Genomic DNA, 144179 nt, shown 5'->3' with positions numbered 1-144179 from the left:
AATCCTCTTAGCCTTCAACGGTGTCGACTCCGGCAAACCCACCGCAAAGGCAGTGACCGCCACCGCTATGGCCGCCAGGCCACAGTTGAACCGGGCTGGCCCAACGACCCATAAAGTGAGAATAGAAGGGACCATTACTTGAACCGTAGCATAAAATGCATGGCAAGTACCTCTAAGAGTGTCACCAAGGGTTGCATCAGACACGATTAAGATCGTTGTCGCGTAAGCAAATGCTGGGTATGTTAGCAAGTTGGTTAGAAATTCGGGGCCGTAAAGTGTAGCGCACCCGACAATGGTGCAGGCTACTATGGTCCGTAAGGCTGCACCGAGGTGCATAACCCATACACCATGGCTTAGTAAAACTTTTGCTGCTGTCAACATAGCTAGTGAAGGTATGGGGATATAGTTGATGAGTGAGGCTTTGAAAATGGGGTTGTGTAATTTGGAGTAGCGGTTATTGGGTTTTTATAGTAGCAACTCTCGTTTAAATGGTTTAATTTATAATCTTAAACTATTTTTTATTTTAGACGATAATATTTTATTAAGTTAAGGGTAATTTCTTTTGACGTGGCAAATAGAGTGGGAATATTATTAGTATATCGTCTCTCTCTTTTACCTAGTCATTAAAATAATGTACCAAATTGAGATATGAAGAAAATATTTGGCATCATATTGTATATAATAAAAAGATGAATAAACATATTGATAATATTCTAGCTTTAATCAATATGTTGAAAACAATTGACTTGAATTTTACAAATTATTGTCTCTTGAAATAAAAGGGTATTTACAACCCCAAACGACTCTCCTCTAAGCATTTCAAGTGAAGACAAACGTTTTGCTAGAATAAGCAAAGCCGCGCCTGCGACAGTGATGGCACGCTCGCGACATAGTCGTCTTTTATATTTTTTCAATGAATTTTTGTCATGTGTCAGCCAACCATTGAAAGATCTGGATATAACCGTTGGACTCCAAATGTAACCAGAGTCGCGCCCCTGATGTACCATCCTTGAACATGGGTATTTTAAATCTTAAGATCGCGCCTGTTGATTATGATTCGTCACGCCTAATAATTATATGTCGCACCAGTGACATATGAATGTTGCGCCCGTGACATATGAATGTTGCTGCTACTGGAAGTTTGACATTTTGGAATTTTTGATTCTCGCTAGAAATCTCTGAATCGACCCACGATGGTTTTAATAGGTTCCTACACACTAATAAACAATATTAGAACCTTTAAACGGATTGTGAAAGTCAAAATTAGAGAAATCAAAAGGACTTGGTATAACAAATTATATTAAATTCGTATTAATTAATGGGTACAGTGGAAAAGGTGGCTAAACGGCTAGTTTAGTGCCTGAAAGTGTCAAAAAGGTCTTCCAAGGCCACAAAAATTTGAGTATGTTTAATTTAATTCGTCAAACTTACAAAATTGTCACGGCCCAATTTCAGAGATCGTGAGCGGTGCTAGGATATGTGTATGGCTGTACCGAAACTTGTAGCTAGTCCTACGGATAAACACAAACATATAAACCTGCAAAAAAAACCACTACTCGAGGGAAATCGAGACTCCAACCTGAGTCTAGCAGTTTATATAAATAATTATAAAGTCAAATGCTCGGTTCAAACTGATAGGTGTAGAATTACACCTATTTTACTTGTCTATTTTGAGTTATTAATGCCATAAAATATCAATTGAAGGTGTTTTATTGCTCATTTTCATGTCGAAGTGTTTCAGGTACATATTGGCAAGAATCAAGCAAATCGGAGCGTATTTGGAGAAATCGAAGTCGAAAGGAGCAGAAACTTACAAGCCAGGCTCTGTTTCGGACGAAACAAGGATGTTTCGTCAGAAACTGCCTGTGTTTCGGACGAAACACACTTGTTTCGGACGAAACAAGGATGTTTCGTCAGAAACTGCCTGTGTTTCGGACGAAACACACTTGTTTCGGACGAAACAAGCTCTGAATGTGTCCAGAAGCTCTTCATTTAAGGGTCATTTCGGACGGAACAAGCCAACTTCTGACAGAAACGCATTTTTAATGAAGAAACGTGAGGAAAAGCTGAAATGACATATATGGGCATCTCTTTGGTCTATTTTCATTGGTGGCTTATATTAGACTTGTACTAGGATGTAATTTTGTACCCTTTTTGTCCTTGAACTATAAAAGGAACCCTTTATTTCCTTTTTAGGATTATGCACTCATATTTAGATTTGTAGCCCCCATTTTACTTTACTATTCTCAGCTTTTTTGAATTACTCTTGTTCTTAGTGATATTTTGAGCTTTTCTTATGGATTGAAGATTATCATTATTAATAGAAGATTATTGGTTCCTTTATTATTGTTCTTCATTGTCTCTTTTATGCTTTGGGTCTTCAATTATTACAAGATAATTAATCTCTACACTATGTTTATTCTTAATTCTTACTTATTAGTTATTGTTAGTATGTTTGTGATTAGTAGCTAAACCCCTTGTTTAGGGGTTGTTAATGAAGGTTGATTATTATTAGTTGATTAGGGCTTGATTGGGTATAAGGGTTTGTAGTGATTTGTGTGCTTAATGCCTAGGATAGATTGATCTCCTAATCCTAGGTTAAAAGGTTAATTAATTAGGCGAGAGTCATTTAATAACCCGGAATTAGCAAATCACTTAATTAGGGCTTAATCACGCGAGAGCGGTTTACGACTTAATTGGTTATAGGTTAGCTTCGTGATTGGATTCAATTGGTATAATCGAAATCTAATTACGCGAGAGCGATTTAGATTTCGGTGTATTAATTTAATTACAATTAGCTCTAATTGCGGACTCGAGAGAGCGGATTAGGCATTATAGAAAAACTTGACCCGAACCAAATACTAAATCAACCCCGGTTAGCTAGAACGTTTCAAACCTAATTAGCAACCTCTAAGCGTTTCTCTTATTGATTAAATCTTGCGTTAATTAGCGATTGTTTAGTTAATTGTTTAATTTGAGTAACGTGTTAATTGTTTGTTTTAGCGTTTAATTATTTGTTAAATTAGTGATTAAATTCCATAGTTATTAATTTAAATCAATTTACTTGTCGCTTTCCGAATTGAACTTCAAATCCGTGTTCGTTCACTTTGAACCTCTTATCCTTGTGGGTTCGACATCCGACTTCCGGATTACTACAAGTTAGCGAGTGAAAATTCTCTATCACAAACCCGAGACTCCAACAACAGGCCTTATATATATATATATAACCAGTAGAATCTAAAATATAACATGCCAACAACATGAATAAAAAGTCGGACCAATCCGACAAACCAAAGTATGAAATATCATAAAAGATAAACTAGTTCTATTGCGGTCTAAAAATATAAAACAGTTTGACTAGTTTTATTAAAAACAAAAGAATCTCCGAAGAATCAAAGAACTCGGAGATCAACCAAAGCTCTCAAAATTATAAACCTGGAAAATGGGGAAAACAACGGGTTCAAATATACTGAAATGAGTTCATAATACTATTTACATTTATTAAGTCGGACATTTTGTCAGCCAAACCCAAAGTACTTATCGGTGCATGCATTTTTGATAATGCTATTGAGTAGCTCGTTCCAATCTAGATTTATAATCATTTAAAACAGTTCGAGAACATTTATAATACTAAAATATAATTGGATTACTTAATAAAGTGGTAAATAGCACTACAAATTTACTGCTTGCGAAACCACGTGATAATCCAGGCAAGCAACCAACCCTGCGCAGACTCTGAAGTATGAGCAGACGACAGGTCTATAAACAAGGCACAAGTTAAAAAATATACAATCCCTGACTGTAAGTATACTAGACATCACATAGGACTAGTATCACAATCACACACCAAGGCACAAGACAAAGTAAATGCCACAACATAACATTCATACTTATTGAGACCAACAAATAAGCTAAGTTTAATTGAGTTCCCTCTGAAATTATAATTTGGAAAACTTATGTAACTTAGTTCAACTCTTTAAAACTAAATGAAAATTTCAAAGTAGTGGGTTAGCCGTATTAACACAAAACAAGATGTACGTATGTGCTTAAAGGTTCTTTGGGCTCGGGTAGGCTCGAGTACGGGCTGCCGCTGGAAATCTGAAAGACCGGCGCTGTTCTTCTGAAAGCCAGCCATGGCTGCCGGCCGAAGAAAAAAACGATGTGCAGGCTGAGGAAGAAGGCCAGCCTTCTTCTGCAATTGTTTTTCTAATTTAAGAGGCCCAAACGATTCGTTTTGGCCTCTGTTTAATAAAAAAATAGTTTTGGTCCCTTAAATTTTCATCAGATGAAAAATCAGTCCCAAACTCCCACCCAAAAAGAATAAGCCCCACCACCCTATTTAATATTTACAATGTTTCAATTTAATCCCTCAATTTCTTCCTTCAATCATCTCTTGTTTTATTAGTTCTTCATTAAATATTATTATTCTCTAAATTCTCCATTCAAATTTTTTAGCCTAATTTCAAAATCTAAAACCTAATTTCTAAATGTCATAATTTAATTTTTCAATTGGCTTAATTACTTAAAAACCACTCACCTTGAACTTTTTTTTCGTTTATACCCTGACCTAGGAAAAAATTCATTTATACCCTGACGTATGTATTTATGTTTCACCTCTCCCCGAGGCACTGAATTAACCTCTTTTCATTAAGAAAAAAGTTTAAAATAGTTCTTCATTTTTAACCTAAACTAATTAGAGATTAATTAGAAATGAAATTTTCTCTAAATGAAGGACTATTTTACACTTTTTTTTAAATGAAAAGAGGTTAATTTAGTGTCTCGGGGTAGAGGTGAAACATAAACACATACGTCAGGGTATAAATGAACTTTTTCCTAGGTCACGGTATAAACGAAAGAAAAATTCAAGGTGGGTGGTTTTTCAGTAATTAAGCCTTTTCAATTTCAAATTCTCCTTCAAAATCAATCAACCTCTAACTTTGGCTAAGTCTTTTTCTTTTTAAATTTTATTTATGTAAATTAATTTTATTTATTTATTTATTTTATTATGAAATAACGATATTCAATTCTAATTTTTTAAATTTTCAACTTGATTTATTCATAAAAAATCAAAAAAGAATGTGGACTACAACAAATAAGTATTTTAAATTATTGTCATTTTATTTATTGATAAATGCTTGATGAATTTTATTATTTGGATATGTTTATGAATATTAAATTAAATTGCATAATAAAAACTAATTGAAATAATTTTATTTAAGTTATGGATAAATTTGTTATTATAACACCAAAAATTGTTAATTCTTGTAATAAAGAAGATGATTCAGGTGCAATACCGAAAAAAAAAACACGTTGAGTTTGATTCTACTGACATGATTGCGGATCCTGGAGAACGAATTTTGTTGATAACTATGAAATTAATATTAGAGATGAAGTAAGATGTACGTATGTTCTTAAAGGTCCTTCTCAAACAAAGGTTCATAAAATTCCTCAGAAAAAATTTGGAAATCAAATTTGGAAAGCAATTTTTGAAGATTGATAATGAGCCCATTTTAATGCAATTTCAAGCTATGCAGATGTAAGTAATATTTATTATTTGTTTTTTATTATATGAATTTATGCAAATGAATTTATTATTACGTGTTATTTAGCCCGGGCTGAAAAAAATTCCTGGATCCGCCACTAACCTCACATGTCGGGCGACCAAAGTGTAATCCGATCCAAAAAACATAAGTAACACCACAGTTTATAATCTGGTACCATAGTATAATCCAAAACCCAAGTTTGAAAAATAAGCAACTCAATATTACTTAACTAACCAAACAATTAGTCATCACACAAATAGTGTTTAGATAAATTCCACAATAATCCAACAAGTTTGCAAAAGACAACTCGAGCCATAACATGTTTAAGTAAACAAAATAACAAGAGCGTAACCTCATGTCCAAGAAATGCCAACCATCAAATGAAACATTAATATGATCCATAAGAACTAGAGCACAACATCTCTAGACTTAGACTAGGCATAAACCAACATAATGTATATCATCACCCTAGCATGTCTTCTAAGCACTCAACATGCTAAAACAACATTAACTTCACTAATAACTTAATTGGTCTAGACATACACACTAAATCGTGTTATGAATACTATAACAACACTTAGCCTAAATGGCACCACAATTCTATCTTGTAATCAACATTTCAGAACACTTCAAGAAATTAACAATTAGTATTTTACATAACCTATCTTAATTTTCAGATTCAAAACATCTAACCAAAACCTACCAATTGATCACAATCACCAAACCAATTAATCAAACAATTTGATACACTCAATAAATTGATTTTAATTCACCAAACACATGCTAATTCAACCATTAACAGCCATATATGTAGAACACCCAAAACAGTTTACAACATACCATTTTCCCTACAACATTATAACAATCAATCAATTTGATATATGACTAACATACAACCAAAACATGATTATAACAGCCACAACAACAAAGATTCATACCAAAACTTAAAGGGCAGCCAATGAATCAATCCAAAACAGTAGTTATAACTACGATACACTCCGCAACAATTCAAACCAAAAACAACACAACACATGATACAAATCAAAGGCAAAGGAATGGATTAAATACCTTGATAGATCAAACGGTAAAGAAACTCAGAGATGGATTGGATTCAATGCTACAAAATCGAATTGAATAGAAACCATAAGCCACAATTGTTTAAGCTAAGAATTGAGATTGAAAAACAAGATTTAAATCACTTACCAAGAGTTTTAGACACCAAAAATTGAAGGAAAATTGCTAAGGAAGTGTTTAGAATGTCAATTAGGGTTAGGAAAAAAGTGGGGGCTGATCAGATCGCACTAACAGGGGTTTTATAACAAAACCCATAGTGAACTGGTTAAATGGCAGGTCGTACTAGGCAGAACCGGCCAATGAACCGGCCAAGACTGCACTGAACCGGTCCTCGGGCCAGTTGTTAGAGAATTTTCACTCGCTAACTTGTAGTACTCGACAAGTCGAGATCGAACCCACAAGGACAAGGGTTTAAAGTGAACGAACACGGATTTTGAATTCCAATTCGGAAAGCAACAAAGCAATTGATTTGGATTAATAACTATGGACTTTAAACACTAATAAACGAACAATTAAATCACTAAACAACAATTAATAAACTAAGCAAGCGATTGACAAACTAAACGATCAAATATTAACGGGTATAACAAATGAGTAAAAGGCGTTTAGAGGTTGCTAACTAGGTTTGAAAACGTTCCTAGGTAACCGGGGTTGATTTGGTAAATGGTTCGGGTCAAGTCTTTCTAAAATGCCTAATCCGCTCTCTCGAGTCCGCAATTAGAACTAATTGTAATTAAATTAATACACCAAAATCTAAATCGCTCTCGCGTAATTAGATTTCGATTATACCAATTGAATCCAATCACGAAGCCAACCTATAACCGATTAAGTCCTAAACCGCTCTCGCGTGATTAAGCCTTAATTTAGTGAATTGCTAATTCCGGGTAATTAAGTGACTCTCGCCTAATTAATTAACCTTTAACCTAGGATTAGGAGATCAATCTATCCTAGGCATTAAGCATACAAATCACTACAAACCTTGAACCCAACTCAAACCCTAGTCAACTAATCACAATCAAATTTCATTAACAACCCCTAAACAAGGGGGTTTAGCTACTAATCACAAACATGCTAACAATAACTAATAAGCAAGAATTAAGAATAAACATAGTATAGAGATTAATTACCTTGTAATAATTGAAGACCCAAAGCATAAAATTGATAATGAAGAACAAGCAAGATGAAAAGAACAATAATCTTCTATTAATTAATAACTTCAATCCACAATAAAGCTTGATAAAACTAAGAACAAAGGGAATGTAAAAAGCTGAGAAAAATGAACTAAGATGGGGGCTACAAAATTCTAATAATAGTGCATAACCCTAAAATGGGAAAGAGGGGATCCTTTTATAGTTCAAGGACAAAAAGGGAATAAAAATACACTATATGACAAGTCTAAATGAGGTAGCTAATCAAAATAGATCACAAAATTGTCCACATGTGCCTTTTCAGCTCCAAATCACGTGTCTTCATTAATGAGCTGTTTCTATTGAAATGAAATGGTTTCTATAGAAACAGACTTAGCTGAAAAGTCCCCTGGAAGCATTTATGACATGGTTTCTATCGAAAACAAAGTTGTCTCGATCGAGACAGTCGTTTCTAAGGAGGTTTCTGAGGAGGTTTTGATAGAAACAGGCTTGGACGAATCACTTCTGCTTCTTCTAGCCTTGATAGCTCCAATTACGCTCCAAATTGCCCGATTCTCGCCAATATGTACCTGAAACACTTCGACATGAAAATGAGCAATAAAACCACTTTAATGGACACTAATCATGGAATAATTACATCAAAATAGACCCACATAATACGTGTAATTCTTCACCTATCACCAGTTCTACTGGGCAGAACCGGTTGCATATGCAGTTTGCTCTCTGCGCATCAAATCTGAGAAAACCGGACCTCTGAACCGGTTCTACTCGGTAGGTTTGGTCCTAGGTCCGGTCAAGGCCTAAAAACAGACTCGAAACGCGTGCGAATACTTTCCGAAAGCCATGATACGATCCGCCAAAGTACACACAAGTTGTGAATCAAACTAATACCAAACACATGCACAAGCCGAAATAAAAGCGTAACTAATATCCAACGTAAACCAAACTTTAAATGGACAATCTAGCCACCAAAACAAGCCATAAAAATACGGGGTACTATAAAAATGATCCATAAACTTCTAATGCATTGCAATTACCCAATTTCTTAGACTTTTATTGTTACTCATTTGGTTTTTATTTGCTATTTGCGGCTTATTAGCTTTAATCCTTCAAGTTCGTTACTGCAAACTGATCTAGCTCGCTTGAATTCAAACATGCAGATATCTAGCTCGTCACGCGGAGGCGTTTCTCTAAAAATCATCATTAGACGTTTCAGTCCCTTATCAGTTTTGACCTGTCGGAAATGTAGGTCTCTACAACAATTAAATAAATTAATATTATAAATATTATATAATAAAGTATCACACTTCAGAGAGCATGTCAGATTAAAATTAAAAATTTGTTTTCTTTATATATAAATGTAATACCCCGTGTTTTTCTGATGAACTGTCTGTTATGATATGTGTGATCTTTTGTGGTTTGGTTGCCTTAAATATTTTTTTGGTATTCTTAGACTTTGTATAGATGTTTGATCGTGTTTTAGTTGCGTTTCAGATCGTTTGGAGCGATTTTAGACTTAGGCCAAAAAATCAAATTTTTGTGTCCATACCCTCTGTCACGGGCGTGACAAGCACTCCAGAGCTCGTCGTTTTCGACCTAATTCAGTTTTGTTCACTTATAAAAACCCTAAAATGGCTGAAGCACTAATCTAACTCATTTCTTGTCATAATCCCTTCTTTTTTTTATCATTGGTAAGCATTTGTAATCTAGTTTTTATTGTGTATTCCATTGGTTCTTGATTCAATCGAATTCTTTTTCATTTTCTCATTGTCATATCATATTGTAGGCTTATTTGAATTGTTATTTTCTGGGTTTTGATCTTTTTGTCCATTCAAGAGGTATGTAACTCCATTTTTAATGATTTCATGTACGGATAGATATGTTATTTTGCTAGATTGAGACTTTGAGTGTTGTGGCTTTAATTTTCTGTTTGGCTATTGATTTTAAATCTGGAAATGTGTGATAGGGGTTGGTTTTAACTTGATTATTGATATCTATATATTGGGTGGTTGGAATGCTTGTTTGAATTGAAGGGTATATCAACTTGTTGTCATTATTGAATTGTAATTCCGTTTTTGGGTAATTCAAAGGGCTGAAAATTTTATACTTAGGGCTGAATTACTATGTTAGAGTTAATACATTGGGTATGTAAGAGTGTAGTGGCTTAATAGTTGATTTCGGGTTTGTGTTGCCTAACTATATGTTGTTTACTTTGGTTGTGTTATTTAATATTTGAGTGGCTGTCTAGGATTGAATAAAGGGCTGTTTTGATAATTTAATCATGTTAGCTTCCTTTTAGTTTGGTTGGTAATTGTTTGGCGGAATGTTTTAGAAGTTATATTAGACTTTGCCATTGTTTGGTTATTGTTTTAATGAATATTTCAGACCTGAGTTTGGGCATTTAAAAGTGTTTAAAATCATTTTCATTTCATTTAAGATGATGAATTTAAATCATAAATACTTTGGGTGAAATTGTCAAATGTTGGCAAATTATTAGCATGTTGTTGCTAGTGGTTAATTTTGGTTTTGTTAAACTTTAAATTGAGTTCTTTCTTTTCAAATAATTTTGGTTTTAAATTAAAGGACTTTGGACATTATTTTGAAATACACTTTGGCTTGTGTTTGGGTCGGGTTAGACTAGAGTCGCCCGACATATGGTATTAAGCGTAAAATATGGTTTATGGCTAACACACTACTTTAAAAATGCTAATTTAAATGGTTATTTAAGTTATGTAAGAACTCCAGATTTGGTTTCAAAAGAAAGAACTCATCTAAACTTAACTTGTTTATTTGGTTGATATGGGTTGTATTTATTCTTTGGCTTATATATTGGTTGTGGTTTGAAATACTAGTCCTATTATTCTTAAAGTTAGGGGTTGTATGGATTTTTACTTGTGTCTTGTTTTTAGACTCGTCGTCTGCTCGTGCTTCAGAGTCTGCACAGGGTTAATTGCTTGCCAGGATTTATCACATGGTTTCCCAAGCACTGAGTTTGTAGTGCTATTTGCCGCTTTATTAAATAACATATGTTTTAATATCATAAATGATTTCAAACTGATTTAAATGATTATGGGTCTGGATTGTAACGAGCTACTCGATAGACATTATCGAGACTATGTCCACCGGTAAGTACTTCAAGTTTGTCCAACAAAATGTCCAGCCTACTTTGTGAATTTTTTTTATAATTTGGAGAGGGGGGAGCGCTTGTGGGAGGAATCGAACCCATGACCTAGCAGTTTGTTGTTTAGCGCTTATACCATTTGTCCCCATCTATTTTGTGTTATACTTTGGGTTTCATTGCAATACTGCTATTTCATAATTTTATATATATTAGTATGAAAGGATTTCAGGTTTTAAAGGTTTTTAACTCAATAAATGTAAATAGTATTATGAACTCGTTTCAGTATATCTGGCCCTGTTGTTTTTCCCATTTTTTCAAGTTTATGATTTTGAGAGCGTTGGTCGATCTCCGATATCTTGATTTCCTCAAAAGGTTCTTTTGTTTTAAATAAAACTAGTCGAATATTTTACACTATTAGATCGCAATAGAGCTAGTTAGTCATTTATGATTATTTATACTTTGATTTTTTGGATTGGTCTGTTTGTTGTATTAATGGCATATTTTATCTTAAATATTATTATTTATATATAAGGCATGTTGTTGGAGTCTCGGTTTTGAGCCAAATATTTGGTTTATTAATGTTTATATAAACTCCTAGATTTGGTTGTAGTCTCGGTTGTCCCCGAGCAGTGGTTTTCTTGCAGGTTTATATGTTTGTGTGGTTATCCGCGAGGCTTACTTCGGGTTTCGGTACAACCACTCCTATACCCTAACTCCCGTGAAATCGGGTCGTGACAATAAAATAGGGAAATTACTTTCTATACTCATTTTTGAAACTTTTGCGATAATGCCCCTTTTACTTCAAATCTAGCAACGAGTTACCAATAATCTACCAATAAATTACCATTTTTGCAGAAATTTCAAAAAGTGACGTATTCGTGAAAAAAAAAACCCACTATAAAATATATATTTTATTTTTTAAATATGCTCTTTATAACGAAAAGTACCATTGAAGATTCTCTTCTACGTGCAGTAAGTAATTTAATTTTGTTAGATATTATCAAAAACATTTATTAGTTAAAATTAAATTATCTACTATGACTCTCTATTAAATTGATGACATTAGAGATTCTTTATATGTATAACATTATTATTGTATTAAAATTATTAAAGATTATTATTATTATACTTTAATTTAATTGACTATAATTAATATAATAAAAAAAATTCCTTAATTGATTGTTTCTAAAGTTTAGAACTTAATATAAATTAACCAATCAATCCGGAACAAAAGAGTTTTTGTTTTGATAAATTTTCTTTTTTTTTTGTAAGCTCATCCGGTTTCCAAGACTTCGCCCTGACTAATCCGGATCCGACACGCGTCGTGAATCTTACATGGTGGGTGAGTTTATCAGTGAGGATTTTTTACATTCACAAGACTCGAATCCGAAACATTGCTTAAACGATACCAAACCGCTTACCACTTGTACCAAAATCCATAAGTTTGTTTTGATAAATTTTGTTGACCCCTTAATATGTACAAGAGTACAAAATATGTGACCACATAATTAGGTATTACTATAATTTTATTTTTGGCACGTGGATTTCAACTCAAAATACTTTTGTTTTGCAATGGTGAGCCCTGATCCGCTGATCGTTCTTCAAATTTATTTTTGGCTGTTAAGCAAATTCTATTTCAGGCGGAGCAAAGCATGAACTTTTGTTGATACAAAACAGGAAAGCAAATTACAAGGCAAAGCATGAACTTTTGTTGTGAACAGTAGCATAAATAATTATTAAAAATAAAGGAATGAAGCTTTACTATTTTTATGTCAAATGACTAATCAGATAGCATTAAACATGAAAAGATGACGGTGTCTTCCATGTAATTTTTGTTATTATTATATCTTCCATGTAATTAGTTCATGAAAATGTAATTATTTATACTCACGTTATTCTTTTAAAGTAAAATTTAAGCTTAACCCATCTAAAGGTCCCTGTTCTTTACACTTTTTTTTCCGTAGGTCCTTATACTTCATTTTTGTATTATCTGGTCCTTCTATTTACCTATTTTTGATTTTCAGGTCTTTTTTGAGTTTTTTCAAGTCCCTGTATTTATAAATTTTTTTTCTCCAGTCCCTTTACTTACAATCTTTTTTTCCTCCAGTCACATAAAAGGACTGGAAAAAACTCAAAAAGGATCTGAAAATAAAAAATAGGTAAGTAAAGGGACTAGATAATACAAAAATGAAGTATAAGGACCTACGGAAAAAAAAGTATAAAGTACAAGTGCCTCTAGATGGGTTTGGCCTAAAATTTATGATAGTTTACTATTTCTTCCGTTTTTTTAGTTGTCCATTTAATTAAAATTGTACATATTAATAAAGTGGGATTTTTATCTTTAATTATAAAAGTAAATACTAATATAACCATACTATATAATAAATACTTTGTAAATTGAATCAAAAAGTCATTTATTAGGATAGGGATAAATTTGGAATATAATAGTTAATATATTTTAAAATTCTAAATGAAAAACTAAAAGAAAATAAATAAGTTGGCTAAATGTACAGCTAAAAAAAACAAAGAGAGTATATTATTAACAAAATAGTACCAACATTAAATTTTATTGATACAATTTTTTACATATTTAAAAATAGGTTTGAATACAAATTAAATCATATGATAATAGACAGTCATGATAAAGTTCACAAGTCTTTTTCGGATGTAATTGAAGACAAAGAAGGAAGCATTTTCCATTGGTTGGTTATAAGATGCATCCCGAAAACATCCGGACTAAAATATGGCTTTCAATTAAGTTTTATCATAAATTGTATAGTAAAATATAAATTTTAAAATTTAGAAAAATCAATCAACAGTTTTAAGTTTTTAAAATTTGTAATAGAGATTTTTTTGAAGGGTTTTGACGGATTTGTGCCTATAAGGCTAAAGAAATCTTTTTTATGCTTGTTTGAAATTTTTTTCTAAATTAGTGTCTGCCCCCACCTGTTCCGCAATGGGATGCCTCAACCAGTGAATCTTACTGGATTCAATATGGACCAGTTTCTGATTGGAATTGCGACTATGGCGACATCTAAAAGTTTATAGTGGTTTTAGCCTTATGGATTTCAGAGCTTCCACTCCTATTCCCTAACGCCGGTCTCGGCTCGAGATTTCGGATCGTGACACTTATGCAAGCAAGTAACCTGGATTTTGTCAATTGCGCATTAGATTCGAAGTGCACTTTATCAACAACACAATTTGCAGGTATAACAGTTTCAACCTGAATTACTCAACTGAATTATGAAAATTTGTTTTTTTTTTTTATTTTTAACTGCCTTGACGGAGTTCTTTTGATGTGTGCATCTTAACAATCCTCACATTCCACTTTATGGTTTTTATAAACTATGTATCAACTTTTTCGACTTTAAATGAATGTGACTGAAAAATTAAAGACTAAATTTTCACCATAAATAATTCAGATATATACCGTATTAGAAAATCCACATTACATCGGCGTGAGCTTTAAAGAAGGCTAAGAAAAATATAAAAAAAAGTTCAGGAAGTGGCGGTTAGGAGAGGATAGGGTTTGGATTTACAATTTTTGTAATTTTTATTAAAAAGTTTGAATAGATTTTCAAAAATTAAAAAATTTGACTTTCTCGCACAATTAGATCTTATAAAAATAACATATACACTAAAATATATAGCCATGTCAGTAATTTTAACGAAAAATAAATTATTGTTTCATTTTAAGAAAATAAAAGTTAGTAACTGATTTTATCAAGTGTTAAACTATAATTACGAAACACGCTAATTTTTTGAATTAATTTTTAAATAATCCTTAAAAATAGGAATAAAATTTTCATAGAGACAGGTTGATCAATAAAATACATCCGAAAATCTATTCTAGTTCCCGTTACTTTTTGAGCAGAGACCTAAATTTTAGTAATTTTTTAGAATAAGATATGAGTGAATTCAGATGTCATACGGATAAGGAAAATTAATAAATGGAAAGTTAAGTGGGGAAGCATGGCGAGTGGAGATGCAGTAGTTCTCACACAATCTATTGGTGACCTAATTTTTTTGCCAATTGGCATGCAACTGTTCACAAATACTACTCAGATAATGGATAAATTATCCATTTCTTCCGTCGGAATCTTTATATGGATTTAGCGTATTGCCACTTCAAAATTATAATATGGCAATGTTTATGTCAGTTCAATAACAGTTCTGCAAATTAAGATAATAGATAATTGTCATCTATCTTATGAATTAATGGGTTATATGAAAAGTATTTTATAGTCTAAATGACTTATACAATGTCGTTTTGATATTCAAACGGACAAAACGATATCATTTTTACAAAACAAAAGACATTAAACAACACTGGTTATGAATGAAAAATTTGGAAGAGTTGGTATGCGAATGAAGACGTTTGGTAGATTGTACTTAAATAAAACAACCGCGAAAGATGAAAATATTGTAGGGCAATTACCCAATAATAACATTTTTAATTTTACAGACTTTATAAGTTACTGTTGTGATACCATGATTCTTCTGTCTATCAATAACTGCATGCATTGCGCGGCGAATGTGAAGAAATAAACCATTATCTCGACAATAAAGAGCCAAGGAATGATCAATTATTAAATAGTAAATTGAGTCATTTGATTTAGTTAACTAACATTCAAAATTAATGGAATAACTAAAACATTAATGAAAATAAAAAGAAATGACTATTTTTTTTGAGGAAATTAGACAATACACTTAAAAATTGAAAATATTCACACTGAGCACTTAGGTAGTTTTTTTATTGCGACCAACACTTTTTAATTTGAAAAAATTAAAGTAAAAGTAATTGCAATAGACACGCATTCTTTTTTTTCCTCTGTTTCTTTCTTATGTAATCTATTTCTTCACCCAATTTCACCATTCTAATCAATCCACTACAAAAACCAATGGATATCAAAAAAAAGATCATGATCATGGGTTTCTATTATTTCTTATTTCTTTTGTTCATGTTTTTTTTCTATTAACTATGAGTACAGTAATAGTTCGAGAAAATTATTATTAGAAACCAGTAAATACAATTTATTCAAAGGTAAATGAGTTTTTGACTCTTCTTATCTTCTCATTAGTCCTTCAGTTTGTCCTTTCAAAGACAAACATTTTTATTATTAAGCAAGCGATCGTCCCGATTGTTACTATCTTTCATGACGAATGCAAAGCACCATAGACGAGGTTGATGCTGATGGGAACGGTGTGTTGATTTGATCAATTCAATATTGATTTAATTCTCATTTTTTGTTTTTTAATTATTGACGTTGTTTAGATCTTAGTTCCAAATTCAATTTTAAACTCACTTCACTACTTATTGAATTTTCTAATTTTCTTTATTCAGAATTTTATCTAATTAAATCTTCATACTTCTATAATTTCTTCTTCTATCAATTATTTTTAGCTAATATGAGTGTTTTGTTTGATTCTTTTAAAAATTACAGAGTTATCAATTTGTGACATAAGATTTTCAGTTATGCTTATTAATTGTTTGTTAAAACTCCTCAATGAAATTGTATTCACTTGAGTGAGATACAATGATAAGGCGAATGTTATGTTCTTACTCATTTTGCTAATCACTTCAACCGGCCTGTTTCTACTTAAGTTTTCTGTCATCAATCCTGAAATGTCTATATGTTCAATCTCATGTCCATTGTGAATTATGAAATGGACAAACCATGTTTTCAAAAGTATACCAAAAGTATACTAAAAGTATACAAATATTAATACTACGTATATACAAGATCATATTAGAACTGTAGTAATGTATATTAAAATATAGATAATAATGATTGGTAGTCCAAAGAAGAGGACGGGGTGGTATTTGAGAAATAATGTTTATGGTGGCAGTGATGTTCAAGAATCAAAGATCTGATGTTATTCCGATGAAAAGGAAAATAGCAAAAAAAAAGTAGAAACAAAATGGGGAAAAAATTGATTCTTTTATGCTTTATTTTTTATTATGTGTTTGTTGTGTTTCTCTTTTATTTACAGTAGAGAGAGCAGTTAGAAAGAGAAAATAAGAGTAATATGGTTGAATTTTATGACTCAAGAATTTTGTTAAAAATAAATAATAATATTTTGTGTATATTTTTCAATTTTAAAATAATAAGTATATTTTGTATATATTTTTATATTTTAAAATACTAATTATATTTGTGTATATTTTTTTAAAAAATAATAAGTATAATTTGTGTATATTTCGTACATATTTTTTTATTTTAAAATAATAACTACACCTTGTGTACTATTCGTGTATATTTTATGTATATTTTGTACATGCTTTTTTTTATTTTAAAATAATAAATACACCTTGTGTATTCTTCGTGTACACTTTATGTATATTTTGTACATACTTTTTTATTTTAAAATAATAAATACACCTTGTGTATTTTTTGTGTATATTTTGTGTATATGTTTTAATTTTAAAATAATAAATATACTATGTTAAATATCGTGTATATTTTGTAATTTTAAAATAATAAATACACCTAGTATATTATTCGTGTATATTTATATATATTTTATACATACTTTTTTTTATTTTAAAATAATAAATACACCTTGTGTATTCTTCATATATACTTTATGTATATTTTGTACATACTTTTTTTTATTTTAAAATAATAAATACACCTTGTGTATTCTTTGTGTATATATTGTGTGTATTTTGCAATTTTAAGATAATAAATGCATCTTGTGTATTATTCGTGTATATTTTCTATATATTTTGTACATACTTTTTTTTTTATTTTAAAATAATAAATACACCTTGTGTATTCTTCGTGTATACCTTATGTATAATTTATACATACTTTTTTATTTTAAATAATATATACACCTTGTGTATTCTTCGTGTATTTATTATTTTAAAATATATAAAAGTAATGTCAAATACTGATAATAACAGGTGTTGGCATTTCTGAAGTATTCAAAAAAGACAGTATAATGTACATAAATTATACATAATTTGATTAGTGTAAATATTATAATTATTTAAAAAAAGTCAGTACGTATAACGAATCAGTACATATAACAAATGTACAGTATACATAAAACATTCAAAAGAGATAGCAAACCATTGTAATCGTTAAAATAAATAAGCATTACATATATCAAACTAAGAAACATGCGAATAATATTTTTAATATAATATTAAAATCATTTAATTTGTATACACTTTATTATTTTAATTTTAAAATTGTGTTAACATATAAAAAGAAATAATATACTAAACTTATATGAGGGTATAGGAAACGTACACAACAAATATACATAAAGTATACTAAAAAATACAACAGTAGTTGTATAAAACAACAGCAGTAATAAGAACAAACAGAAAACAGTAGCAACAACAACATAAAAAAACAGCAGCAACAACAGCGTGAAAAACAACAACAACAGTAATATCACAATAATTAGATCTAATACACTTTTGTGCTTTTGGTATGCTCCTCCGAGTTGGTGTTGCCTGAACCTTCTTCTCCGATTTGCTCCTCCAGTTGTTGTCGCCTGAACTATCTTCTCCGATCTGCTCCTCCGGCCTGAACGATCAAATTGATTTCAGCTTTAGAACGATCAATTAGATTACAGCAAATCTCAAATCCGATTTAAGTTTCGTTTCACCAATTTATAGATCTGATAAATTAAAGAATCGAAGAAGAACAATAATGGTTTATCTTAGCTTTTGTTTGATAGCTTGTGATTTTGGATCTGTCAAAAATATTAGATAGCTTGTGATTTTGTGTTTATGAAGAATAAGTGCTGGGTGAGAATATAATTACTAATCAAGTGCTAAAGAAGTTTAGTAATGAAATCAAGTATTGACCCAAAAAAATAAGGGACACGTGTGATTTTGGTATTATTTTTCTATAATCAAGTAATTTTCATTTTTTCTCTATATTTTTTGGTCAATCACCAAAAGGAGCAACTTATATTGCTTAAAAGAGGCCAGATTACAACAAGCCCGGCAGGGCAAAAACAAAACCTCAAAAAAGGCCCAACAAACCTAAGCCAAAACAGCTACACAGAATACTTCTACCACATTACAGTCTGTTTTTAACATCTAAAGCTATTCTAGAGAAAACCTGGTCTGCATTTTGAATTTCCTGAGCAAAGATTGTCTTGTTCCTGGCTAGCCATATATGGTACACTGCAGCATTAAACCACAGTTTCCTGGTTTTAGCTCTAATAAACTTGCCTTTAGCTCTTCTAGTTAGGTAGCTAATTTCTCTTCTCCAGGTAAACTTGTTCCTGGAGCCATCTGAACAATTCAAAACTTTCTCCCATACTCTGAAAGAGAAACTACACTCAAAATAGAGGTGCTCAATGTCCTCTACCTGTTGATTACACAGAGAACAAGTATTGCTAGAAACAACTCCCCACTTCATAAGTTTATCTTTTGTGTTCAGTCTTCCCATTAAAGCAATCCCAGTAATGAAGGATTGTCTAGGGACCTGACCTGCAAACCAAACAATAGAGTGCCAAGGCTCCTTCCTTTGCTCAGTTAACATACTTTTTCAGGCACTGTTAATAGAAAAAACGCCACTCTTGTGACCCTTCCAGACCACAGTATCATTTACTCTTTGGTTAACCCTGCTGTTAAGCTTCAGATAGTCCCAAGCCATAGTTGCTCTGTCATCCAGAGGATCAGGCAGGGACCAACCATTATTCCTCCAAACATTAGCCACTTTAGACCCTTTAGGCATATCATAATCGTTGATATTGATTTCTGGGAATCTATCAATGAGGGACATCCCATCAACCCAAGGATCATGCCAAAAGGAAAACAACTCACCATTCCCTAATTTGTACTCAAATAAACTTTTGATACTAGATCTGATCTTCAGAAACTGTCTCCAAATCCATGAAATATCATAGGGCTTTTCAGTGCCCCAAAAGCTCAGCCTCTTCAACTTATTAGCAGTGACCCAGGTTGCCCATAAGGAAGATTTTTGAGAGATTAAACTCCAAATATGCTTAATTAAAACAACCTTATTACAGACAACAATAGACTTAACCCCTAGACCACCAAAGCATTTGCCAGTACTCACATTCTTCCAACTAACCAAGCCACATTTCTTATTAGAATTTTGATTATTCCAAAGGAACTTCTTGCAGATAGCTTCAACTCCCTTAATAACAGATTTAGGAAGCAAAAATACTGAAGACCAATAAATATGCATACTCATTAAGACAGAATTTATCAGTTGGAGTCTCCCTGCATAAGACATACTTTTAGAACTCCAACTATTGACTCTAGAAGTGATTCTTTGGATGAGACTATTGCAGTGCACCTTGGAGAGTCTAGAAGAAATCAGGGGCAGACCTAAATACTTCACAGGTAAGACTCCTTGAAACCCAATAAGATTCAAAATCTCAGACTTGTTAATGACAGCAACACCATTAAAGAAAATAGTACTCTTGCTATGGTTAGGGTATAAACCAAAACACTTAGAAAAAGTGTGAAGAGTATCTTTAACAATCTTGATGGACTTCTTATCTGCATTGCAAAAGATGCACATATCATCTGCAAAACAAAGGTGACTTAGATTGATTTCCTTACTGTAATACCCCGTATTTTATAAGCCACGTATAAAGCCTTTATTAGCTGGGAATACGTAAATTAAATTTAAGCGTAAATATAATTTATAAGTATCCCTAAAAGTATATCGTAATAATAGAAGTTTAAAATTTAAATCGGGGATTTAAATTTTAATAAAGGGATATGAACGGGATTAATAGAACAGAAAATACGACTGGAGTCGTAAGATAAAAATATATTGATAATTAATATATCAATATACCACTCTAATTGGAGAGTTTAATATTTCGGATAAAACCCCGAAATTTAAAATGTCGAAACTCGGAAGTCTCGACGAGTTATTAACGAATATAAGTTAATATATATAATAATAATAATAAAAGTAAATAAAAAAAAAGAAAAAAAGAAAAAAAGAAATGAGAGGCGGTTAGGGGTGGAGGGCAAGTAAGGAGAATTGCTTCCTTTAATCCCTAAACTTTTACTTTAATTAGTTTTAATTATAAACTAATTAAGGATTATTCGTTAGTCCAAATTAAAATAAAATAATTTATAAGTCCCGAGTGAATAATTTTGGTGTCATTATTCGCGAAATAATTTGACGAAGCTATCGTCAAAGTTTCATGAAATTTGGACATGGAAAGTTTAATCAAGTGGGACTAATTTAGACCTAATAAATCTTCCGAGATTTATTTAAAATAAAATATAAGTCGGATGAGAATAAAAATTATATTTTTATTCTTATTATATTTTATTAGATTTTTGGGTAAAGTTTCACGAAATTTGAAAGTCGTTTCCGTTTAGGCTACGGACGACTAGTTTAGAAGTTGGTTTAAAGTGCATGATTGAGCTAGTACTAAACGGCACTTTAGCCAAATCTATATATATAACTCAAACATGAGTTAAATGGTTACAGAAAACCATTTTTCTTTCTTTTGAAAGAAAGAAAAGAGCAGAAGCTCTCTGAGGCGATGACGAAGCTAGGGTTTCGGCCCGTTCGTCCGTTTCTCGATTCTAACTCCGTTTCTTCGACGATTACTCGAGTAATCGAGGTATTAATTCCGTATTAAACGTTTATTTTAATATGTTTCGATATATATCGAATATATATACGTTTATAAACGATTACCGTATCGAATCGAACGTATACCTATTATTTTTACGTTCCGAATGTGAATATGGATAGATTGGATTGTGTATATGTGTTAGGAGCGGAAAAACGAGATTTAAAAGCACGTCGGAATGGCCCGGGGATCGATTTCCCCGGGACTGGCCTGCTGTGCGCCCGCACAGCAAGCTGTGCGCCCGCACAGCAGTGGCTGTGCGCCCGCACAGCACTAGCTGTGCGAACACACAGCTAGTCAGCTGTGCGAACGCACAGCCAGTCACGTGCGGACACACAGTGACTTAGCAGGACATGTGCGTGGGGACTTTTCCGGACTTTTTCGGCGGACTTTCGAGGGGCGATTCCGAGATGTTTTCGCCTAGTAACTCGACGTGTATTCCGACCGAATCTAAAATATTTTAAATAAATATTTTTAAACCTAAGTCAAAGACTTTTAAAATGAGATTTTAAAAAGTAAAGTTAAACGTTTAAAAAGGACTTTAAAAGAGTTAAAGTCGACGTTTAACCGGTTTAAAAGATTTAGCAAATGATGTTGCTAAATAATTGGTATATGACTGTGAACTGCTTTGGCAATAAAGTCTATACTATAAAATGATTTTAATTAGGTATAACTATACCTAAAAGGACTTCTAGAGCGAAGTCTAAACGTTTTCTCGAGGTGAAAACGATTTATATGATTTTAAAAATTAAAAGACCATAAGTGTTATATGTTATATGTTTGTGTGATTTGTCTGGGCCTAGGTTTCAGGACCTAGTTGTTTATACCAGAAATAAGTATTGATGTTTGTATTGTGTGTTTTGTATGTTTGATCCGACTAGCTGTCCAGCAGTCAGACCAGGACTCAGGGGAGTCTGTCACACATACGACGGTGCTAAGTAGCAACTTAGCAGTACTGTGAGTTTACGTGTTTACTTTTGAATATCAGTATTCAACTGTTTTAAATCCATAATCGCAATAGTATAAACTAGCCAAGAGAGGTCCATTGGAACGAGCTACCTATTGGGCGGCAATAGGGTTGCGTGATCACCAACACCGATTTCTAGATATACTTCTGTCGAGGTATAGAGGTATGTCTGTCGTGTAAGTCATTGGGAAAGTAGATGCCCTGACTTCACGGGTAAACCCTGAGACGACAGTAATACAGTTACGGTCGCGGGTAAAACCGCGATGGCAGTTTCATGATTACGGTCCAGGTACCAGAGATACAGAATTGGACGGCAGTGACTCGGGTCACGGTCTTTATTCTGTTGTCTATAAACTCGTGATAAGAGTGTGTCTATAAGGAAAATTGTGGACTAGGGTTTCATATGGATCAACGTATTGGTAATATTTTTTATATATAATTGTTTTATATATATTATGCGATTTTGGTATTTACCTGTAAACTGTTTACTCACTTAGAAATATTTATATTTCTGACCCCGTTGTTGTTATCCCATTTTCAGGAAATGAGCTTTGAGGTCAGTCGAGCTTCCACATCCCTTCTTCAGGAAAGCTCTTCTTTGGTAATGTACATAGGATTTTGTACTCTTAGTATGCTGCAATAGTATAAGTGTAATGTGCCAGCAGCCGTGCCACTAGTCCTCTGTTTAGATACTCTGATAGGATCTAGTGCACGTGTGTGTATCTTCTGGGTGGCTGCTTAGTGGCATATTGTATCTAGTTACCGAGTCGGCCTCGTGTGTTTTTGTGAGGGTCAAAAACAGTATGATTTATATACGCCGGCTATGTGTAACAGGTCCGCTGTGTATTTTAATGTGTTTAATACCACCGTTGCGAGACGCAGAGGTGTCCGCATTATTTTATTAAACATATTAACGGTGGCGTGTGGATTGGAACAGGGCTGCCTAAATGTTAAGGCAAGCAAAAGATAAGTCCCTGGTTTCCAGTAATCACCACGCCAGGTTTTCAGAAGGAAGCGAGGGTTGAGATAACAAGGTTATCCAACCAGTACTTCTGAAACCATATTTCGCTTATATGTGTATTTTCAGAAATCGGGTTACGTTAAAAGAGAAAAGTTTTAACGGTATTTTCTGAAAACGGATCGTACGCGAGGTGCGATCTTTTAATAATATTTGCGAAAAATTTCTAGAGGTTCTAGGCTTGCTACGGGTTTCGGAACAACCATTCCCATTCCCTAGCGCCGGTCGTGACTTGGATTAGGGTGGAATTCGGGTCGTGACAAAAGGTGGTATCAGAGCAACGTTTTAAGTACTCGACTATCCAAAGTACTGTTGCTGATACTGATAAGTAAGTTGTGTTAGGATTGGTAAGGATTCTTAGTAGACTATTGCAGCAACATAGGATTCGAGTCATGTCTTGATCAGTTTTCAGTTGTTGAAAACATTCAGCTATAAGTAGCAATCTGTATACTTGTGTTGTGTATATGTGATGTTTGATCAGGAACATATGAAATATTCTTGTGTTTGAGACACGATGCTAATGAGGAAACATGTGAGATGTTTCTGTGTTCGAGACGCGGTATTAGAGTAATACGCAATGGTCAGACCAATTGACCAGTATTCAAAGAAGATGATTCTGTTCGAATACAGAACGAGGCGAAGATTCCAGAAGAATCGTTTGTTCGAGAAATTAGTTAGATTTTCTCTGAACTATATGTGTGATTGCTATGTGTTTTATTTTATATGTGTTTATAAGGTGTTATCTGTTATATGAAAACGTGTTTTTCTATAACTGTTATATCGGCTACTTGCGTTATGGCCACATGTGTTTCAGCATGTCTGGGCCTAGTCGAGCTCAGCCGCATGTCGTGCCTGATTGACATGGTTTTCCTAGTCAACCAATTATGCCTGATAATCCATTAGAGGCTGAAGATTTTACTTCAGTTGATAAGATGGATACAGACGATGATGCTATTGAATTAGAGGATTTGGAGAGATCAATGGGAGACATAGATGTTATTGACGACAGTATTGATTCACTGTCTGAATCTACTGTTGTATCAGCCTATATAGAGTTTAGGCTGGGGGAAGGATTTAGAAAAGATAAACAATCTAAGGATAGTTTAACAAAGGATGAGTCATTCCCCAGGTCAAAGGTGGGAGAATGTGTATGCTAATGAGGAGCAAGAGGAACAAAGTTTGAATAGATTGAGACGCTATGTGAGAATGTTCATGAGGAAGGTAAAGGAAAACTTATACGCCGATGCGGACGAGGAAAAGGTCTGATGATTCGAGAGGCACTACCGCCTCGACAATCATCCTCAGGTAACATTTAGATATGTGTCTTACGTTTAAGTAAGTACATTTATGTGTTTTAGTATGTGATACTAAAACTAGAAAACATAAAGCACAGATAGAGAATATCCTTAAACAAGAACACACAAAACTAATGAATAATAACATAAAATGTTGAAAAAGAATGATAAATCCTAATGTGAGGATTAGGAAACCTTGAAATGACACAGAGAAGTAGTTTGAAAAGAAACTTGTTAAAGTTTTGTTTTACAGTTTGAATGTATAATTGTGCTCAGATGCATTAAAGATGCATGTTGCGAAAATCACTATAGAATAAGCATATACCTGAATTTTATATATAGTACATATATACATAAAATGATTTGATTAGGGCATGCATCATATATATTGATATATCAGAATATCAATGAAAAGTGAATTGAAATAGCAACTCCTTGGGGATGAGAGATGTCATCACCCTGAAGCACAATTGTATTAAAAATGTTTTGTACCGTGAATTTGAGAATTCACAATTTGTTTGAAAAGTGAGATTTAAAAGGCTTGCGCAAGCAGGACGAATAATAATTGTCTCAGACGAGATCAATTGTATTTGTCTGACAAATTAATTTGTATTTGTTAAGCGTCAGTGTACACGAGATAAAACTGTATTTTTTCAAACGAAAACTCTGTGATAGTGACAAGGTAGATGGGAAAAAGGAATAAAGAATAACGGTTGTATTATAAGAATAAATAATAAAGACCTAAATTCTAGTGTTTCATACCGAGACATTAGAGATTAATGAAAGTACGGGAAGAGTAGAGAGAGTGAGAATCTATATTCTTACTCAGGAATAGACTGATACAAGTCTAGTGATGGACTTTTATGGTAAGTAAAAGTTCGAGAGTAGACAATAGAAATTGTCGCGATTAAGATAAGAGAGAGTAGGATCTAATTGAACACGACTCGGTTTGTTTGACTTCAAGTAACTATATGTGAACAAAGTCATACGTACGTGTTTAATTAAACGGATTGGGGATCAGTCCTACAGACAGAGCAGATGTCAGTAATGGACATATCTCTTGAATCCATACGAGTGGTTAGATAAAACTAAAAAATTCATAAGTCTGAGAGGAGTAAACCTCAGCACTTAAATGATAAACCACAACGAAACATCTAAAAGAAAGATGATGGAAGGAAGTGTGAGTATTTTCAGAACCAAGTAGGTACACTACTAGTTCTGATATGAGTAAAGAGGATCAATGAATATGTTAACGACTGATGTAGTTGTCAAGTCGTGTTAACAGATATTCATTAATGAAAATGATTAATAAATCATAAAACGAACAAACAATATACTTAAAAGTATATCAAACCTGGAATCAACATAAGGTAAAGATGTTATCAAGGTGAAACGGGGATGAAGATAGTAAATTGATGAATAAATTTCAGATGTTGTCTGAAAGCTAACAAGGTGTAGTAAAACCCTAATAACTTATGATCAAACCGTTAGATCGGTTTGATATTGGGATATGACAATCCCAAGACGGTTATCTAAGTTTTAACCGTTGCGATCGTCGAACGGAGAGATAGGAGATGCTCGATGATGGAGATGTTGTCATGGAACTTGCGTGAAATTTTGGCGGTAAGCCAAAAGTGCAAGTGACAACGATAAGAAGTATAAACTTTAATTAATTTGGAATTATCAACATAAGCTCCAGATATGTATATAAATGAATTTGAAAGCTGTAATGAGACAGTAATTTCAAAGGATGAAAATTCCGAGAACCGAGCCTTATGACTGTGAGGTCTTGGCTGGCTGGTAACGGAATATACATGTAATGTACATGTATTTTCAATGTCGGGCCAGAAATATGTATAGTATGGCCGACTTAAAATAGAAAAATGTTTAATGAACATTTTGTTTTCAAAATGAAATGTTTTGAAACGGAGCTAAAGTTGATAATCAGTTAATTAAATACGATAGTAACAGCTAAAGTACAATTATGATAACTGTTAGCTGTGAACAAGGAAGTAGATGCGTGTGGAAAAGAGGTTAAGAAGTCTAAATAACCTTGAAAATACCGAAAACTAGTAACAAGAGTATAGTTTTGCGGTGACGATGAAGTAAGTTGGACGGTGTTGTATGATGAGATAATTAAGTTATAACCTACACCTACACCTAGATGACCACATCATTAGTGTGAGAGGAACCAAGTAATTCAATCTGTAACAGAAAATTACTATAGATTGATAAAGAATTAGAAGACATTCTATACAAGATATAGAATTCATAAGGAAGTGTAAAGGATGTTAAGAATGAGTAGTCTGTTAGTGAACGAGAAGTTCAAACAGATGAAGAGGGTAAGGTTAAAGATTAAAATACTTAACCAACATTACCCTAAAGTGATTAAAAGATACGAACAATTTATAATAAGATTAAAAATCTTAGTTATAAAAGGTACAATAAAATGTACAATCAATAATAAAAATGAACTAGAGAGTTCAAGGAATAAAAAGGAAAGTGAATTCAAAGGAGATATCATAAGACTTAATAATAAGTTGATATCCCAGAAGTGAGTTCAAAGTTTGTACTGTCTGTAAAGAAGTACAACGAAAAGGAAAAGTAATAAGATGTATAAAAAAATACAAGTTTGCTTAGTAGCCAACTTCAAGGACGATTTCGGAAACCGAAAAGAGGTCGGATTAAGTTCGACTCTTCACGGAAGTTGTAGATTGGATGTCAAAATATGGGGATTTAAAATAATATTTGGAAAAAGACTGGTTTAAATGCTTGGTTCATTGGCTTCAATAACAGTCATGCCATCAGTTTTGCAGTCTTTCAAAATTAGCTCAAAAAAGTAACTTTGAGATCGATTTCCGAGACCTTTGAGAAAGAATCTCAAGTCAAAGTCTAAACGTAAGTTGTAGAACGTATGTCCGACTATAAGAATACCAAATTTATTTGGTAAACGGACGCTTCATGATAAGCGATCCGGGTGGCCAAAGTAGGCCCAAAAAAAAAGTAACATAAGGGAATAATTCGAGGTTAATGAATACCAAGACTTCTGATAACAGAAGTCAAGGTTATAGGTTTAGAACCTATAAGTGAAAGTGCAGTGAGATGAAATGTAAAGTGATTGAGAGTTATAAGATGCAGTTAGAGGAGAACTGCAAAATGCTAATATAAGCATTCATATACTAGTAATGGAAAGTATACGGTCTAAAAGGACCAGTAAAGCAGAAGTAGAAAAAAAATTGATACACAAAAGGTAGTAAGTTGACAATAGTGCACAGCTGTGCAATTGAGCCATAGACGACATCAACTGTGCCATAGATGGCAGCAGTTATGCCACGGACAACAACAGTAATGTTTATGCTGTGAAAAGCATTGAACATGAAATGGAAGAGTATTCTTTGGTTGTATAAGTAAAAGAAAAAGTATAAGTAAATTCGAGGACGAATTTATATAAGGGGGAGAGAATGTAATACCCCGTATTTTATAAGCCACGTATAAAGCCTTTATTAGCTGGGAATACGTAAATTAAATTTAAGCGTAAATATAATTTATAAGTATCCCTAAAAGTATATCGTAATAATAGAAGTTTAAAATTTAAATCGGGGATTTAAATTTTAATAAAGGGATATGAACGGGATTAATAGAACAGAAAATACGACTGGAGTCGTAAGATAAAAATATATTGATAATTAATATATCAATATACCACTCTAATTGGAGAGTTTAATATTTCGGATAAAACCCCGAAATTTAAAATGTCGAAACTCGGAAGTCTCGACGAGTTATTAACGAATATAAGTTAATATATATAATAATAATAATAAAAGTAAATAAAAAAAAAAGAAAAAAAGAAAAAAAGAAATGAGAGGCGGTTAGGGGTGGAGGGCAAGTAAGGAGAATTGCTTCCTTTAATCCCTAAACTTTTACTTTAATTAGTTTTAATTATAAACTAATTAAGGATTATTCGTTAGTCCAAATTAAAATAAAATAATTTATAAGTCCCGAGTGAATAATTTTGGTGTCATTATTCGCGAAATAATTTGACGAAGCTATCGTCAAAGTTTCATGAAATTTGGACATGGAAAGTTTAATCAAGTGGGACTAATTTAGACCTAATAAATCTTCCGAGATTTATTTAAAATAAAATATAAGTCGGATGAGAATAAAAATTATATTTTTATTCTTATTATATTTTATTAGATTTTTGGGTAAAGTTTCACGAAATTTGAAAGTCGTTTCCGTTTAGGCTACGGACGACTAGTTTAGAAGTTGGTTTAAAGTGCATGATTGAGCTAGTACTAAACGGCACTTTAGCCAAATCTATATATATAACTCAAACATGAGTTAAATGGTTACAGAAAACCATTTTTCTTTCTTTTGAAAGAAAGAAAAGAGCAGAAGCTCTCTGAGGCGATGACGAAGCTAGGGTTTCGGCCCGTTCGTCCGTTTCTCGATTCTAACTCCGTTTCTTCGACGATTACTCGAGTAATCAAGGTATTAATTCCGTATTAAACGTTTATTTTAATATGTTTCGATATATATCGAATATATATACGTTTATAAACGATTACCGTATCGAATCGAACGTATACCTATTATTTTTACGTTCCGAATGTGAATATGGATAGATTGGATTGTGTATATGTGTTAGGAGCGGAAAAACGAGATTTAAAAGCACGTCGGAATGGCCCGGGGATCGATTTCCCCGGGACTGGCCTGCTGTGCGCCCGCACAGCAGTGGCTGTGCGCCCGCACAGCACTAGCTGTGCGAACGCACAGCTAGTCAGCTGTGCGAACGCACAGCCAGTCACGTGCGGACACACAGTGACTTAGCAGGACATGTGCGTGGGGACTTTTCCGGACTTTTTCGGCGGACTTTCGAGGGGCGATTCCGAGATGTTTTCGCCTAGTAACTCGACGTGTATTCCGACCGAATCTAAAATATTTTAAATAAATATTTTTAAACCTAAGTCAAAGACTTTTAAAATGAGATTTTAAAAAGTAAAGTTAAACGTTTAAAAAGGACTTTAAAAGAGTTAAAGTCGACGTTTAACCGGTTTAAAAGATTTAGCAAATGATGTTGCTAAATAATTGGTATATGACTGTGAACTGCTTTGGCAATAAAGTCTATACTATAAAATGATTTTAATTAGGTATAACTATACCTAAAAGGACTTCTAGAGCGAAGTCTAAACGTTTTCTCGAGGTGAAAACGATTTATATGATTTTAAAAATTAAAAGACCATAAGTGTTATATGTTATATGTTTGTGTGATTTGTCTGGGCCTAGGTTTCAGGACCTAGTTGTTTATACCAGAAATAAGTATTGATGTTTGTATTGTGTGTTTTGTATGTTTGATCCGACTAGCTGTCCAGCAGTCAGACCAGGACTCAGGGGAGTCTGTCACACATACGACGGTGCTAAGTAGCAACTTAGCAGTACTGTGAGTTTACGTGTTTACTTTTGAATATCAGTATTCAACTGTTTTAAATCCATAATCGCAATAGTATAAACTAGCCAAGAGAGGTCCATTGGAACGAGCTACCTATTGGGCGGCAATAGGGTTGCGTGATCACCAACACCGATTTCTAGATATACTTCTGTCGAGGTATAGAGGTATGTCTGTCGTGTAAGTCATTGGGAAAGTAGATGCCCTGACTTCACGGGTAAACCCTGAGACGACAGTAATACAGTTACGGTCGCGGGTAAAACCGCGATGGCAGTTTCATGATTACGGTCCAGGTACCAGAGATACAGAATTGGACGGCAGTGACTCGGGTCACGGTCTTTATTCTGTTGTCTATAAACTCGTGATAAGAGTGTGTCTATAAGGAAAATTGTGGACTAGGGTTTCATATGGATCAACGTATTGGTAATATTTTTTATATATAATTGTTTTATATATATTATGCGATTTTGGTATTTACCTGTAAACTGTTTACTCACTTAGAAATATTTATATTTCTGACCCCGTTGTTGTTATCCCATTTTCAGGAAATGAGCTTTGAGGTCAGTCGAGCTTCCACATCCCTTCTTCAGGAAAGCTCTTCTTTGGTAATGTACATAGGATTTTGTACTCTTAGTATGCTGCAATAGTATAAGTGTAATGTGCCAGCAGCCGTGCCACTAGTCCTCTGTTTAGATACTCTGATAGGATCTAGTGCACGTGTGTGTATCTTCTGGGTGGCTGCTTAGTGGCATATTGTATCTAGTTACCGAGTCGGCCTCGTGTGTTTTTGTGAGGGTCAAAAACAGTATGATTTATATACGCCGGCTATGTGTAACCGGTCCGCTGTGTATTTTAATGTGTTTAATACCACCGTTGCGAGACGCAGAGGTGTCCGCATTATTTTATTAAACATATTAACGGTGGCGTGTGGATTGGAACAGGGCTGCCTAAATGTTAAGGCAAGCAAAAGATAAGTTCCTGGTTTCCAGTAATCACCACGCCAGGTTTTCAGAAGGAAGCGAGGGTTGAGATAACAAGGTTATCCAACCAGTACTTCTGAAACCATATTTCGCTTATATGTGTATTTTCAGAAATCGGGTTACGTTAAAAGAGAAAAGTTTTAACGGTATTTTCTGAAAACGGATCGTACGCGAGGTGCGATCTTTTAATAATATTTGCGAAAAATTTCTAGAGGTTCTAGGCTTGCTACGGGTTTCGGAACAACCATTCTCATTCCCTAGCGCCGGTCGTGACTTGGATTAGGGTGGAATTCGGGTCGTGACACTTACAACCCTTGTGAAAAAACAAAACCATCCCTTTTTCTAGTGTTCTTAACAATCATTCTAGAGTAAAACTCCATGCATAAGACAAACAACAAGGGGGAAATGGGGTCCCCTTGCCTAAGTCCTTTACCACCAGGGAAATAGCCTACTACTTCACCATCAACCATAATAGAAAACATAGATGTTCTAGTGCAGACCATAATCAACTTGATGATCTTAACAGGAAATCTGAGCGCATACAACACTTCTTTAATAAAATCCCAAGCCAGAGAGTCATAAGCTTTCTGGATGTCCACTTTGATGGCACAGTTGTTCCCCTTACTCCTGTGATATATAGTTCCTTATAATCTCATGAGCCAAGAGAATGCTATCAGTAATACATCTATTTGGAACAAATGCAGACTGACATGGGTTAAAAAATTTATTCAAAACTTTGCTAATCCTCTTAGTAAGAATCTTAGAGATGCTCTTGTACAGCACATTGCAGCAAGCAATTGGTTTGTAATCACTAATGGTCTTAGGGCACTCTATTTTTGGGATACGGGTGATAACAGTAGCATTTGTCTGTCTAAGCATGCTACCAGAATTAAAAAAATCCTTAATAGCTAGAGTGACTTTCTCTCCCACAATATGCCAGCTCCTTTTAATCATGGCACTGCTATACCCATCTGGGCCCGGGGCCTTATCTTCATTGATAGAAAATATTACATCCTTAATATCTTCATCAGACACCTCTTTGTTTAACTCAAATCTGTCATTCTCATCCAACACTGGTCCTTCTTTAAAAACTTAAGGGTCTGCAAACTCTCTATTACTGACTTTAACCCCAATGAAATTCTCAAAGTGGCTGACAATTTCTGTTTTAATCTTCTATCATTACAGATACTCCCATCACTAAACTTTTAGGATAAGATCTTTTTCCTGGCTTGTCTTTGAATCAGACTTCTATGGAAAAAATTTAAGTTCTGGTCTCCCTGCTTAATCCAGATTATTCTGGATTTTTATCTCAGGATACACTTCTCCCAGTACATAACCTTGTGAAGATAGCTACTTATAGCTCTTTCTTCATCCTGCAAAAACTCATTAAAAGGGTCCTTCACCATATCAGCTTGTAACTTATTAAGCAAGACCTTAGTAGAATTAATCATTGATGTAGCCGTGTGCCTATAAGCTAATAAAATGAAATAGCTAAATATAAAAATCTGACCTTTGGACTATAGAAATTCTGATAGTATATTAAAGGCTTAATTACTTAAAAAACCCTCACCTTTAATCTTTATTTCGTTTATACCCTGACCTAGGAAAACTGTCACATATACCCTTGACGTTGTTATTATGTTTCGCCTCTACCCTTGAGGTATTAAATTGACCTCTTTTCATTTGCAAAAGAGTTTAAAATAATCCTTCATTTTTTACATATATTCTAATTACACGTCAATGTTATTAATTATACAAAAACACCTTCTTCTTTAAAAAAATTCAACTAATAATAATAATTTAATTTATATTAATTATTAATAATTTTTTAAAATAAAAAACCGTAAAAAAATTTACATAAAACAAATAAAAAATTCAAAGTAATTAATTTCAACCTAATACCGTACTTTAATTTTAAAATCTATTTAATTTTTTTTTTAAAAAAAAATATTAAAAAAAAATTGCTCCTCCTCCATGGGAGGAGGAGCTTTTCTTCCTTCCATGGAAGGAAGGAGCAGCTGCTCCTTCCTTCCATGGACGGAGGAGCAGCGAGCTCCTTCCTTCCATGGAAGGAGCTCGCTGCTCCTTCCTCATGGAGGAAGGAACACGTTGCTCCTTCCTCATGGAGGAAGGAACACGTTGCTCCTTCCTCCATGTGAGGAAGGAGCAGATCTGCTCCTTCCTCATGAAGGAAGGAACACGCTGCTCCTTCCTCCATGTGAGGAAGGAGCAGATCTGCTCCTTCCTCACATGGAGGAAGGAGCAGCTCCTTCCTCCATGGATGGAGGAGTCCATGGAGGAAGGAGCTTAGTTCCGTAAAAATAAAAAAAAATAAAAAAAATAATATTAGCGGTTTTTAAATAAGAGTATGGTTATAAGTAGGATTTAATAAAAATATTTTATTTTATTTAATTATTTTATTTAAATTAAAAAAATTAAATTATTTTAGGACTTATTTAAACGTTTTTAAAGATGAAGTATCTGTTTGTACATTTTTTAATAGGAAAAAAGTATAAAATAACCCTTAAATTTAGTTGTTTTTAATAAATCATCTTTTTTTTGAAATTTGGGGTAGAGGTGAAACATAATGACAACGTCAAGGGTATATGTGACAGTTTTCCTAGGTCAGGGTATAAACGAAATAAAGATTAAAGGTGAGGGTTTTTTAAGTAATTAAGCCTATATTAAATAATTGGTCAATCCAAAAAGAAACCTTTAAATGAAACTCTAATTATAATTTTACTATTTCTAACACAATACTGCAACAATTTTAACTAATAAAATTAAGTTGTGTTTAATTGATTAGAATTAGAGTTGTTTATAAAAATTACCAAATCTCAACCTTGACATTTAAATGCCATAATTTACTTGAACTCGTGATATTTTTTACAGTTAATATTATAAAAATTTACCAACTTTACACATTTTCTCATTTTAATCACACAATTTAAATTTTCTCATTTTTATGCACGAATCACTTTTTCTCAAATTCATACACGGTGCTGAAGTGTCACAGCTCCATTGTTGTAATTCGCTGTGACGGAGGTCATTTTACACCAATAAATGAGTGTCACCTCAGCACCGTGCATAAATTTGAGAAAAAAATAGTAATTCGTACATAAAAATGAGAAATTTTAAACTGTATGATTAAAATAAAAAAAAACATGTAAAGTTCACGACAAAGACATATTGTAATCAATCAAATTCAAGGCAATGTTAGATAGAAATCACTTTAACGATCTATTCATTGCGGAATGATAAACCTGATCTTGCCCAATTGAGGCAACTTATAAAGCTGGTGATGAATGGCCATTAGCTAAATTTATCGGGTTAATGACCATTAAATTTGGTTTTTGTTAATTATTTCCGAAATTATCACCCAAAATTTCATAATTTCCATTTTATACCTTCCAGACCGCGGAACTGTTCCGCGGTTTGTGCAAACCGCGGAACAGTTCCGCGGTCTGTCCTACGTGGCTCCTCGCTGGAGGAGCCACATAGGAAAAGTAAACCGCGTAACAGTTACGCGGTTTGCTTTTCCAACGTGGCAAACCGCGTAACTGTTACGCGGTTTACTTTGTGCAGTCAGGGAATTTAATTCCCTGACTGCACTGATTGGGAGAAAAATTCTCCCAATCATTTTAATGTAATTATTTAAAAAAAACTTAAATAAATAAAATATTTATTTAAAAATGAAAAAAAAATTATTAAAAAAAATTACGTTTTAATTGTTGAATTTTTTAAATTTAAAACGTTTGAATTAGTTAATTTTTATAACATTCTACAAAAATAAATTTATAAAATGCTACAAAATAATTATATTAACAAATATTCAAATATAATTTATACTTCATAACAATAACATATTTAATAAACTAAAAATTACAAATTAAAAAAGATTACTACATCAGATAATAATGTACAAAGTACAAAAAAGAAATCACCTAGGAGTCCTATCGTCATATCTGCTAGTGACCGGGAGGTTCGAGCGCAAGTTGTTTCTGTTACGGTTCGCCCGACGGCCTGTACTGATGGTGAGGTAACGTCGACCTGGGCGACCATCACCATCTCCCTCTCCTGCATCGCCCTCCTCGTCGTCGGCTCCGTCGTCACCCTGCTGGTCCTGGGGAATGGCCGTACTCGTCGTAGCTGGTGGCGGGGTAACAAATTCTCCTTGTTGGCGGAATATCATCGCCTCCATGCTGTCTAGACCTAACCAACTGCTACCATATGACAGAAAGTCTGTAGTCCCATGTGTCTGTGGAAGTCCCTGTGAAGCTGCAAAGTCCTGTGTACCCTGTGTAGGCTGATCCCACTGCACCTGAAAAGGAGGCACCGTAGGTGGTACATAAGCAGGCGGCGGTGGAACAAAAGGCGAAGAAGGTCCTGGTGGCACTGGATATGAACACGACCCGTGAAAATAGTGATGTGCCGAAATCCCGTAAAACTGGCCAGAAGAAGAAGGAGGACCCGATGAAAAGGGTGGCGGTGCAGAGCTGGACCCCGCGTAATAGTAATGCCCTCTGAAAGGATGAAAAACCACTGGGGAGGCATAGGATCGGTAGGACGCTGAGGTGGTGCAGGGGGGTGACGCCGCTCTCGCCGTCGATGTCGCAGTGAAGTCGGATCTATCGGCGCGTCAGGTATGACTGGTAGTCGATGCGGCGGTATAGAAGGCTCGATAGGGGGCGATGTAACATCACGGCGGTCCTCTCTAGTGCCTCTCTGTGTGCTGGTTGCGAACCGCCGAAGCTCAGTGTCAACAGGAGCATCCCTACGTACACGCTCCACAAAATCGGCCTGCACATAAAGATATAATACGTTAAAAAAAGTAGAAAATTAACCCACAATTTATTGATTAATTAATTGAAAAATATATAATTTAAAAAAATACCTGTGCTCCGAGCTCAGCGCCATGTCGTGTGATCCAGCGACGCGTGACATACCGAAACCAATCCATATACTCGGAATGATAATGAGGTGGGTCCTGGAGGGGCTGTCCTGAAATTACAAACCGGAGTCGGTCGTCCCACACACGAATGTAGTGAGAGTGTGTCTGGATCCAAGATGAGCTGCTCTTCAGGGTAAGGGAGTGTAGTGAGTGGTCCTGAAGTGGGGCGTCTGGAATACCCTGTTGCAGTCCGAACTGCTGCAGAACTCTGTCTGCCTGGTGCCACTCCACAATATGAAAATAAATAAGTGGAACCGTGGCCCGCCAAAAAGCGCGCCCATCTAAACAATACGCTGGGATAGTGTCCAGCATATCATCAGTGTACGGCTGCCAGATAAACTGCATGTATAAAATATAAGACATTTAGTATTAAAACATTCCCACAATGAGCTATTTAACATACGAGATAATAAAACCGAAACATAATTTCTTACATCTTCGTAGCGAGATGTGTCAAGCCGAACACGGATGTCAGGCAGCGAGTGTCGAGCCGCACGGCTGGCGTTTCTCCGGCCTCCCCATCTGTTATTCAAGAACAACAACACATTAATCCGTCAATATTTAAGAAATAGAATAAAATTAAAAAATATTAAATAACAGTAAAACACACCTGTCGCCCAGTGGTAGATGTGGTGAAATAGTGGGATCGGCAAGAGCGGGAGCAATAACTCTAAGTCGGTCCAATGCCCACAGCTGCAGTATCCACAACGGCCCGCCCATGTTGCGGCGATTCGCAGACCGCAACGAACATGAGCAAAGCTCGTGATATAAGTAAGCCAGTGTCGCCGATCCCCAGCTGTAGGTCCGAACTGCCGCCAAGTCCTCTAAAAGTGGAAGAATCCGTAACGAAGTCTTTCCACTACCGAGGTCAGTGAAGCACAATCCTGTGACAGCGAGCAAGAGATACGCCCGTGTGTACCGATGGACAAGCTCGTCAGTCGCCTGGTCTGGTAATGCACCGAAGTCGGGGAAACTCTCTAGGATCCAAGAAGTCCGGACTGTGGAATTTGCAGGCTTTTTAGGATATCTGCCCGCAGGAATCCCCAAAACCCTCTCTGCCACTGCAGCCCAATCATGTACAATACCTCCTGTAACAGCATGACCGTCTACTGGTAGTCCGGTCTGAACGGCCACGTCCTGTAGTGTAACCGTGCACTCTCCGCCGGGTAAGTGAAAAGTGTGGGTCTCCGGCCTCCACCTCTCCACAAGGGCTGTGATCAGCTGCATGTCGACGCTGTAGTGACGCATAGCAAAACAGCCTGCAAATCCAGTAGGCTCGATCATCGACCGAATACGGTGGTCCAACCTAGCGAACGGCAAAACAGCGCTCCTTCTAGTCGTACAGCTAGTGCGAGACAGAAATCCCTCGTCAGATCCCTGAAAAAAATAAACATTAAGTTAGTTCAAAAATTTAATTAAGTTGCAAACGTAACTGTTGACAAAAAATAAGATGCAAACGTAAGTTACCGTGCCATCCCAGACATCCTGAGAGATATGGTCATGCTGTAAAAAAAGTAGCGCCGGTCTTTCAGGACCCGGCTGCATGTGATCGTGAGCAGCTGCCGTGGCTGCAATTTGTTCAATACAAATTATTAAACAATTAAATCATAATAATATCAAACACTTGTTCACAAATAATATGAAACAATTAAATAAAAATAACTTCATCAATTAAACGGTCAAGTAAAAGTGTTACAAGAGTTTGTTATTTAAACTAAATAACTAAACAAACACAAAATAGAATGAGCTGCCAAATTTTCAATTTTAATAGAACACAAATGGAATTACAACATCCGTAGTACATGATAAATGGAAACATAAATTCTCACATCACTGAACTCTAAAAGGACATGAACTAAGGTTATGACCATATGTAAGACATCTTCTACAGTAGTTGCTATTCCGCCTGTCCCTAAATGTCTGGTCCATTTCATTCCTACGCCTACTCTCAACCGGCCTACCCTTCTTCCTCATCCACTGTCTGTTAGGAACAAATGGAATTTCAGTGGAATTGATCCAACGATTTCGATTCCATAAGGGTTCAAATGAAACAGAGCTCCACGCTAAGATTCCGTACTCGCATTTGTAATACCATGAAATGTAGTCACGGTAGTTCTCTCCGTATTGGTTGCAGGCAGCTATCGCATGGGAGCACGGAATTTTCCACTGTTGAAATTTTCCACAGGTGCATGTCCCGTCCAGTAGACGAACTTGCTGTGTATTGCCACCCTTTTGTCTTACATTGTCGCACTGGGTCAAGACATTGAATACCTTCTGTGCCACGTTGAACTGTGAAGCCGTATGAGTCTTTGACTTATTTTCCCAAGTCTCAATTCTGTGTGCACAGACTGGAGTCCACACGAAACCGGATGCCAACCACATTTTGTAGTCGTTCACATGCTTAATGAATACGGAGTTGACCTTGTTAAATATTGCTTCCAACATGGCTGTGATAGGGAGCCCCCGAATATTCTTTAACATCGCGTTGACCGACTCAGCGTAGTTTGTTGTTATCACACCATGCCGCATTCCAGACGTGTCGCCACTCATGCTCCATTTTCTAACATCAAGGCGGTCAAGATACGCATAACCCTCAGGTGAATCCGCCTCTATCAATGACATGTACCGATCTCTTTTATGCTCTTGGTATGCGCGTCCTACACGTCGATTAAACCGTCAATATTTTCCCATCAACCAAAAATTTATGTATTATATTAAATGACAAGAAAATTACCAGCTTTTTCAGCAAGCTTTTTGAGATATTTTTTCTTGAAGGCGTTGTGGAAGTTGCTCACTAGGTGTCTAATACACCACTTGTGGGTATCACCCGCCCACTCAGGCCCCTCCATGGCACTCATAATACCGGAGCCGCGATCAGATATGATACACACCTTTCGCTCACCCAAAACATACCTCTTCAACATCCTCATGAAATACCTCCAGGATGCGGCAGTTTCCGACTTCACAATGGCAAAAGCTATCGGCATGATGTGATTGTTCCCTTCAATTGCAGAAGCAATCAGCAAAGTCATTTCATATTTTCCATATGTGTGGGTGCCGTCGATGTACACCACAGGCTTGCAATACTGAAAACCCTTCACCACTGGCTCGTAAGTCCAAAACATATGCTTGAAAGTTCTGAATTGTGGATTGTTTTCAATTGGTGTACCTGTGCATACACCGTTATTAGTAATTATTAAATCGAACATATTTTTAATATACTCGAATTTTTTAAAAAAATTACCGGTAGCATGCCAGACTGTCCTGGGATTAGCAACGGTGACATTCGTCATAAAATTGCAAATCTCCTTGAAAGAGTCGTCCCATTGTCCGAACCTGTTTGCAATGGCCTTTTCCTTGGCATACCAAGTTTTTTTGTATCCGGGCCTAACTCGCAGTTTTTGAAAAATCCCCTCTTGAAGCGTTTTAATCCTAATGTCACGTTGCAGATGCAATTGCGTGTCGATGTGTTCAGCTATCTGTCGCGCTCTTAAATTGCGATGGTCTTGGTTCATTGATTGGCCGCTGCATTGGTGGGGGCCGTTATATCTTGTTATTATCCAGTCTGACTCGCCTTTTAAAAGCGACGCACGCAACCTCCAATTGCAAGTGTCATTGTTCACACACACAAGAACTATTGTTTTACCAGTTGTTACACTACTCTTGTATTCTTTATTAGCTGCAATGTGATAACTCGCCGCGCATGTCTGGACAGCATACCTCGAACTAAAAACCATCCCCAATTCAAACTCTTTGCCTGCTTCCCATATTGCATTTTCTTTAGGCCACAGATTCATATTGACACACATGTCGTCAACATTCTGATGCGTGTACTCATGAGGAAGGCGCGACTCAAAATGATCTGTATTTTGTTCCGACCGACCACCGACATTCTCACCATGGGTGCCATCTCCATTATCACCACCGATGTCATCATCATCATCATCCTCGTTGTCATCAACAACGGCCCCCGTAGAAGTGTTCTTCTTCCTCATCCTCATCACTAAAATCATCACCATCGTCTACATCCGCACAGTCGTCTACATCCGCACAATCGTCTACATCCACAGAGTCGTCTACATCCGCACAGTCGTCTCCATCCGCACGTACTTGAGATAACGGATTGTGCACAATATAAAACTCAAGTACCCTCATTTGTGGCGTCCGCGAAACATTACGCCACATTGCTTGCATATGAACATCTGTCTCCATAGGAAAACCATCATATTTTTGAAATCTTCCATGTTCATCGAACCGAGGCACTCGTAGATAAATCTTCACTATCTCGTCACCATCCTTCAGCCCAATTACCCTTCTAATTACGACTTGTAGTTGTGCAAAATTCACTACACTCGTCAGTTGAACCAGTTCTGATTTACCAGAAACATAATCAACTCCACCCGGAGTCGATAATATTGTACCATCCCAATAAATTTTTAGGGCTGGCAGCTCATTTGTCGTCATTACTACATTAAAAAAATATAATTTTAACTACATTTTTAGGGCTGACAGCTCATTAAAAAGAGGGTTACTCTCATTTAAAATATAATTCAAATATTCTACATGTCAAGTTCAAATTTTTAATAATTAGCCGATTTAAATGTAAATACGAATATTTTATGTTAACTTTTTTCACAAACCTACAGTTATAAAAAAATTATATTTTCTCTAAATACTGTTAAAAACAAATACCTATTATATTTAATTTTTTAGTATCGAATCTATTTATATAATATAAAACATAAATTTTAATATTTTCACTAATTCCAACCTAATATAAAAATATTCTAAAAATTTCATATATTCGATTTTCTAATTTTAATTTACTCTATTTTACATTTATATAAATTTTATACACATTATTCTAATTTTATTTACACATTAATCTAATTTATTTTATAATATATATTTTTAAAACAATTAACTAAATCTAACTATATTTATTTAACTAACTACATTTCAAACACTATTTTAATCTAATTACATTTCAAACATCATTTAAATCTAACTACATTCAATAATTAAAAATAACATAAATTTAAAAAAATCACCCGATAATTCCGCCAAAAATTAATATTCTCCGCCAAAAAATAATATTCCGCCACGAAAAATAATATTCCACCACGAAAACCGACTCCGCAAAATCTTCTCCACAATAATTCCCCGATTTAATAAATTTTTCTCTCTCTATCTCTCTAACAATTTTTTCTCTCTCTCTCACTATATCTCTATCTCTCTTTTTTTCAAAATGGTTTGTGAAAATAAGGGGGAACGGATTCCCCCTTATATAGTAGTTGTAGACCGCGGAAATGTTCCGCGGTCTACAACTACTCAGTCAGGGAATAAATTCCCTGGCTGCCAACTACTCAGCCAGGGAATTTATTCCCTGACAGAGGGAATAAATTCCCTCTGTAAACCGCGGAAGTGTTCCGCGGTTTACAGTGACGTGTCACTGTAAACCGCGGAACTCTTTCGCGGTTTACACTGACGTGGCTCCATCTGCGTCCAGATGGAGCCACGTCTGCAGACCGCGGAACACTTCCGCGGTTTACTCCAAACCGCTTAAGTGTTCCGCGGTCTAGAAAGCACAATTTGAGAAAAAAAATTAAACACGGGCTAATATAAGAAATTTTATTAATTTTTGAGATAAACATGTCATTAACCCAAATTTATCCTTTCAACATGCTAATTATGGTGTGGCTAATTGTCCAACTTTAGATATTGACACAGCTCAATTCTAGTCAGCACCCTAGTCTGGTTACCCAGCTCTTTTCTGTAGGCTGCTTTTACTAAGAACCGAGTAATTATTTCATACAACCGTTGTATCACGGTATTTTTATAACATAGCAATAAATAGTTGTGATATTGAAATAATCGATTATTTTTTATTTTTTTGACAAATGTCTAAAAAAATTCCAACTTTTTAACCCGTTTTCAATCATACCCTAACGTTAATATCTTATTTCGCATTTTATCGTTCAATTGTACTTCAATTTTTTGACTTTTATACTTTTATCAATTTTTTTTTACTTAAATGACGAAACCATTCGATTAATTAAATTTAAAAATAAAATTAAATTCATTTACATTCAAAAAAAGGAACAAATAAGTTCTTTATTAAAAACTAACTAAAAACCGTAATCAAATTAAAAGTAATTTAAATTATAATTAATTTAACTAAATCTAAATACATTTTAAACATATACAATTAATATATGCTAGACATGGAGAACGTTTTTCATTTTTTTCCAAATGAGAAAGACGTCAATTTAATATTTCAGGATGCAATTAAAACACAAAAATGCGAAATAAGGTAAAATTGATTAGATTTCAACGTCACGGTACGTAGGATCCAATGGGGTTAAAAGGATGGGATTTTTTTAAGACATTAAATTTTATTTTTTTAGCATTAAATATTTTAATTGTTGGCTAAAAATTACCTCTAATTTTAATAATTCATAATTTTAATTGAGTAAATAATAATGTTTGCTCTTAAGTGGTATTTTAGCAAAACATGAGCTTATTTGAAAGAAAAACAAGTTAAACAGAAGATGAAGAATCTAGAATTGAAGACCCAAAACAAGTTTTATTTGAGTTAGGACTATTTGTCAAATATTGTTTAAGACTTTTTGTAAAGATAATTGAATTTAATGATTTTCGTAGGCTGAAATTTTAAAATGTTTTAGATATATTTAGAACATTTTTTTCTATAAATCTGTTGGAGGATTGTTTTGGAAAAATCTGCCCACGTATGGTGATTGTCTTTTTACTTTGTCCATGTGCAAATCGGAATTTTGCTAAGTACAAGGATCCAAACGTAAACAATTTTGAAATGGGGGCCTCTCAAACAAAAATGATAATATAGAGGGATCTCCGTATGAGTTTTGTTAAAATAAAACTACATGTAAAAGTCGTAATTTTTTTTATATAAATAGCCTATTTTATATCATAGTTGCACAAATCAATTATAACTACCATTACAGAAAGTAATTTTTTCATACTACTTTGGATATCCATAAAGATAAATGAATTTAACTAACCACAACTATATCATATTTTACTTTACATAAATATTATACTTAAGCCTCGTATGAGCATGGTTCTTCGGATATTCGTCTGCCCAAGCCTCGTATGAGCTGGTAAACTGAGAGATGTCAGTGGACTAAATTGCAAAAAGCAACATCATATCTTTAAGAGATTGTAAATTCGATCTGATGAGCTATTACTTGATGTCAATAATAACATGGTTTGATTTTGTATAGGTATTTTAACATGGTTCGTTTTTGCTTATTAAATAAGTATTTGTCCAATTTAAATGCTAAATTTGAACATAACTCATTACATGTGAAGTGGATTTTAATCATCATATAAATTACGTATGTTGTTATAAATCCATTTTTCGGTAATAATTTCTGGGCTAAATTTTAAAAATTATGTCTTGGAGATTAACCTCAAAAATATTATTTCGGAATTTTTAAAATAATTTATTTTAATAATTTTTTAAAAATATTCCTTAGTTCCGTTTAAACTCATTTTATCGAATAATATTTTCCTAATTTCAATATCATGACTCCGATAAAATTACTTTTATAATTCCGGTTATGAAAATTATGACACGTGGCAAATATCAACAAATTAAAATTACAGGATATTACAACTAATTTGTATGATATATAAATTAGAGAAATTTAATTGAACTTTAGCCAAATTACTGAAAGATGGCTTAAATGATTAATTATAATTAAGCACTAATTCAAAGTTAGTGGACTTCTTCTACTTGGATATGCATAGCATGATGGAATATGAACTTAGACAAATATTTGTCTAAATACACATGTTAATTCTCTTATTGACACATAAGGAGATTATATGTCATGAGGCATGAGAAGTGTTCGACACATAGTCTTTGAGAAATGTGTGCAATAACACATAAAAAACCTAACATTAATATTTGAAGCTAGTTGTTGTCTTTGGCAAAATTTTATGCTAAGAAACATTCTCTTTCGAAAGAATACATAGATTTGTTCAAATGTGGGCTTTAGAGAAAGTTAAATGTTACTTAAAAGGAATTCATGTACAAGGCTTGGACATACTTGCATCTTCATCAATCATACAACAAAGAACTACAAACACGTAAAAACTTATAAAGGCATCTTTACGTTTTGTACATTTACTTAAAAATTATTCAAATTCTAAACACAGAAGTACATATTCAAAAACAAATGTTACCAATTGAGTAACAAAGCAACTCTAATAACTTTAACTCCATGTAACCTAAGTCTTGAGAAAATTAGAGAATCTGAAAAGAAAAATTAGACTGCAGTATCAAATTGAAATAAAATAGGTAAGATAATATAAAAAAAATTCCAAAAAGCTGTAAATCGGGATGGGTTTAGTTTAGAAATGAAAAATGAATCTAACTTAATGTCTTACTTTAATTAAAAATTAAAGGGTTAATCTCATAAAAATTCACGAACTTTACACGTTTTCTCATTTTAATCACGCAGTTTCAATTTTCTCATTTCATTCACGAACTACCACTTTTTCTCAAATTCATACACGGTGCTGAGGTGTCACGGTTCCATTGGTGTAATTTGCTGAGGTGGATATCACTTTACACCAATGAATGAGTGCCACCTCAGCACCGTGTATGAATTTGAAAAAAAGTGGTAGTTCGTGTATAAAAATGGGAAAATTTAAACTACGTGATTAAAATGAGAAAAACGTGTAAAGTTCGTGATTTTTTTTTTATATTAACCCACAAATAAAACACTAGTTAAGAAAATAAAAAATGAAAGAAGGATACAAAAATCTTGAATATTGCTTGACCTGTTGGTTTGTAATTTATGCACGAGTGTTTATCCCACGCAACTGTTGCGCCATGTCATTTTTACAACAAGCCAATGAAGATTTGCGATAGAGAATCTTTTAATTATCACTAATTTTTCCACATGATTAGCGCATGATTGGTTTGTTTCACGAATGACATGGCGCAACGGTTGTACCCAATAATTATTCTTTATGCACAGGTAGTTACATGCCTCTTGGGCTAGGGGAATGAAATGAAGATTCGAGGGATGGTCACGAAATAATCCTTACTATCAGGAAAACAAATTAGATATAATATTTTTTTAGGCTCTTTTCTTCATAGATTAGGCAAGAGTTGCTTTCTCTATAATTTTACGTAAAAAATGTATTGAACCATGCTTGGTAATAGGAATGGTGTTTTTGTAAATCTTCACTGTTATTGATATCATTACCAGCCTTTGGAAAAAATAAATTGAACTACCATTAGGGAGATTTTATGGAAAAATCCATGGTTAAGACATTTCGATAAATTATTTTCAAAAAATATTGAGAAACTGTTTGCATTTTGCTAATTTAAAATGCTTTGAGAGCATTATGATGAGCATTGCTTGCTTTAAGTTTAAAATTCCATCTAGGTGGACTATTATTAGAGATTGTTATCAACTATGCTTAGATACTAGGTTGAAACTTAGGCATTTCATTGGCCCGAATAGCTACGCTCCTCCAATTCCATATTTGGCTCATGGAATAGCTCCAGCTATTCCGTATAGAACATTTATTCATTGTTCTAGTTCATGGAATAATTACTTACTATTCTATTATTTTACAAAATAAACCTATCCCAAAAGTAAAAAATAGTTATTTCATTGTATATTATTCCATTACACAAACAACATAATCTTAAAATAATTAGAAGGAATTACAATCAAAAAAAATTAACATCAAATAGTTGGACTAGCATTCAAAGAATTAATTATATATGTGGTACATGTTTCTAACTTGATGATGGTCGGAAGCTGCACAAAAAATTCATTCATACATGTCATTAATCATATAGATAAGTGCATTGCTAAGCCACTAAAGAACTGCTGAATAGACTTGAAAACAAATTTAATATTACAATGGATAATGCTTATAACAATAATGTCGCAGTTAGGAAGCAGTGGGGTAGAGAGAGTTTTAGAGAAGACATTGCAAAGGAGGCAGAAGTTGGTCTATTTTGCATAAATACTTCCAAGTAAATAATTAAAAGGCTTATTTCCATTCAAAAGTTATCCTGCACATAGATTTTCTACATAAGATATTTGTTTTTAAATCACGAACGTATATGAGAATGCAAAGTCGAAACAGATCCCAGAAACAATAGCTTTAAAATGCGAGGGAAAACAATTAGAATTGCTATATGCAGATATATGTACCTTTTAAGTCTGAGCCGCATCTCGTGCTCTTATATCTTGCTCTAATTGTTACCTTTCCCCCTGATCCTGCAATCCTTCCTTCCTCTGACTGAAAATCAGAAAAATTTATAAGCCACATTTGAAGCAAAAGTTTCTTTAATAGTAATTCAATAGTATTACCACTATTTTGCAATAGGAGCCTGCAGGTTGTTGCGAGTTGGATGAAACAGCAGATTTATCCAGCTACATAAAGTTGAAAACTGTTGCGGGATGATTCCTTTGATGCGGCTGGTGAACTCCATTACTAGATCGTCGAATTCTAATCTATGTAGAGATCATTGCTAGATCTAGGTGAACTCTCACCTACTAAACTAGCAAATATTAAATTTGCTAGGGTTCAAATTTTGACCATCCACCATGTTCATTAGCTTCTCCTATTATCAACTAAAGCCAATATATAGATCATGCTAGTATTTTGCAAAAGATACTCAAGAACTAATAATTTTATATAACTGACTAAAACCAAATTTAAATTCAAGAACTAACAATATTAGCAGTCAAATGATAACCATTTGCTTAGAAGCATCAAACATGGCAATTAGAGAGCAAACTTATAGAAGATAAAGCTTATGTAGCATATTTTGATCCACAGATTACACAGTTAGTCAAACTATGCAGCACCAACTTTATATTTTCTTACAAATGTATATCTCAGGTTAGCATGAGATCGTTCCCTCCGAGGTGAGGACGAAGGCAAACATGAACCTCGTGTTCTTCTGGTCCCTCGCGAAGTTTAGGCACCAGAATCTCGAGTATGGACCCTGGTCCATCGTAATATGCTTCAATGTTAGCATCTTCAGAAATTCGAGTTGAAAGTGGGATTTCCCTGACAAACTCCCCTGGTGGACAATGCTCAGAGGTTGGATCTGTAAGCTTGAACGTCCTATCATATCTCTTGATGAATGGCACGCAAGAAGTGCTCACACCAGATACCTTGATGATACCATGTGTGAGAGTATTTCTCCAAGCAACCTTCACCCTCTGCAGATCCACAAAGGGCAAGCTGATCATAATTAAATAACCATCTTCATCCTCATATATTGATTTTGCAGCTATCACAGGCCCGTGAACATTCTTCATGACCCCGCCGAAATTATGCAGCCATTGTGGTTCATTTGGAGGAAGTTCCATATCTGGAACTTGATCAGAGGGGGGATTAACAGCCAGATAACAATCGTCCTCACTGCCATGTCGGAAAAAATCTTTCCTCCTTTTGCTGCTGACTGGGGATAGGTCCATTCCATCACCATTGCTATGATTGGATGGCTGGGTTGACAAATTGAGCCCGGAACCATTTAGAAGCTTCTTTGGGTGAGAATTAGGGGCAATGTTTATCTGGGGAAGTGGTCTCTCAAGCTCAAAATCTGTGTTAGGAAGGTTTCTCCATGAACTGAAATCACTGGCTTCAGGTGGAATTGTGAAGTTCAAGTCCCTGCCAGTCAGTTCCGTCCATCTTTTCCTCTCGTCCTCATCAAGACCTGTGAGATTGGGTGAGTGGACAACTTCAATTCCATGAACACACTGAGGATTTGATAGTCCTCGATAATGCTTTCGCTGCATCCGGTGCGACCGACCAAAACCCCTATTAACACTAAATGGAAATGGGCGATCCCCTTGACGGGAATGTCCATTCATGTAACTCCTAAGCTGCATTTTACCCAACGCATTCTCAGGCCTCTCCTTGAAAACCCACATGTACAAATTCTCCATGTCATGTTGAACCATAAAAACATCAAGCTTGAGATCAGATTTGTCAAAACCGGAGATTCCATTGCTATCGTGGATAATCTTAGCATTTGATTTCTCATTCAAAGCAGGTTTGAAGTAGAAACAAAAGAAAAACCAAGCACCCCATATACTATCAACCCGCTTGGCGCATTTCCTCCCAACTTTGGTTACATTTAGAAAAATCTCAGTCTCATAAACCTGTTGACCAAGTCCAACATCTAAAATATCATATGTTTCTGAATTCCATAACGGCGGAGGAGGGCTACGCTCTACTGACAGGGGTAAATTGATATCCGGCGGACGGGAAAGAACGATTTGACGATTCATTTCCAAATCCAATTCTTCGTGAGAGGAAGCACTAGAATCCATGGACAAGAGTGTCGACGGATGATGATGATTCTCCATCGATAACGCAGTAGATTCTCCAACAATTCTTGGTGAATTTTGTTGAATTTTATCTCCACAAAGGGTAATCCAAAAGCATCATCATATCCTTGGTGAATTTTGTTGCTGGTAGGCGATTGAATATATCCGTAATGAAATTTTTTGAAAACCAATTCAAGAACAAAACTTGATAAACACCTTGATCAAAAGATCAATCCCCAGAATATCTGCCCTCCATCAAAACCCTAGATTGATCCATCAGATAACTTAATCCCATCCAACAAATTCAAATTCAAACAAAAGTAACCCACATATAGAACTATCCCCAACTCCAATAAACAAATTAATTAAAGGAAAAATTAAAACTTTTCTTTAGCCACTGTATTTTTGCATAAAAATTAAAAAATGACACTCTAAACCAAAGAAAAACGCTAGAGAAACACAATATCTAACCCTAACTCCAAATTGTCCCGAAATCCGCCAAATACAGGCGGAAACCACTGAATCAACACCGTCAAATCCATCCAACTCCAAGAAACTAGAAAAAAGGGGACGTTGAAGAGTTACCTTATAGGCAAAAAATGAAGGAATTGAGCAGCAAGAAATTTGAAGTGGGTCAGTTCTACAACTACAACATCGTCATCGATAAACACCATTGTGTTTTTTTTTGTTTTTTTTTTTGTTTTTTGACTTTCTTGGTTGTTGCTGTGAGTAATTTGTTGATGAGGTTGTTGAATTGAAAAGGAGAAAAGTCTACCGGTATATGTAAAGCCTGCCTCAGATATTACCTGTTTTTTCCTTTGTTGTTGTAAACAGTTGAGAACCGTTTGGTTAATGGAAGTCTGTGACGGTGAACTTTTTCTCTTTTTTATTAAATGCAGAGGCAATCAGGCATGACTGTTAAATTTAAGGCTAAATGTTTCAAATATACGATATTTTTTATGTTTTTTTTTAATTATATTCCAACCTTTCAAAATTAAAATTTTATCCGAATATCGGGTTTTAAATTGATCTCTTTTCTATTTTAAACAAATTTAAATATGTCCTTCATATTTGAAATATTCTCTCCAATAGACACTTAATGTTATAATGAGTTTAAGCCCTGCTTCTTTTCCGACTCTAAGCTGCCCTCTTCCTTCTTTTAGTCACTCCTTCTGAAATTAGATTTTGTTGTTCCTCTCAACACTCTCTTTTACACTCGTTTTCCATTTTTCTTTTGCAAAAAGCCGAGATCTTCAAATGAATGATGTTGTTTAAAGATGGGATTATATAAAAATAGAAAATGAGATAAGAAAGGACATGGATCGCATGTTTGCTTTTAAGGATGTACTAACAACGGCAGATTATTCGGGCCGCTCTCGGGCTCAGAGAAACCCGATTCAGTCATTTTTCACAACAACAGATGATTCTACCAGATGATCACTTTATTTTTTGAGAATCTTGAAAATTTAATGAGATGAATGATTTGAAATTTGTTTAATTTAATAATATGTTCGGTTGGATTTTTATGAATATTATTGAGTTTTGAACATCGACGTACAACAGAGTTGTTGACGGTGACGGCGTGTCATCTAAGGCATCAGTAGTAGTGTTGGCGACTATGCAGGTTAATCTAATTGTTTTCATTTTAAAAAAATATTGTTATTAATAAAAAAAATACTATTAGAAAAAGTTAGGGATTGAATTGATTCAAATTTGCTGAAAATGACAGTTTTTACTTTTAGTGTTAAGTTGAGGGGTGAATTGATCCTTTGTTCAAATATAGCAACAGCAAGTTTTAAGAGCATCCCCAATGGACTCTCTAAAATTGTCAAACTCTTTAAATTAAAGAGTTTGACAATAAATTAGGAGTCCAATGGACTCTCTATTATTTATATTTAGAGTAGAGAGTGAAAATGGCTCTCCACATGTAGAGAGTCATTTTCACTCTCTACTTCATTGTTCAAATAGTAGAATTTTAAATTTTGAAAAATAAGGTGGTTATTTTTACTTTTAAATATTATATTTTTACTTTAAGTAAAAAAACTGAATAAATAATGAATAAAAAATAAAAATAAAAATAAATTATTTTATTAATATTTAATATTTTATTAATATTTTTTATGAAAATAAAATAAAATAAAATTTAATATTAGAGAGTCAATTAATTTATTATTATTATTATTATTTAATACTTTTATTTTATTATTAATTATTAAAATTATATACAATAAAAAACTGATATTAAAGAGTCCATTGGAGTAAAATTTTAAATATCACTCTTTATCTTTAAGATGCTCTTTATTTTACAAAAGATGCTCTTTATTTTAAAGAATATCATTGGGGATGCTCTAAGGTCAAATACATGATGGTGCTTGCGGTGTAGGTTTCAAGTTTCAACCATGAATCCCACTATTTTTTTCTTTTGAACACGTATTAAACGCGTATTCCAAGCATCTCATTGTTGATTTGCTTTTGTCTTTGTCCTTTTAATTTTTGTAAAGGAATCCATAGTAAATTGAGGTAAGCATACTCATTTACTATCTTTAAAAATTATTTATAAAATTAATAAAATTTTCATATTCTAAAATATACTATTAATTTTATTTTGATTTTTATTTATAAAATTATTGTTTAAAAAACACTAAAAAAAACCGCGGAGTCTCACCGGAAAATTTATGGTCGTGGGAATTTAGTAGAAATATGGCCGGAAAGATATCCGCCTAGCGGCGATCAACGCCAGTCAGCTTCGGGCAATTTTGCGAAAAAAAAAATTGCTTGAAAAAAGGGCAGAATTAAGACAAATACAACAGTGGTCAACAGCGTAGTTAACATAGAAGTTGTCTGTTGTATGTCTGTCTATACAGTCAGATTCAGAATCTGGGTATAACACGAAAGTTGTTCCTCTAATCATTACGAGTGCTGGATCAAACTGGGGTTGATTCCGAGTTCAAACAAAACAGAAACTGGTATAGAAGTTGTTGGTCCGGCGGCATTGGGCTTCAAAGCCCATGGTGATGTTGTAGTCAACTAGATCTGACGTGGTAGGCTAACTCTGACTAAGATGGGTCCGGGAAGTTACATAAATAAAATTCTACAACTATTACAATTCTGAGCTCAAACGAGTCCGAAAACACAAAAACGAAATTGGATTTGATGTGTTTATTGGTTTTTTTTGTGTTTTGTATATATCGCAGTGTTTTTTAAGTGTATTTTTTCGTTATATTTGTAAACAAAAAATTTGGTACCTTAAAAATTTCAGAAACTTGCCCGGTACTTTTATAAATGATGGATTATGAGCTCCACGACTGTCTGTACCTGCAAAACAGAGTAGATGACTGATCAAACGATGGTTGTCCGATTAAATCTCTGGTGCTTAAGTCAATATTGAATTTAAGAGAGAATAATTGTATGCAATTTAATTCTCTATGTAGGCATACCTCAGTCCCTTATATAGGGATGAGAAAAAACCTGGTAGAGTCTTAATAGGAAAATAGTTCCTCTAGGGAGTTGTAATCTAGATAGGAAAAATATTCTTATTTAGCGTATTTTCCGTTTAGGGATGAGTCCTAAATAGGATCAAGTCCTAAATAGGGGTGATCTTCTTGTATTTTAGGCTCTGAATAGAAAACTATCTTTAGCTTTATGTAGAAGATCTTGATCTTTTAAAATCTTCCTTATTTATCGCTTTGGACTCAATCTTTAAATGAGATTCGTGTCCAAATTTCGGTCTTTTTTATTTGCCAAATCATTTCCATATGAACTTCTTTATTAGGCAAGCGAATCCCGTAGGATTCAGTTTTGCCGATACAGTTCGTTAGTATTGATCTTATCTTTGGCTTGTTTTTCTTTGGCGAACCCTGAGACGAACTTCAGTGGGCTACAAATTTTCAAAATGACTAATAATATATTATAATGAATTTACAAAACAACAAATCTTCAAGGCCGGAATTGATGTGATTGAGGATTAATTTAGGCCAGTTAATTAGTCCTGAAAATTAATTTGGTCCAGCTGATTGTTAAATGGGACGATGACAAAATTACCTAAAATTTTAAAAATATTTACAAAAGTACCTATAAACTTTTTTTATTTACAAAAATACGACTGATTTAAAATTAATTACAAAAGTATCAAAAAATGAAAATTAATTACAAAAGTACGATTTGTATAATGTCGGTATAATTATGGTATAATTTTGGAATATTAAAACTATAAATCAGATAATTTAAAAATAATATTTGGTTTATTATTGGTATATTTTAGTATATTTTTGGTATATTGATTATAAATTTTTATATATATTTTCTAGTTGATAACATGTATTTTTTTTTATGTGTATTTTTCACTATAATTGGTAATGAACTAGAAAATTTGTATACTCTTGGTATACTGATGGTATAATTTTGGTATATTATTAATTTAATTTTCAGTATACGATTTGATGTAATTTTGGTAAATTTTTATTTAATATTAATAAAATCTCAGTATGTATAATGTTGGTATAATTTTGGTACAATGTTGAAATAATGTTAGTTTATTAGTATACTAACATTATACCCACAATATACACCGTATGTTTGATATTATTTTTTATTTTTTTATATTTTTATAAATATTATTAATATTTTTGTAAATGAAAAAAGTCAAGATATACTTTTGTAATTATTTTCATTTTTTTTGGTAAATGGTGTAATTTCCTCTTGTTTAAATCTACAATTTTGCTTTTCAATTTAAACATCTCACTATGAGCTATGATCTGAAGCATATGCCATTAATAATAACAACATGATCAATAATGTCATATTTCAGATCCATTTTATAATTTTGGGGATTAATCTTCAACGATCTCAGCATAATATCTCTTTTCAACTGAACCTCAAAACTATAAAAATTCTTGTTAACTTTCTCATGCCAGAAATTCATTTTTTCCTATTTCCGCTCCTGTATTTTTTGAGTCTCGCAAATCTCTTCAAACTACACATAATTCTCATGAGAGATTTAAGGGAAAATAGGTTCTATTAAGATAAATTTAAATCTCAAAAATAAAATAAAATCTATACACATCATAGTTTAAGAATAATCATCTAAAATAAAATTATTTAATTGGGCTATGTATTAAGTTTAGAAAATTACAATTAGGTTAATATAAAAAAACATAATTTTCAAAAAACATAAAATTAGGTTAAGGATATATTTCAAAGCTAGATGTTGAGCAAAAAGCACAACTTGTAATAATCCGGAAGTCGGAATCGATCCCACGAGGAGTGAATCTAGAGCGATTGATGAGAATGAATTTTAGTTGCGATTCAATTCGTTTAGCGAAACTCGAATGGCTGAAGTTCAAATAAGATTAACACTAAAAAGGCACTAAACAACTAAACAATTAAACTAACAATTCAAGCAATTAAAATAAGAACAAGTTTAATCAATAAGTAAAAGATGTCTAGGGGTTGAAATCATTCCTAGGTCATGCATACATGGTAATGGATAAATTGGTATATAGCAAGGGCCGAGTTGTGCCTAGCGCACCGTTCCCGCTCTCTTGAGCCTCTAAGAACGACAAAATCAATCATCAAGTAATCAATTAATGCCTAACTCACTCTCGTGATACTAAACAAAACCAATTACCCAACATCAATTAATCAACAAACTCAAGGTCACCTAAATCCTAATCCACTCTCGTGGTATTACAATCTAGGCTTATAATTCCAAAGTCTATTCACCTAACCATTTCTCAATGAGTCAAGCAAACACTAAATCATGCATTAGATAGCTAGGCTAACACAAGCATTAGGAACTAGAATTAGAACAAGCATTTAACCAATCACCATACCATTTAACATAACAAGAAGGAAATCATCTCAACCCCCAAACATGGGGGATTAGTTACACATTTCAAGAGCTAAATCAACAAAATGATAAATGGAAGACATGGGTAAAGAGTACTTACAATAAGATGAAAAACCCACAAATAATAATTGTAATAGAAAATAAAACTTGTTTATTCAATGAAGCTTCAAAGATCTCAACAATGGAGGAAATAAAAATCTGGAAATTCTATTGAAGAAGAAGACTAAAATTAGGAGAAGATTCAAAAGTACAATAATAGAATAAAGTCTAGGAAAATCTTCTATACCTAAAATAGAGATAAGGCCCCTTATATAGTACCAACAAAAGAAGGAAAAAGACAAACATTCATTTACACATGTGTTGGGCCCAAAATAGCAAATAAATAAAGCCTTGTTGCATCTTGAACTAAGATTTCCCCATTCCAGCAAGCCCAAGCTCGAATAGAACTCCTTGGGCTAAATGAGAAGCCCGATTCGAGCTGCCATTTTCTGCTCCAAATTTCGATCTTCAAACCTTCGTAACTCGGTGTAGAAATGTCCGATTAAGTCGATTCTTGAACCGTTGGAAAGCTTAGGACGTCTACTTTAACTTTCATGAAGATCACGAGTTCATTTGAGGCTTCTAGCTAGTCCGAATTGGTCAATTAGTGCCCAGGGGTCAGCTTTTCAGATTTGCAAACGAGTTTCCGCATCGCTTTTGTCGTCTTTTCCAACTTTTGCACCAAAATGCTTCCGCAATGCTCCAAAGTACCTGAAATACTAAAACACGCAATAAGGCATACAAAATACCATAAAACCGTGATAAAACGTTAATAAAGCATGCGGAAACGACGCTAAAGATAGGAGTAAAAATACTCCTATCAAACCTCCTCACACTAAATCTTTGCTTGTCCCCAAGCAAGAAATGAACTTAGGCAAATCAAACGGAAACTAACCATGGCGATCTTGAACAAGCATCAACAAATGAACTCCTATTCAACAATGGCTCAAATGATCTCGCCTAAAGTCAACAACCGCTAATGATGCACACAAGAGATGAATGCACTTTTAATGACAAAATGAGATGACAATTAGACTACACTTGCATTGGCTTAAGGTTTTTGTTGAACAATTCAAGTCATTAAGGTCATCTAAGGGACATGCATTACTTGGTCAAGTGATAAGAAGACAATCAAGGCATAGCAAACATAGGCATCAATTTAAAAGCATATTAATTCTCACAAGATTCACTCTAACACACAAGTGTTTGGGGTGCACACAATTAAGCTCAAGAAAAATGCTAATTCACCATAGGCTTGCTTTTAGTCTGATTCTCCCCTACTTAGTTCGGTAATCAATTGCTATCATATGGTCTTTTGAATGGGTTGTAACTTGGCTAGGGGTTAGGGGGTAGGTAAAGAAGGATAATTTTGGCTACAAAAAATTTGACTTGACAACTAGATATTTATTCACGATTATTTGTCTAACTTGGAATTTTCTTGCACATTTGAACTTCAATTTGATTTTCATGCCTTTTATTCAACTTTTCTTCTTACTCTCTTTTTTTTTTTTTTTTTTTTATTATTATTATTTTTATATTATTTTTTTCTTTTTATTTTTCTTGATCTTTCTTTATTCTTTCTTTCTTTTGCTTTTCTTTCTTTTCTTTAGGCACATAATTACTTCTTTGCTCATGCCTTTCCTATTCTTCAAGTTAGACAAACTTCTTAATAGTTAAAAGTCAATCAAGTCAATTTTTGGGGTATTTTTAAAGGGTAATTTGTTGAAGGGATGGTGTGTTAACATGTGTTGCAATTTGAAAGAAATGGCTTAAGGCTCAAAGGGGTGACCTAGTGGTAAGGGTAGGCTTTTTAAGTGGTTTTAAACAAAATGGTGATCCTAATGCCATAATCATTTAGCAATTGACACTCAACTATATAGTCTTAAATGGACACTAAGCAAGTTCTAGGAATATAGCTACACAACACACAAGAATTATAATCAAGGCTCAACATTTTAGAAAAGAATGTGGTGTTATGCACTAATTTAATTCCTATGTTCTCATGCCAATCATGCCCAATTTTATTCACAAATGACCCAAAATTTTCAAAAATTTGCACATCATGCATCCATATCCCAAAACAACTATCATGCTCACAATTGTTTTCACCAAAGAACATTTTCACCCAATTTCCATCAAAATTTTGTCACATAAAAGCATTTTCATCAATCAATCATCCTTGGAAGTTGCTCAAATTAGACAAAAACGCATTCATGCCATTAAAGATCGGGAGATGTCATAAGTTGATAAATTTCCAAATTCCGCCACAATCACAAACATACAAAGCATTCAATATCATGCTTAGAACAAAGATTTAGTGGAGGTGACTCAATAACTAGACTACTAACACAAACTAAAACAACAACGCAAAATAAAACACACTAAAGCATAAAACAAGATAAATTTCAACTAACGACATACAATTGACTAACCCTCCTCACACTATTTCGAACTTAGTCCCTAAGTAAGAAATATAAAGCAAAATTGTATGAGTTGAGTTAGAGAAATGCAAATCTTGTTTTAGTCGAATTCCGGTGGTTCGGGCGATGGAGTTGGAGATGGATAGGCCGGCCCTCCTTGGGCATTGAAATAGTCACGTAATTTCTCTTCGTGACGCCTTTGTCGATCATGAAGCCTCTTTTGGCGATATTCCATACGTGCCCACATCTTGCGTTGATCTTCCATGAATCGGATTTGGGTGGCTTCAAAAGCATTCCTTGCCGCTTCTCCTTCGGCGCTTGTTCCGGCCGTATGTTTGTCTTTCCTTCGCATCGGGTCTACTTCTTGTCTTGGCGAGGCGCACAATCTAGGCGGAATTGGCTCTCCGGGATGTGTATCCACCCAATTATCATACCTATATTTGCCCGCAACCCGTCCTTTGCGCACATATGCTCCAATATTCAAGTGATCCTCATTGATCATGCGTGGAGGTAGGATCTCGTACATGTCTTCATTGAAGTCCGGGTCTTGTCTTGCTAAGAACAATACCAACCATCCATACCCCACCTTCTTTTGAGCCCTAGGATGGTCTTGTAATAACTTCATCAAAAGATACCCCAAATGTATTTGCATTGCCTCCTCCGTTGGGTGTGACAAAGCTCTTAAAAGAAACAAATCCGTCCTCGTCACCTTATTATATTCATGGCGTCCATAGAAGGTGTGGCCGTACCACTTAAGCACGATGATTGTGGAAATATCCCTTACTTCTTTCAACTTGGCATAGTGTGAGTTATAAGACGGCTTGCCCGATGCTTCATTCCATACTAAATGCTCATCCAATTCGTCATCCGGCAACTCTCGCACTCCTAGATCCCTCAATTGCAAGTCTTCAATCAAATTCGTCACCGAGTACTCCCGCTCTTTGCCATCCAACCGAAATGTAATCGCATATTCGTTGTTTGGCGATTTAGCGATAGTGGTGAAGAATTCATAAGTGAGCGCCTCGCAATGCTCGTGTGACACCCTTGTCAAAGTGTCAAGTGCCAATTGGTGAAGATTTTCTTCCAACATCTCAATGACACCCAACTCTTGCATAGCCTCCCAACAAATTGCATAAGGAACGGAAAGACCACGTTTCTTAAGCTTCTCATAGCACTCACCCTCACTAACCGAGCGGATTTCAAAGGGTGCCTTGTATTTCCGTGAGAGAGGCCCGAAGGTGGTTGTCTTCTTTGAAGAACGGATAGGTTGTGGTGGTAGCTCCTCTTGAAATTCTTGCTCACTAGGAGGTATGGATTTTTTCTTGGAGGCTCGGCTTGCTCTTGTATTTCGAGACATTGAAGAATAGGGAAAAGGGTATGTGAAAGTGTGTTTAGTTTTGAATTTGGCTCTAGTATGGTGGAGATAGAGCTTGGAGAATATTTGCTAAAGGAAAAAGTATGGAGGTCTTGGCTATGGAGTTCTTGATAAATGTGGAAAAGAATGTGGAGAAGAAGAAGTGTTGGAGTTCTATTAATGGCTAAATTTCAAATAGATGAGAGGAAGGGTGGAGATCTTGCCATGGCATTAATCTTGGTGAAGTGTGTTTCTCTTTGAAAGGCCAAGATGCCTCCACCTCATCAATCCAAGAGCTTGAAACCACAACCAAAAGACAATTTTTGAAAAAAAAAAAAAAATTCCCCCCCTTTTTTTACATGGGTTCGATTCGAGACACCCTAGCCAAATGGGTGTCTCGAATCGAACCAGCTAAATCTGGTTACCCAGATTTAGCTGTCTCGAACCGAGACAGCTGTGTCTCGGTTCGAGACAACAAATCTGGTTACCCAGATTTGTTGTCTCGAACCGAGACAGCTGTGTCTCGGTTCGAGACAGCAAATCTGGTTTCCCAGATTTGTTGTCTCGAACCGAGACAGCTGTGTCTCGGTTCGAGACACCTCATAAGGTGGGGGAGACAATTTTTTTTACTTTTTTTTTTGGTTCCGGGGATCGCAAATTCGAACATCCTTCCGTAAGACCTATACAATCAAAAATCAAACACACCGGCGTTATCTCGAACAACAAAAAAAACAACAAAACAAATGAAAAAAATAAACAACCATTAACACACTAAATAATCTACCAACTAAAAACAAACAATAACAATAAAAATATGAATTCGAACCTCTTGGGAATGCCTCCCAAGTGCGCTTGTTTAGAGTCGAAAGCTCGACCGTCTCACGATGGACTCATGTAGGAGTTGTGAAAGATATCTCATCTTCCACCCGATTCGTCAAGGGTCCAAGATATGGTTTGCACCGGTGGCCATTAACCTTGAAAGTTTCACCCTTGGAATTCTCCAATTCCACCGCACCGTGATTCGCCACATTCCGGATTTTGAATGGGCCACTCCAACGAGATTTCAATTTTCCCGGAAACAACCGCAAGCGTGAATTGTAAAGAAGTACAAACGAACCAACCTCTAAGACCTTTGGGGAGATGTGAGCATCATGCCATTGCTTCGTTTTCTCTTTATAGAGCTTGGCATTCTCATATGCCATGAATCGGAATTCATCTAACTCATTCAATTGAAGCAATCTCTTTTCCCCCGCCTTCTTGAAGTCAAAGTTCAACTTCTTAATAGCCCAATACGCTCTATGCTCAAGCTCTAGAGGAAGATGACACGCCTTCCCATAAACAATACGGAATGGTGACATACCGAGTGGAGTTTTGTAGGCCGTCCTATACGCCCACAATGCATCATCCAATTTCAAAGACCAATCTTTCCGGGATCCATTCACCGTCTTCTCGAGAATTCTTTTCAATTCACGGTTCGAAACCTCAACTTGGCCACTCGTTTGGGGGTGATAAGGTGTGGCGACCCGGTGATGCACATTATACTTCCTCATAAGAGCTTGAAATTGCCGATTGCAAAAATGCGAACCACCATCACTAATAACCACTCTAGGAGTCCCAAACCGATTCACTAGCCGCTTAAGAAAACTCAACACCACTTTAGCATCATTAGTGGGCAAAGCCTCCGCTTCTACCCATTTCGAAACATAATCCACACATACCAAAATATATTGGTTTTTGAATGAAACCGGGAAAGGCCCCATGAAATCTATACCCCATACATCAAATATTTCCACTTCTTGAACCGAAGTCAAAGGCATCTCATCTCTTTTCGAGATGTTGCCTACACGTTGGCACTGATCACAATGGTCAACAAACTCTTTGGCATCACAAAACAAAGTTGGCCAAAAGAACCCGCTCTCAAGCACTCTAGCGGCGGTTCTAGCCGAACCATAATGTCCGGTCTCATGACATGAACTCAAAATGGGCATCATTTCTCCCAAGGACACACATCGTCTCAACATTCCATCACCACATATTTTAAACAAGAAAGGTCCATCCCACAAGTACCTTTTAACATCGGATAAGAACTTCTTCCTTTTGTGGGATGTCAAGTCCGGAGGCATGACTCCCGATGAGAGGTAATTTGCAAAATCGGCATACCATGGTGTCTCCACTTCCCGAATCATCATAAGCGTTTCGTCCGGAAACCGCTCATTAATCTCCACACCAATAGGAATTGGTTCCGGATTCTCGAATCTCGAAAGGTGATCCGCCACCACATTCTCCGTACCCTTCTTGTCTCGAATTTCTACATCGAACTCTTGCATGAGAAGAATCCAGCGAATGAGCCTTGGCTTTGCATCTTGCTTAGTGAATAGATACCGTAAAGCGGCATGATCGGTATATATGATGCATTTCGACCCAAGCAAGTATTGTCTAAACTTATCGAGAGCAAAGACAACCGCCAACATCTCCTTTTCGGTAGTGGTATAGTTGAGTTGTGCTCCCGCCATAGTTCTACTAGCGTAATAGATCACATGCACCCGCTTGTCCTTTCTTTGCCCCAACACGCAACCCAATGCTTGGTCACTAGCATCACACATTAGCTCAAAAGGCAAACTCCAATCCGGAGATGAAATAATGGGAGCGGTCACAAGTGCCGACTTTAGCTTCTCAAAAGCATCTTGACAATCCCTTGTGAAGTCAAACGACGCATCTTTTACTAGCAAACTTGTCAAAGGTCGAGCAATCGACGAAAAATCTTTAATAAAGCGCCGGTAAAAACCCGCGTGGCCCAAAAATGCCCGAACTCCTTTGACCGTAGTCGGAGCGACTAATTTTTCAATAACCGACGTTTTTGCCCTATCCACTTCAATTCCCGCCTCCGATATCCTATGCCCGAGTACAATGCCTTCATCCACCATGAAGTGGCACTTTTCCCAATTTAGCACTAAATTTGTCTCCACACATCGTGCTAAAACCCGCCTTAGATTCGCTAAACAACCATCGAACGAATCGCCAAACACGGAGAAGTCATCCATGAACACCTCCATAATATCTTCAATCATATCGTTGAAGATTGAGGTCATACACCTTTGAAATGTGGCGGGTGCGTTGCATAGTCCGAAGGGCATTCGCCGGTATGCAAAGGTACCGTAGGGGCATGTGAAGGTCGTCTTCTCTTGATCTTCCGGGAGGATTAAGATTTGATTGTAACCCGAGTACCCATCAAGGAAACAATAAAACTTGTGTCCCGCTACCCTTTCTAACATTTGATCGATAAATGGTAGCGGAAAGTGATCTTTTCGGGTTACCTCATTGAGCTTCCGATAATCGATGCATACACGCCAACCGGTTACCGTCCTCGTGGAGATTTGCTCTCCTTTTTCACTCTCCACCATCGTCATACCGCCCTTTTTAGGAACACATTGAATGGGACTAACCCACTCACTATCCGAAATCGGGTAGATTATTCCGGCGTCGAGGAGCTTGACGATCTCTTTGTGCACTACCTCCTTCATATTCGGATTCAATCTTCGTTGCCTTTGAGCCGACTTCTTTGACTCGTCTTCGAGATTAATCTTATGCATCACAATTTGAGGACTTATTCCTCGAATGTCGGAGATTTGCCAACCCATTGCTAACATGTGCTCTTTCACCACTTGCACAACCTTCCTTTCTTGATCCTTAGAGAGCTTGTTCGAGATGATTATCGGCAAGGTTTCATTCTCCCCAACAAAAGTATACCGAAGGTGTGGCGGAAGCGGCTTCATTTCAACTTTCGGGGGCAACTCCGAAGATGGTGGAGTCACACCATTGCTCTTGTCTAAACTTTCCGGCTTCGGTTCATCCTATCTAGTATATTCATCATCCCCCGACTCGGAATGAAACGAAACTTGAGAGATTTGTTGAGGACAAGTTTCTACCCTCTTTGCTTCGTTCAATAATTGCTCATTCTCCCGGAGTTGCTCTTCCACAATCTCATCAATCACATCAATTCTCATGCAATCCTCCTCCTCGATGGCATTCCGCATCACTCTCTTCATATCAAATTCCACACTTTCCTCATCAATTCTCAAAGTGAGCTTACCGGCATGAACATCAATGAGAGCACGCCCGGTGTTCATAAAAGGGCGACCAAGAATCATAGGACATTCTTTATCTACCGCATAGTCTAGGATCACAAAATCCACCGGAAAGATGAATTTATCCACTTTAACGAGCACGTCTTCCACTATCCCATACGGCTTTTTGAGAGAGTGATCGGCAAGTTGCAATACCATCGAGGTGCGCTTTACCGGTTGATCACCAAACAAAGACCTAAAAAGAAACAATGGCATCAAGTTAATACTTGCCCCAAGATCACACAAGCAATTTATAGCATTCATATTTCCTATAGTGCAAGGTATAGAAAAACTCCCTGGATCCTTAAGCTTTATTGGTAAGTTGCTTTGGATTATGGAACTACAATGCTCCGTGAGCGGTATTGTCCCATCTTGCTCCCAACTACGCTTGTTCATAATTATGTCTTTCAAGAACTTTGCATATTGGGGCATCTCCCGAAGTGCATCCGCCAAGCTTAGATTGATTTGCAATTTCTTGAAAATCTCAAGGAACTTGTGAAATTTTTCGTTCCCTTGAGCTTTCCTTAACCGGCTTGGGAATGGAACCGGTGGCACAAACGGTGGCGGCGGCGGTGGCCTCGCATAGGGCTCTTCAACCTCGATAACCGCTTCCTCACATTCCTTTGGTAGTTCTTGGCTTGAGCTTGCTACATCAACAACCACTTGAGGCTCATCCTCCTCAACAACATGCTTCTTCCCATTGGCTTTCTCAAGGTTTCTCCCGCTTCGGAGCTCTACCGCCTTAACTTGCTCTCTAGGGTTGTTTTCCGTAGTGGATGGCAACCCTCCTTGAGGTCTTCCTTGAAGCGAAATTGCCATTTGAGAAATTTGAGTTTCCAAATGATGGATAGTAGAAGCTTGATTCTTCTCCCTTTGCTCCATTTTTTCTAACTTCTCTAGCACTTTGGAAAGCACATTTCCCTCATCCGTATTCTTTTGTGGTTGGAATCCCGGAGGGTGTTGAGGTCTACCACCATAGTTGTTTCCTTGCCCTTGATGGTTATGATAAGGGCCTTGATAAGGACCTTGTTGTTGGGGCCTATTTCCTCCTTGGAAACTAGGACCCGCTTGTTGATTTGCTTGCACATTGCCTTGGCCCTCTTGATTCCTCCATCCGAAGTTAGGATGGTTTCTCCACCCCGGATTATAGGTATTCGAGTAAGGATCATTCCCTTGACGTTGACCTCCCACATAATTCACTTGTTCGCTCCAAGTTTGACCCATGGCATAGCACTCATTACTTCCATGATTGAAATCTCCACAATGCTCACAACCCACTTGGACATATGCAACCGGAGCATTCCGTGGACCCACTTGCTTCTTCAAGGCATCAACTTGACTTTGTAAAGAGGCATTCATGGCTTTCATCGCTTCAAACTCCTTGGATTGGTCAAGTGTCATTAATGCCTTTTGAGCCGGTGGTCTTCTCCTTTCCGAGGACCAAGTGCTACTCACCATAGCTAATTTTTCAATCAACTCATTAGCCTCATCAAGCGTCTTTTGCATCAAAGAACCTCCCGCGGCCGAATCAATGGTAGATCTTGTGATCTCACCCAAACCATTATAGAATATTTGAAGCACATGTTCCCTTACAAGCCGATGATGAGGTACGTGCCTTTGGAGATCCTTGAACCTCTCCCAAGTTTCATAGAGAGATTCCCCCTCATATTGGTAATAATCAATGATGTCCTTTGTCAACTTTGTGGTTCTCCCCATTGGAAAGTACTTGTGAAGGAAAGCTTGAGCAAGATCCCGCCAATTGTGGATTGATGCATTAGGTAGTGATCGAAGCCACAAGCTAGCCTTGTCTCTTAGTGAGAACGGAAACATCCGAAGCTTGATTTGATCGGAGGTGACATTATGGAGCTTGAATGTGTCCAACACTCCCAAGAACTTGGCTATGTGTTCATTTGGATCCTCACTTGGTAACCCAAAGAATTGGCACCGATTTTCTAGGAGTTGAATCGTGCTAGGCTTGATCTCAAAAGTAGCCGCGGTGACCGGTCTTGCAAAGCACCCATAGGTAGCATTATCCACATCCGGGAGGAAGAAATCCCCCAAAGTTTGTCTTTGTGCTTGATGGCCTTGAACTTGAGGGTGATTGTCCCCTTGTTGCTCTTGCCGATTCCTCTCATCGAGTGGAGGAGGCGGATGTTGCCTCACTCCATCGTCTTGAGGGTGATAATGCTCCTCCTCATAGTTATCATCCCCACGTTCCATGATAACGGGTATACGATTCTCCCTTCTCACACTTCTTTCAAATCTCCCGAGGTTGTCTTGAAACGGTTCTAGTGGAAGATTGGCCCTTCGTGTATTGTGCATACACTATAGTTGATCTCCTACACAAACAACAACAAGCAAACCACGCGTAAATCCGGAAAGAAGCAAAAACAACAAAAGTGATTAAAACAGAAAATAAAGCTAACTCGACCGAACAATAACTAATTTCAATCAATCAATAAACACTCGTCACTCCCCGGCAACGGCGCCAAAAACTTGTTGAACAAAAAGCACAACTTGTAATAATCCGGAAGTCGGAATCGATCCCACGAGGAGTGAATCTAGAGCGATTGATGAGAATGAATTTTAGTTGCGATTCAATTCGTTTAGCGAAACTCGAATGGCTGAAGTTCAAATAAGATTAACACTAAAAAGGCACTAAACAACTAAACAATTAAACTAACAATTCAAGCAATTAAAATAAGAACAAGTTTAATCAATAAGTAAAAGATGTCTAGGGGTTGAAATCATTCCTAGGTCATGCATACATGGTAATGGATAAATTGGTATATAGCAAGGGCCGAGTTGTGCCTAGCGCACCGTTCCCGCTCTCTCGAGCCTCTAAGAACGACAAAATCAATCATCAAGTAATCAATTAATGCCTAACTCACTCTCGTGATACTAAACAAAACCAATTACCCAACATCAATTAATCAACAAACTCAAGGTCACCTAAATCCTAATCCACTCTCGTGGTATTACAATCTAGGCTTATAATTCCAAAGTCTATTCACCTAACCATTTCTCAATGAGTCAAGCAAACACTAAATCATGCATTAGATAGCTAGGCTAACACAAGCATTAGGAACTAGAATTAGAACAAGCATTTAACCAATCACCATACCATTTAACATAACAAGAAGGAAATCATCTCAACCCCCAAACATGGGGGATTAGTTACACATTTCAAGAGCTAAATCAACAAAATGATAAATGGAAGACATGGGTAAAGAGTACTTACAATAAGATGAAAAACCCACAAATAATAATTGTAATAGAAAATAAAACTTGTTTATTCAATGAAGCTTCAAAGATCTCAACAATGGAGGAAATAAAAATCTGGAAATTCTATTGAAGAAGAAGACTAAAATTAGGAGAAGATTCAAAAGTACAATAATAGAATAAAGTCTAGGAAAATCTTCTATACCTAAAATAGAGATAAGGCCCCTTATATAGTACCAACAAAAGAAGGAAAAAGACAAACATTCATTTACACATGTGTTGGGCCCAAAATAGCAAATAAATAAAGCCTTGTTGCATCTTGAACTAAGATTTCCCCATTCCAGCAAGCCCAAGCTCGAATAGAACTCCTTGGGCTAAATGAGAAGCCCGATTCGAGCTGCCATTTTCTGCTCCAAATTTCGATCTTCAAACCTTCGTAACTCGGTGTAGAAATGTCCGATTAAGTCGATTCTTGAACCGTTGGAAAGCTTAGGACGTCTACTTTAACTTTCATGAAGATCACGAGTTCATTTGAGGCTTCTAGCTAGTCCGAATTGGTCAATTAGTGCCCAGGGGTCAGCTTTTCAGATTTGCAAACGAGCTTCCGCATCGCTTTTGTCGTCTTTTCCAACTTTTGCACCAAAATGCTTCCGCAATGCTCCAAAGTACCTGAAATACTAAAACACGCAATAAGGCATACAAAATACCATAAAACCGTGATAAAACGTTAATAAAGCATGCGGAAACGACGCTAAAGATAGGAGTAAAAATACTCCTATCACTAGACTCCCTCCAGTTTATAATGTCGCATTTGAAAAATTTTATTGGTTTATAATATTTGTCACTTTAAAATATCAAAAAAGTATTAATTTATTGTTTTTTCATATTTGTCCCCCATTAATTTATTGAAAGAATATAATAAATAAATAAAAATAATAGTTATAAATGTAAACAAGTTTCAATGTAGGGTTAATTTGATAAAAGTGTTTATAAATGGACACATATTAATTATTTTTTTAATTTTTATATTAAAGCCAAATGCGAAAAATATTATGGATTGGAGGAAGTACTTCGTTACCTCTAATTTTGTTAAAGATAGTGCATTTATAAGAGTTAAACAATCCACTAGACAGTTTTAATTATGATACTTATGTGAATACTATGGTTTGTGCCTATTTAAAAAAAATGAAAAAAACTGTAGTGGAAATTTTGTACGTAATTATAATCGGGTAATAGACACCGGAGGTTCAAACTATCATAATATATTAGTTTGATAATTTTTTTTCATTCGGATTATTAATTTTTTTTCTTTAATTTGGTTACCAAATTCTATTTTTTTAATTTAGTAATCAAACTTTAACTGTCAGCTAAAATTTACTTATTTGTTTGCATTGCCGAGAAAACTCATTGTTTAATTGAAATTATGCATAATTAACAGGTTTTAATAAAAATACAAATAAAAAGCGACTTTCGAATGGTAAAATCCGGTTGTCAGTTCATCTTTTTGTCCTAAAAAATTTGTTGAAATAAATTTAAAATTTAGTAACCATAATAAAAAAAATCAAAATTTGATCACCGAAATAAAATATAGCGATAATTTGGACATCCTATATTCATTACCCAATTATAATCACTTGGGTTTTGACTTTTGGCATTCCGAAATTCCGATTCAATAAGAAATAGACCAACGACAATACACATGAGCTTTACACACTACCTGTATTGTTTCTAGTCATATTCCACAGTCTAAAACCTGCAAAACGCGACATATTTTATTTTTAATAAATTTGATTACATTTTTGTTATTATTTTAAATCTTTTATTTGGCGTTATTTTATCTTAGAAATAAATTAGGATTTTGGCATCTTTGAAAGTTTATCATAAATTAGATCGATACTTGCGTGTTGTGCGTGTAAAATTGAACAATTGTTTTAATTTGAGTTTTTGATATAAAATGTATATTTATATCAAAAATTATAAATTTTTCAAAAAAATTAATTCGCATTAAATTAAATTATTTAAGTTTTTGATATAAAATAATTTTTTAAATATAATTTAGTTAAATTTTGTGATTAAACTTAAAAAAAACTCATATTTAATAACTTACAAATATTATTTAAATAACAATCTTCAAATTTTATAGCCAAATAACTTTATAAAATTATATAAATTAAATTTTTTAATACATTTTATTCCATCAACTATAAATATTAATAATATATCAAAGTCTTAAAATTGTTTAACTTTTCTATGAATGCAAATTGTATTAAAAAGGCAAAGAAAGGCAAACCAACACTCGAAAGCCAAAAAGCGACTTAAGAGCGAGGTAAAAACAAAGAAGAATCGTCCAAGCAAAATATAAACTGAATTCCTAAAAAACTCCAAATTAGAATAAGAATATGTGCGGATTCAAATCTTCATAAAAATTCAAAACCATTGTAAAACTGTAAAAAACAACCTCCTCAATTGAAGTGCTATTCTTTTAAAAAATACGCAAGTTCCTGCTTTTCAACAGATTCCATATTATATATACCCATAAACCAAACCACAAATCGGAATAAGGGTTTTTATGAATCAAATAGTGCCAAAGCTGTATGAAATCGTCAAGGCCACATGACATCACCCAAAGTAAGCCTTCCCTCAAGATAATTGAGTTCCAAACTGATCTAGCAAACAAGCAATGCATAAGAATCTAATCATTAGTTTTCGTCTCTCTGCAAATATTGCAGCTCGTTTCAGCAGCTGCAATTATGCTCTGATGAGTCAAGAAAGAGTGGCTGGTAATACGCCCATGTAAAGCTATCTAGACAAAAAACTTAATACGAGGAGGAGAAGCTGAATTCCAAAGCAGCAAAAATACAGGACTTGCGGTATGAGCAGGTCGTAACAAAGTAGAAAAAGAGCAAGCTGTGTAAACCTGCTGTTTCCCGCCCCAACTGATAGCATCATCGTTTTTCGGATGAAAGAACAAGCTAGTAAAGAGTTGCTTGAAGAAGTTGGAAGTCGTTATTTTCAGCGATAGGAAGTTTGTGCCTCCAACTCCAACGAGCCGATTTAATTTCACAAACATAATCCATTTTTTTCCTAGAAAGATTATACAGCTGAGGGTAGATGATAAAAGGAGAACTACCGTTACGTCAACTATCAAGCCAAAGGGATATCAAATTACCATTCCTTACCCGAAATGAGACATGGTTACTCCAAGAAGGTTGATCAAGAAAACAAGCGCTCCATATACCATCAAATTTTAAAATTCTATAATGATAAAGTTTAATTAATTAAAATAAATTTTAAAAACTTTTGATAATTTCTATCATATAATAATGAAAGAATTTATTAACTCTCCATTTTTTTCAAAATTTATATAATGTTATTATAGATAAATCTGATGTTCAATTAAATTATTTATTGATTAAACATGTGATAAAATAAAAGTAATTGATTGACTGGTAATTTTTAAAATTCATTTATATAACATAAAAGACAAAAAATTATTAAACTTGTTTATATTTGTTGAATCTATAATTTATTAACATAAAATATTATATAATAATATAATAACTAATAAAAACTCTTCATATATAACAACATAATAAACATTATTAAATACTAAAACTTTTAAAATTTATAACCATGAATTTTTAAAATATTATTGATTAAATTTCTTAAAAACTATTTATCTTAAATTATTAATAAAAATTAATTATACATTAGATTTTTTTCAAATTTTATATTTCAACTTTCCAAATTTCATAACTTATATCCGTCCTATAAATATAAGCCATCTTTCTATTTTTTGCGTCTCAAATTATAAGCAACCTTCTTTATTTGGTGAACAATTTAAAGATTAAAAGTCTTATATAACCCTAATAAATATGTACAATTAACTTCGAATGAATTAATAACTTCATTTTTCAATATAAGATTCAACAATAAAAAAATTAGTCATTAATTATTCTTTTATATATTTAAGAATTACAAAAGGATAAAATTGGAAGATGGATAAAAAACTAAAGTTAACTAACTTAATTATATTTTTCTTAATTCTTATGTCTGTCCAAATGGCCTGCATTTTGGGACGGAGAAGTAAGTATTAATATAAATTAATAAAAAGTACATTTAGTAAAATAATAAATCAATTTAAAACTATTAAGTTACTACTTAGAAATTTAGAGTCAATCCACTTCGTAGTATCAATGATCACCAAATTTTTTAAATTCTATAAGGTTAATTGTCAATTTGTTAAATTAAATTTCAAATTTTTTTATAATCCAAACATAAAGTATAATAGTTTATTGATAAAAATTTATGGAACTCTTCATATAAAATAACCTATAAATACTATGAACATCTTTTTTTTTTTGAGAAAAATACTATGAACATCTTAAAAACCTTTTAAAAATTTATAGGGTTAATTGCAAATTAATACACAAATTTTACCCTAATTTGCAATTACAACACAAACTTTAAAACTTGGCAAATTGGTACACCGATTTTTATTTTTTGGCGAATTGATACACCGAACTGGAAAAACACTAACGTGGACATTGTCATATAAAGTCTCGTGTTGTTGTATGATTGGTCGGTGTACTAATTTGCCAAAAAAATGAAAGTTGGTGTATTAAATTGCCAAGTTTCAAAGTTCGTGTTGTAATTGCAAATTAGGGTAAAATTCGTGTATTAATTTGCAATTAATCCAAATTTATAATCACAACTTCTTTTTAAGATATTGTTGAATAATTTTTCTTTAAAAAAACTCTTTCTAATAAAATACTTATAAATATTTAATTAAGCATTAAAACTTTTCAATCATAACCCTTAAACTTTTACAATTCAATAAGCTTTCACTTTTTTAATTTCATAACTTTTAAATGTTAGTATTAATTAATAAGAAAACATTTAATAAATTATTAAGTCTATTTTAAATCAAAAATTGCCACTTAGAAATTTGTGGTCAATCCACTTGTTAATATATACTGAATATTTAATTTGGAGTTCGAAATTATAGTATAATATATATTATAAACTTTAATTTCAGTTGATACAGTTTTTGATTAATTTATAGACAAAATTCAATTGCATAAGTTGTCCCATTGAACAAAAGTTTTATTCCGCTCCAAACCTACAAAATAAACCGCTAATTTCGCTATCCATTCGAATTAACGAAACTTAAATGCCTATAATCCCTAGATTCAATAGGTTGTAAAAGAGACTGACCACTATTCATGCATGTCGATAGTTATCACTTTAATTGTAAATTCCGATCGTCTGATTTTTTGTGAGCAAAATACAGTCATATACCAAGTAAAGAATAATTAAACTTATTATTAAATTTAATGATAAAGAATATTAGTATATTACGGTATTCTATGATCAAATAATCTAACTTAATCCGGTCATCTACAAATAAAATAGTGAAACAAAGCCTTTATTTTGTAGTATTATACATCTTACACACATAAAACTACAAAAAGTCATAACAAAAACTTACTAACAAACTCAAACCTCTTCAAAATATGTTCAAATTTCTTCAAATAAGCCCAATTCTCACCGGCATTCTTGAACCTCTTGGTATTCTATGTGGAGCCATAATAGTTATAACCACATACTGCATTGCCATTGCCTGTCGGGCAAGCCGAAGCCAAAATCCTGGAAATAGCAGCCGCGAAAGAAATATTACTAGAACCGGAAGGAGTAACAACTCAAAAATGACGTCAAAAGTTTCGGTATGTACTAGTACATACAACAAGGAAAAATATTGCAATAAAGAAAAAATTTGCTCAGTCTGTTCGCGTAAATTCAATGAAGGTGAAGAAACTCGTATATTGCCTGAATGCTTGCACTTGTTTCATGTTGCTTGTATTGACATGTGGCTAAATTCACACCCGAATTGCCCGCTTTGTCCAGCAGACATTGCGCCTCTGGAGAATGTTGTTGTTATAGTGATGCCAGATTCCGGTGTGATTCCGCTCGAGAATTCCATCAAGGGACGGGATTTGAAGAATGATGATAAGATGAATGTAATTTCGCATTAGAGATAGCTATAGTTGTAAGTTTTCATAATTTTGTTTATGTGCTACTTTTGGTCTGTTAGGTAATTTGGTTGATTTTTGTAAAGTGGATGCTACTGATTGTGCATGTGAAACTTGAGATGCTTATTTCATTTTCATAATTGTCCTCTCTTCTGATTATTTTGACTCAAATGCAATAATGAGATTTCATTTTGAGGCTGTTTTGAGTTCTAACGTAGCCTGCTAATAATTTATAATATAGATAAAACAGAATTAATCTTGTAAAGCATCCTTTCTGTTTAGAATTGATCATTCTTAGCCATAAATTTATGTGGCATAATCAAATGTATCTCATTAAATTATGAGAAAATTACTCCGAAGCCCCCCATATTTTTTAATTTACAGTTTAGTCTCTCATGTTTGAAAATCAAGCTATATAGTTCCTCACTTTTGTTTCCATCAACAGTTTAGTCCCTCCCTCTACTTTTGTTGTTAGTCAACTGAGTTAAAGGCATTAGCAGTAAATTAATTTTCAAAACATGAGAGACGAAATTGTTGATAAAAACAAAAGTGAAGGACCACATCGTTTTTTGTAAGTTAATTTTTTTTAGTTTAGTCCTTTTACTTGGTTGACTAACACCAAAAGTAGCTGAAAAAATTAATTAAATTGTTGACAGAAACAAAAATGAGAGATCATATCGTTTGATTTTCAAATAAGAGGAATGAAAGTGCAAATTATAACATATGTAGTGGAGGTCTCATAGTAATTTGCTCTTTTTAGTATATTTTTTGGTAAATGATTATATTAACCACATCCGCAAACAGATGCAATAAAAAATATATAAAGGTAGCTACACTTTTTTTTTTGATGAATTGGAAGCTACGCTTCTTCTTTTTTTGATGAATTGCTACACTTCTTAAAATAGAAGATACAAATCATAGCTAGCCTTTAATATAAAAAAATTAAACTTATGAAAACATCAGGAAAACTCAAGTTGTGATATTTATAAGAGAAAAGGGTCATCCATGCCCCTAAGGTTTGAGGTTTGGATCAAGTAAGCCCTCAACGTCCGGAAAGGTTCACTCATGCCCCCAACGTTTGTAAAAATGAACAATCAGACCCCTCGGATTAACGCCGTTTCACTGCTCCTAAGACTCTGTTAGTGTGATCCTACGTGGCAGACATAAAAGGATCGTTTATGCCCCTAAGATTTGGGTCTGGGATCAAATGAACCCTCAACGTTTAAAAAAGGTTCACTTATGCCCATAACGTTTGAAAAGGTTCACTTATGCCCCTAACGTTTAAAAAATGAGCCGTTATGCCCCCCAGTTTAACATTGTCTTATTGCTTCCCATACTCCGTTAGCGTGATCCTACATGACTATTTTTACTGGTAAATTTTTATCCGGTGACGGTCTTTTTCTCAGCAACAATAGTCCATCGTTGCAAAGTCATTTTATAACATGGCCGAGCTAAGCCGATAGACTGTCCTTCTTCTACAATGGAATAAGGAATTCTCTTCATAATCGGTATCTTATTCGATGAAACTAGACGGAAACACCAAATAAAAAGGAATACAATCTCTATCTTTTTAGTAAATTTTTTTACATAATTTTTGGGTTTCTAATTTTTGAAGGAATGTAATTGTTGAATCGAAATACATGAAGAAGATGAATAAACTGATTTTTTTATAATGAATATTTCATTATTAATTACGTTTAATCGTCTTCAATTATAGCGGACAACTATTACCGATTAATTGTTCAACGTCGGTCGTCTATGGTTGAATTAATGGAGAACTAAAAATGAGCCATGTAGGATCACACTAATGGAGTTTGGAAAGCAATGATACAGTGTTAAACTGGGGGCCTAGTTGTTCATTTTTTCAAACGTTGCGGGTATAAGTGAACATTTTCAAACGTTAGGGGCATAAGTGAACCTTTTTCAAACGTTGAGGGCTCATTTGATTTCGGACCCAAACCTTAGGGGCATAAATGATCCTTTTATCTCTGCCACGTAGGATCACACTAACGGAATCTTAGGAGCAGTGAAACGGTGTTAAACCGAGGGGTCTGATTGTTCATTTTTACAAACGTTGGGGGCATGGGTGAACCTTTCCAAACGTTGAGGGCTTACTTGATCCAAACCCCAAACCTTATGGGCATGAATGACCCTTTTTCCTATTTATAATGAATGACCACTTTAGCACAAGAAAATCAAATTTTAGAAATTAGAATCTAATTTATGTATAAGAAGTCGTTTATTTTTTACTTTCTAAAACTCCCAAATATTATAAGACCAAATTATCCCCCCAAAAAGGTCTGTAATTTGATGTCGCAAAAGCCAACCACTAAAAGTAAAAACTGCAAATATTAGAAGAAGCAACTCAAACATGCCAATCGAAGAATAGAACCCTAAAATTTTCCATACCAAGTTGCAATGAAGCACGAGGTGAATCCCTAACTCTTATTCTAAACACAAAGAACAACCATCACTACTAAATCCGTCGCTAAAAAGCAGAAATCCGTCGGGAAATGGTTTCCCGACGGATTTGCCGACGGACAGGGTCCGTCGGCAAATGTGGCGTCGCTAAATGAATCAGCGACGGCACACATTTATCCGTCGCCATTTAATCCGTCGCTAAATGGCATCTGGCCGTCGCCAAATGCGTCGCGAGACGACGCGTTTGGCGATGTCCAGCGACGCATTTGGCGACGGATCCACATCCGTCGCCATTTGGCGACGGACATATCCGTCGCCAAATGCGTCCTTAATTCAAAAATATTGGGTTTAGCGACAGATTAAATCCGTCGCTCAACGTAATATTTCCGTCGGGAAACTGACCAATTCCGGACAGAAATTTGCATTTTTCCGGCTTTTTAATTAAATGCAAACCCTGTTTAAATACACAAATTGCAGAAAAGACAAATAACACAGAAAATACAAAAGCATCTAATATATATATATATATATATATATATATATATTTTATATATATATATATATAAAACGTACGATACATGAAAATTGTATACCAAAAACGTCCCTACACTACAGTACTACAAATCTGTGATGTCGTCATCTGGGACACCGTCATCAGTAGCCGGTGGAGGCGGTGGTGGAGGAGTGGGTAGCACATCTCCCTGGGTCCGCTACTGCATCTGCTGCATCGCCGCTGCAACCGCAATCTAGACCTGATCACGGATCGTATCCGCGAACTGAGCGATGAGATCAGTACGGAACCTCGCATCGGCGGCTGGCGACACAGTCTGAGAGGAGTTGCCGTCTCGTCTACTAGAAGTACCCCGCTGCGAGGCGACGTACTCAGAACCAACTGAGCCTAATCCGTAAATACGCCGCATCCTCACCCCCTCAACAACAAGATAAACTTCGTCCAGATCCACTGGGGTAGATGTTGTACTCCCCTCGGCTGTCTGTGTGGCGGCCAACATCTACTGCTCAAAACGCTCCTACAAAAACAACGTAAAACAGTTAGTTTCATATGAATTCTGATGCTTGTACAAATAAAACTTAAACGTTAATAAAAATCCGGCAGCATTTCGTTTATAAAATGACATCACCCATTTTTCAGGGAAATCCTGCAAACTACAAATTGTACAAAATAGCATATATCAACAACCAAACCACTTAATTCAAAAGAACAACAAAGATACCTAATTCAAATAAAATAGATTACGTGTTTCAAACAATTGAGCTATTATATTCAAACTATTTAACTACTTAAACTATTTGAATACTATTCAAACAATAAAATTTAAAGAAATACTTACAGCCGCAATCCTCGCGCGCTCGTCCACAAATCGGGTCGGGTCAGCCTTCAGAGTGTGCATCCGCTTATGCACCTCAGCATGTGTCGGCTCGCGCCCCAGCTCCCTAGCCTGCCAGACAAATTTATTAATTTATAAGTTCATTTAACAAAAAAATATAACATAAAATACTATAATAATTAAAATAAAAGATAAATACCAAAATAGCCTTATGCTTCAAAGTAGACATCGATCCTCCGGTATGTCAAACCGTTCCAGTGCCAGCTCCGGCCGGCTCGCTCATCCGATTAGCCCGCGCCTGGGCCGATTTCTTCTTTGCCTCATCAGAGTCCCAAACTCTCTCCCAGGCCTGCCACACGTCATCTGTTATAGACACGTCTCTTTCACGAGAAGTCTTGTAGGTGGACAACCTGTTAGAATACCGGTTCGCAACATGCTTCTCGAAAGTACTTCGGATGACTCGTTCCTCGAATTCGTCCTCCTAGAAGAATTGTTTCTGCAAAAGTGTTAATTTTAACAAATTAATTAAAATAATAAATATAGATAAAAAATATAAAATTTTAATTAAATTACCTTAAACTCCTCGAAGTAAAAAGAAACAGCGTCCTCAGGCAAAAACCTCCAAGCGGTGCCTACTGCCCACCACCGACTCTGGAAGATTTCCCGCAACTCTCTAGATACCGTGCTGGTATCGAGCAACTTGTCCTGTAAGTCAAAAATCAACATGACTTAGAAAAATATTATATATAACACATTTATTATTAAGAAATACAAATTTTTTATTTACCTCTGTGCGTTGGGGATGACTCGGACTCTGCCAGTGGCATCCATGACTTCCCCCTCAACAGGCTGGCGCCGAGCTCGAGGTCTACGAGGTGCTGAAGCTGGCTCTACACCCTCCTGCGCCTCAGCCACCTCTGGAGGAGCTGCCTGGTCGTCCTCCTCCTCAATAACATCTAGTGTGGGGGGCCGAGTCCGGCCTGTCCCACTAGCACTCCTCCCTCGCATATCTGCAAATAAACCAATATTAAACACGTAACAGATATACATATACATATAAATCATAAAACAAAATCAGTTTTTGAATGAACATCTGAGATATAACTACCTAATACAAAATTTACCTACTAATCGTCATCGTCATCGTCTTCAAGTATATCTTCTTCGTCTGATATTGACGGCACTTCTTCTTCGTCCTCCACCTCTGTAGGAGCGAAAAACACATTTGTTTCAACTTCCCCGATCGGATCAACCAAAATTCTTGAACCCTCATCTGTTATAACATTTGGAGGTTGTTCTATAATGTCCTCTTGAAACGCTGGAGTAATGGAATCGGGCATGTCTATCTCTGATCTGGCCCTCATCTTACATACTGTCCACCAGTTGACCTTGTCTTTCTTTTTACTTGGATATGTGCAGTAATGTACTTGACCGGACTGCCCGGCCAAAATAAATGGTTCGTATTTTCCATACTTCCGTTTATGATTGACATCCACAGTATTATATCGAGGATGCACTGACATACCTCTATCAGTCGGATCGAACCAATTACACTTGAACAAGACAGTCCTCTTAATTGGCAGAGCCGGGTACTCCAACTCAAGAACATCTGTTAATATTCCGTAAAAATCACTTTCCGTTGGAGCGTAGAGTGATCCTTTGACGCAAACTCCACTATTCATGGTTAATTGATTCTCCCCATAAGCCTTCGTTTGAAATTTAAACCCGTTTACAAAATATCCTTGAAAATGGTTCGCTTGCCTAAGCGGTCCCTTAGCCAGACTCAAAATATACGGATTACTTATATAGTTAGTTTGCGCATGTACCACATAAATGTATACTTGTCAGACCTTTTACATAAGAAGTACAAGATAATCTGAAAAATCATTTTGGATACTTACATATCGTTCAAACCACGAGGCAAATTCAGTCTCGAGCTTCACTTCTACTTGAACTTGGGTGATTTCGGGAATGATTTCGTACAACTCGTCAACATACAAACTTTAAAAAGAACCCAATACTTGTTATTACAGTAAAGTCATGTATTTGACAAATAAATTTAAAAGAAGAGTACGACTTACTCCTTGTAATGCTCGATTTTAGGACAGTTCAAGAGAATGTAGCTATGGGCGGCGGTGGATTCGTCCTCCTCCAAACTTCATTTTTTAGAAGTACCTATAGGTCGGCCATTCGGTTTGAAGATTGATAGTCGGTCTACATCATCATCCACGACATCATCACGTGTCTCGTTTCGTTGCAGCCGGTCAGGCAGCGTCGGATCACCGTCATTAAAGTAAAATGACGCAAATTTGGCTATTTCTTCGTACAAATATCCGGTGGAAATGCTACCTTCCACTTTAGCTTTGTTGGTCACTTTCCGTTTCAATTTTCTCAGATATCTGTGCAATCAAATTATTACGGTGTTAACAAATTTTTTTAATAGTTTTCAATGAATTTTAAAATTAAAGAATACTTAACCTTTCAAAGGGATACATCCACCGATATTGCACAGGGCCTGCCAGCTTCGCTTCGTAGGGTAGGTGTATAGGAAGATGTTCCATTGAATCAAAAAAGCTGGGCGGAAAGATACGTTCCAACTTGCACAATATTTTCGCAATGTCTTTCTCCATCTCAATTAGGTCGTCCTCTTTAAGCGTTGTGCAAGTCAGGTCTTTAAAGAAGATGCTCAACTCTGTAATAGGTTCCCACACGGACGGATGAAGAAATTATCGAAAAGCAATTGGCAAGAGACGCTGCATGAAAACATGACAGTCGTGGCTTTTCATATTGATCATTTTCAGCTTTTTCAAATCGACCCACCTACCCAAGTTCGACACATGCCCATCCGGGAACTTCAACTCTTTAACCCATTCCAGTAGAGCTTGTTTTGCGTTTTTGTCTAAAGCATATATTGCCTTTGGATATTGCCCGGTTGATGGATTAAATGCCAAGTCAGGACGATTACAAATACCATTCAACTCTTCTCTAGACTTAGCATGGTCTTTGGTCTTCCCGGGAACATTAAGCACTGTATTGAAAATGTTGGCCAATACATTTTTCTCAGTATGCATGACATCCAGATTATGACGAATCATATTCGTTTTCCAATACGGCAAATCCCAAAATATGCAAATATGCTTTTCTTATGCCACCCATGATGCTTTGATTTCTGAGCATTCATATCCTGAGCTCCAACCTCGTATGCCTTTTTAAAACCAAGGCTATCAATCTCTTGTTCAATTTCCTCTCCACTTCTGTATCCCCTGAATGATTTTTTTTTCTTTGTAGCCCCTTTTAAAATCTGGAGTGTTATTACGGTACGAATGTTCAGGTGGTAAGAACTTTCTGTGGCAATCAAACCACGATTGTTTACCACTCTTCGGAAGAGTAATTGCATCAGTTTCTTCCATACAGTGAGGACATGCCCGTTTACCCGATGTGCTCCATCCAGACAGCATTGAATAAGCCTGAAAATCATTGATTGTCCACATAAGTGCGGCTTTCAATTGAAAATTTTGCCGCCTATGAATGTCGTATGTCCGCGTCCCAAATTCCCACAAATGGTTCAGTTCTGCTATTAGCGGCTGCATGAAAATATCCAAACTGCCTTTTGGACTATTGGGTCCGGGAACAAGAACCGTTAGAAACATGAACTCGTCTTTCATGGCCATGCCAGGAGGCAAGTTATACGGAGTCACAATTACCGGCCATGACGAGTATTGTTGCCCAAATGCACTAAATGGTTGAAACCCATCCGTACACAACCCCAGTCTGATATTTCTAACTTCGGCTGCAAAATCTTGGTGTAACTCCGAAAAGTGTTTCCAAGCTGGCGAGTCAGACGGATGATTCATCACACCATTCTCCATCTCGTGCTCGGCGTGCCACCTCATATGTTTAGCTGTTGCCCTAGAAGCGTACAACCTCTGCAGCTTCGGAGTTATAGGAAAGTAATGCATTTTTATAAGGCACATTCGTCTTTCTTCTTTTTGAATTACCCGCAGTAGCCGGTTTCCACCTGTCATGCCCGCATACTTTACACACAGTCAAACCCGCATCGTCATCCCAGTATATCATACACATATTTTTACAGCAGTCAATCACCTCAACTGGAAGCCTAAGCCCTCTGACTAGCTTTTTAATGTTGTACGAATTTTTCGCTAACTTGTTGTCTTTAGGTAACAGTTGATGTACAAACTCGCTCATTTCATTCATCAGACCGTCAGACGCTTGAAATCGGCACTTGAATTCTAAAAATTTTACAGCTGCAGACAAAGCGGAGTGCCTGTCATTCCCAGGCCATATGGTTTCTTCGGCCGCACGCATCATATCATAAAACTTCTGAGTTTCTGCATTCGGAGGCTCTTCTGTCCATACTTCGGGACCACCAGCATCAGTAACCATTCTCTGGAATGAACTGCAACCCTCGTCTTCATTTCTATGCTCCCACATATTGTCCGCTTGCAGAACATTAATAGGCACCTCGACCCTCCTATGTTCCTCACCATGGTGAGTCCAGACGTGGTAATTACTCACAACCCCGTCTGTGTAGAGATGAAACTCTACTTCGTCAACAGTTCGAAAAGCAGTGTTCCGGCATTTGGATTTAGGGCAAGGGCATTTAATCTGAGCCCCACTCATACACTCGGGGTGTTGCACAGCAAAGTTCAAAAACTCTCTAACGTTACTAATGTACCTTTCAGTCAACAATCCTCTGACCAGTCTCCCACTATACATCCAACTGTGATCTGAATTCATTTCTGTAGCACGTACATTTAGGTGGGTTTAATACTCGGTGACAGCAAAGTCGATGTAATTGACCGCTTAAAAAGGTAGGGCCCTATCCCATTCGCAAAACTGGGTCTACTTAATACGATCACGATATATGCATAAATACGGAGAAAAATATTTGCTGAATAACGCAAAATACATATTCCGTTAGGAAATAGCGTTACGCAACATATACTAGATAGCCACCGGAGAACATACGACGGAAAACTACCAAATATTTTTCTACCGCATCTACACATATATTTTTTTCCGTGATCAAATTACGTAAACACCAGTTTTACGAACTGTACACACGTACAATCCCGTGTCGTTCAATCTCTTGAGGACACGGGACGGGTTTTCTACGGCTAGGTGAGATTTTATTCGGTGTGAATAAAATCTTTTTTAATTTATTTTAAGTTTATTTAGTCTACTACAATTAAATAAAATAAAAAAGAATAAACAATGGTACTTACTTGTTGTAGAGCAGAACCGCAACAGATAGGGGAAAGGGAAACAGACGGACCACACCAACAACAAAAGCGCAGAAACCTATAATAATAGTTTCAATCAGTGTTTTATAACAATACAAATTAACTATTTGAAGATATACTATAACTATTAAAATGTTTTTTACAAAAATCCGGCAGTATTTCCCCTAAAAATGAAAATCACCTATTTTTCAGGGAAAGTCTGCAAGCAAACAATGCATTTTTAAATCAATTCAACATACCAATTCACGCTCAACCCAATAAATTTATGCTAAATAACTCAATTTCATTCTATAATCATATATTAATTATCTAAATAAACTAACTAAAACACTAGAAAATAATATAACAAATTTAAAATTAAATCAACTAAAAAGTATAATTCACCTAAACAAACTTATAATTATATAACAATCCAAATAACTAACTTAATTATGAAATGTTACTAATAAATTTTAGATAATAAATTTTATTAATTTATTATATATAAAACAAAAGTTATTGTTAATTAAAAAATTAGTTTTTTTTATAATAATACTAACGTAATTTTAATAAATTTATCGAATTTAATAAATTATAACCTTATTTTAATAATTTCAATCTATTTATTATAACTAACCTAATTGTTAATAATAATATTTAATTTGATTTAATACTAATTAAAATCAATTTTAATACTAACATAAATTAATTTAACAATTTCTAATTTAATCTAAAATAAAATAAACTAACATACTAACATAAACTAATCTAGCAACATCATTTGATTTCTAATCTAAGTTTAATAAATTAATTAAAATAAACTATTTAATCAAGTAAATAAAAACAAAATAAATAACACTTACCGGAGGAGGAAACAGCAGGAGACGGTGAACGGTGGGGGACTGGAAACGGCAGCAGAACGGTGAACGGTGGAAAGAGAGACCGGAGAACGGCGGAAAGGGAGACCGGAGAACGGCGATAGGCGCTGGAAAAGGGAGCAGATCGGCGGCAGGCGCTGGAAAAGGGAGATAACCGGCGAAAACGGCGGGGGAATGGAGGGAACGGCGGTAGGAACTGGAAACGGCATGGGAACGGCGGGGAAAGGCGGGAGGCGCTGGAAAAGGGAGCAGATCGGCGGGGAAGATGAAAAAAATGTTTTTGGAGGAAAAGAACTGAAATAAATAAAATGGGAACTGAATCGGTTTCGTTTTTTAGGTTGTTTTTAGCAACGGATTTGTATCAGTCGCTAAAAACTTCCAATCCGTCGCTAACACGTCAACGAAACGGTGCGTTTCGTTGACGGGCCATTTTGGCGACGGATGGAACAATCTGTCGCTACATTTAGCGACAGATTGTTCCATCCGTCGCCAACCGTGGTTAAGTGAAACAGTGTGTTTCACTTAACCATAGGCTTAGCGACGGACGGAACAATCCGTCGCTATATTAAGCGACGGACGGAACAATTCGTCGCTATATGTAGCGACGGATTATTCCGTCCGTCGCTAATATGGTCGCAAAAAATGGCGGGGAACTTCCCGCCATTTAAATTAGAGGATTTAGCGACGGATTAAAATTCTGTCGCTAAATCCGTCGGGAAAAGTAATTTAGCGATGGATTTTACGTCCGTCGGTAAAATCCGTCGCTAAATCGCTGCTTCTTAGTAGTGCATTCTGATCTGAAATCAATGAGACCTGGTGAGTATAGAAATGGATTTGAAGCTATTCTCTCTTTTGATAAAAGTAAAAGGCCAAATGACTAAAAAATGTCAAATCTTTCATGAATGTCTTATAAAAATACAAACCTTTCAATTTTATCGAATTTGTCCTGAAACGCAAGATTTTACTTCAATTATATCCAATTACGCGATTTCACTTATGTGGCGCTGATGTGTGGTATGCCACACCAGCACCACGTATGTGCAACATCAGCAAAATCACGTAGTTGGACATTATTGAAACAAAAGCCTGTGTTTCCAGACAAATTAGATAAAATTGAAAGATTTAAACTTTTGTGAAAAAGATTTTAAAGTTTGGCCTTTTTTGAACATTTGGTCAAAGTAAAATGAAAAATTGAATTCTCGGAGGAATTTTTTGTCTCTAAAGGCTTGATAATTGGCAAACTGATAACTGATAAACCTACATTTAACAAAGTTGTCTGAAGTGTATCGCTGATTAATATGTAACCAGGAAACCAATTTCTTTCGATCAGAACTCATATGAACTATTGCGACCTGATTTGACAGAGTAACAAATGCTACTACTTTAACTACGCTCAGTCGGCTTCTCCAGCTCAACTATAACATGCGGCATGTTGCTTAATCAACCATGTCTGAGAGCTTTGCTTCAAGATCGATTTCAAAATTGAACAAATGAGCGTGAAATCGAACTTTGTATGAATCAACCATGTCCTAGGCATTTTTTTCTTTACTTGGTCCCTGCACTTTCAAAAACAAATTTATAAAAAAAAATTCTAACAAAAGTGTGGAAGTGTGAGAGATCAAATAAAGCAGTTTTTAAAAATACAGGGACTAAATAAAAAAATAAAAAAAATTTATAAAATTATTTTTGAAAGTACGGAGACCAAGTAAAGAAATAAAAAGGTCTTGGGACGAAGTAAAGAAAAAATAAAAATTATAAAGACTTTAGGGGGTCATTAGCCAAAATGGTACCCAACCTTCGCACCTTGTATCAAAATGGTACCCAACTTTGAATTTGTATCAAAATGGTACCCAACCTTTTAACATTTGTTTTAAAATGGTTTTTTTAACATTTTTCAGCCACTTTTGATGACATGGCAAACAGAAAAATAATTTTTTTATTGATGTAAAATAAAAGTTCGTTTTAATTTTTTAAATTATATAAAATCTTATTTATCATGGGATGTGGCAAAAATATAAGAAATTAGTTTTTCGGTTGCCATGTCATCAAAAGTGGCCGGAAATTGTTTTTTTTTTTTTAATTGTTTAAAAAACCATTTCGATACAAACGTTAGAAGGTTGGGTACCATTTTGATACTATCATTTTGATACAAGGTGCAAAGGTTGGGTACCATTTTGGCTAATAACCCGACTTTAGGATAGGTTAAATCATTAAAGGGTAATTACAAACTTATTATTAAAATTAAATGATAGAGACTATTAGTATATTACGTTATTCTATCAAATAGACTAACCTAATACGGTCATCTACAAATAATAATAAAATTAACAAAAAAAAAGTAGCCTTTATTTTGTAGTATTATGCATTTACACACATAAAACTAGGAAAAGACATAAATAAAACCAACTAACAGACACAAAACTATTCTCAAAAAAAAAAAAACAGACACAAAACTCTTCAAAATATGTTCGACTTTCTTCAATCCACGAATGGAGAAGATCAACACCATGGGCTCAAATTAAACCCGATCCTCATCGGCATTCTTGGAATTCTATGCGGAGCCATAATAGTCGGAACCATCCATTGCATTGCCATTGGCTGCCATGCAAGCCAAAGCCAAAATCCTGGAAATAACAGCCGAGAAAGAAATAGTACTAGAACCAGAAGGAGTAACAATTCAACGACGTCGACGATGACGATGATGACAATTCCGGCATGTACTAGTAGATACAGCAAGGAACAATATTGCAATGAAGAAGAAATTTGCTCAGTTTGTTTATGTGAATTCAATGAAGGTGAACAAATTCGTTTATTGCCTGAATGTTTACACTTGTTTCATGTTACTTGTATTGACATATGGCTAAATTCACACTCGAATTGCCCGCTTTGTCGGGCGGACACTGTGCCTCCGGAGAATGTTGTTGTCGTAGCGATGCCAGATTCCGGTGTGATTCCGCCATAGGAATTTCGTTAAATGAGGGTTTTGAGATGATTATAAGATAATAATATTAGCTTCTCAATTAATTAATGATGGAATTTAGTTTAACGATAGCTTTAGTTGTAAGTTTTCATAATTTTGGAGTAATTGATTCTGAACATCATTGAACTTTTGAGTTTTTTTTTTAATTCAGTCACTAAAATATTTTTTTTTCATTTTGATCACTGAACTTTCATTTTTTTTCATTTTGATATTTCAGGCCAAAAATGTTTAAGTGGCAGCCGGAAATTGACATGTAACAACCGGATTTTATAAGTTTTACTTTGAAAATTTATCACATACATAATTTCACTTTGAAAATGATTTTTTAAATCAAATAATACATATATGGCAAGTTTTCAGGTTAAAAAAATTAATTCTGGCTGCCACCTAAGCATTTTTTGCCGGAAAATACTAAAATGAAAAAGAAAAAAAGTTCAGTGATTAAAATGAAAAAAATAATAATTTAATAACTGAAATGAAAAAAATTCAAAAATTTATTGATCTTCAAAATTAATTACCCCATAATTTCGCTTATGTGCTACTTGGGTAATTAGTATGATTTTTGTAAAGTGGATGCTGCTGCTTGTGCATGTGAAACTTGAGATGCTTATTTCATTTTTATTATAGTCATCTCTTCTGATTTTCTGTATATATTCATTATATCGAGTTTTAATTGCTCCAATTCACATCATTTTGACTCAATGCAGTAATAAGATTTCATTTTGAGGTTGTTTTGAGTTCTATATTGCCTGCTTTATAATGTGGATAAAATATAATTCTTGTAAAACATCACTTCTTTTTAGGATTGATCATTATTATCTATATAAATTTATATTGCGCAATCAAATATATTTCATTTATTTAATTAAGGTTAAGATATGAACCAGAGAATTATATTTTGGTATATTAAAATAAAAAATACCGTGTGTATAATGTCAGCATAATGTTGGTATATTAAAACTATGAACCAGAGAATTTAAAAACAGTATTTGGTTTAATATTGGTATAATTTCAGTGTATTTTCAGTATATCGATTATAATATTTTTACATATCTTCTAGTTGATAACATACACACTTTTTTATATGTATTTTTATTATAGTTATGTGAACCAAATAATTTGTATATTGTTGGTTTAATTTTTTTAGTATACGATGTGGTGTAATGTTGTTATAAATTTTATTTTATATTATCAACATTATACACCGTATGTTTGTAATTATTTTTTATTTTTCGGTATTTTTGTAATTATTTTTTATCAACTAAATATTTTTATAAATAAAAAAAGGCAATAGGTACTTTTATAATTATTTTTATTTATTTCTATAAATGGTGTGATTTCCTCTGAATTTTAATATATTTGCATTTTTAGTCTTAATTTCAATAATTTAAAATATGAATTATTAACCAACACACTGTAACTCAAATAGTATAAATGTTGGGTAGCAAATTATCAAAATCGTACCACAAGTGTTTTACATCCCCGATTATTAAAAAAAAAGTATGGATTATTAACTTTTTATAATACAAGGTATCAAATTAATTTTTAATAAAAAGTAGTGACGTGGTCCCGGAAAATCATTTAACTCTTATCAATATCATATTCCAAATTCAATTTTATATTTTCCAAGCTAATATTCCAAAAATGAGTTTGGAGCTACTAACCCACATAGCATGAGTGATGTTAGATGAACTTTTGTCTTTACTTTCCCCATTTTTCCTCTTCAATAATTGTCTCCCCTAAAATTTCCAACCACCTCTCTAGTCTCTCTCCAACAATGCTTTAAACAAAGAAAAAAAAAACCTAAATTTTTTAAAAAATCTATCTTCTCCCTTCATTTTCATGGAGCAACACACACCCACCATTTTCATAGCTCCTGATCCACCACCTTTCCCTTCATCACCAAGAAGTGTAGACTTATCCCCTCTTGAATTTATTCTTGCTTTAGTAGCTGTTATAACCATCCCTGCCTTGATCTACACGTTCTTTTTCTCTATCAAGTGCCCCCCCAGCCCCTTCAGGAGCCGACGGGGGCGGAGTAGCACCTCCGATTCTGACGAGAACGATGGCGGTGGCGACGGGAATAACCCGACAGGGGGAAGTAACAAAGAAGTTGTTTCGTCTGAGGTTAAGTATCAGAAAGAAACGCATGTGAAAGATGTTGGTAGTGAGTGTCCGGTTTGTTTGTCAGGTTTTGGTGATGGTGAAGACATTAAACAGTTGAGTGGCTGTAAGCATTCGTTTCATGCTTCTTGTATTGATTTGTGGCTGAATTCTCACTCGAATTGTCCGGTTTGTCGTGCTTCTGTTCCAAGCGGTAAGCGACCTGGTAATGTTTCTTCGTCGAGATCGAGAGATCAGAATTCTGATTTTCACCAAGGTTTGCCTGATGCTGCCAATTTGGTTTGACAAGATCTTGTTTTGTATTTGAAATTTTGTCTTTTTTTTTGGGTTTCAAAAGGAAAAAAAATCTGAGTGCTGCTGAGAATTATATATCTTGCAAGAAATTGATTTTTTTTAGAAATTAGAGATCAGTAATCACAGACAGAATTGTATATATTTTTTGTTTGAGGAATTGGATTTGATTTTTATTTGATCTTTATTTGCTCAAACTAATGGGTTTGGTATATAATTGAAGTCACAAAAAGCTAGATAAAGTTCGGCATATAATTGAATCTTCTCTATTTTTTATTTGCGTTTTCTTACTTTTAAAAAAGAAAAGTGCATTTTCTTTTATTTATTCTATAACTTTCCGACTGTCATAATTGTGATTACTTAAGCAATATATCGACTTGATATACTCAAATGTTTTTAAAGTTTCCGTACTATAATTCGGTAATTATTATATAATTTTTTATAGTTCGATAGTTATTTTATAAAAAGTTATAATTCGATAACTGTAAAAATGTTTAATTCCGAATTTATAGTTAGCAACATTTTAAGAACTGTACCGACCGGTTCGACTATAAATCAAAAACTAGTCCGCTTTGATTTTAAAAAAAATAAAGTGTGGTTTAATCAATTTGAATATAAAAATTGCATAAATTAGTATATTATTAAATCGGTTTAACTGTATAACTAATCAATTTATATAAATTTACTTAAAATTTAAAAATTGATGTATCATATTTTTGTTAATTTTTTATTAAATTGATTGGCCTGTGAGTGAATAAGTACATTAGTCTTTTAAAATTAGGATAATTTGAGTCTAAGCTATATAAATTCATTTTATAGCTCATCTATAATTTTGGGTACAATAATTAATCAACAATTAGGTCGTTATGTGACAGCATGACAACTCACCATACTCAATGAATAGGTGTATAATATATGTGTGCATTCACATCACAAGCTCTTTTTTTTTTGTTTAATTGGAATCTCGATGATTCGAATCTAATGTTTTTATTAGAGGCAGCGATGAGTAGTAAATTTTCCGTTTCCATGGAAATTCTTCAATTAATTAGCTCTATAAATACGGAGATGAGTAAATTTGATTCAGATTAAATTTTAATTTCTTGTAAGTTTCAGATTAAATTTGATTCAAAAATATTATTTATTAAAGAATATAAAAAAACTAATATTAATATTATTCTAAATTTAAGTCAAATATGCGTCAAATAAAAAGTTTGAAATTTAGAAAACTATGACATATTAAGTCATCCATTATTGGACCTAATTTGTGTAAAAAGTCTAATTATTATTTAAAGTAAACATATAGATAACATTTTGAATCCGATCAAATTAACAAATCAGATTAAATTTTATCATCTTTAAAATTTTATATTTCTTATATCCCTAAGTTATATATGTGGAATGTTGTAATTTTCAAATCATTTGATTATTTAATAAGACATTTTTTTCTTCTTTTGATTTTTAGACATTTGCTTTTTTAATATAGCTATGAAGAAAATTTTTTAGGTAGGCTCAGTCCACCACGTCATCTGTGAACTAAGCCAATCATATCATAACAACTCATTAAAATGAGAGCATTCTTGTAATATTATTATTCAAAAATGTATGTAAATAACAAACAAAATTACAAAAATACCCTCATTTTAATGAGATATTATAATATAATTGGTTTAGTCCATATATAACGTGATGAATTGATTCTACATAAGAATTTTTCAGCTATAAAATGGAGGCCATATTTCGTAGCCAAGTAATGCAATCTAATTAGATTTGCAATCCGGTGAAGAAAGGAAATACTAGTAAGTTGTTAAAAATTAGCCGTCAATTATGACCCTGAAATAAAGGGGAAGAAGAGAAAACTGATCCAACGGCCATAGCTTCTCCATCTATTTACTCATTTTGACTTACTTAGCATTATTTTTTATTTTTTATTGAATAAGAAGGGTTTCATTCAAAGGTCCATCTCAACTAATAAATGTCCCCTATTGCTGCCTTAGATTGGATATGAAGCAAAACCCATATGGAAGACATCATGTGATTTTCACTTTGTGGCATTATGGTCTTTGTGTTCTTGATTCCTCCATGATACTCTAATCAAGTGATTCATAATTCTTAGTTGTTATACATTTTAAATTATAAATTTCAACTCTAGTCAATAATTTTGAAATAGTGTATTTGGAAAAAGGGTTGAATTCTCAAAAAAAAAAAAAAAAGGATTGAATATTTGCTATAAATATTTTAACCATTTTTTTCCTATTGTTTATAGTGTGGCGCAGATTTTGCCTTTCAAATAGATTCCGAGATGGGGTGGGTGGTCCTATGAATATTGAGATTCGGATGCCGCAGGTCCTAGAGACGGATGACGGTCTACAATGATAAAAAAAAGTATATAGACATTGATTTTTAGGTCTATAGTCCACTCCAATACTTAAATTAACTAGTTTCGCATTACGTGCTATGCACGTGGCTCGTAACGTAACTCGTCAATGTATATATTAGTAAATTTATTATAATTATATCAATTTTTTATTTATAATTAATATTAAATTAGTTAAAAAAATTTGTAAAAGTTAATATAATATATTAGGCTATTAAGTTTTTTTTCATAGTGAATTTATTCTTCTTTTACTTTTATAATAACCATAATTAAATAATTAATTTAATTTTATTAATAATATCTTTAAAAATAATAAGATAGAAATTTAAATAATTATATATTGACCGAATATAGTATTTTAATTTTGTAGTTAAATCAAACTAAAAGATAGGTATTCCTACTAATTTGGAGACAATTTAGTTATTTTTTACATACTAAAAAGTAAATTGGAGATAATTTAGCTACCTATTCTAATTAGGACTTTAATTAAAATAGTGATTAATTAAATAACTAATTAGTTAATGACTATAAAATCTTTATTCAGTAATAAATTAAAAAGGATTATTCAGTAAATTTGCATGTCCCCCCCCATCCGTGCTTTTATATATAGTATAGATAAAGATAATAATGTAAATTGAACTAGTAAAAATAAAAATAATAGTATAAACTGTGAGAAGTAATAAAGTTAACTCTTTTGTAGATCATTCATTTTGTATCTACTTTGTTATCATTTTTCTTTCTGTTTATTTAATTTTTTTGAAGCGCCCTTTGCATTAAGTCTTCATTTTCTTCCTCGCTTTTCTTTCTTCATTTTTTGTTTGTTGTTCATCGCTTCAGGGGCAGATTTAGGAAGAGTTTATGGTGAGCAGCTAACTATTTTATTATTTTAAATCTTAAAAAAAAATTTATTAGTAGTATAATTTTTAGACTTTAAAATATATAACACTGACCAGCTTAAATTTTTTATATTATCCATTCATCTTATAATTTTTTTTTTCCTATCTGCTATCGATCTATGTGATGTCAGAAGGTTTTCTAAAAGTTGCTAAAGGATCTCAAGAATTATCCAAACTCTTTTTTCCAACTAATTTGGTAACGCTCCAAGAGTCCTATGACTTTTCTGATGACTTCTTACTTGATTTACATGTTGCTAGTGTTCATGCCATTCTCCTTCCTCTATCAATAGTTATATATTTGTAATTTCTTCATTAATTTGTAACATATATATAATCTATAATTATTTATAGTTGATTTTTCTATACATTATAAAAATTTGTTTAATAAATAATTAAAATTGATTGTTGTCAAATATATTATGCTAATTTTTATATTTACTTATTTATTAGCATTTAAAATTTTTATTAATTAATTTTTATATATTTTTATTTGATTTTAAATTAATTTATATTAAAAATAAATAGAGATTTTATTTATGTCAATTAAGCTCTTTATAACATTAATTTAATGGTTTAATCACCAAAAAATATCAAACATATACGTTTTGTGTCAATTATAGCCAAACCTTTAAAAATCACTAGATTTAGCCAAAACTTATATGTTCTATTTCTTTTTTAGCCATTTTTGAATAGAACCGGTTTTTCTGACACTGTGTCGTCCACGTCACCGCCAACTAAGCAATTGGCTGACATGACAGCTGAAATATTTAAATAAGGTTTGGCTATAACTGACATAAAAAAAATAGGTTTGGTATTTTTTGGGTGAATAAACCTAATTTTAAATTCAAGCCAATTTTAAAATTTAATAATTAGTAAATTAATTACTTCATTTATAAAATTTATATATATTTAAAAATAATTAATATTTCATATTTAATACTAATTAAAATTAATTTAATTAAACCTAATTAAATCTAATAAATTTATATTATAATATATTTTAATGAATATATAATTTAAAAAAATGAATTAATGTATTACTTACGAATTAATGTTGAATTAAATTTGGTGAAAGGTTTTAATATTCATGATGATTTTGAACTTGATTTATTATTTTTAATGTTGTTGAGATCTTGTTATAACTGGGTTTAGGTAATAAATAAAATAGTTATGTGTAAATTAAAATAAGTTTTTGGCTATGCCGAGTAAAATGACATATGCGTTTATGATTATAAACATCATGATATATATTGATTACACCACAATGAGCTTCACTTTTTTAAAGAAAAAAAAATAAAAAAATAATTACACTCGTCCTTTAAATAATCAGTCTATTCAGTGATTATTTTTATGTTTATATGTTTATAGTTGAATTATAAACACTGTCGTATGTTTGTTGTGTATATTACTCTCAGATTGTTCGTCGGAAGACGAACAATCAGGTCTCAAACGGCGGCGGTGTCAAAAAACCGATGACTGGAATTTAAGAAAAATAAATTTCAAGATGAATATGACATTTTTTGTTTTTAATAGAATTTAAATTAATTATATATCCATCAAATATGTAAAAACAAATTATTTAAATTTAGTAAAAAAATAAATTAATTTTAATTAATGTTAAATAAAAATATTATATTTTAAATATATATGAATTTTATTATAATAAAATTAATCATTTAATTATTTAATTTTAAAATTAGTTTTATTCACAAAAAAATACCAAACCTATGCATTTTGTGTCAGTTATAGCCAAACCTTATTTAAATATTTCAGCTGCCATGCCAGCCAATTGCTTAGTTGGCGGTGACGTGGACGACACGGTGTCAAAAAAACCGGTTCGATTCAATAATGGCTAAAAAAGAAACAGAACATATAAGGTTTGGCTAAATCTGGTGATTTTAAAAGATTTGTCTATAATTAACACAAGACGTATAGGTTTGACATTTTTTGGTGATTAAGCCTAATTTAATCTTATTAATGAAGGAGGCAATTGATAAATAATTAATTTTAGTATTAGTTGATGTAGTAGTTTGCAGACAAATTGATACTTAGATTTTATTTAGGTATTATTTTGAAACTAACCTATCTTTGGAAAGTAATTACACAATTTCACCTATTTTTTCCTTATTCTCCGAACTACATTGTTTTGAAAAATAATTTTAAAAATACTTTTTTTCGTAATTAGGACTTCATTCTCACAACACAATTACGCAGCCTCATTTCTTTCAAATCTCTCTTTTCCTTTCTTCCTCTCAAATATCTAGTTTTTAATCTATGTCATTAGTCACATTAGAGAACGCTCATCATCATTTTTTTTCCGATTTACAAGCACAAGAAACCTGTGTTGTTTCAGTTGTTTTTTCATCGTCGTCTTTCTTCTGGTGGATTTTTTGACGTCTTTTTTTTCCGCTAATTTTTTCCATATTGTCTTTATTCCAATGATATCTTCGACGCCGTCTTTTAGATTTTTTGTGATTACTTAGATTTTTTATGATTTTTTGTACACAAATTATAATAGATGTATTGTTCTCTTGTTAATATAATTATTCTATTATTTTGATGCTACTGATTTCATATACAACAAATTTATTTACTTTTTATGGTTGTTTTGCTAATAATACACAGTAAAAACATCATTGAAAAACACCATAAAACACAAAAAAAAAATACCACAAAAAAATCAATAAAAAAATTATATCAAACGTAAAAATTAAATAATGTATTTTTGAAATTAAACACTTAAACAAGGTCATTTTGACAAATACAAAAGGTATGAGATGAAAAGGAGTCCAAAAATTTGGTACTGTAGTAATTAAGTCTCAAAATAGATAACCTTAAAAATTTCCTCTTTTATTTAGTATAGTCATAATTTATTATGTTTTTAAAATTTCTTTGGAATATGTTTCATAATAACTAATATGCTATATATGATTATTAATCAATTAAATAATTAATAACTATTCAAAATTTTAAATAAAAAAAGATTAATTTGAAAAGTAGGAGTACATAAAACACTAATTTGACATTTTTTAAATTTCCATCTTCCGCCCAGGTTGTTGTAATATCCCGTATTTTTTTCTTTTTATTATTTTAAATTATTTCAAATTTATATTTTAAATTTTGTATTCCGTCAAGGTTTAGGTAGATTATTATTATTATTATTAAATTAAATATATTAAGTATTTATTTTGATTTTAAAAAAAAAAAAGAGCCATGCATTCATATGCAATTCTCCTTATGGTTCACGTATATAAAGGCCCATGCATGCCTTATTATTGTATTGGATCAACATTATATGGCCATTCCTTTTTGAGGAAATTAGACTCAGCACTTGATTATCAAAAATAATTCCAAAAATACTTGAGCATCTTTTTTTTTCTGTCAACACTTAATTTCACCTTTTTATTTCATTTAGCACTTGATTTCACCTTTTTATTTCATCCAGCACTTGATTTTACCTTTTTATTTCATCCAACACTTAACCCAACATTTTTATTTCGTCCAACATTTAACTTCATTTTTTTTATTCATCCAACATTTAACTCCATTTTTTTAAGATTTAGAATTTAGATTTTAGGATTTTAGGGGTTTAGAGTTTATGATTTTAGGGTTAGGGTTTAGCATGATTTAGGGTTTAGGGTTTAAGATTTAGGATATAGGGTTTAGCATGATTTAGGATTTAGGGTTTAGCATGATTTAGGGTTTAGGATTTAAAATTTAAAATTTAGGGTTTAGGATTTAGCATGTTTTAGGGTTTAGAGTTTGGAGTTTAGGGTTTAGGGTTTAGCATGTTTTAGGGTTTAGAGTTTGGAGTTTAGGGTTTAGGGTTTAGGCTTTAGCATGATTTAGGGTTTAGGGTTTAGTATAGTTTAGGGTTTAGGGTTTAGAAAAATAAGATTTTAAGTGTTAGATCTAATGTTTTTATTAAATCAAGTGCTAGGTGCAATTTTTTTTCTTTTGTAAGTATTGTCCGCAAATAAAAACGAACATAAGTATTTTTGAGATTATTTTAATAAAATCAAGTATTTTTCAACTTTTCCCTTCCTTTTTGAAAGATTAATAAGCCCATTCTTACGAATTCAAGGGCCATGCTTCTAAACTTAATTAGACAAACAGCTGCAGAAACTTCATCTTCCTCTTATATAGCATTCTGTTCACGTATCTTGGTTTCTAACCTAAGTTTTCTTCACTTTAAAACACAACCCTAGCTGTCTTACACGCTCTACGTTTCTGAGATCAAAGTCTTCATCATCAACTCCCCTTCTCCATTCGTTTCAAGTAAGCAATCTTGTTGCTTCTCATACCTTCACTTTCGTTATACGATACCGTCAAATACGGTTCTTGATTTCTAGCTTATTGTTTTAGATATATTTCGATTGTTCTTCGTCGATCCACACCAACTCAGCGAGCTCTATCATCGCTACGTTTCGAAATTGATTAAGGTACGTATAAGTTGCTCGTTCCGTCGCCGTTTCGATTTCGCAATGTTCATGATATAATTCTGCCGAATGCCTTCATGAGCCGAGGTTGCATACCACATGTTTATAGTCTCTAGTCGAAATCGTTTAGGTTATAATTGTTGTACCGTTCGTTTCGATTTCGTATCGCCGTTGTTCATGGTTCTCTGCTGCCATGGACGAAACGTTTTTCCTCGTTATTGTCACTGTCATTTGGTTTATAATCTTGATTAGTATTGTGTTGGTCACTATGGTCGTTGTTTAATAGAGAATCATCTATATTATTAGCATGATTTGTTAAAAATCATAGAGCTTGATTTTTTGAAGTTTGATATTGTGTTACAGCAAAGAATTGGCTTGTTTGTTTAATTTGAAGATGATGGTTATATGGCCATTGAAGTCACCAATTAGTTTGTTTAAATCCATTAGATCACTTAAGTTAGATTCATTAATGTTATTATTTAGATTCTAACTTTTGAATTTGGATTTGATTTATAAATTAGTAAAGCGTAAACGATAAATATTTTATAAATTAATATATTTACTCGGGTAATTATATTTAAACTTAATCGAAATGTCAATTTGGCTAATTTGCAATTTAGCCCCTAAAGTTTCTAAAAGCGTATTCAAGTTAAGTTTTACCTATAGGATAACTTTTTGGATTTTGTTTATCCTATAAATTAGTATATCGGAAAACGAGCAATTAAATTAATTTCGAATATCGAATTGTCATGAATTTGGCTAAATTACAATTTAACCCCTGAACGTTTTTATAACTTAATTAAGTAAGTTTTTGGGTTAGAAACTTTATGCTTTGGTTTAATTATAACAAAAGTAATTAATTTGTTTTCGGGTATCAAATTGGCTAAAATACAGTTTAGTCTCTAAACTTTTATAAACTTAAAATGGTTAAGTTTTGGGTTGTCACTTAGGTTACTTAAATTGCAAAACATTGAATTTTATTTTTAAATGGATAATTATTTTATTAAGTCATTTTAATTTATAAACTCGGGTTTATAAATTTAATAAAATTTTGCTTTGGGTTAGGCTGTGGTCGCCCGACAAGTGGGAAGAAGCTTGGTAGTTTTAAATAACTCGGCTGACTCACTGATATGAATTTTAACTTGGGTTAAATTAAGTTGTTTAGTAAATTACTCGAATTGTAATTTAATATATATAACTATTATGATTTATACTTTATAACTTGGGTTATATTTGGAATGCATTTAATATAAGTGTTTATTAAATGTGGCTTGGTTTTGCGTTGTGCTGGTCCTATATGGTGTCTAGTACTCTTTAAAGTTAGGGTCTGATTTTAATTATGATTTTAATATTTTATTTAGACCCGTCGACTGTTCGTACTTCAGAGGCGAACCAGAGTTAGATTGCTTGTCAAGTTTCACGTGGAATAGCAAGCAGTGAGTTTATATCTCTATTTACCTTTTTATTAAGAAAATGTTATATTTTGTATATTTATATGTATAAACAGCTTTCGAACTGTTTTTCGGCATTGTGGATTTGATTTGGAACGTGCTACTCGATGGGCATCATCGGGACTGCGTGCGCACCGGTAATGATTATGGTAATGAGGTAGGTTTGAGATACGTCTCACCTTAGTGAGGGCACCGGTGGAAGATACGTCTCCTGGGCTCACTATTTATTAAGTGATAGTCGGGGATCGGTTATTGAGATACGTCTCACCGACACGACAATGGATTTAGAATTGTGGTTTAGGGTTTCATTGATAATCCATAATGAAAATGTTTATTTAAACGTTTTTAAAGGTTTTCAACTTAATAAATGTAAATGGTTATATAAACTTTACTCAGTAAATCTGACCCCGTTGTTTTCCCAAATTTTCCAGGTTTATGATTTGAGCATTTGTCGATCCCCGTTTCTTCATTCTCGGAGATTTTTATTTTATTTTCAGAATAAAAGAGTCGAACTATTTTAAACTCTTAGACCGCAGTAGTAGTCTCATATTATTCTTGTCTTAGTCTTACGTTTATAGTTTTGACTATTGTTTGTTGGATTGGTCCAACTATTACTTTATCGCTTTTGGCATGATTACAGTGTTTATGGTATTTATATTATATTGTCATACTGTTGGAGATTATTCTGAGATAAGCGTACTTTAAATATATATATTGCTTTATGTACTGCTAGACTAGGCTGAAGTCTCGGTTGCCCCCGAGCATGTGGTTTTATGCAGGTACATTGTTTTAAATGTTATAAATTGGTTATCCGCAAGGCTAGCTACGGGTTTTGGTACAACCATACCCATACCCTAGCGCCGGTCGCGATTCATGAAAATGGGTCGTGACAGTTGTATATCAGTTGGTTCGATTTACAATCAATCAATTAAAATTTGTTCAATTTTTAAATCAAATCGAACTAAATTATATATTTAAATTGCATTAAATTGAACTGAGAAGTTCTATTTGTTAAAAAATTAAAAAGAAATTGTATTTTCATTTTTTTTGTTTTAATTTAATTTAAATATTAAAAATTATTTTCTACTAAGTTTCCTTTTATATTTATTAACATATTTATAAATTGTACGCTTTATAATTTATGTATCAACTATCATTAAGAAATAAAAACATAAAAAGTAAATAACTTTTTTATTCATTTTTTTGGTTATTTTGATTCTTAAAAATCGAACCAAAAACTAAATTTCTACACAATTAAGAACCAAACTAATCTAACTTTACGTGTATCATTTCTCTTTCTAAAAATTTTTCTCTCTCTCTTCTGTCTAAACAACTTCTTCTTTACTTTATCTCTTAAAGGGTGAAAAAAGGTAATTATCCGATCTCAATCGGAATTCACTTCCTCTCTACCATAAATATTTAATTTTTATAGCCTTAATTTTTATTTTGATAAAATTATCCGTTTGATAGTTTATTCGATATGAATCCTAGTTTTTTTTTCTTGAATGGAAGTTTATAATTTTATGTTTTTTGAGGTTTGTTTTCTTAGATCTTTCAACAATATCTAGATCGTTCAAGCTTCATAGTCAATTTTTTTATAGATTTAAGATTTTTAGGAAGGTTGTCGTTCTAACTTCTTGAGGATCAGAAATACTAGATTTCAACGGATCGAGTGGATTGCCGATCAAATTGGAAAGACAAATCGAAATATCCGCTTCAACGGAACTTTGCTCTCAAGTTCTCGTTCGGTCCTCTTATATGGAATCGATGTCTAGATTTGTCTTATTTTATTTTATTTTTTATTTGTATCTTGAATTTTTTGTTAGTATTTTAAATCAAATATTAAAAGATCATATACTACTCTTGTTAGATTGTAAGTTACTCTTTATTAATGGAATAAATTTATGGAAATTTTTTTTAGATAAATTTGGTCCACCATATCATCCGTGAACTAAATTTATTACATAATAACACGTCATTAAAATGATGATGATTATATAAATTTATTTATTACTTATTTACACATTTGAATAATAATATTATAAGATTACTACATATGACTGAGAAAGAAAGAAAACAACTATACATCACAGCACTGTACCATAACCCAACAAATTTCAAATATAACTTTCAAAGTTAGTTGAGCATCTCCTTTTCCCTCTTTTATCTCCAACCGACAGCCACCGTACTCAACACACTTCCACCGCCGCCTCCGCCGATCCACCACCACCAAAACCACCGAATTTAAATGAAAAGAAACCACACATCATCATATTACACCTCAGTAGATCGAAAGAAATGGCTAACGCCAGTACTAATTATCGCCGTACTCTCACTAATCATACTCGTCCTCACTATAAACCATTCTAGGTCAAACAGAAATTCCTCTCTTAAACTTGAATCAGAGAGTACTAATTTCAACGACCAAAAATTAGGGTTTCCGCTACCGAAATTCGCCTACTTAATTTCGGGTACCAAAGGGGATGTTCCTAGAGTGAAGAGACTGATTCAAGCTGTTTATCATCCGAGGAATTATTATGTGGTGCATCTGGATTTAGAAGCGTCTGATGATGAAAGGCTTGAGATTGCAAAGTATGTGAAATTTGAGAGTGTGATTAGAGAATTTGGGAATGTATTTGTTATTGGTGAAGCTGATTTGATTACTTTGAAAGGTCCTACTGCGATCGCTAGTACGCTTCATGCCATTGCGATTTTGTTGAAGAAAGCTTATGACTGGGATTGGTTTCTTAATTTGAGTGCTTCTGATTATCCTCTCATGCCTCAAGATGGTAATTTTTAATTTTTCTACTCTGTTAAACATTAATTTAGCTGCGTTGAATCGTATGTTAAAGTTCATCTTTTTTGGAGTTTGGGTTAAATTGAAACTCCGAAATTTTGACTGCACGGGTTTGATCTAGTGGTTTCTGGGCGTTATCGTCGCGGGTTTAAACCCTGGCTATGCCCTTTTAAATAAATGGAGTGGTTAAGATTGGACTGGTGGTTATTATAGCGCGGAATTGCTAGGTATGTGGGCTTGTTGGCGGTCCACATCCCTGGTTTGACGGTGATCGGCTTTGGCTCGGGGGAGTGAGTCCTCGTCACCAATAATGGAACTCCAAAACTTTTATTGACGAGCAACAAAATACACCACTTTGTTTTTAGAGTTTATTGCTCGTGATTAGCAATGTAGGATGTTAATTACATTGTAGAAAATGAATGAGCTTGGGATTACGTTTTATACGGTTTAATGCTGGATAGTCTTTGGAAAAGAACAGAATGAATGCATAATGTAAGATTCGAGGTGTTTGGGATATATCTTCGGTGGACGACAGAGCATTAATTTTTTTTGGCCTGGAAAGCGTTAGGATGAATTACTGAAATTGGAAAGTGGCAATGAGGCCTCCATATATGTAGGGCCAATCATTTGCCTAGGAGAAAATAAAAGAACAGTACAAGAACTGTTGTTTCGAGTTGCCAGATGCCAGTTAGATGTATTTCATCTTTGATTTCACTGAAGAGTGTAACTTGAGATTCTGATCATACTGCTAAAGGCATATATGATTAAAGCTCTCAAGCTGATTAAGCATGTTAAATGTTCTCCTGTTTACTTTTCTTAATGTTGAGTAGAGAAATGATATATTTATGAGTTCGTTGTTATCATAAAAAATTGTTATGCATTTTGAATTTCAAACATGATGCTAGGTTAATCATTTATAGCTGGCATATCTTATAAAAATTAACCTTCAACTTGCCGAATCTCTACGGATACCCTAATACAGGATCTTGTTCCTAGTATCCATATGAGTCGGCAGATTTTTACCCTTTGGAAATAATCATTTTGTTTTCCTGACCATCTTTCCTTCGTTTTGTTTTAGATATCTTGCACATTTTTTCATACTTGCCAAAGGATATGAACTTTCTTGAACACACAAGTAGTATTGGTTGGAAAGAGTGAGTGTACTAATGATTTTATATTTGAGCATAATTTGGTGATTGTGGCATGTCTACTGATTTTGTGATTGCAACCTTGCAGGCATCAAAGAGCAAGACCTATAATTATTGATCCAGGTTTGTATCATTCAAAAAAATCCGGTGTGTTTCTGGCCAAAGAAAAAAGGGCTTTGCCTGCGTCTTTCAAATTATTTATGGGTATTGCTTTGACTCCAACTTTATATCACAAAAAGTGTCTTATTTTCAGTGCACCAAGTTTTTTACAACAGTTGATTGGTCGTCAGTCGATTATGATAAATTACCATCTCATAGCTTCCTCTGCATAACAGCTTATCTCTTATTGTTCTTCTAGACAAAATCATGATTTTTTTTCTTCTAGCATGTAGTATTCAATTCAGATCCATGGAATCATGTGATATCTTGGTCTTTGGATACTCGAGTAGTCCAAATAAGTATTAGCTGGTTTTGAACGCTAATCAGAAGTGCAACAGCTACCCTTTCTTTGGTTGTTATTTCCTCTTTTCGGTTGGCTATTAGGGAACTGATACCATGTTGGCTTTGTTTATGGGTTTGTGAGTGTCTAAATAAACATTTAGAATTTGCAAAATTTGGTTATTTGGTATTCCGTTTCATAAAATAGCCTAAGTTATTGTTCCCCTTAAGTGTAGCATTGAGCATCTTAGCAGATGATAGTAGCTAGCAATGAATCTTGAGTGATTGATGAGCAGTTGATTAGAATAGTTGTTTACAGCAGCTAGCAGTTATAAATGTAGTAAGCTGAGAGAGTTATATAAAACGAAACATTGCGACATAATGGGATAATCAATTGAATAATATAAGCTTATTTCTTTCTATTTCTCTTATATTTTTTTTCATATATCTGTATTTCTTCCTCGTTTTGCCATTCTCTTTCTCTTTCTCTCATTCCAAACATCATATTTGTGATCTAAACTCAGGTCATGACAATTCGTTATCAAAGCAGTAACAACACTATGTTGTGCCTTACTAGGAAAAGCTCACCTAAAGTGGGACACTAGAAATAGTACTCATTATTAGAATTTTTTTAACTACTTTATAAAATAAATACATTAAAAACTACAGTGACAATGGAACATATTTCAAACATTCACCTTAACAACTTTGTTTAAAAATGAGGAATGTTAGTGGCACGACCAAGTGAGAACGCAGCCTTTTGGACTCCCTATGTCTTAAATTGATAGGCGCTATTTCAAGATATTTTTCCCCAAATTATAGGCACTCAATTATTACTTTAATGAATAATTGTCATATATTACCCTCATTAATTAGAGTGGAATGGATTAAAAAGAAAATAAAAGAGATAAAGAGACAGAAATTACTACTACATTAAATAATGGTTGGTGTGATATCTTTTTTATACAATAACTTATTTTATCTAGAAAAAATAAATTTTTTAATACTCGGTTATGGGGAGCAATGAATGAGATTGTTTAAAGAATGCATTCCTAGGTGTTATCAGTGTTGTTAATAGCGCTCAGGCGAGGCGCCAAACACTGATGGCATCACTAGACCTTCCAGTCGAGGCGCCTTCAGTAAGGCAAGCGCTTTATTCGCTTTAGTGCTCGCCTTGGCTCGCCTTGAAATATGAAAAAAGCACGCTCTTTTGATTTTTTTTTTTTTTTTTTTTACGTTTTTTAGGTGACTTTTAGTCTAATCTAGACATTCCTATTAATTAATGCCTTAAATGGATTTGATTTAGGAAGTTTAAAAGTCTTCTCAAGTTTCTATTTAAGTGTTTAGGATTAAGTAAAACACACTTCAAATTAAAATATACGTTAAGTAAAAAAGAAAAGAGCAGAGCCTTTTGTTCTTTCTTGTCACGCTATGGATAGCCAACCTCAACCATGCACTGATGGTTCAAAACTCATAGGCGCCTTACTTCGATAAGGGGAGCGCTTTTTTAGCGCCTTTCGCTTCAGGTGATATATGGCTATCTCGCCTTGAGGGCGCCTTGTGCCTTAAACAACACTGGGTGTTATAACAAATACTTCTTTCTTAGGTGAGTTATGAGAACATGGATTTTTGAATTTTTCGTCAAAATCTGAAACATGATGTGTCATCTGAATACAACTTCGTTATGTCGATTGAATTGATGACTTCATTCAAGTCTAGAGCTATCTGTCTCTTTTATCTTATTGGGAAAAATCCCAGAACATGATTTTCTTTTTCTTTCTTTTAAGATTTTAAATTTCTGCATTTTATAGTAGATAAAGAAGCATGACACCAGGTGCATTCTATAAGTTGTCAAATGCAAGGCCGGAATAAACCATAATATTAAGTATTCTTTTCTATCATTGTGGTTGTAGAGCTTACAGTCTCTTTAAAAGCACGGAACCACTGCTTGCAACGTGGTTATTCTAGTTTGTCTATAAGAATTACACCAAAGATGTTGAACCTTTTGCTGTAGAAAGTCAGTTGCCTACAAATGTTTCCTTGCATTGATTTCTTTTTTTAGTTTTGAAAGTTTTGGTTCGGGGAAAGCCATCTTTTTTCTGAACAATGCCTTTGTCATTTGATTTAATAGCGTTGTGCTAGATAACAACAGATTTGATAGATACCGATAACTCTCGGATAGAGAACCGGTTACCATGGTTAAAGTGAACCCTTTCGTTCCAAATTAAAGAACTAAAAGATATTGTATAAAATTATGATTCCTCTATTTAGCAGGATTCTGCAAATGCTACTTGAAGAGTGATATGATAGAGTAGTTTCTACAGATTAATGAACAACAAAACTTTCCTGTTATACTGTTGTGCATATTTGGCTTTGGTACATTTTCCATAAATCCGTTGGTGCATGTATCAATTGTATTTTGACCATTTTATCTTATACTGCAACACTCTTCTTTCAGGATCTGAATGGGTGGTTCTGACAAGATCGTTTCTTGAGTTCTGCGTGTGGGGATGGGATAATCTCCCGCGCACTCTTCTTATGTACTATACAAACTTCCATTCATCTCCCGAAGGTTACTTCCACACTGTTGTCTGTAACCACAAAGATTATCAGAACACTACAGTTAACCATGACCTGCATTACATAAAGTGGGATAATCCTCCAAAGCAACACCCTATATCTCTAGCTTTAGAGCATTACGAAGACATGGTTGAAAGTGGTGCTCCTTTTGCTCGGGAATTTTCCGAGAATGACCCGGTTCTCAACAAAATCGATGAAAAGCTTTTGAGGCGAACAAATGGGAGGTTTACTCCGGGAGGTTGGTGTGTTGGCAGTACTATTTTAGGCAAAGATCCGTGTGTTGCCTATGGGAGTCCAGATGCAATTAAGCCAACTGTAAGTTCAAAGAGACTAGAAAAACTAATTTTACAACTTCTTAATTCTGAAAATTTTAGGTCTAAACAGTGTATATAGTTCTCTAAATTGGCATTCGTTACTTCTGTTTTTTCGTGCCATTTATTCTACTAATGGCAGTTCTCTGAAGTGCAAATGAATGTGAACTCATATTTACAATACTTCTGCTATCCTGGTAATGTGAGATGTACTCTTGTGAGTATATAGGTCCATATGAATTCGGTCTAGCTGAAATAATTTTGGTAAAAGAAAACTCGACTTTTCACTTGAATCCCGTCTGCTTCATGATTCTCAGTAACATGTTACTGTGGTCTAGTGATGCCTTCTATTGATTTTGAAAATCATGTACATTTCTTTTCTTCTTGGCTGGATGCAAAAGGGAAGCACTTTTACGAGCAGCTTTCATCGAATACTGGTAATTTTGTGAATTGCTGTTTTACTTATTTATTAATGACAATGTCACATGGAAGGTAGCATGGGAAAATAATATCGATATACCTGTAAATTGTTATTACCAGAATTTCGTTTCATTCTCTAGCATAAGCTCTTAATTTCATGACATACCCTCCACCATTATCTTTGTTTAAAGATGATTACATTTACTCGCATCTCCATGGTGATTCGAAGTCAAGACATGTTTAACGATGGTAATGGAGTGGCGATTTTTCTTTCTTATGGAAATTCACCCCAAAAGAAGGAAATTTATAGTAATTAGTTCATGGGTACGAAGATGGGAGAATTTGTTTATCTACTGGGTTAGAGAGAGAATGGCGAGTATAGTCCTCTTCCCATGAAGATTTCCATCTTTGACCATCCGATTTATATACATATATCATGAATGATGCAAGTCGGAAGGAGAAATAAGTTTCGAACAATTTACGATGTTTTGAATATTAATATTATTTTATAATATATACTTGGGAATATTTTTAGAATGTTGGATAGTTTTTTTATATAATTTGTACTTTCTAAAATTTTAAGATTTATCATTTTATTGATATTGGATAGTTTAAATCTTTCTTGGATATTTCGTATAAATTAAACATTTATTTTTATATTTTTATTATTTTACATGTTTTAAAGTTTAATAGAGGTTAAAGTGTGAAAATGAATTCATCTTCATTAATGATGAGATTTTCCATAGAAGCCAGGATGGAGATCTCTCCTTCTCTGTCCCATTGTCGTCACCTCGACACATTGGTTCTAGGTGCAATGCTCTATCAAGGGGTGTGCAATTGGTTACATCGAACCGAACCGAACTATTTTTTTTGGTTTTTAACAACCGAATTGAACCAAATTTTTGAAGAAATATAATCTTTTAAACCGAAACGAACTTGTGGGATAGGTCAGTTTTTATCGGTTCAATTCGGTTTACATGGAAAACTGATTGAAATTTTTTTTATACTCCAAGCCGAATCGACCAATCAAAATTATTTTACAATTTCAAACTTAATCGAACTGAATTCATCGATTCAGTTCGGTTTTACGGTTTTGGTCGGTTTTTGCGTACTCCCACTTTTAGCACTGAGTTAATTCATATACTGGCCGATAATTGTATGTAAATTGTTATTACTCTTTAATTTTCCGAACAGGTAAAGAGTGATAAGGGACTGAAGCGGATGGTGATTTCCAGAGAAATTCGTTCTGGTGACGAGCTATTAATCAGTTTGTTTGAATTCAACCTGAGGGATTAAAATGTAACTAGCCGTAAATAGCCTATAAAAATCCAAAAAAAAATATGGTCTAAGTCTAATAAATTGGACTAATTGCAATATCTTAGAAGTTTATGGGTCAATTTGCAAGTATGACGGGCTAAATTGACAATACACAAACTCTTAGAATCTCAGAAGTCATTTTTAACACTTTTAGACATCAAAATAAACTTTTAGACACTATTTGCTTAACATGCAAGTTATAAACTTATTGATAATAGTCAAACCTAAAATTTTATCACTTCACACTCTTTCAAAAACCTTACCTAACTTAGACTCTAGGAACCCTAACCTAAATTCACCATTCTAAATAGACCCCTTAATTAACTGATCAAGGGTGGCACCAGCACATATAGAAAAATATAATCAGAACCTAAAAATCCCCAACCACAGAGCATACACTTCAAAATCGATTCCAATCCAAAAAAACAAGTTTCTACACTTTAATTACTCAAGAACGCCATGTTGTGCACTAATCTGAAGCTGGATTCCACATCTAGTTCACCAGAAAACGAGCCAAGGACTTAGAACGGTAATTCTGAGGACCCATATCAACCTTTTATCACTTTTTAAATCATACTGTTGAATTATGTGTATTATGATTCATGCTTAGATTAATTTGATTGTTTTTGTCATAAAATTGCCATGATTATTGCTAATATCAATGCTCTCGCCATGATTACCATGAAAACTAATTAGAAAAATGTTATTAGGCTACTTTAACAGGATTTATAACTTATATTCGGTTTCTTTTCAATTCTGATGCTTAGAACGCATGTAAGGATATGTTTATGTTTTTCTTACCATGAACAGGTTATGCTTAGATTGCTACAATTTCGCACCAAAAGCATCCTTTTTAGCTGAATTAGTATGTTTCATCAATTTTATATCAAATCCAGTACATACAAATGTGTTTCTTGTTTGTTTTGAGTGTTTTTTCATGAAAACTCAAACTGAATGACGAACTTCCGCCCTCCCTGACATTGGCGCCGCCGCCGCCAGAACACACTGCCCCCGTTGCCACTATAGAGTGGCGCCACCTCCACTCCTAGTGGCGCCGTGATGCCCTCTTGATCCTCATCCAGAACTGATTCCCAGATCCTACAAACTTTGATTCAAACTCGTTTTCGTGTTTTTGGGTTTATTTGAACTCGAAATTGGGCCCCGTTTGAGCCCACGTTTATGTATTTAGTTGTATAATCATAATATATTTTGTAATGGGCCTGTCCCAATTTATTCTAGGCCTCGAAGCCCACAATTTTAATTTGCCCAGCCAACTGGGCCCTGAAGCCCATATCCGACAAACCAGCAACTTCCTAATGCGATTTTGAGTTCATCTAAACTTGTAATCGACCCCGGTTCAAACCAGTGGATCCGTATCGATGAAATAAAGAACTCCCATTTTCTGTCCGAGTCCTGATTCCAACCACTTCGACAACCAAAGCGCATAAAGTGCCAGACACTCCGGTGTACACGGTTTCAAAGTATTTCTAACCTTATATGTATATCACCTTCTTTATGTGTATATTTATACTGTTTAATTGCTTTCCAAAAGACGACTCAATCCAATATTAGCAAGCTAATGAACCTAATCACGTTAACTTACTAAATCCAGCAAATCACCTAAAACTCATAAGACTGCCATGAAAATATAATTAGTGGTTGTATAGGCATTCAATATGATTTAATAAAATCAATCTCACTTAGACATCCAATTTAGTCTTTGTGCATGCAAAATGGTAAAGACTCACCATTGTCTGTTATATGATAGAAACTCCCAAGATTAGATGATTGTTTAGGAGTACATGCTACATGTCTCACAAGCCAGTCTAGATCGAGTCATACGCGAGTCTTACTTGTTTACCATTTTCAAACGTGTTTACATTTCCAGTACTATATCTTATGGCCTGTTATTGATTGTTGAGATGAGATAACCAGATATGTCATGCAAATATATGAGGTATTTGATAAGCCAAGTACAAAAGTTTTGGCAATGTCCATGAACCCGGTCTTTTGGTCCGATGTAAGGTGGTCTCACCCATAAGCATGAGAAATCTACCCAGTCGGTATAAAAGGCATTTCCTGGATGAGTTAGGTGACGATTCCATTTTTTAAAACCTTTCCAAATCAAAAGTCAACCATAAGCCTGGGCGAACGGCCCCCGAACCCTGCTCCGCTCACAGTGGCGACTCCACTAGAGACGACTAAACTATCTTTGAAACATCAAATTCAAAACGTTTTTCAGAATCACTTTCAAAAGATAGTTGCCTTGAACACGACCACACGATTTGCCTCTTATCGAACGCTCTTATTTGTCTGACATATATGCACTTGTTGCATTGCATTAGATTCTTATCTTCTCACACATTCTTTAGGAGTCCCTATATCGTCCGACTAGTCTTAGCAAGACGTCGGAAACCCCTATTATACTAGTACAACTAGCCAGACAAGTTTCTGAGCAGCTAAGAAACTCCAACATGTCAGAATCAGCTGAAGTAGCACCAGCCGCGACACAAGCTAATCTGGATCAGTTAAGGAAGGAGATCACGGACTCTGTCATGAAGCAGGCCAATGACCTAAAAAAGTGGTTCACAGAACCCGTGAAGTCTCGAGACGGGATAGGAATCGGCCAAGAAGACGAACCATCTTTTGCCGCTAGAAGGTCAAATATTGATGCTAACAGTGACCTCATTGAAGAGATGAGAAAGAAGGACGACGTCGAAAACAAGCATAGAGAAGAGTATGATAGACTCAGAGGCAAAGCAGCTAAAACGGCTACCACCGATCAGAATTGGTTCACTAACGTCTTGTATGAAGAGCAACACAAAACGGAAACGGAGAGTGAAAAGCTCAAAAATCTTGACTCAACCCAATCCGACTCCTATCATGATTTGGCAAGAAAGGTTGAACAACTCCGAAGCCAATATGTTAAGGAAACATATCAATCAGTTCATCATTTTGGATGAATACTCTTTGGGAGAGGATGAGAAGCTACCAACAAAGTTTAAAATGCCTGGTCTCAGTCGTTTCAATGGGAGAAGCGATCCTCGCACCTATCTGAACCAGTTCATTTCTATGATAACTGCAACTCTGACAATGAAACAGATTATGAGGGCCTTTGCGAGATCACTGGAAGGGAATACAACTCGTTGGTACTACGACATGCCTACGAAGACAAGAGGGGAATAAGGCGAATTGTCCACCATCTTTATGAATCAATACAGATGTGGCTCCAAGTTGGAAGTAACCTTGAGAGACTTAGAAAGGATAAAATGCTATAAAAATAAGACAAAAATAAAATGATAAATCAAGTCAAAGTATCTTAATTCTAGTGTTAGAAAAAGAATTTATGCTTTCCCCGACAAAGGCGCCAAAACAATGTTGGTCGCGCATTATATAGATTCGCTCAATAGTAATAGGACTATGAAGTCTGGATTGTCGATCCCAGAAGAAAAGCAATTTCTAATCACTAAATTCAAGCAACTTTGATTTGTCTAGGAATAAAGGGGTTTGGTATAATAAAAAGTATAAAATGTAGCAATTAAATATGAGTAATGAACTATAATTAAACTATAAATTAAACTAAACATGAAGATTAAACAATGGGGTAACGAAATTGGGCAATGACAATTCACATATACTAATCCAAACCTTGATTTATGAATGCTGAAGTCGTAAGTGTGTTCCAGGCTATCTTTAGGCTATCATAAGTGTGTTACTTAATGGAGAGTGGTTTCACTTTCCATTTTCCATCCATGTAAGGGTCTAAAAATGCAATTTTTGAAAGTAAAAAGACTCGGCCGTGACGAATTTTGGAGTAGGGGCTTCTCGAGTCAAAATGATAAAATAGAGGGGGCTTAGAATCGGTTTTGCCATTTTAAAGTTATCTACTTTCCATTTATCTTACATACTCATATAATCAGCAACTATACTATTCTTAGGCTTAATAAAAGCACCCGAACATAACCCTATTTTTGTTTACATTTAAAAAAAATTCATCACATAACTCCAATATATATAACTTTTACCATCTAACTAAACACTAACTGCTTTAAGCGAATCATCTCTAATTTCAATCATATCAATACATTGACTCATGAACTTTTAAGGTTTTAAAATTAGCTTGATTTTTCATATTTATATTTATAATTTTTTAAAATTCTAAAAGTTATTTATAACAATTACGATTCAATTACTTAAATATATTGCTATGCGCTGATTTAGTTTTAGTTATTTTTAAAAAATGGATCAATAGATTTCCATTTAGACATATTTTTTTTTTGAAAATCATTATTTAACAATCAGTTTTTTATCGCTTTTTGACTCTCTGAAAAACTAGTGTCTACAGCAACCATTTTTGCATCCTTATGAAGAAATGAGAGGGACCAATATAATCCACCATGTTTGAGAGGTAGCACCACGCGCTCAAAGAAAACTGTAGAAGAATGAGCAAGATTGACAGTACTATACAAATATTCCCATGCAAAATGGAAAAAGAAGAGCATAGGGAACAGAAGGGGCTTCCTTTCTTTTAATTACTATTTCTTTATCTTAACCTATGAATTTGATGTTTTTAATTATCATTTTAATCATTAATTTACAACTTAATCTCAAACCCACTATGCTATTATAAGCTACTCACCCACTAAGCAATTCATTTATTCATATAATGCACAGACAAATAGACATCAACTTTTTCCATGCAATAGAGAGAGAATGCCACTAAGAGAATCATAAAGAAGCTTATGGGTTAAGAAACATCAGCTTCTCTAAACCCTAAAAAAAGTATTAGTTTTTATATATAAAACAAAAGCTATAGCAGTCAAGTTTAGTAAGACCAAATACTAACTTAGATATCTAGAGCTATGTGGTAAGGGTTTTTAACTATGCACTTTTAGTAAACCGGTTCACCAACGTTTCATTTGTAACATTTTAATAATTCATCTAATATTTTTTAATAACGAAAAATTATCCGCTCATTTCATATTTAATTAGTACGTATGACTTGTCGTTTGGCTATCAAGTGTTTGTCGTTTGATATTAATGTGTAAGATGACATAAAAAGCTGGATAGAAAGAAAGCAAGACGTCAATCAACAAAGAAGATCCATATAAAATGAGCGGGTAATTTCCCGTTTCTAAAAAATACTAGTTGAATTGTCAAAATGTTATAAGCGCTAAGCAGCAAACTGCTAGGTCGTGGGTTCGATTCCTCCCACAAGCGCTCCCCCCTCTCCAAATTATCAAAAACAAATTGTCAAAATATTACAAATAAAATGTTAGTAATTGTTTAGTTCAAAATGTATGGTTCGGTAACCGTGGAATAATATAACCTAACCTTACGTGGCAATAAGTAATATTTTATATTTATATTTATATTGAATGGAGCTATATAAAGTATATATAAATATGTATAAAGTCCCACCTTCTTCCTTTATTCTTCTCCTCATTCCACATTCACTCCTTTCTTGTTTTGCTTTCTTTCTCTGCAAAAACACTCTCTCGTTGATGTGATTCTCCACTTATATTGTCTTACCCAACCAAAAAAAACAAACCCTAATCAAACTTTATAAAAAGAGAAAGATCAAGAACCATGGTTTTTTCTTCTCTTCCAGCTTATCTTGATCCAGCCAACTGGCAACAAGTAAGGCTTAATTTTCTTAGTTTTTTTTCTTATTAAGTGTTTTTTTTGTGTGTAAAAAGCAAAAACAATTCAAAAGATAAATATTCTTGCTTACTTTTATTTTCTTATATCTTCTTTATTTTGAATATACCAGATATTTGATTTCTGCTTTTATATTTTGTTTTTTTTCTCCATTTTTACAGCAAATAAATCATCATCATCATCATCTTCATCATCCGCATCCTCATCCTCATCAGCAACACGGAGCAAGTACCGGTGTAAACACTCACCTTCTTCCTCCTCCTCCGCCTCCTCCTCCACCTCCACCGCCTCCTCCACCACCAGCTCCTCATGGAAGTGGCGGTGCTGGTTCAATCCGGCCAGGTTCAATGGCGGATCGAGCTCGTATGGCTAACATACCTATGCCAGAGTTGGCACTAAGATGTCCAAGATGTGATTCGACAAACACTAAGTTTTGTTACTTCAATAACTACAGTCTTTCACAGCCTAGGCACTTCTGCAAAACCTGTAGGCGCTACTGGACAAGAGGCGGCGCCCTAAGGAATGTCCCAGTTGGCGGCGGTTGCAGGAGGAACAAGAGAACCAAAGGCGGCGGAAGTAGCTCAAAGTCTCCCGTAAGTAGTGATCGGCCAACAGGTTCTGGTTCTTCAAGCACTGTCTCTTGTAATAGTGGAGGCAGTGATATACTAGGCCTTGGACCACAGATTCCACCTCTGAGATTCATGGCTCCTCTTCATCATCATCTTAATGAGTTTGCTGATATTGGGTTAAATTACGGTGCCCTTTCAGCACCCGTTGGAGGTACAGCTGATCACTTGAATTTTCAGATAGGGAGTGCTTTAGCTAGTGCTGGTCTTGGTGGAAGCAGCGGCGGTGGAGGTAGCAGTAGCGGTGGTGGTATTGTTGGCGGTGGTTCTCTTTTGTCAATGGGTGGTTTAGAGCAGTGGAGGCTGCAACAAGGACAGCAATTTCCATTCTTGGGTGGGTTAGATTCTTCTTCTTCTGGTGGCGGCGGTGGTGGTGGTGGAGGCGGTGGTGGTGGAATATACCACCCCTTTGAGGGTGGAAATGAACCATCTGGCTACGGTGGTCAAGTTAGGTCAAAGTTTTCTTCTTCCTTGGCTTCTCAATTCGCCTCAGTGAAAATGGAAGACAATCAAGGGCTTAATTTGTCAAGGCAATTCTTGGGTTCAGTGAATAACCAAGGAAATGATCAGTATTGGAGTGGCAATGCATGGACTGATCTTTCTAATTTTAGCTCTTCTTCCACTACCAATCAATTATAGACTTTGCTTGTCTGAAGATTAACCAGAAAACCCTAGAATGCCATGCTTCTATAGTTTTTTTTTTTCATTTCTTTGTTACTTCTTATTAGAATGTAGTTTTAGGTTGCAATGTTTTAATTAGAATGTGAGTGTGTAAGGTGGAAGTATGGCGATCAACTCTATCATACACAAATGCTATTGAAATGCTTTATAGTAATATGTTTTTTGAGTTGCATATGAACTTGTCGATTATATCTAATTAACTTCTTGATTAATATATCGGTATCTCTTTTTATTCTTAGCAATGAATTCTACGAAAAACGAAAACATTAAGAAACATTTGTTTTCCGTTTTTTTAAATATTTTGAAAACCGGAAACACTAGAAATCGTTCACGAAAGATTTCCGATAATGGATTTTTGCTAATTGTTGCCACGTGGCAATCAGTTTTTACTTATATTTGCCTGAAAATTTATCATGTATCATGTATGTATAATTATATTTGAGCGTGAATTTTTTTAAGGTCAAATTATGCGTATTTCAGGAGTATAAAACAACTTCCACGTATGCATTTTTTGTCGGAAATTTTTAATTGAAATGATATTAAAATTTAATAATTCAAATAAAACAAATTAAAATTTTCCAAAATAAAATGACGTGAGAGTTTGGACATCGATCATCAGAATCAATTGCCCATAGTTTTTTATAATAAAAAAAATTATAAAATTGCCCATAAAAAGATTTAATCAATTATCAACCAATTTTATTATTCACATTCCCTGTTTTCATATTCGTTTTCGTGCTACTTAGATGAATTCTTTTAGGTGCATAACTAAAATCAAGGTTCATAAAAGTGATCAAAGAAATTCTCTTTTTTGGTATTTACAAAATTCTTTCAGGTGCATAACTAAAATCAAGGTTCATAAAAGTGATCAAAGAAATTCTCTCTTTTGGTATTTACAAAGTAATTTATAGTAATGATATCATTTATCTAAAAAACAATTATAGTAATTATGAACTTTAATTAACTGTAATTGTTCTTACTAGTTTTTATTTTAAACCATGTATGCTGATGCTTTAACCGATCTGAATTAAGAAAGCTGACTTAATTTGAGTATTCTAGTCAAGATGCAAAGTGTGATTTCGTCCTTTTTTGAAATTGGGATCACCTTTAATATAGAGGAATATTATGTAACGTGAGTCCATGGGTCACTAATTAACTGTAAAATTTGAATTTAAATCTCTCTTAGTTTTGTTTGATTTACGAAATTAACTGGAAGAAGAAACTCAGTACCATTTCTAATTTGATATTAATAAAAATTACTCCCTCCGTTTCAAATTAATAGGTAGTTTATGACAAACACAAATATTAAAAAATTTAATAAATCAATATAAAATGAGTATTTTTATAAAAACATACCACACTTGCCCTTATCTAATACCTTTATCTAATGCATTATTTTTATAAAACATCTGCCTTTAAAAACATACCACACTTGCCTTTATTTAATGCAAAATGAGTTAATACTTTAATTTTAATTTATCAAACTCCAACTAAATGACAATTGATTGGTCTTCGGTTGTACTTAAGTAAGATTATTAGAGATATGAACATTAAAGATGTAAATAAATTTCAACGCAAATAAGTTTATAAAAAAATCAAGTAATTTATAAATAAAATTTAATTATTATTTTTAGCTTTATTATTTATCACATGAAATTATACTTTCATATGTATGCATATTCTCAACATGTGTAGTTGCTTCTTTCTTCTAGAAATATAGGAGATCCACCTAGAGTTTAGTAACTTCCATCTCTCAAACCGAAAAAGAAACCCAATTATTTTACTATGCATATTTTTAGTATTGAGAATATCACCCAATGTAATTGATAAAAAATAATCCCATGTAGTTGTATGAGAATTCTAAACAATTAATATAATAAATGGAACAGAAAAAAAGTATTATTGAATAGAGAAAATGATTTTGTAATAATAAGCCAAGGTACTTTATTTTGTTGGGGTTAAGGAATAAGAGAATAAAACATGATGTAGTGAGGAAAAACAAAACCATTAATAGAATATGAGGTCATGAATCACATTGATATTATAGAAATACTAATAAACTATATATATACTATATAGTACTACTAAAGACATTAGTCTCAAAAGACTCCATATTTTGCCCTAAATTCCATACCCAAACAAACCAAGCCTATCATTGTCATGAGTTTGTGATCTTCTTTAAGAGATGGCACAATGAGCTAGAAATTACACTGAAGAGTTATAATTAATAATAAGCCCATAAAGACTGCTAAAGGGACATATTTACACTTTTGACTCATTTAATGGACATTTTTACATCAATCACATGACATTATAGCTACAATGTTTCGTTAGGTTTAATTTACTACAAAACCTACATTGTTCAAATCTGAAATTGTAAAGCATATTTGAACATATATTAAACCATAGTCCACAACAGAATCTTGAAGATAAACGGTCATATTGAATTGGGAATAATCAAGAGTTACCCATTTCAACTAACTCGCTAACTATTTAGAATTGACTCGAACTATATCTAATATTAATTGAATCAAGTTCTAGTTTGACATACTCGAGTCAATTGCTGAATCTAGATTAAATTAATCAAATTTCATTTTTCAGATTTTAGATTCGAATTGAACTCAAAAACAATAGTGTAGTATTTTAAAAATTGAACCGGTAGTTAAGCCGATGTGACCATTAGTCCACGGGTGCGGTTCAAATAGTTCAACCAAATGTTGAATAAAAACTAAATATATTGGTTCTATATATATATTATAGTCGACATTTCTAAAATTAAAAAATATATAAAATTTTAACCAGCAAAGGAATTGAAAATATAATAAATCAATCACATATTAACTCGTTTTTCATTCCAACTAGTAAAAAAGGATCATATAACTTTTACGATTAATTAACCGGTTTAAAGATTTTTAATTTTTTTGGGAATTTGATTCAAAAACAAAAAAATTAACCGAATTTTTGAATTTTACTGAGTTGATGAGATGGACCCCGGTATTTGATCAAAGAGGTTGAACCAGCAATAGATCACTCCAATATTGGAAATATTATTGGCAAAGAGAGAAAATAAAATATAAATGTGAAAATTATTTTCTTTCTTTTTGTTTTGAAGAGTGTAGAAAATGAGTAGAAAGATAATTATAAAAAAATAATTAATCATAAAAGATTATTAGTATTGTTAATTGGTAGTATTAAACAGTTATCAGCAAGATTAGAAGTACTAAAATTTATAAATTTGGGTCAGTGGTGGTTAGTATAGTACACTACTCACTGCTACTGTGACTGAAAAAGAGAAAAAATGGAATTTGGAATGTCTGACTCTGACCATATTTCTTTGATGAAAATATTTGACGACTGTAATAGCAAGTGTGAGTAAGAGCGCGTGGTCCTTTCACGACTAACAAGGGGACAAAACCACTGTTTTGTCAGTTGGACCCCTTACTGACATGGCTCATTCTTCTAGTGATTCGATCTTGAACTTCACGCGCTTCTATGCAGCGTGCATGGAAGTTTGATCCTCTGTCTGCTTCTTCCTTGGCTTTTGCTGCTCTTACTCTATGACTGTGCCTAGACTAACGGAAATTACTTCATTTGGATTGGACTCAGTTTGTTCTGTTTATGAAAATCCAGTGACTTCAGCCTTTTTTTTTTTTGCCTAATCACTCAAAAAACCCTCACCTTTAATTTTTTTTTCAATTCCATCCCGACGTTGAAAATTTATCAATTTTATCCACTTTTGAATTTTCCGTTTTCAATTGTATCCCAATTTTTTAATTTTTGTTAATTTTTTAACTTAAATGATGAAATCATTCAATTAACTAAGTTTAAACATGAAATTAAATTCTTTTTATTCAAAAAAGTACAAATAAGTCCTTTATTTTTAAAAACTAACTAAAACCCATAATCATATTAACACTAACTTAAATTCTTAATTAATTTTACTAAATTTAAATAAATTTTAAAAACATACAATTAATATATGCTAGACATGGAGAATGTTTTAAACAAATTTCCAAACGAAAAAGACGTTAATTTAATTTTTCAGGGTACAATTGAAACACAAAAATTCAAAATAGGGTAAAATTGACAAATTTTCAACGTCAGGGTATAATTGAAAAGGGGCTAAAAGGTCGGGAGTTTTTAAAACATTTGACCTTTTTTTTCTTCTAATTATTTAAAAACCACCCATCTTATAACTTTTTCATTTATACCATAACCTAAAAAATATTTCAATTGTACCATATTTTTTATTTTTATGTTTCATCTCTACCCTAATAAGTTGAATTGACCTATTTTCTTTTGAAAAAGAGTTTAAATTAATCCTTCATTTTTAACCTATATTCTTATAAAATGTTAATGTCAATCATTTATGTATCTTGTTTTTAATATTTTCATCTTTAAATTAATTAAATTATCAAAAAATTTACTTTTGGGGTACAAACAAAACATAAAAATCGAAAATAGGGTACAATTGAAAATTTTACTAGGTCATGGTATAAATAAAAAAAAGTTATAAGGTGAGTGGTTTTTAAATAATTAGGCCTTTCTTTTTTGCCCAATAGTTTATTTAACTTTTTTTAAATAGTTTATCTGTCCAGTAACAAGCTCGTTAGCTATCATAGCACACTCCGTAATACTTCTATCTTGTTGGATCAAGTTCGTTTGATCTCTTAAATTTTAACTTTTGACAACCAATTTGAAGATTTTATTATTGTTTATTAGTGCGTAGGAACACATTAACACCATCATAATACTTCTATCTTGATGGATCAAGTTCTTTTGATCTCTTAAATTTTAACTTTTGACAAACAATTTAAAGATTTTAATATTGTTTATTAGTGTGTAGGAACACATTAACATCATCATAATACTTCTATCTTGTTGGATCAAGTTCTTTTGATCTCTTAAATTTTAATTTTTGACAACCAATTTAAAGATTTTAATATTGCTTATTAGTGTGTAGGAACACATTAACACAATCGTGGGTCAATTCGGAGCTTTCTAGCGAGAATCGAAAAAATCGGATTTTCATCCAATCCAATAGCTTTTCGCACCCGCTACCAATAACTTTTCGCGCCCGCTACCAAGAGGTAGTCGCGGGCACGACCAACCAGTCGCAGGCGCGAAAGGAATACTTCACGGGCGCGATAAGGACTTCAGCCAAACCCTTGGTTTCACAACATGCATCCAGGCGCGACCAACTGAACTGTTGAGCTTATAACGACTATTTTTTAATGCCGCAATGCAAGGGAGACACGTGGCAGAAGACCGTTGGGGATTTTAGTTCAAAGGACGTGTCGCGGGCGCGACCCTTGATGGTAGCGGGCGCGACGTTGTGCTTTTCAGCATAATTTTTGTCATCTTCTTTGATGACTTAAAGAAAAATTGTTGAGGGTTATAAATACTCTACAACCACTGCATTTATGTGGTTAGACACTCTAAGAACATCAAATACAAGCAATTAAATTAAACTCTCTCTTCATATATTGTGCATCAATTATTTGATTGTTTTCTTTTTATTGATAGTCAATACTTTGATTTATCATTTAGTATTTGTAGGGTTGTGATTAGTCTTGAAAAATCACTTGATGAGTTTGTGTTTAACTCTAAAAAAACACTCTTTATAATTAGTTAGGTGTTAAGCTTAAAACACCCCCATTAGTGGATTAATTACAATCTCAATCTTTGATTGAGTAGTGGAATAGAATCGGTTTGTGATTCGAACTACTCTAAATCTCTTGTGTTCTTTTTTCTATCTCTCAAAATCTCAACCAAACACTAATCAATTTTTAATTTCTAAAATAACGTTATTCATCCCCGCTTTAAGATAGTATTTGGGATTTCATATCCTTAATACAAGCATGCTGATAGTAAGAAAAAACTGAAAGTAACATAGGTGCCGATTTGATGGAGAGACACTTAGATAATACTCCCTCCATTCCATTATATATGTCGTTCTAGGTGGATGCACACAGAAAGCTAAGGAAATCTGCCTAATTAGTGGTTTTTGTTATTCTGATGATTGCAATCCAATCTTTGCTCTCCGGTTTGCTGATGATACGATTTTATTTCTCCCCCTACGATCTTGTTGAGTTAAGGAACTTGACTTGTATCCTTCGTTACTTTGAGTTCATCTCGGGACTCAAGATTAATTTTCATAAGAGTTTGCTATCAGGAGTGAATGTGTATGAGCAGGAATTATTGGTTGCCTCTCAGATTGTTGGCTGCAACATAGAGTCCTTTGCTATCAAATATCTCGGTTTGCCTCAATCAAGAAGGAAAATTAATATTTCAGCATAGGATCATGCTATGCATCGCTTCACTTTGAATCTTGCTCTTTAGAACGGATCTCTGCTATCGCTTGCGGGGAGGTTAGTTCTTTTGAAATCGGTTCTTTCAAGCTTTTCTATCTGCTTTATGTCGATTAACAATATGTCGATTAAAGTCCAGTCTCAGCTAGACTGTTACATGAGAAGGCTCTTGAGTGTCTAGAAGTTGTCTATCGTCTGTTTGTCTGTGCGGTCGGATTCAGGGTCAGGCTTGAAAATGAAAGTTATTCCTCATGTCGATACAAGTCTGTTGGTGTTGATTTCGAGTTCAAACAAACCCGGAATCAAGTATGGAAATTTATGGTCTGTCGGGCTGTAATACCCCAAAATATTTAATTATCTAATTGGACCACGTGTCCAGTTTGGATTTGCCAGAGTGGCAAAATCGGAAAGTTTTCCGATAAATAAGTTTTAGTAGGTCGGTTTTGGAAAGGATTATATGCGAGGAATTTAATAATATATTTCAATTCTAAAGACAGAATTGGAGTTGAAAAGAAAAATGTCAAGAAAAGCCCAAAATAAAGTGCAGGGACCAAAGTGGTAATTTAGCCACTTTGTGTCGAAAGTAGAACTTTTGGATTTTGACGGGAAAGTATTAATATCGGGTTTCGTATTATTTACTGGATATAAATAATACGTATAAGTTATAATAAAAGGATTTATCGATTTAGTTATGGACTAAATCGTATGAAAGAAAAGTTTAAAAGATAAATGATAACAAACAAAAAGAACAAGGACCAAAGTGAACCTTTAACCAAAATATACAAGAAAGAAAATATGAAACAGAAGAAGGAAAAGAGAGTTCGAGAGAAATGTGGAAACCATCGCCGAATACGATCGTTTCGCCGCCGTTTCGCCGTTCGACGTCCGATTCGAGTGATTTTCGCGGCGATTTCTTCAGAATCGAATCCTCTATCAATCCCGAGCATCAAATCAAGGTAAAGATTTCGAAAATTGGTGATAAATTCGAATATATAGGGCTGTTTTGAGTTAGGATTTTGTTTGGATTGAATTTGACGTTTTTGAAGTTATTATAGCGTTTTAATGAAAACCGAGATGCGGGTTTTGTATAGTTGGATGTATAGCACGTCGGGATAGCTGAAAAGCCCCGGAAAACGACTTTCCGGGGGGCTGTCATGAGTGTGCGTTCGCACACATTGAGTGTGCGTTCGCACACTCCCTAAGTTTTAGGGTGTGCGTTCGCACACTCACTGTGTGCGTTCGCACACTACCCTAAATTTGGCAGATTCAAAATCCCAACGGTCAGTTTATAGATTTGCCTCTTAGGAACGCGTCTGTCAAATTTCAGCTCGATCCGACGGTTCAATTGGGAGAGATCGTCGTTTTACTAAACAGTGTCAGTGTGCAGGCAGCACCTGCACATTGCCTTGAAAACTCCTTAAAACTTCATCGAAATGAAACTAAACCCTAAAACTTAAAAGTATTATACGTATAGGAATACGAGATTAACGTCTAATCATTAAACGTTAACTATTTATCAGACGTGTTAGAGCAGAGAGGTCAGTAGACGTGGGATAGCAAGGGCATATCATTGCATCGACCATATTTGTGATTGGATTGCGGTCACTGTGAGTTGCTCTTTACTTTCGTGTATTATACATATAAAGTTATTTTATATTGATATGTATACTGTTTTTACGCATCGCATGTTAGATGATTTGATTAAATATTATATGTTTCTATCAAATGTATATACGAGAACTAGTATGCGATCCGAAGAAACTAGCTACCTATTGGGTGTCAATAGGCTGTGTGATCACCAGTATCGAGTCAGTCTAGTATGTTTGCATTGAGAAATGACTTGACACAGCTGGGAGCTGTTGATGAATATGATATTTACGATTGGGTTATGATTTCGATACGCAGAGTGAACTCGGCTACGGTGTAGCCTGGAAGTCCCCGTATCGAGTGGCTGGGCCACCAGCGAGTTGGACTCGCAATTGATATTTACGATTGGATTGAATGATATATGATTATTCGAGAGATGTGTCGCATGCTAGGATATTAGTTTCTCACGGATCAAGTACATGTTTATATGTTTTATATTATTGTTTTATTGAAATGCGATGCTATGTTTTTATAATAATACCGTTAGTAAACTGCGAACTCACTCAGTATTTTCCCAAATACTGACCCCTCACCTTTGATGTTTTCAGGTGCTTAGTATGTGGACCTAGCTAGAGGCCAATTTTGAAGGCCAGAAGTCAGCTGTGTAGGTTTAGTTTCTGACTTCTGTAAATGCTGCAGTAGTGGTCCCGTGTTGACAGAGTCGTAGCCTAGACAGCAGTACATTTTGAGTGTATATATTACTTGCTGTCCTGTTTATATGTTTTTGTAGGCTACGTGTTTTATATGTTGTGCACGGCACTAGGTGCCAGTGATATGTTGGATACACTAGCTGATATATATAGTACCGCGAGGCCAGTTCGTACGAGGTACGGTAACTAGAGCCCGCGAGGATAACAGAACAGTTAGTGTAAATGTTTGTGTATACATGTTATGTATACTTGCTTCTGTTGCTTTATGTTATTTGTTTATTATTTGCGAAAAATTAATTGTGATTTTAGGCTTGCTACGGGTTCCGGAGCTACCACTCCCGTTCCCTAGCGCCGGTTGCGGCTCAATAGTTTTGGGTCGTGACAATGTTGGTATCAGAGCAGTTGGTCCAGTTACCACTGCAAGTTTGTTTTGATGATTGTTTGAGAGCAGTTGGTCCAGTTACCACTGCTAGTTTGTTTTGGATGTCTGTCTGAATTGTGAAACTCTGTCAGTAAGTAAACCTAGGAACTACTGCAGCAAGAGAGTCAAACCTTAGTTGTTTGCATTTGATTGATGTGTGCATTATTAGTAAGTTCCATAAAGCGTGCGAACCGAGATGGTTAAATGGAGAAGTGATGAATATTTGTGTATATGAGCGGATAAGGCAACTAAGTGTTTATTACTTGTGTAAGGGATATTCAGTGATTACATATTTGCGAATTACGTATAGATTGATTTGAATTTAATGTTTGTGATGCCTTACGAGATGATGTTGAAGTTAAGCAAGGAAAAAGAGGGCTCAGATGGTCGCTGGCATTGGAGTTGTTTCTTTTTAGCATGTCTGGGCAGAACGGAGCTCAGTCACATGCTGCAGAGGAATGGGAGGAAGCACCTCCTATCTGTCAAAATGGATTTCACAACAAAATAGGCGGACCATCTGAAGTCCACCAGAATGGATTACACTCAGATGCTAGGAGATCACCTGAGATATATCAGAATGGTTTCATGTCAGTATCAGAAATTGGTAGTTCTTCTAGGGTTAGAGGTAGAACTCACTTGCTTGAAATGGAGTACAATGAGGAAAGTGAGGAAGAATCAGAATAAGTTCATCAAGAGGAGGACTTTGAAGAAGAAGAGTTATCAGGTAAGTCAGACGTCGAGGAGTACCGAAGTAAACATTTCTGGTCCAATGTGCGGAGGTACCGCAATTTAAGAGAAGATGGAGGGCTAGTAAATGGCCAGGCACAAGGGGTTTTGAATAAGGTTAGGAGACAAATGCGCTCCTTTTCTGGAGGAATACTACCAGTGGGACTGTGTTCCACTGACTTTTTACGTATGGTCGAGGGAGTCCCAGATCTAGATAAAGATAATGAGACAATTAATCGTAGATATGTCAGGAGATTAGGACCAGAGTTTGATGAGCTATACGAGTATGTTCACGAGCACTTTGGAACGCTCACTATGATGGCCCGTAAGATCGAGGCTGACCACGAGTGGGATGGCAATCCTGTTCGACCCTACTTTTTCAGATGTACGTTCTATCCAGATTATACTTGTCGATCCTCTGGTATTAGGACTAACCCCCACTCCGTGCATAGAGGCGGAGTCAACTCCAGTAGAAGAGTTAAGGGTCGACACACTGGAATAGTTATTAGGAAACCTAGCGTTCCACATCAGGCACCCTTAGGTATAAATGATTAATATGCTTTGAGTATTTGTGTTTATATGTTGCATTGTTGTGTATATGTTTACTGCATGCATGATAGAGCATAACGAGTAGAATGTACCTATAGGATAATACCTCAGATAGGTAGGGCCTATAGGAAGCGATATTGACAAACACGTGCTTAAAAAATGAATATATAAACATAATTTACAAAAACAATAATATAATAAACGATAAATAATACATTTATCGCGAACGTAATTCCTGTATTACGTTCTAGAAGTTGTGAAGAAAGAGATGGGTTACCAACAGGGAATCGATATGAAACATCGGTACCTGCGTTTGTACAGGACATGACATGGTACAGAGTGTTAAAGAAGTGGTTGTGGTAATTACAGCAGTAGAAAATGTTGAATTAAATTAAGTTATCGGAGATATGGAGAAAGAATTGATGTGATAGGAGAATAGTCAGGAAAATGACAGAAGGTGACAGCAATACAAAAATTTGAAATGTACCCAATAATAATAAAGAAAGCCGTTAATAGTCGCAGAGTGTACAACCTGGAGTAAACTTATGTTTTATGAAAAGTATGAAGAATTCTTAAGATTTTTCAAAGTACGATTGTGCTCAGACATCGCATATGACATTGCATAATCACGATAGGAATACATAAGAAAATGATTTTCGAAATGTAGATCATGCATCATATCTTTACAATGATAAAGAAAAATGCGATTTTGAGCAACTCTTTGGTGATGAGAGGTGTCATCACTCTGAGCTACAATTGTACTAATGATTCCAAACGATTCATGAAAAGTGATTTAAAAGAGCTGGCCAGCCAAAAGATGTTTTGAAATCTTTTATTAGTAAGTGAACTCAGATGTGAAACTCTGCGACAGACAATAAAATGTTCTTAGTAAATAAGAATAAAATTTAAAAGCAAATCCCAATAACAGAATAAAGCCCTGTTAATGATAATTGCAATAATGTTAAGGGAGCTACAGTGAAATGTGAACGAGGAGTTATTGCCGGAGAGCGAACGCAGTCAAGATGCAATGCGCTGGCAATATTTAAGGATATAGTAATTATCCTTATGATAAAGTAAAGGATGAAATGACAGAGAGTCATATTAAACGAAAGAAATACAACGAAAATGCAAGAATGAAGAATATAATGAATATCATTATGTTGAGATAAATAATACTGCGATCGTGAGTCATATCGGAGGAGAGAAATTAAAAGTATAAAAGACGATAATATGAATGATGAACATCAAGTGATATTTTAAGGATATATAACTTTATCAATATCAATGTTCGAAGATACAGAAGTAGAAAGAGAAAGGATACGAAATGATGAAACAGACGATTTTGCAAAATGTGAAGGTGATTTTGCAAGATATGAAAGTTAGAAATTTGATAGATCAAGAGAGATAATGATGCTATATGACTGATATTAAGTGAAGTCACTAATATCAACATTAAGAGCTATAGATTGCGTTAACTGAAAGGAGAAAAGTTAAGTTGTAAAATTCTAGTATAAGGAGAAAGGCACACGTATAGGCATACGTGTCAGTAAATGTAAGAATTGTGGATAATATGAAAGAAAGTATAATGAGGAAACTCACATACCCTTAAGATTTAGTAAGATGACTAGAGAAGTGGAAATTTTTAGAGATACGTTAGAAGGATTATCAGAATAGAACAACAATAATGGAGCTATTATAAACGAAGGAAAGACGTAGCGGATACAGTAAGTAAAGGATAAGATGATACTTCATTGCTATTGGACAGAAAGGAGTGAACTGTATCTAAAGGAGCCACAATGCCATTAGAACAAGAAGTGGTATTAGTATAGAGAGATCAAGGTATTTAAGACAATTAGAACCATGATATAAGTGCTAAAGAAGCATAAGGTATATAGGACAACAAAACTGAAACTATTCCCTAATTTTGGGAGTTACAAAGTCAAGTGCAATCTAAAATGTTAAGAATAGTCGGAAAACACTTCAAGAAGGAGATGAAGGACAAAATAAGATAAGCTGAGGAACGGTTATAATCAATATTAAGATAGAATCTTAACGAGCAAAAGTAAAGTCATAGAGTTAATTGAAAGTAAGAAACTGAAGTGTAAGATAAAAGAGGAAATTGATTATACAGTAAGAAGGATTCTTAAGAAATTTAAATATTAAAGAAACGTGTGAGATTATTATGAGGTCATCATGGATAAGGAATTGTGACGTAAAGGAAAAACAGCTTTGACTGATAAGTCAATAAGAAATTTGAGTACAAAAGTATATAAAATATTAAAGGTCTGTTGAATCAGTCAGAGATTAAGGTGATTTAAAGGAAGAACATCGTAAGCGGAAAAGTCAATAAGAGATTCGAGGCGAACCTCAAAGAAGCAACTAGAGGGAAGTGAAGAGGATAAGAATACGAGTAGTACTAGTAAACAAGGACAACTGTATAAGCTATATAACCGAAAGTAATGTGAAAGGAAACGTTTAAGACAATGGTAAAGGACGAAGGATCACGACCAACAGAATGACGTGAAGTTCACGATAGATTAAAGGAGCAAAGGAAAGAGAAATGGAAGATAGTGAAAAGAGTATCAAGTTTAGCTACGTTAAGAGAAGGTGAAAGTATTAAACATAGTGCAAGTTGAGAAAGATTGGTTAATGAAGAATAAAGTATCAGAGAATGACAGCAAGGAGTGGAAAATGACAAGAACCAATTAAGGAAGAAAAGTGATATCGTCAGATGATAGCAAAGATTAAAAGTCGTAGATTGTGCTTATAAAAGTAAATACTCATAGAAGTACGAATGAAGTAAGTACGTCATTAAAGGTGTAATCAATACGACGTGACTATTCACGTATAAAAGAGACAAGTAGCGACCCGATGACGATTAAGAATGAGACAATAAAGTTGGAAAGTATCAAGTGAGGATTAGTCGACGCTAATGATGACCAGGAAGATCACGACTAGTTGTAGATGACGAAAAGAGACGAGACGAGAGTAACAATAAGAAGATTCTCAGCTATGCTATGATAAGAGACTACTATGAGCAAGATAGATAATCGATTAGTGATAAGTGTAAGGTCACAACTTTAGGCGGAAAGCTAAGAGTTAAAGTAAAAGAAAAAGCTATGATTGACACATAGTAATGGACGTCAAGGAAGATATAAGAATAATTTAAAGTCCCAACAAATTTTATGAAAATTCGAGGACGAATTTTTATAAGGGGGGAAGAATGTAATACCCCAAAATATTTAATTATCTAATTGGACCACGTGTCCAGTTTGGATTTGCCAGAGTGGCAAAATCGGAAAGTTTTCCGATAAATAAGTTTTAGTAGGTCGGTTTTGGAAAGGATTATATGCGAGGAATTTAATAATATATTTCAATTCTAAAGACAGAATTGGAGTTGAAAAGAAAAATGTCAAGAAAAGCCCAAAATAAAGTGCAGGGACCAAAGTGGTAATTTAGCCACTTTGTGTCGAAAGTAGAACTTTTGGATTTTGACGGGAAAGTATTAATATCGGGTTTCGTATTATTTACTGGATATAAATAATACGTATAAGTTATAATAAAAGGATTTATCGATTTAGTTATGGACTAAATCGTATGAAAGAAAAGTTTAAAAGATAAATGATAACAAACAAAAAGAACAAGGACCAAAGTGAACCTTTAACCAAAATATACAAGAAAGAAAATATGAAACAGAAGAAGGAAAAGAGAGTTCGAGAGAAATGTGGAAACCATCGCCGAATACGATCGTTTCGCCGCCGTTTCGCCGTTCGACGTCCGATTCGAGTGATTTTCGCGGCGATTTCTTCAGAATCGAATCCTCTATCAATCCCGAGCATCAAATCAAGGTAAAGATTTCGAAAATTGGTGATAAATTCGAATATATAGGGCTGTTTTGAGTTAGGATTTTGTTTGGATTGAATTTGACGTTTTTGAAGTTATTATAGCGTTTTAATGAAAACCGAGATGCGGGTTTTGTATAGTTGGATGTATAGCACGTCGGGATAGCTGAAAAGCCCCGGAAAACGACTTTCCGGGGGGCTGTCATGAGTGTGCGTTCGCACACATTGAGTGTGCGTTCGCACACTCCCTAAGTTTTAGGGTGTGCGTTCGCACACTCACTGTGTGCGTTCGCACACTACCCTAAATTTGGCAGATTCAAAATCCCAACGGTCCGTTTATAGATTTGCCTCTTAGGAACGCGTCTGTCAAATTTCAGCTCGATCCGACGGTTCAATTGGGAGAGATCGTCGTTTTACTAAACAGTGTCAGTGTGCAGGCAGCACCTGCACATTGCTTTGAAAACTCCTTAAAACTTCATCGAAATGAAACTAAACCCTAAAACTTAAAAGTATTATACGTATAGGAATACGAGATTAACGTCTAATCATTAAACGTTAACTATTTATCAGACGTGTCAGAGCAGAGAGGTCAGTAGACGTGGGATAGCAAGGGCATATCATTGCATCGACCATATTTGTGATTGGATTGCGGTCACTGTGAGTTGCTCTTTACTTTCGTGTATTATACATATAAAGTTATTTTATATTGATATGTATACTGTTTTTACGCATCGCATGTTAGATGATTTGATTAAATATTATATGTTTCTATCAAATGTATATACGAGAACTAGTATGCGATCCGAAGAAACTAGCTACCTATTGGGTGTCAATAGGCTGTGTGATCACCAGTATCGAGTCAGTCTAGTATGTTTGCATTGAGAAATGACTTGACACAGCTGGGAGCTGTTGATGAATATGATATTTACGATTGGGTTATGATTTCGATACGCAGAGTGAACTCGGCTACGGTGTAGCCTGGAAGTCCCCGTATCGAGTGGCTGGGCCACCAGCGAGTTGGACTCGCAATTGATATTTACGATTGGATTGAATGATATATGATTATTCGAGAGATGTGTCGCATGCTAGGATATTAGTTTCTCACGGATCAAGTACATGTTTATATGTTTTATATTATTGTTTTATTGAAATGCGATGCTATGTTTTTATAATAATACCGTTAGTAAACTGCGAACTCACTCAGTATTTTCCCAAATACTGACCCCTCACCTTTGATGTTTTCAGGTGCTTAGTATGTGGACCTAGCTAGAGGCCAATTTTGAAGGCCAGAAGTCAGCTGTGTAGGTTTAGTTTCTGACTTCTGTAAATGCTGCAGTAGTGGTCCCGTGTTGACAGAGTCGTAGCCTAGACAGCAGTACATTTTGAGTGTATATATTACTTGCTGTCCTGTTTATATGTTTTTGTAGGCTACGTGTTTTATATGTTGTGCACGGCACTAGGTGCCAGTGATATGTTGGATACACTAGCTGATATATATAGTACCGCGAGGCCAGTTCGTACGAGGTACGGTAACTAGAGCCCGCGAGGATAACAGAACAGTTAGTGTAAATGTTTGTGTATACATGTTATGTATACTTGCTTCTGTTGCTTTATGTTATTTGTTTATTATTTGCGAAAAATTAATTGTGATTTTAGGCTTGCTACGGGTTCCGGAGCTACCACTCCCGTTCCCTAGCGCCGGTTGCGGCTCAATAGTTTTGGGTCGTGACACGGGCTTAGGCTTTGAAGCCCATAGTGATTTGGCAGTCCATTGGATCTGAAATAGAAGGATGATGCTGACTTGGACGGGTCTGATAAATTATAAAAATAAAATCCCACAACTATTACAAGTTTATGGGCTCAAACGGGGCCCAATTTGAGCTCAAACGAGCCTAAAAACACGAAAATAATCTGGAAACTAAAAACGAAGATCTGGAGAGTGTGGAGATAAAGAACGTCAGCATCAGATGATCTAGTGTCGGTGCCAGAAGGACTGGCGGTGCCAGCATATTAATGTGGCGATGGCACCACTAAATCCTGGTCCAGGGCAGTTTTTTGTTGGTTCGAGAACAGTCCAAAAAACATGCGAAAACAGTAAAATCACATAAGAAGCTGTCTAAAAAACATATCATCAAAATATGTTGATAAAAATAGTAAAAACAATCCTAAAACATGTTTCAAGGATCAAAATTATGGCAATCATGGTAATACAGAGTTACATGGCAAAAACTATCAATATGTCTAAATTGGCATCCTAGATGGCAAAACTTAAAAAATCAATAAATGTCATGTAAAAAAGTGATAGATAATGACATTGGGCCCTCAAAGTAAATTATATAAACTCACAGTAACCGCTTATCCAAAAATACTCTGGTGCTCAGAAACGTCTAGCTTCCCGAGCTCCTGGTCCAGCGGTTCCTTGCCTCGCCGGATTTAAAACTATTTCAAAATAATTGACTCACGTCAGAATCCTATTCTAGGATTGACTCTAAACTCGTTTACGGATCGTATCTCATTCCTAACTCAATTCACGTTTAACCTCATTAGGTTAACGATTTAATCATTCGATAATCAATCGATTTTAATCTCAATACGCGAATACGAAACGGGGTCTCAAATAAAAACGATAGGGCAAAAGAATCCAGGTGTACGTTCGTGCCTTGGGGTGCACGATCGTGCACGTCCTGCTGGTGCACGTTCGTGCACCTCGTGTGCACGATCTCCGGAATCCATTTTCCGGGTTTCCGACGTGCTATCGATATAGAAATGCTCCCAACACTTCAAAAACACTAAATTTAAACTCAAAACATCCAAATACGATTCTAAAACCATTAAAACGATAAAATCGTTTCGTGGTCTAAAACTTTAACTCAATATAACTCCAAATATATCCATTCAAACGGTAAAACGACAAGCTTACCGTGATTCGCCACTAAAATACGTCCGATTCGAGCTATGGAACGTCAGAAACGGATGAGAAACGGCGAAACGGCGGCGAAGCGGGATCGTTCGCCATTTCTCTCTTCTCTGCTTCATGTCCCTTCTTCTGGACACTTCTTCTTTATATATTTGTGTATATATATATATATGTGTGTGTATATATATATATATGTGTGTATATATATATATATGTGTGTATATATATATATATATATATATATATATGTGTGTGTGTATATATATATATATATGTGTGTATATATATATATATATGTGTGTATATATATATATACACACACATATATATATACACACATATATATATACACACACATATATATACACATATATATACACATATATATATATATATGTGTGTGTGTGTGTGTGTGTGTGTGTGTGTGTGTGTGTGTGTGTGTGTGTGTGTGTGTGTGTGTGTGTGTGTATCATGGCAAATGTACATCTTTAATCCTTTATTTCTTTAAGGCAAAAGGCTCACTTTGGCCCCTGAGGTCAGACCAAAAGAATAAATAAGCTCCTAAAATCGAGGTTGGCTCACTTCACACTCTATAATTGTCCAAAACGGCTCACATTACACCGCCGTTAGTTTCTTCCTGTTAAATGATGATGTGGCAGGTAAGAAAAAATATCAATAACATCCTTAATGTTTAAAATACTTACCAATCTCATATTTATAATTATTTTAACCATTTTCAGCCTCTTCTTCATTTATATATTAATAATTAAAATATTTAAAATTAAAATATTTATTAAAACAATCAAAACTTATTTTAACACTTTAAAATTTAATTAAATAAATAATTAAATAAAAAAATAATCAGAAAAAACGAACGGAACAATTTTTTCTCCGAATTTATTCCAAAACGATCCTATATTTTTTTGTCAATAAATTTTACCGATATTTACGGCGGTCTTCTCCAGATTTGTTCTTCCCCCTTTAGAAAGAAAAAATTTATTTTTCCTACTTTAGATCTATTCTTCCCAAAGGGGGAAGAACACGATTTGTTCTTCCCCATTGGGAAGAATGTTCTTCCCAAAGTGGGAAGAACAAATCATGTTCTTCCCAAAGTGGGAAGAGTCTGATCTTCCCAGAAGTGGGAAGAACAGACCGTTCTTCCCATTTCTGGGAAGAACAGCTGCCCGAGCTGTTCTTTCCAAGTGGGAAGAACAGCTCGGGCCGGACATAACCACCAGAAATTCCGGCGGTCTATAAAAATAAGTGGCCAATGTTTCGGAATAACGGGAAAAAAATCGACGGTGATTAGAAATATTTTAATTGTAATTGTTTTAGTTGATTTAATTAGTTTTACATTCAATCGATTGGTTTAATTGGATTCGATTTGTTTAGTTGGGTTGCAAAGTGTTTAATTAGTTTTTAAAATATTTAATTGAGTTTCACTTTTTTAATAAATATTTTAATTTTAAATATTATTTAATTATATATATTTAATGAAGAGGAGGGTGAAAATGGTTAAATAAATTTATAAATATAAAATTGGTAAGTATTTTATACATTAAGGATGCTTTTGAACTTTTTTTTCTAAGGGTCTAAACAGAAAAAACTAACAGAGTTAGCGTCCGTTGTAATGTGAGCCGTTTTGATGAACTACGGGGTGTGAAGTGAGCCAACCTCGACTTTAGAGGCTTATTTATTCTTTTGATCCGACCTCAGGGGTTAAAGTGACCTTTTATCTTTCTTTAACTTAAACCATTTCTATTTTAAATTTTTTATTTTAACCAAATGGTTAATTATTCACTTTAACTCAATTACTTACGTCTTATTTATATCCAAATAAATAATACGATTCCAAAATTATTATTTCCCGTAAATAATCTTCCGATTGTTATTCTCGAGGTTTAATTGGCTAATTTGCACTTTAGTCCTTAAACTTTTCAAAAATTGCACTTTAGCCCAAAACGCATCTGCGTCCAAATTTTAAAAGTTCTCCGATTGACCCGAAACTTTTATCACAAATACTATAAAACATTTCGCGGAGCTTGGCAAAATAATTTTCACTTCGGGATTTATATGGCTAAATTACCACTTTAGTCCCTGAACTTTAGTTTGGGACTTTTCTTGACATTTTTCCTTTCTAATTCTAATTCCAACTTTAGAACTGAAATATAATATTAAATCTCTCGCAATAATCTTTTTCGAAACCGTCCTGCTAAAATTTTATATTTATCTTAATTTCTCGGAAATCCTTCCGATATCGCCACTCCGGCGACTCAACACTGGACACGTGGTTCAGTAAGACAATTTAAATATTTTGGGATATTACATTTAGCTGCTGAAAAACCTGAGCTGCTCCCTCTCTTAAAAAATGCTATTTGCAGCTACCAAATCAGAAGAATCCGTACCTGATTGCACTTAGGAAGCCAAACTCGCTGTACTTGGAGAGATCGGGTCAATTGTAGAACCAGATCTGTCGGCAGCAGCTATTGTAGAACCAGATCTGAAGCAAATTCTGCAGATATAAAAAATCTATTGCTTCTGAACCACGAAGCCTCCATCTCCATCTCCAACTAGCTCACAAAATATATTGAACATTAGCTTGTTTGACGTTTAAGAGCTTAAATAAGCGCGGATAAAGTGCGGCCTTACCCACTCACGACCAATTATCATGCCAAAAAAAAGAGTCCCCGCATCCAATATGGAAACCAATATTCACAATAAAAATATAGTTAGTTAAATATAAATTCACGACCTTTACACTGATTCACGAAAAAAACATGACTTTTCAAACGTGGCAATAGAAGGCACAAGCTTTCGTTTATTTTCAAGTTCAACATTAGGGGCGTTTTCGCTGACGTGACAGGACATGCGGCAAACCCATCAGGTGTCCAAGTCAGCAAAATTTCACTAAAAAATGTGTCAACATTGAATTTAAAAAGAAACGAAAGGTTGTGCCTGCGATTGCCACATTTTAAAAGTCATGTTTTTTCATGCATCATTGTAAAGGACGTGATTTTATATGTAATTAACCCACACTACTAGAAAACAGCCATTTAGCGACAGATTTTAACGTCGCTAAATGTAGCGACGGAAAACGTCCATCGCTAAATTTCTGGTCGCAAAACTTTTCAGCGACAGAATAAAAAAATTTGCAACGGATTTAAAAAAAATTAGCGACGGATTTAAATCTGTCACTAATTTTACCCACCGCTATAAACCACACACTATCACCCACCCGCAATTTTTGCAAATTTCTTAACTTCCCTACTTCTCAGTAGGTCACTCATCCTTCACATCGCCCCCACCCAATTCTCTTTAATGCTGTAGTTCCTCCGCGCGTAAGTCTATTTTAACCAACTCAGTTTCTTGTTATATATCTATGTATATTATATTTAAATATAACTAAAAGTAACAAAAAGTGACTCCTGCAATTTACTCCCGTATTATAAAATAATTAATAAATTATTTTTTAATAATTCTTCTAAATAAAAACAAAAAATTACTACTTTTACACCGGTATTCTAATATAATAATTTTTTTAATAAATAATAATTTTTTAATAAATAATAATTTTTTAATAAATAATAATTTTGTAATAAATAATTATTTTGTAATAAATAATTATTTTGTAATAAATAATTATTTTGTAATAAATAATTATTTTTTTAATAAATTATTGTTTTAATTAAAAATTATTTAGCGACGGATTGTGGAATCCGTCGCTAAAAATAAGCATTTAGCGACATATTTTGTAATCCGTCAGTAAATGTACTACTTTTAGCAACGAATTACTAAATATATCGCTAAAAGTGAAAACAAATTGACGGGATGATTTTTAGCGACAAAAATTCGTCGCTAAAATCCGTCGGTAATCGACTGTTTTCTAGTAGTGCAATAAAAATATCCCAAACAACCTTATCAATGCAAAAAGCTTTCCTAATACCTTTCTAAATATGAGAAAGATGTTTGACGTCTCCAAATAATAAAGAGTTCCAATTGTGTAGGGAATAACAAATTGAAACAGTTTTGAACCAAAGTGAATTCTGATATGAGAAGCTAAGTTTCCATAACCATTTATATAGAAGTTCAAGGTTCAAAATATTTCTTTCCTTGCATATATATCACCTACAAATGGGTACTTTTAAATTGTTTATCACTTTTCAAGCATATCCAGATCCATCATTTAACAAGTTTAATCAGATAAACACATTAATTAGCTTTAAATCTAACAAATCACCTAAAAATCTTAGAACTGCTAAAACTGTAATTAAAGGTTGTATAGGCATTTAAGATGACAAACATAAAATCAATCTCAGATATACATCCAGTCTAGGTTTTGTGCATGAAAAATAGAATAAAATCCAACTAAATCCAACTATGTCTGTTATATGATAGAAAACTCAGGATTAGATGCTTGTTTAGGAGCCATTTCTACTTGTTCACATGCTAGTCTAGATCGAGTCATGAGCGTCATGCATGTTTTCCAGTTTTTCTATTTCCAGTTTTTTAGACCTTTTTATTTTCAAGCGCTTTATCTTGTGGATTTTTTATATGTTGAGATGAGATATTCCGGATATATCTTCTAAATCGATATGATCAATAAGTCAAGTACAAGAGTTTTAGTGATGTCCATGAAACCGTTCTTTTGATCATATGCACGATGAACTCACTCAAAAGCGTGTGAGGTTGTCTAATCGATATAAAAAAGTATTTTCTAACTGAGATAGGTGGCAATTCCATTATTTTCAAAATCCACCAGATCATTGGTTAACCATGTGTCTGGACGAGCGCCCCCAAAACTTACTCTACTCACGGTAAGTCACAAATTTAGTATATTGTAATTTGATTATTTTATTTGTACTATCTTCAATAATTAATCTTAAAAGTATGATATTTTTAGCAATTTATTATGAAAAAAGATACAAAAAAATGATTCTAGTAAATAAATAATAATTATTTTAACAAATAGAATGTACCAATAAAATGGCGATGACAATACTTAAATTTCATATACTATCGACTCAATAAAAAAACAATTTAGCCCACCGCAATTTTATTTTTGGTCAAATATACTTTGATCATTTTTATTTTTTATTTTAAAATAGTACTTGGTATTATTAAAAAAAAAATTGACCCTCTTTTAAAGAATTTATTTCACTGTTACTTTTGCTGATGTGGACGATACATAACATACACATAACATTTTATTCAATTTGAATATGAATGATTTATTTCAGTTTGAAACTGAATGTTATAAAAAAAATATAAAATTAGATTCTTTGTCGATTCATGTATTTTCCAAGACAACATGAGAAATGGAAAAACAAAAATGTGTTGAATGAGGGTTCGATTTTTTTAATAACGTTAAGTAGGACTTTAAAACAATTTGTTTAAAATTCAAATTAAAAACTGATCAGAACATTTATGAACTAAACATAAAATTAGGTTTTTGATCTATGAAATTACATATCCGGATAATTCCAAGTGATATTAAGAAATATATTGTTTTAAAGTAAATAATATAGATAGTTTATAGAGATTAAAAAATGTATATAAATTAAAAAGTCATTTAAAATATAAAATTAATATAAATATCTTAAATAAATAGTTGAAATATTTAAGAATATTTTATTTGATGAGAATTCATGAAAATGCTTCATTTATTGAAATTGAAATTGGAAGATTTTCTTTGTCCTTTTTAATTATATAAATATATAGATTTATGTTATAAATTAGTAGACAATTTAATACGAACACAAATATTAAGAAACATATCTTATTAATAGAGTGAGTAGCCTCTAGTGTGTCGTCTTGCGTGCCACTTTTTGTGCGAAAGCTCTGGGTTTAGATTTTTGCCACTTCTTAAGGTTTTAATATACATATATTCACAAAAAAAAAAAAAAATTAGTAACTCCACAAATTTTAATTACTGTTTTTTCTTTTATTGTCTTTTCAATAATTATAAAAATTTAAATATCATTTAATTATTTAAATAATAGTTTGATATTAAAATAAAATTTAATATAGAATATATCAATTTGGAAGAAAAAAAAGCATGTATCAATTTAATTTTATTCTTTATGGATTTATCATATTTCAACTCTAAATTACTTAATTTTTACGTAGTACTTTATACCAAAAAAATATTTTATGTATACTATTTAAAGGCTCGATTACAGTGGCGGACCTAGGGGAGGGTCGATAGGGTTGGCTGGCCCTCCTCGCCAAAGAAAATGAAAACAATACAGTTTTTTTTATGTAGGGGCGGTTATAACTGCCCCTAAAAGCCGCCCCAATAAGTTATTGGGGCGGTGTTTTCCTTGTAGGGGCGGTTAAAACCGCCTCTACAAATGCTATTTATCTTTTTATTTTTCTAAATAGCCGAGTGTAAAAATTTCGACCCTTCCGAGTTGAATTTCTAGTTTCGCCCCTGCTTAATCATATATTAGTTTTTATATATCACATAATTTTATTTTGAATAAAGTAAATATTATTATGACCATTTATCATCATCTGATGAATATATATATTATAAGCACTTGCATTTGATGGTAAAAACAAAATAGCTGTAAAAAAAACTTTTTCTTAAACGAATTTTCTACTAAAATAACAAAGCTGGTCTATAGCATGGTAAAGTTCAACAAATGGTGACGACCTTTTAGAAAATTTACAAAAGACAGATAAATACTAATTATTAGAGCAATTTAGTCCTTGAAATAACAAAAGAAAACATAAAAGGAAAGGAAATACTTCTGCCACCCCCAATGTCTGTCTAAGAAACTTCTTTGGTCTGGCTAGCTAAAGAATATATATAATTAAAATGATTAATAATAAATAGGTGATGATGAACTGATGAAAGAAAGGAATCTGATAGTATTTTAGCTTTTGCAAAAACCAAGAAATAAAAAGGAAGGCAAACCCAATTCAATTCAAACCGTCAAGAGTCAAGAATCCACACATTAGCAAAAAAATCATCATAATGTTCTGGTTGGTCGGTGGGTATATGGTGTTTATAAAGAGTAATCAAAGGATGGGTTTATTTTTGATTAATCTATACTAAGGTCCCTCAATTTTACGAGTTATGTTTATCCAATTTGTGAATTTTCATTTGATTTTATCTCATTCCTTAACATTAGGTTTTTTTTTTTTGGATTCTGAACTTTAAGTTTTTGACATAATTGTGTCTCATAGACACAAATATTCCGGATTTGTGCCTCCCACCCCCAACCCGCTATCTGAGATAGCGGGCTGCTCTTTTTTAGAACCAGCCCGCCATATGAGATGGCGGGCTGGTAGCTAATTACGGTGATTAGCGTAATTAGCTACCAGCCCGCCATCTCATATGGCGGGCTGGTGAGTGATTCCCTGCAACAGCAGGGAATCATTTGACTGACCAGCTGGTCAGTCAAACGATTCCTTGCTGTTGCAGGGAATCACTGGGCAAAGCAGCCCGCTATCTCATATGGCGGGCTGCTTTGCTATAAATAGGTGAGTGCTTCAGCACTCACCTATTCAAACACAGATAAAAAAATTGTTAGAGAGGGAAAAAAAATTGTTATTATCTGAGGACACTCTTACGGACCCCAGATAGAACAAACATTTAGTTGTATTTTATACCTTTTTTTTATTGTTGTACACATATTTTTGATTATTTGATTTATTTTAATTTCTTTGTATGGCTTTTTTATAATTATTTACAAAACCTAGTGATTTATTATTATCTGATATTTGAAAAATTCATAACGACAAAAGCGTTTAAAAAGGCTTTTAAATGCTTAAAAACAGTAAAAACACTTCATAACAATTAAAATCATAAACCCTAAATTTGTTAATCTATTTTTAAAAAGTATAGCATAGCAATGTCGTGTTTTTTACTAAAAGCGTGAATTACGAAAATTTAACCTATAATCAATTAATCCAATACTAAATTATTAGGCAAATTTAACTATTAAAATCACTTAATTAAAATAGATCTAACTTAAAATAAATTGGATATTAATATAGACCGCACCACCGTCTACGACTTTCATTTTTACTCGAACTTTATTCGACATTTGTAAGATCTTCAAAATTAACGTCAAACTTAACTTGTTAAATTTTCATATTCAAATCAGGTTTTTTTCTACCTTTTTTTATCAATTAAAACTCTTATTTAGATTGGTACAAACAATAATTACAAATGACATTTATAAAGTTTGAAAGGTCAACTACACTATTCTTTAAATTTGTTTTATAAAATAACGCTCGGAAGTGTTCGAAAATAACCCGAAAATAGTTTAAGTAAATTACAATTCATTGGTTAAATAAGAGTTTTTTTTAAAAAAAAACAAACTGATTGGGCAGTTATTGCCCAATCATTATCTGCTTCAAATGATTGGGGAGAGAGTTAATTACTCTCTCCCCAATCATTGAGCTGATCCCCAATGATTGGGGATCAGGCACCAGCCCGCCATCTCATATGGCGGGCTGGTTCTAAAAAAGAGCAGCCCCTATCTCAGATAGCGGGCTGGGGGTGGGAGGCACAAATCCGGAATATTTGTGTATATGAGACACAAATATGTCAAAAACCCCTGAACTTTTATATGTTTCTAACTTTATGTTTTTTTATTTAATTTAATTTTATATTTTTTTATTTGTCTGGTCTTTTAATTTTACGTTTTTTCTTTATCTGATCCTTCAATTTTGTATTTTTTATTTATCTGATGTCTTAATTTTATGTTCTTTAGGACCTGAATAAGCGAAAAATCAAAATTCAGAAATACGTAAATAAAAATTTGGAGATCGATCAGATAAACAGAAGATATAAAGTTATCATATGAAAATTTAAAAATCAGACAAATAAAATCCGTAAAATTAAGGGACCTTAAAATTAATTAATCCTTTATTCTTATACCCTAATCATCATCCCCAAATTGTTCATTCGTATTGAAATTTGAGCATATCTTTGTGGGTTATGTCCTAAAGCTTTCATTTAATACATAAGAAGAATATATGATCGGCATGTATAGATTTGGCTCAAAAATCCATGTCAAACCTCGACTCACATATATCCATAAGCTCTGCAGCCAACTCAACTTTGTTTTTTCTTTTTAAGTTTCTCAATTTTATGACTATAACGTCCATCGATTAATTCGAATTCAACTCTTTCTTTACTCCAAAACGCAATGGAGTATGCAGCAGCGACTATGGTTGGACTGTTTTTAAATATAATCATGACCAATAAGTTGGAACACTACTTTTGATTTTGTTTTCAATAAGCACTCTGACGTTGAAAATAGTTAATTTTATTTTAGGGTTAATTTCTAAAAAAATCACGAATTTTACACGAAGTTTCATTTTAATCATGACCTTTAAAAGTTGCCATTTAAAGACACGAACTTTCATATTGTTTCAAATTCATCACTTCAGTATATTTTTATTAACTAAATTCTTCACTAAATCATTAATGAAAGACCCAAGTTATTAATCAACGTCAAATTTTATTATCTTTCAGTTAGAGTATCTAGGATTAGGAATTTTTAATCAGATAAAATATACCGAATTTTACTTTGTTAATAGATTTGAAATAAAATGAAAATTCGCGCCTTTAAATGACAACTTTAATAGGTCATGATTAAAATAAAATTTCATGTAAAGTTCGTGATTTTTTTAGGAATTAACCCTTTATTTTATTTCGTATTTTTAACTTTCAATTGCATTCTGAAACATAAAATTGAACTATTTTCATTTAGATAATTTAAGATAAATTTTTCATATTTAGCATATATTATAAATAGTATTTAATAATACTAAACCTAAACTATCTTTTCTATAAATCTATAATAATAATGATAATAAATATAATAACTTAAACTATATAATATAATGATATTAAAAATGTCTTACTCCATTGCTACCTCCCTCGGACTGCTACCGCCCGTCCGCCCTCAGACCTGCCACTGCTCGCCTGAGAGGACGAGCAAGAAGGTATGCTCGTCCTCCTACAGAGGACAAATAAAAGCAGCTCGTCTTTCATGGAAGACGAGTAGCGGCGGGTGTGGCGGGTCCGACAAAGGCGATGGGGGATTTAGAGTTAAGAGGCGTTGACACATGCCGGTTTTAAATTTTTTTTATAATTTAAAAAATTAATTATATATCTAATTAAACATTTATTTAGGACCTATTTGAATATTTTTTTAAGATAAAAAATCTCTTTGAATTTTTTCAATTAAAAAAGAATATGATATAACTCTTAAATTTAGTTGGTTTGAATATTTTTATCCTTATAATAATAAAATTATTTAATTTTTTTAATTTAAGATGCAATTGAAAGTTAAAAAAATAAAATAGGATAAAAATTAACTGTTTTTCAACATGAGAATGCTGTTGAAAACGAAATCAAAGATCAATAGTTTTTCAGTCTATTAACCTATAATCACTATTACCATTTTATATTTTATTAAATTCATTTTATTATAGAATCTCCACAATAATTATTTTTGCTAGTATCAACATTTAATAATTTATTTTAAAATGATGGTTCGATCTACAAAACGCATATGAATTGATAAGACGCTTTTCTACTTTAACTAAGATCGCGAGCAAACCATACTCATATATGTATCCGTATAAACTTTGAATTTGAGTTTTATCTCCCACAAGATATCTATCCGGCTTAAGCAGAGACCTATCCGACTTATGTTGTCTCAAAGTTGAGCTCATACAGGACACCTAATGTACCATGCCATTTAAAATTAGAGTTTTACCTCCCACTAGATATATAGCCGGCTCGAACTGAGACCTATCCAACATGTAGAAGTTCGTGTAGCTGTGGAAAGTTTAAAAGTGACATATCATAGTTGAGCTCATACAGACGACTTCATGTACCATGTACTAAAAAAAATTAACTCAATCCACAAATGACGCGTGATAGATTAAATATATCAAAAATATTCCCTTTTCATAATGGTTAGACTTTAAAAAAACAAACTGATAAAGAATGCACGTCAGACTAAATGCTATTTTATAAAGGTCAATTACTTTAAAAAAAATTCCACCTTAATTTTTTTTTCGTTTATAACTAGACCTTGTAGAAAAGTCATTTGTATTCAATTTTGGGTTTTTAAGTTTCATCTCTACCCAATACAAAAATATAATTGACAATTTAATGAATTAAAGGATAAAAAAATTAAAAACAACTAAATAAAAGATTATATCAATTAAATAAAAGATTATATCATACGTCTAATTAGTATATAAATATAAATTGAAGGATTATCCTAAACTTTTTTTCAAGTAAAAAGAGGCAATTTTAGTACTTTTAGGTAGAGATAAAATCTAAAAATCCAAAATTGAGTACAAATAACTTTTTTACAAGTTTAGGGTATAAGCGAAAAAAAATTTAAAGTGGGGATTTTTTAAATAATTAAATCTTTTGTAAAAATTGTTTTTTAATCATCCATCTAAATAAAAACATTTATCTCTAAATATTTGTTTTTAAAAAAGTTTGATGATTTCAAGACTTATCCTTCAAATTTATATTTTTTATTAAATACTCTGCTAACTATGGTCTTAGTACATAATTTAACTCCTAAAACTACCACTTTGTTCTATTAATTTACCTCTAGGTATTTTTTCATTTCCTATTAAATCTGTTAAATTTGATTTTGTTCTATTTAATCCCTCAAATTGTTCGTGAATTACACACGCTAATGTGAAAAAAAATGCTTTTATTCTATTTGATCCTTAAACTATACTATTTTGTCCTGTAACACCCTTAACTAATTCTTTTTTCTATTACACATCTAAATTACTATTGTTTAGCTCATTTATCGTCTCACACAATGCATTAGTTTAAACAAAGTATAAATATGCCCTTCATATTTAAAATAAAGAACGATGTCTTTTATATATTATTTAAAAATTCATTTAAGGCTTAGTTACTTAAAATCATAAATTTTAATGTGTTTTGCAATTTTAACACAAATCTTAAATTTTGGCAGTTTACCATAACTATCATTTTTTTTATTTGCAATTCTAAGCACCGTGCAATGTTTATTTAAAAAAAATGTTAGATATGTATATCGAAATAAATAATGTTTCAGTGTCCACATCATCTTTTAAACAGAAAACTTATTGGTGTGTGAAATTGAAAAAAATCAAAAGTTAATATGTAAATTTATCAAAATTAAAAGTTCGCGCACTAAAATTTGTGATTTTTTTAAGCAATTAAACTTTCATTTAAAATCATTTAAGAATAGAAGGTTTATGTATTTTATAAGTATCATTAAAAAAAGAAACAAGCTCCTTTTATTCTTGTCGAAATGTAAAAAAAAAACATATTTTCATATAAAAGAAGTAATATCATGTAATTACTTGACTAGTTTTAAATGTTTTTCATTTATTTTTTCTATTTTTTTTCTAATTTCTACCATCGTCAACAATTTACAGAAATATTATCAAAATTTGAAATATATATTTTTATAAAATTCTATGTCATCGTATATGGTTTAAAATTAACTAATGTATTTTCATGAGGTTAAATGGAACAAAATAATATGGTTTACCAGTCAAATTATGTATTTTAGTTATCTTTCTCGCGCTTCAAAGCGTTTGAATAATGTGTTTTGCCACACTAGACAAAAAGAGGTCAGATCGGCTAAAAAAATAAAAAATTGAGAGATTAAATAGAACAAAATCAAAAGTTAAGAAGTTCAATAGAAAATTAAAAATGTTTAGAAATCCAATGATAAAAAAGTGATATCTTTTAAGTGTTAAATCATGTATTCAGCCATTAATTATATGGTTAAATTTATAATACAAAATTTATACATTTACAATAGGCAACGAAATTATATATTTATAATCATATCTTGAATCAAAACATTAATTAATTAATAGCTTAATAAATTAGGTTATATCAATCTTTATACTATTAATTTGAGATAAAAAGAAACTTTCTTAATATTATCAATTTGGGACAACTTTAAAATCACGGAAAGAATATTAAATTCTCATATAATGGTTATAAAATCATGTATAATATTTTTTTTAAAAAAACATCAAATGACTATTCTTTTTAAATAATATATATAATAATAAATTCTTGAAAAAATACATGTTTTATTATCTATATAATAAATGTAGCGTAGGCACCTATTTTTCGGACAGGTAAAAGTGATAAGTGGTTGAAGTGTCCAATGATGATTTGCAAAAAAATTCGTCCGGGTGACGATTCGTTTGTTTGAATTCAAATAGGCGTGATTAGTGCACAGCTGCAAACTTGAGGGGTTAAGATGTAGTTAGTCGTAAATAACATATAAAGATTCAAATAAATTGTAGTCTAAATTTAAAAAATTGTACTATTGTAATATCTTAAAAAATTTATGGGCAAATTTGCAAATTTGACGGACTAAAATTGACAATACCCAAACTCATAGGGTTCCAGAAGTCTATTTTAAAACTTTCGGACACTAAAAATAACTTCTAACCATAGTTTATTTAGCCTATAAAAATTAATACTAATTTAAATTGTAAAATCCTAATAATAATTGTAAAAGCTAATCCGAATCTTAAAACTCTACCACTTCACACACTTTCACTATTTCTGTATATATATCTACGACTCATGACAGACTTCTAATATAAACTTATTAGACTCTAGCTAATCTTAAACTACCTCTAACCTCTATAAATATGATTGTGGGACAACTTCACTAGGTTCAAAATGTTTGGTAAATTATACCATCTAAAACAATAAATTCTTTAAAAGTATGAGAAGTATACTCGTCCACCAAATCACATCTAAAGTATTAAATAACAGTTGCATGAGTTTTTACTAGAGCTCAAAATTCATTATAAAAGCCTAAAAAAACTGAGCGGCGTTTCATAAGATAGATCCAACAGTAATCAGTGCAGCATCAATAAAGAGGCATAATAACAAAAACACCTTTTGTAGAAACAGGAAAGGGTCCCCAAACATCTGAATGAATAAGATCAAAAGTGCAATAGATATAGTATTACTTTTAGAAAAAAGGCAACGCAGAGAATTTTACTAGTTTACAACCATTGTAGTCCGAAATATCATGAGTTTTTAAATTTCCTAAAACACATGTAGAAGCTAAAAATTGTAAACAAGACCTAGAGACATGACCATTTCGAGAATTTCACAAATAAAACATAGACGAAGAAGGACTCAAACAAAAAGATGATAAATCCACACCAGGAACATCAGTCGCATTTTTAGGAGTTTTGAGGTGATTAAATATATAAAGTCGTCCTTTCTAATGGCCAATCCTAATTGCTTTCTGATACTTATTGGATCCTTAACATAACTAGTAGAAGACGAAAAAAAAAACTAAACAACCATTATCCTGAACAATAGAAGTAAGATTTAAAGTAAGATTAGAAATGTTATACACATTGGATTAGAATAAAGAAGGTGTAATAACCGAACCAACACCTTGCAAGGGCATGGGTGTACCACTAGCACTCATAACAGGAATTGAAACATTAGGAGTTAGAGAAGTAAAAATGGAAAATTAGGTGACATATTGTCACGACCCAAAATATTGAGCCGCAACCGGCGCTAGGGAACGGGAGTGGTAGCTCCGGAACCCGTAGCAAGCCTTAAACCACAATTAATTTTTCGCACATAATAAACAAACAATAACAAACAACAGAAGCAAATATACATATGTAACATGTAACCAAATATATACACTAACCGTTTCAAAACCTCGCGGGCTCTAGTTACCGTACCCTGTACGAACTGGCCTCGCGGTACTATATACATCAGTTAGTATCTCAAATATCTCACCGGCATCTGGGGCCGTAGATTATATACAACGTACGTAGCCTATCAAAAAGCATATAAACAAAGATAGCAATTGATATATACAATCAAAATAAACTGCTGGCTAGGCTACTATTCTGTTGACACAGGACCACTACTGCAGCATTAACAGAAGTCATAAACTAACATATACAGATGACTTCTGCACTCCAAAATTGGCCTCTAGCTAAGTCCACAAGCTAAGCACCTGAAAGACATCAAAGGTGAGGGGTCAGTATTTGGGGAAATACTGAGTGAGTTGACATTTACTAACAGTATTAATATAGAAACATAGCATCGCATCTCAAGAAAATGTTAATATAAAACATATAAACA

The 144179-nt window shown here is 33.8% G+C and overlaps 8 protein-coding genes, 1 long non-coding RNA gene and 1 other non-coding gene across 10 annotated transcripts; 6 read left to right on the top strand and 4 right to left on the bottom strand.

The window, feature by feature from the left end:
- Positions 1 to 34666: 34666 nt before the first annotated feature.
- LOC126662362 (serine/threonine-protein phosphatase 7 long form homolog) lies at positions 34667 to 38636 on the bottom strand. Its single transcript, XM_056105607.1, has 7 exons — positions 38226 to 38636; positions 36759 to 37525; positions 36583 to 36670; positions 36092 to 36487; positions 35605 to 35997; positions 35142 to 35518; positions 34667 to 34808 (listed from the first exon to the last, which is right to left on the bottom strand). The coding sequence occupies exons 1-7, from the start codon at positions 38241 to 38243 to the stop codon at positions 34667 to 34669; spliced, it is 2181 nt and encodes a 726-aa protein (XP_055961582.1). The 5' UTR covers positions 38244 to 38636.
- On the bottom strand, positions 38253 to 40088 carry LOC130015444 (uncharacterized). The gene is made up of 4 exons (XM_056105598.1): positions 39393 to 40088; positions 38883 to 39317; positions 38356 to 38805; positions 38253 to 38314 (listed from the first exon to the last, which is right to left on the bottom strand). The coding sequence occupies exons 1-4, from the start codon at positions 39955 to 39957 to the stop codon at positions 38253 to 38255; spliced, it is 1512 nt and encodes a 503-aa protein (XP_055961573.1). The 5' UTR covers positions 39958 to 40088.
- Positions 40089 to 40091: 3 nt separating this feature from the next.
- LOC130015618 (uncharacterized) lies at positions 40092 to 41328 on the bottom strand. Its single transcript, XM_056106085.1, has 2 exons — positions 41200 to 41328; positions 40092 to 40614 (listed from the first exon to the last, which is right to left on the bottom strand). Exon 2 carries the CDS (start codon positions 40610 to 40612, stop codon positions 40106 to 40108), a length of 507 nt encoding a protein of 168 aa, XP_055962060.1. The 5' UTR covers positions 40613 to 40614; positions 41200 to 41328; the 3' UTR covers positions 40092 to 40105.
- A 5510-nt stretch (positions 41329 to 46838) lies between these two features.
- On the bottom strand, positions 46839 to 49393 carry LOC126658008 (uncharacterized). The gene has a single exon (XM_050352625.2). It carries the CDS (start codon positions 48544 to 48546, stop codon positions 47065 to 47067), a length of 1482 nt encoding a protein of 493 aa, XP_050208582.1. The 5' UTR covers positions 48547 to 49393; the 3' UTR covers positions 46839 to 47064.
- A 14493-nt stretch (positions 49394 to 63886) lies between these two features.
- Positions 63887 to 63993, top strand: LOC126666468 (small nucleolar RNA R71). Its single transcript, XR_007637965.1, has one exon. It is a non-coding gene; the product is annotated as a small nucleolar RNA R71 (small nucleolar RNA).
- Positions 63994 to 83865: 19872 nt separating this feature from the next.
- LOC126665804 (RING-H2 finger protein ATL51-like) lies at positions 83866 to 84672 on the top strand. Its single transcript, XM_050358723.2, has one exon. The coding sequence runs from the start codon at positions 83899 to 83901 to the stop codon at positions 84394 to 84396; it is 498 nt and encodes a 165-aa protein (XP_050214680.1). The 5' UTR covers positions 83866 to 83898; the 3' UTR covers positions 84397 to 84672.
- A 1416-nt stretch (positions 84673 to 86088) lies between these two features.
- Positions 86089 to 87010, top strand: LOC126660005 (RING-H2 finger protein ATL33-like). The gene has a single exon (XM_050353363.2). It carries the CDS (start codon positions 86257 to 86259, stop codon positions 86821 to 86823), a length of 567 nt encoding a protein of 188 aa, XP_050209320.1. The 5' UTR covers positions 86089 to 86256; the 3' UTR covers positions 86824 to 87010.
- A 7447-nt stretch (positions 87011 to 94457) lies between these two features.
- Positions 94458 to 96467, top strand: LOC126666012 (uncharacterized). The gene is made up of 3 exons (XR_007637746.2): positions 94458 to 94541; positions 95900 to 95974; positions 96421 to 96467. It is a non-coding gene; the product is annotated as an uncharacterized LOC126666012 (long non-coding RNA).
- Positions 96468 to 98076: 1609 nt separating this feature from the next.
- On the top strand, positions 98077 to 103556 carry LOC126665150 (beta-glucuronosyltransferase GlcAT14C). Its single transcript, XM_050357865.2, has 4 exons — positions 98077 to 98778; positions 99865 to 99940; positions 100023 to 100138; positions 102831 to 103556. Exons 1-4 carry the CDS (start codon positions 98238 to 98240, stop codon positions 103343 to 103345), a joined length of 1248 nt encoding a protein of 415 aa, XP_050213822.1. The 5' UTR covers positions 98077 to 98237; the 3' UTR covers positions 103346 to 103556.
- A 6883-nt stretch (positions 103557 to 110439) lies between these two features.
- On the top strand, positions 110440 to 112140 carry LOC126676377 (dof zinc finger protein DOF2.4-like). Its single transcript, XM_050370570.1, has 2 exons — positions 110440 to 110640; positions 110823 to 112140. Exons 1-2 carry the CDS (start codon positions 110590 to 110592, stop codon positions 111924 to 111926), a joined length of 1155 nt encoding a protein of 384 aa, XP_050226527.1. The 5' UTR covers positions 110440 to 110589; the 3' UTR covers positions 111927 to 112140.
- The last annotated feature ends 32039 nt before the right edge of the window (positions 112141 to 144179 follow it).

Source organism: Mercurialis annua, linkage group LG1-X (assembly GCF_937616625.2).
Source record: "Mercurialis annua linkage group LG1-X, ddMerAnnu1.2, whole genome shotgun sequence".
Lineage (NCBI taxonomy): Eukaryota > Viridiplantae > Streptophyta > Magnoliopsida > Malpighiales > Euphorbiaceae > Mercurialis > Mercurialis annua.
The sequence above is the reverse complement of the archived record's forward strand: the minus strand, read 5'-3'. Positions and strand labels throughout refer to the sequence as shown.

Bases quoted from the DNA above. Each gene is read 5' to 3' on its own strand.
- LOC126660005 (XM_050353363.2), top strand. From the start codon at position 86,257: ATGGAGCAACACACACCCACCATTTTCATAGCTCCTGATCCACCACCT.
- LOC126665150 (XM_050357865.2), top strand. From the start codon at position 98,238: ATGAAAAGAAACCACACATCATCATATTACACCTCAGTAGATCGAAAG. The intron at 98,779-99,864 runs GTAATTTTTAAT...GTTTTGTTTTAG, and splicing joins TCCTCTCATGCCTCAAGATG to ATATCTTGCACATTTTTTCA. The intron at 100,139-102,830 runs GTATTGCTTTGA...CTCTTCTTTCAG, and splicing joins GTCTTTCAAATTATTTATGG to GATCTGAATGGGTGGTTCTG.
- LOC130015444 (XM_056105598.1), bottom strand. From the start codon at position 39,957: ATGTGTGTCAATATGAATCTGTGGCCTAAAGAAAATGCAATATGGGAA. The intron at 39,318-39,392 runs GTAATTTTTTTA...GTGTATGCACAG, and splicing joins GACAGTCTGGCATGCTACCG to GTACACCAATTGAAAACAAT. The intron at 38,806-38,882 runs GTAATTTTCTTG...ATCGACGTGTAG, and splicing joins AAAGCTTGCTGAAAAAGCTG to GACGCGCATACCAAGAGCAT.
- LOC126662362 (XM_056105607.1), bottom strand. The intron at 36,671-36,758 runs GTGTGTTTTACT...CTTGAATAACAG, and splicing joins CATCTACCACTGGGCGACAG to ATGGGGAGGCCGGAGAAACG. The intron at 34,809-35,141 runs GTGATTTCTTTT...TCTCCCAATCAG, and splicing joins TATGACGATAGGACTCCTAG to TGCAGTCAGGGAATTAAATT.
- LOC126665804 (XM_050358723.2), top strand. From the start codon at position 83,899: ATGTTCGACTTTCTTCAATCCACGAATGGAGAAGATCAACACCATGGG.
- LOC126676377 (XM_050370570.1), top strand. From the start codon at position 110,590: ATGGTTTTTTCTTCTCTTCCAGCTTATCTTGATCCAGCCAACTGGCAA. The intron at 110,641-110,822 runs GTAAGGCTTAAT...CCATTTTTACAG, and splicing joins ATCCAGCCAACTGGCAACAA to CAAATAAATCATCATCATCA.
- LOC126658008 (XM_050352625.2), bottom strand. From the start codon at position 48,546: ATGGAGAATCATCATCATCCGTCGACACTCTTGTCCATGGATTCTAGT.
- LOC130015618 (XM_056106085.1), bottom strand. From the start codon at position 40,612: ATGACGACAAATGAGCTGCCAGCCCTAAAAATTTATTGGGATGGTACA.